This window comes from Nomascus leucogenys, chromosome 25 (assembly GCF_006542625.1).
Source record: "Nomascus leucogenys isolate Asia chromosome 25, Asia_NLE_v1, whole genome shotgun sequence".
NCBI lineage: Eukaryota > Metazoa > Chordata > Mammalia > Primates > Hylobatidae > Nomascus > Nomascus leucogenys.
The window spans coordinates 27,096,890-27,237,098 of record NC_044405.1 but is presented as its reverse complement, the minus strand read 5'-3'; the positions used below and the strand labels follow the sequence as shown (position 1 = coordinate 27,237,098).

The 140,209-nt window shown below is 52.2% G+C and overlaps 1 protein-coding gene across 3 annotated transcripts; it reads right to left on the bottom strand.

Moving 5' to 3' along the window:
* Positions 1 to 22,275: 22,275 nt before the first annotated feature.
* On the bottom strand, positions 22,276 to 91,424 carry UMODL1 (uromodulin like 1). Of its 3 annotated transcripts, XM_030806155.1 has the most exons (24): positions 91,349 to 91,424; positions 86,536 to 86,778; positions 79,011 to 79,172; positions 77,847 to 77,968; positions 74,808 to 74,994; positions 72,843 to 72,983; positions 64,024 to 64,278; positions 60,456 to 60,568; positions 58,626 to 58,845; positions 54,190 to 54,327; positions 52,479 to 52,861; positions 52,329 to 52,403; positions 51,836 to 52,208; positions 49,684 to 49,941; positions 47,603 to 47,715; positions 44,019 to 44,232; positions 42,122 to 42,259; positions 40,087 to 40,406; positions 36,777 to 36,922; positions 36,000 to 36,236; positions 35,471 to 35,630; positions 33,499 to 33,583; positions 26,019 to 26,221; positions 22,276 to 22,791 (listed from the first exon to the last, which is right to left on the bottom strand). In XM_030806155.1, exons 1-23 carry the CDS (start codon positions 91,422 to 91,424, stop codon positions 26,040 to 26,042), a joined length of 4,341 nt encoding a protein of 1,446 aa, XP_030662015.1. In that variant the 3' UTR covers positions 22,276 to 22,791; positions 26,019 to 26,039. The 3 variants fall into 3 exon arrangements, with proteins under 3 accessions (XP_030662015.1, XP_012357280.2, XP_003280708.2); XM_012501826.2 differs by having other exon boundaries at positions 52,389 to 52,861; XM_003280660.3 differs by lacking the exon at positions 52,329 to 52,403 and having other exon boundaries at positions 51,836 to 52,040; positions 52,620 to 52,861.
* Positions 91,425 to 140,209: the final 48,785 nt, after the last annotated feature.

Here is a 140,209-nt window from a genome sequence, read left to right as displayed (position 1 = left end):
CACCCATTAACTACTCACCACACTCCCCAGGCCGTGCACTCTGACCTGGGGCTCAGCTCTGGCTGCACTGAGGACTGGGCACCTGGCACATCCCTCATAACCAACTTCCACTCCACCAGCGGGCCCAATCCTGCACCCCGCACCCTCCACTGAGCCCTAACATCTGTCCACTCATGTTCCCTCCTTCACCACTGCCTCTCTATCCGAAGCTGGCAGGGCCCTCTGCTCACAGCGACCCATTCCCCATGTCTCCAGCAGCTGCTCCCCAAGCCCCTCCTCCTCCCCCTCATCCAGGCTGTGTCTTCGCCTCCTGCCCTCCAGCCCACAAACCTGCCCATCTTGCACAAGGCGAAAACAAACCCTTCTCTGCAACCAGCCGCCTCCTCAGCAGCTGGCTGCCTCTTACCATTAGCGACCCAGGTCCCTAAGGAGCAATCTGCTCTTTGCCTCCATTCCTCATCCCTCACCCATCCCTGCGCAGCCATGCGGTCTCAGCCTCACTAGCTCCTGCCCAGCCATGTGAGTCTCCCTCTCTCACACACCCCTGCACAGCCCTGTGAGTCTCCTCTCACTCACCCCTGCCCAGCCATAGGAGTCTCCCCCCACTCACCCCTACCCAGCCATAGGAGTCACCCCAACTAACCCCTGTCCAGCCATGTGAGTCTCCCTCTCTCACTCACCCCTGCACAGCCCTCAGTCTCCTCTCACTCACCCCTGCCCAGCCATGGGAGTCTCTCCCGACTCACCTCTGCCCAGCCATAGGAATCACCCCCCACTAACCCCTGCACAGACATGTGAGTCTCCTCCTTGCTCACCCCTGCCCAGCCATGTGAGTCTCCCTCTCTCACACACCCCTACCCAGCCATGTGAGTCACCCCTCACTTACTCCTGCCCAGACATGTGAGTCTCCTCCTCACTTATCCCTGCACAGCCATGCGAGTCTTCCCCCACTCACCCCTGCACAGCCATGCGAGTCTCCCCCGACTCACCCTTGCACAGCACGTAAGTCTCCCCCCGACTCATCCCTGCACAGCCCTGTGAGTCTCCTCTCACTCACCCTTGCCCAGCCATGGAGTCTTCCCCCCACTCACCCCTGTCCAGCCATGGGAGTCTCCCTTTCTCACTCACCCCTGCACAGCCATGAGTCTCCCCTCACTCGTCCCTGCCCAGCGATGGGAGTCTCTCCCCACTCACCTCTGCCCAGCCATAGGAGTCACCCCCTACTAACCCCTGCCCAGCCTTGTGAGTCTCCTCCTCACTCACCCCTGCCCAGTCACGAGTCATCCCTCACTCACTCCTGCCCAGACATTTGAGTCTCCTCCTCACTTATCCCTGCACAGCAAAGTGAGTCTCCCAACTCACCCCTGCACAGCCATGCGAGTCTCCCCCCCACTCACCCCTGCACAGTCATGTGAGTCTCCCCCCACTCACCCCTGCATAGCCATGGGAGTCACCCCTCACTCATCCCTGCCCAGACATGTGAGTCTCCTCACCCCTTCACAGACATGCACATCTTCTCCTACTCACCCCTGCACATCCATGCGAGTCTCCCCCTACTCACCACTGCCCAGCCATGCGGGTCTCCCCCAACTCACCCCTGCACAGCCATGGGAGTCTTTCCCAACTTACCCCTGCACAGCCATGCAAGCCTCCCCCCACTCACTGCTGCCCAGCCATGTGAGTCTCCCCCCATTCACCCCTGCACAGCCACGCAAGTCTCCCCCGACTCACCCCCGCACAGCCACGAGTCTTCCCGCACTCGCCCCTGAACAGCCATCCGAATCTGCCCCTCACTCACCCTCACTCCACTCTGTCCTGACAAGTCCGCCTGCAGAATCTGTGGCTGTGCTGGTCCTCCACCTCACTGGTGGCTCTGAGCCTTCCACTGGGTCCCTCCTCCCCTGCTCCCCTTCTCTGGGCTGCTGGATGCTCTGCTCCCCGCCCCCGCTCTGCCACTTCCTCCGTCTTCTCCCAGGCGTCTCCTGGACTCTGTTTCTTTGTCTAAGAAAAATAAAATTGGGGAAAGGCAGCCTTCCTCCGGATATTGTTGGAGTGAGGGTATCGTAACTATTTTGAAAACTCAAACGGGCTGATGAGGGGGATGTGTTTGGCGGTGTTTGTACAGAGAGGCCTGTGAAAGGTGGGTGCTGCGTACGAAGTGTGGCCTGTGTGGCCTCCAGGCGGCGTGTGTGCCTGTGTGTGAGGCTCTGTGTGTCTGTATGTGGCTGTGTCTCTGTGTGTGTGTCTGTATGTCTTCTGTGTGTGTGTTTCTCTGTGCATATGTCTGTATGTGTGTGTGTGTGTGTTTCTCTGTGTCTGTATCTATGTGCATCTTTGTATGTGTCTGTGTCAGTATGTGTATGTTTGTGTGTTTCTGTGTGTCTGTGTCAGTGTGTGTTATGTGTTTGCATGTGTCTCTCTGTATGTCTGTGTGTATTTGTGTGTGTGTGTGTGTGTCTGTGTATATGTTTGGGTATGTCTCTCTCTGTGTTTTTTTGTTTTTGTTTTTTTTTATATGGAGTCTCGCTCTGTTGCCCGGGCTGGAGTGCAGTGGTGTGATCTCGGCTACTGCAACCTCTTTCTCCCAGGTTTAAGCAATTCTCCTGCCTCAGCCTCCCGAGTAGCTGGGATTACAGGCACGCACCACCACACTCAGCTAATTTTGTATTTTTAGTGGAGATGGGGTTTTACCATGTTGGCCAGGCTGGTCTCCAACTCCTGACCTCAAGTGATCTGCCCACCTCAGCCTCCCAAAGTGCTGAGATTACAGGCCTGAACCACCGTGCCCAGCCTGTGTGTATTTCTGTGTGTGTGTCTGTGTGTGTCTGTCTGTGTCTTTGTGTGTCTGTATGTTGTGCATGTGTAACCCGCGGAGGTCAAATACACACACATTTGGTAGCCCATGCCAGTGAGTCATTGTCACCTGAAGCCCCGGGCTCCTGAGTGGAGGCGTCTCAATCATGTTTGCAAACTCATTGACAATCTGTGATGTTTCCAGCCAGGGCTGCCTGAGAACAGTTCTTGCCCCAGCTTACCATCCACCGCCCTAAATTTCTCTGGACTATAAGGAACTGTGGGTCCTTGTGCCACAGTGACCTTGTTGTCTTCAAAAGGAGACCTGAAAAGGGGGGTTGGCAGGGGGCAGAGGCTGGGCCGAGCTGCTGGAGGCCCAGTGGAAAGGGCCCATCTCTCCCCTCCATCTGTGCTCCCGAGCGACCCTCAGGCCAGTAAAGCTTCCTGGAGAACATCTGGGGGCTAGAGCCACTCAGGCTCCAGGACTCAGAGAGGCATCCAACATGTCCCCAACACGGGTTGCCTCCCTGGCCTGGCACCAGACACGCACTCAACACCTGTGCTGCCTCAGTTACTGCTCTGCGGCTCCAGGGAGGGCATTTCCTTCCCAGGTGAGGATGTGGGGAGGGCCCTCACGCTGGCTCAGCAGCCCCCCACCCAGTCCCTGCCCACAGCGCTTGCAGAGTGAGCGAGCACGGGGGTCAGCGCCGCACTCTGTCCCAGTGCGTGTCCACTGATTTCACACTCCAAGTAGAAGAAGAGGCAGAGGAGGCGGGGGCCTCCCAGGATGGGGTGCCACCATCTGGTGGGGGTGGCAGGGACAGGAGAGGAGCCCCTGCCTCACAGCCACCAGAGATCCGGATAGAGCGGGAGGGCAGGGGGTGCCACAGGCGCCCGGGCTCCGTGGGAACCACAGCCTTCGTCAGAGGAGCTTGCGGCTGGCACTGAGTGTTTTATGATCATGATATGGAGTATTCTATGGTGGTTTCAGGGCCTCGATGGAATGGCTGTCCTGGTGCCGACATTCACCAGGCGTGGAGACTTTGGTCTCCCCGCTCATGTGTCAAATGGGCATAGCCCTGAGAGTGCCCATGTGGACTTGGACACAGGGAAAGGGCCTGCCCCTGCCTGGCTTTGGAGGCCACCAGCCAGCAGCTCCATCATCACGATGACCTCACTTGGCATCTCTGGGACCCGTCGGGGAGGGGAGCCTCCAACCCCCCACTGTCATCCCATGATAAGCTGCACCCACAACGTGAAGTGAAGTCTAGATACTCAATAAGATGATAAAATCAAGCCTTGATTTACAGCACATGCTGATTTCCGTGACGTAAATGCTCTTGCGATGGTGGGTTCAAGCTGTGGACACGACGAAGCTCAATGCAGAGACCAGTGTGCCCTAGCAAACCTCCTGTACACAGGATTTCTGCCATACAGATGCAATAGAGGTAATAACTGCCACAGCATGATGACCATAAAATTATATCACAATAAAATTATATCATAATACCATAAAATGTACAATTAATAAATTGTATTAAAAGAAAGGTAACAAATGCTCAAAACTCAAGTTACCTTTGTTTTAATGCAATTTATTAATTGTACATTTCAGCCGTTCCCCACTGGGCTCTCACAAGCCAGCGTGAGCTGACTCCAGCACCTGTCCCTGCCAGCAGGGACAAGACTCCAGGAGGACTGCCAGGCCAAGACACAGAAAAGCCATAGAGAGCACACATCTGAATGCGTCAACCCCGGCTGAAGCCCTTTCTGCCTCCTAATCCTGGAACCTGTGACTCGGTTGCCTTACCTGGCAAAGTGAATTAAGGCATCGGGTGGAATGAAAATTGCTGATCTACTGACCTTAACATCAGGAGTTATCCTGGTAGGCCCAAAGTGATCACCAAGATCCTTAAATGTGAAAGAGCAGGCGGAAGAGGAGCTCAGGGGATGAGATGTGAGAAGGCCTCCACACCAGTCCTGCCTTTGAAGAGGGAGGAGGGGCCGAGGGCCAAGGCCTGAGGGCGGCTCTAGAAGCCGGGAAGGGCAAGAAGTGGACTCTCCCTAAACCGAGCCTCTGAGAGGAACCAGCCCTGCAGTACCTTGATTTTAGCTCAAGGAGACCTGTGTTGGACTTCAATCTCTAGACCTTTAAGAGAATAAACGTGCATTGTTTTAAATTACCAATTGTGTGGTCCTCTGTGACAGCACCTAGAGGCCCTAGAGCAGGAGCCCTCTGCATTTGTATGTCCCGTTCTTTCACCGCTGTGACCCCAGGCTCTGTGGGCTAAGGGCTGGGAGTCTCGGGCTGACCCTGCCCCACGCTGATCTATCCTGGGGCCCTGGGCAGTTCCTCAGCTTCCTGAAGGGGAGCAGTGACGGCGATATTGACCTTGCCCGATTGTTACGAGGATTAAAAGAGATTATAAATGTGTAGGGCTCAGTACAGGCTGGGGTGCTATGAAGCTCTCCACGGCCGTGAGCTGTGATTATCATGAGTACAGAAGGGTTGTGTCCTTATTAAGCCCGCTTCTCTGGGAAGACTGGGCTCTCTTTTTCCAGAAACAGCAGTGATTGAAAGGCAGCCTGCATCCTCGGGACAAGGATCACTGTGCATTGTTTCCCAACAGATGCAGCAGGAGTCTGCTCAGCCCCGCAGGCGTCATGGCCCGGAGCCAGCCAGGCTGATGGTGTTTTCGTGTTTGCCTTTGTCTGTCCATGACATGGGAGAAAGCCATCTTTGGGTGTTATTCCCTTCAAATAGATCAGTAAAGTGGAAAATGCCCCTTTTCTCGGCCACAGCTGGACTGTGGGTATCAGGACTCTCACATCTGGAGTCCCCAGCAGCCCGCATTCTAGGAGGATCTGCAGGTGTCTGCCTCCAGCCTGACCTGCCTTCTCATCTGGAAGAAGGCTGGGCAGGCAGGGCTGGTGCCCTCAGGACCCAGGGGCAGAGGCAAGTACCTGGAGAGCAGACCTATCTTCACAAAAGCATCTGCGGAGACAGGAGACAATGAGGGATAAAGACCCAAAATCCAGTCTTCTGTGTCCAGGACACTCCACACCCCGCCTCAACAGACTCCACCCTTTACCCTCTAGACCCTGCCAAGTTGGCGATCCCAGGTCCTTCCAGATCAAAGATTTGGGCCTCAAAGTCTGAAAAAACTATGGACTGGACTTGCTGCCAGCAGTGTAGACCAAGGGCAGCCAGAGCTGGGGGTCTCAGGTTCCCCTTTTAGTTTGTTTGCATTTTGAGATGGAGTCTCGCTCTGTCCCCCAGCCTGGAGTGCAGTGGCACAATCTCAGCTCACTGCAACCTCCATCTCCCAGGTTCACGCGATTCTCCTGCCTCAGCCTCCTGAGTAGCTGGGATTACAGGTGCGCGCCACCATGCCCAGCTAATTTTTGTATTTTTAGTAGAGACGGGGTTTTGCCATGTTGGCCAGGCTGGTCTCGAACTCCTGACCTCAAGTGATCTACCCACCTCGCTGTCCCAAAGTGCTGGGATTACAGGCGTGAACCACTGCGCCTGGCAGGCTCCCCTTTTTGCATCTGCCTCCTGGCCCCTCCTCCGCCCACCCTGGTCTGGTGTCTCTGATCTGTTCCTCTCTCCAGTCTAATCAGCGTCCAGGCAGATCCGAAGTGAAGGTGGTTTGGGAGGGAGGACAAGCTCCGTGACCCTGAGTGTGAGAATCTGGGGGCCACCTCTCCCTCGCCAGCAGGTGGGGGAATGGCCTTTTCTCCAGGGGGAGGCTGGGCCTTAGGAAAAAGGTGAAAGCTTTGCTTGGGGAGGCCATGCGGACGGCTCCTATGTGAGATCAGTCCTAGAGAGCTGTGGCCTGGGTAGCGAGAGCCTGTGTTGCTGGCTCATCTGAAGTTTGGGGACAAGGTTTGAGTGTCCTACAGATCCCACGCACAGTGTCCGCTACCCAGAATTGCAGGGAGACCTGCAGCCTCTCATTCCTGTGGTATTGCAGGGGGTACCGAAGCTCACTGCAGACAAGGGAGAAATGCCTCCTTGCTCTGCTGCCCACGGAGAAGGCAGCCACCGCGCGCTGTGGGGATTCCAGTGACCAGGCAGCCAGGGGAGGAACCCTCCAGTTGCCGTTTCTCTAAATGCCCGAAGTGTATGCGGATGTCTCTATTTGCAAGTTCAGGCACTGGAAAGATCTCGGGTCTGAATTCAGTAGAGAAGTTCTGGCCAAGCAGAGGGGCCATTTGCAGGGCTGGGCCAGTCCCCCAGGACATGCCCGGCCCCTGCTTGCTGCCCCATGACAAGCTCCAGGGCCAGAGCGTGGGCCTCCCCTAGCTGTCCCAGGCCTCCTGCAGACTGCACTCCTAATGCCCCTCGGCAGCTGTCCGTCCTGACCCACGTTCTGGCTCCATGCCTCTCCATCCCCCCTGCTCCTCAGAAAGTTCTTTGGGGACAGGGCTGTGTGTCTTGTTCCTCTTTATCTCCCCAGACTGTGACTTTGCTTTGGGCATAGTAGGTGCTCAGGAAATATTCACTTCCCACAGCAGCTCCACAACTGACCGCACAATGCCCCACAGAGGCAGGCCCCGGGGATGGGGTCGCTGAACCTGTGACCCTGATCCTCACAGTTGGCAGCTCCCACACTGCACACCCAGCTCCAGTCACCAGGAGCAATGGAGTCCCTCTCGGACTCTGAAATCTGCAAAGAATCTTGCAGTCTTGCTTGGAGCACTGTGGGGAGAGGGCCGCCTGCCTAATGCCCCCCAAAACACTTGTAAGGAACATGATAGGCCGGGCGCGGTGGCTCACGCTTGTAATCCCAGCACTTTGGGAGGCCGAGGCGGGCGGATCACGAGGTCAGGAGATCGAGACCATGGTGAAACCCCATCTCTACTAAAAATACAAAAAAAATTAGCCGGGCGTGGTGGCGGGCGCCTGTAGTCCCAGCTACTCAGAGAGGCTGAGGCAGGAGAATAGCGTGAACCCGGGAGGCGGAGCTTGCAGTGAGCCGAGATTGCACCACTGCACTCCAGCCTGGGCGACAGAGCAAGACTCTGTCTCAAAAAAAAAAAAAAAAAAAAAGAAACGTGATAAACCAACAACAGATGAATGGATAAAGCGTGGTAAATACACACATGGAATGCGTATATTACACAAAGGGAAATATGCACAATGGAATCTTATTTAGCCATCAAAAAGGAGGGAATCCTGTCATTTGAGGTGGCCTGGATGGAATTAAAGGACATGATGTCAAGTGAAATAAGCCAGGAGCAGAACTGCTGTGTAGTTCACTGCGTGAACTCATGTGTAGAAGCTAAAAAAAAAAATCTCGTGGAAGTAAAACATAGGACAGAGGATGCCAGAGGCTGGGAAGGAAGGGTAGTGGGAGGGAGGGATAGTGAGAGATTTGTTGAAAGATACAAAACTGCAGCTGGCTGGGAGGGGTAAGTTCTGGCGGGCTATAGCTATAGCACTGTAGGATGGCCACAGCTCACAGTAGTGCAAAGTTTCAAATAGCTAGAGGGAGGAGACTGATATTCCCAACATGAAGAAATGATGTTTGAGATGATGGATCCGATCACAACACATCATGGGGTGATGTATCAAAACATCACCAGGTACCCCATAAATGTGTACAATTATCGCGCCAAAAGATACACTTTTTAAAAAAAAGAGGGCACCCTCCAGTTTATTGAATTGGAAAGACTGTGTGGGGCCCAGGATCTGCCCAACAAGCCCCAGGTGGTCCTAAGATTTGGGAAAGTTTGGGAAGACCCTTTTAGGATCAAGTGTGCGACATGGCCCAGAGTCCCGCTAAGAGTGTCCCTGGGGTATCACACATTTTAATTATTCTGACTCCACAGATGGGCAAACCTGGGCCGGCCACCTGCCCTTGGAGGAAGAGCCGAGTCCAGCACAGCCTGCATGACCCCGCTACAGAACAGGGAAGGGCTTCCTCCAGCCATTGCCTCCAGTCAAGCTGAGCTTCTCGAGGTTAAGTTCATGGCCTCGTTCTCTGTAGCAATGTAAGCATGTCACATGGACGGTAGAAGGGATACTGGCCCCCTTGGACTCTCCCCAGGTTGTCTCCTCTGGGCCTTCCCCAGGCCCAGCCTCTTTCTAAGCCCCCAGCAACCCCCCAGGGGTCTATGAAGGTGGTGCCTGGGCTGTGCACCCCTGGGAGCTCCAGCAGGCTGGCCCCTCTTGCCCCAGCCCCATGGGCGCAGGCCTCCCAACACCAGCCTCATGCCTCTTCCTCCATCCATTCACTGGAGCCAGAGAACTTTCTGGACTCCATTTAATGGGAACTGCAAACCCTCAGGAAGGGAACCTCGAGTGCTCGTGGCTTGTCTTGTCTAAGAATTCTAAAATAACTTCCACAATACATTTGTTTTCTTACTGCCAGCCACAACCCCAGCTAAGCCCCCGGAGACTACGTGAACATGCACAGACCCCAGCTCACACTTCCTCACCAGCCACAGGCCATGCCTGGGGGCCCCTCTGCTGGAAAACTCAGGGTCTCTGGCTGCCTGCCTGGCAGGAAGTCCCCTTCCCTGTCGCCTCTGTGGAAGGCCCTGTCCTGTGGCTTCTCTGCCCCACTGCTGCTTAACACACCACCCCAGTCATCTCCTGTTACAGGGTAGAGAAGGTTCAAGCCTCAACATCTTCATCCTAACCGGGTGGGGGGGGGGACTCCCACGCCCTCATACCCCGCTGTTAACTGACACTCACAAGGCTATAACCTGGTGGCGTCTATCAATTTTCCATAGAAAATTCCGCATGTTAATTTATTTTCTCATACCGTTAGTTCCTTGGAGTTTTGTTGCCGTTGTTTCTCTCTCGCTCTCGCTCTCCCAAAATCCACAGAGAGAAGACTGGTGTGCACTGGTGAGCGTTGGAATATTCGGGCTTCCTGGCATCATCGCTGTGCAACAGAAGCCCAGGCAGATCATGAGTTCGGGCCTGAGGAAGGAAGCCTGGCCGAGCGGTGCCCGGGTCTCCAGCCCTGGGTCCTAGCTGGGTAAAGCCCCTCCCCAGGAAGCTAGTGGTGGCCTCAGGAGACCAGCCCGGGTACCAGCAGCTACAGCCCCTGTCACTGTTGAGGCTTCCCAGGGTTAGGGCAGACACCTGCAGGGAGCCTGGAATTCCAACCACCAGCGGCTGTGAAGAGTTTCAATCAGATCTAGTCCGCCTTCAATAGAACCCAGCGTTTAGATCCACGCCTGCGCCCCTCTGTGTCTGCCTTAGGTCATTTCTGCCCAGGGCTGGAGGGCTGAAGTCACCATGGTTACTGACATGTTTATTTTTGCTGGGTGGATGGCGATTTCTGCTACTTGAAAAAAAAAATTAGAAACACCTTCGGAGATGTGTAAAATATGATGCAGCCAAAAACGAGGGGGTGTCTCCTCTCAGCTGTGCGCCATCAGCTGCACACACCAGTTGTCCCTCCAGCAGGCGCTCATCGTTTCTGCACAGCTGAAGTCAAGGAGCTCCCAGATTGAGCTAATGCCCCCTTGACCTTTAGTCCAGCTGCTCCTGGGTGCCTGGAGTCGGGCAGTTTCCCCACCCTGCAGGGAAATCACAGCCAGACACAGGAGGGGCTGACCCCTAACAGCCGGGACACGTCTTTATGAGATGTCAGTGCTCAGAGGGCGGCTCCATGGACACAGGCACTCTCGGACACTCACGGCCCTCCCTTCCAGACCCCCTGTCCTCTGTGCGGGGAAGGGCTCGCTCAGTGGGGCTGGGCGTCCAGACCCTGCACATCCCACAGGTCTGGGTCCTGCTGGGCCTGGTGATGGCCTCTAAGCCCTTGGAATATCCCACCCGACAAGCATGTCTTTGTAGACCTGGGACCTGGGGCCCTGTTGGATGGTTTAACCCTAACCAGGGGATTTGGGGTAAAGGTTTGGCTTGGTCCTCTGCGGCCCTGGGCCGCACTGTATCAGTTGTGACCTCTTGGGGGCTGGGGGCTGAGAAGCCGTGGGCAGACATGTGGGTGCTCCATGCCTTCATGGCTGACACCCAGTAAAAATGTGGACACCAAGGCTCAGGGCTCCCAGGGTGGTGGCAAGGCACCGTGAGTGTTGTCACACATTGACGCTGAGGGAACGGGTACTGACTGGTGACCCCACTGGGAGAGGAGCTGAAAGCTCGTGCCCAGTCCCTCCCCACCCTGTGTGACTTTCTCATTTGCTGATTTTAATCTGCCTCCCTTTGCTGTAAGAAACTGTGACTTCTGTGGTCTGTGAGTCTTTCCAGAGAAGCATCAAGCCTAAGCATGGTCCTGGGGGCCCCCAGCACATCCTTCTTCCCCCGTAAACTGCCCCTGACTAGAGCCTCTGTTGGAACAAACAGGATGGAGATGATCCTGCCCCTTTATGAGAGAAGCATTTGCTGTCTGAGAATTGACACATTGTATCATAACGGGGGTTGGGAGGAGGTGGACGCACTGGTCCCCAGTCCCCACGACCTCCTTCCCCTGTCACTGAGACCTGAGAGAGGGCCATGCACACTCGGCCCAGCTCGGGTCCCAGGGCTCAGGCTCCAGAGAATCAGGGCATCAGCTCTCCTGTCCCGTGTTCCAGGGCTCAGTCCCACACAGCCTGGTGCTGCTCCTGCGGACAGGCTGGGGCTCCCCAGCCCGGTTTCTGTAGCACAGAGCCTTGGTGACCTGCCCAGGTGTGGCGTGCTAGGTCAGGCCCGACACTGTTCACGGACGACCTTGGCCAAGCTCCCTTTGCCCTGCGCTCAGTTTCTCTGGCTGAAGAATAAGGAAAACCCTTCCTGCCACCAAGAGCACATTCAAGGGCATCATCTCTGTGAAGTGCATGGTTCACCACCCAGCACATAATAAAAGTTCAACAAACATTCATGTTAGAAACCTTGCCTCTACCCAAGCCGGGGAATAGAGTCTCACTCCTGCATCCCAATCAGCCAGCCTGGCAGTGGACAGTGCTGCCCCTGGACGGGTGTCCCCAGCTGCCTGCCTGCCAGGAAAGCTGTGCTGCTGCCCCCTCCAGGTGCAGCCTGGGTGCTGAGTGTTGGACACACTCCTTCCTTGCAGTGCCACCCTGCGCCCTCTGACTTGGCTTGGCCTTCTGTACGGTGGCCACTCTGCTGAGGACCGAGTCCAGCCTGCAGCTGGGGCCACCCCCAAGATTTGTCCTGATATAGCTTACCCACCCTGCCTCCCCTAGATGCAGTTAAGCAGGGCACCTATAACTGTGTCCAAAGCCACTGCAGGTGGTGATGCCGGGGCTGACGTCAGGGGAAACAGCACTGCAGACGCTAAGCTCAAGCTCTGGGGTCAGGGTGCCTCGGCTGGAATCTCAGCCTCACCGAGTTGCTCATCCTCTGTGAGCTCCTGAGTGCCCATCTGTGAGACGGGGGTGGTAACAGTTCCCAAACCGTGCTATTCTTGGGGGGCATCATTGAGATCTTGTATGTAAACTTTTTAGCACAGCATCCAGCTCTAAGAACATAACCAATCAATATCTGCTCTTGCTATCGAGGTTCTAAGGGTACTGGTTATGCAGCTTGATGAGGCCCCTTAACGTGCCTTGGCATCAATTCCTCACCCATGAACCTGGGACGATGCCTGCTAACTGCACAGCCTTTGTGAGGATCAATGATCAAATGTGCATGAAGGTCTCTAAAGCCCACAGTCCTATACAGCCAACCAATTGTGCTACTCTCTCTAAGCGCACATGGGCAGACTGGGTGGTAGGGTTTAGTTTCGACTAGGCCAAATGCTCCCTGCAAGAGCACAGGTAGGGTCAGGGCCACAGTGGAGGAGCTGGAGCCAGATGCTAAATCAGAAGCAGATCAAGGGGCAGCCCAGAGCACCAGGCAGCATCACAGCACAGGAACCACCTAGCTGGGCAGAGCACAAAAGACATGGAGACTCTGCCTGTAAGAGTCGTACCCCTGCAGTTCAGAAGAGCTTGAAAATAACTTGAAAGAGAAGCAGAGAAGTTGAATCTAATCAGTTGTACTTCTCCAGTTCAGAAGAGCTTGAAAATAACTCGAGAAGAAGCAGAAACATTGAATCTAATCAGTGGTGAAGTCACTGGGCAATGGGCACAGACTAATCTGATGGAAGGATCGGGGAATGATTTATCTGAACCAGGTCATGCCTGGGAGACTGGCCCCTCTGGAGGATGTGGAGGTCTGCGTCAGGGCAGCTTCCAAAGTTCTCATCAGTGGCATCAGAGAATCATCCGGAAGGCCTATGATCCCGGGTCTCAAGCCCAGACAGAAATGACGCACACTTAGAGAAAGTAACCCCATTCTTGCTACAGGAAATTGCTTCCATAGTGGAGAAAGCTCTTCAGCTCCAGGAAGGCTTACCATTGTTTGCAGATGATGAAGTAAATCAAACTTATCACATTAATACTTTCCTGCTGTGTTCTGAAACAGTCTGTGTGTGTGTTTGAAAGTGTTTACGGTGTGTAAGAGAATGACGCATACTAGAGGTTCCCACAGCACACACTTTCCTAGTTTATTCCCCAGAATAGCTGATTCTAGTTTAAAATGTGCCATTCTCTATAGACGAGTGATTCTAAATTGAAAGGTGTGAGCAAAACAAACTAGATACATAAGTAGAATTGGAATATTTCCTGGAATCTGGGAGCCGCCTGTTTACAAAGGTGTCAGTGGTTTTCTCAGAGACCTCTGAAGTACTTGGGTCAGGCAGCTGAAGTGTCTTGAAGAGAAAATCAAATAAATTTGTAAGTTCAGTGTAAATGTCTGAGGGAGTTTAATTAACAGAATTGACTGTTTATGAGGGTTTTTTCAACTGAGTTGGTCAAACATTATTCAAAAGTCCCTCTGAAACAGATTACCAAAAGCTCCCAGATGAATATAAAACAAATAAGCTTCATGAATTGAGTTTACTTAAGGAAAACTAATCTTTTTTTTAAATTAACCTCAATAAATTATATATTAAATGTTCAAGCAGCCATGAAGGTGTTTTCTGTGTACAACAGCCTCCTGGAACAGCCAAGCCCCTGGCGGCCCTGGGTAGCCCCAGGCAGGAGGCCGGAGCCAGTAAGCCATGGAACCCAGGGCCGAGGAGAAGCTCAGGAGCCAGTGCAGGGCAGCGGGGAGGCCAGGACGGCGACAGGGATCCTGGGGCCACCTCCTCCCCCAGCAGATCTCTCCTGCTCAACTGCAGAGGGGCAGGTATAGGAGGCACCCGGCAGAGGGACCCAGCGGGCTTGGAGGGTGTAGCTGTCACTTTCACGCCCCATGGATGGCCCAGCGCCTGCCTCTCCCCAGCAAGGAGGGGAGGTCAATGAGGGATCTGTGGCTGGGAAGCCAAGGCATCTGGGCCATGGGGCTGTCCAGAGGGGGAACCAGAAGAATCCCTGCAGATGAACAGGCCGCTAAGGAGGGCTGGCCTGGGTGTGTGGGGTCCTGTCTGCCTGCACAGGGATGCAGCCAGCCCTTGTGAAACCTCAGAGTTTAATGTACCTTCCAGGAAGGAAGAGGATTGCCCAGGAGGGGCTTGATGGGTCAGATATTAGAAATTAGACTCAGTCCCAGGAAATGCTGTGCGTGATCAATAGGAGGAAGTCAGATTATTGTGACTCCGATAAAGTGAAAGGGGACTGCATGAGAGGGGCCTGCTCCTGGGAAAGAGCGGACCTGCTCTGAATGAGGCCAGTGCCTGCGTGGATGTGGGGGAGCTGCAGGAGCCACAACCTTCCCAAGGCAGCTCCAGGGCACAGCGTGCAGACAGTGGAGGCCAGAAGCCACCCCAGCCACCTGGTGATGCTGGCTTCCTGGAGGGTTGAACAGAGAGTGCCGGCTCCATCCTCAGCCAGAGCTCCAGCGCTGGCTTCCTCCTAGGTTGCCAGCCTCCCTGACCAGGGTTCCCGCTGCGTTCAGGGGATTGGCGGTCCTGGGAAGGGGAAGTCCCAGCAAGGACGGCCCCTGGAACTGTTGCCAGGCTCCATCCCTCTGCCCCAGCCCCTGGAGGATCATGCCAGGTAGTGACCCCCTCCCCACCTGTCCTGGCTCTACCCTGGGGAGGAGGGTCCCAGAGCCAGGGCAGGCATGGAGCCAACCTGTACCAAGCCCACTGGGGCCCCGCATCGTGCACGCCCCTGTGTTATGTCTTTAATATTCTCAGCCACTGCCACAAGCACTCAAAACATGGCTTTACAGAGACTGAGAGTGAAGGTGGAGGCGCAGTGTAGCCAGGTGGGAGGGAGGCCCTGGCCTACCATGCGGTACAGGGGCAGAAAATGCCGTCATCAAAACCAGTGTGGTCTTGTTTAGCCCAGACTCCCACCCAACGACGCCCATGGGAAATGGTGCCTAGAACATGACCGTGGGCAGCCTGGGCTCTGGTCTGGCCCCAGCTGTGTGATCTGAGGCAGGTTACTAATGTCTCAGGGCCTCTGTCTTTGTCCTACCATGTGGGGGTGCCAGCACTTGTCCCCCAAGATGGTCTCATGGAGAAACGTACATGTGTGCAGCTCAGCAGCTCTGGGCCCCGGAGAGTGTGACCTAAGCATCACTGACCCCTTTGAGGATGAGCACAGGTGCTTGACGCTGAGGGGAAGAGACTTCCTTGGCATCGCTCAGCTGCCAAATGCAGAGTTCAAAGAGGACTCAAGTAGATGACCCCAAGTACCCCCAGACCCTAGACATACCTGCCTCTGCCACCGTCAGGGGCTCCCACCTTCACTCAGGGCTTCTAAGTAGGAATCAGAATGCTTCTCACAAGAACAACCCAATAAGAAGGCACCACTCGCCCACCGAGAGCATTCTCAAAGAACTACGTGACCAGGCTCTGCTATCCTGCTTTCCCTAGCTCCCAAAAAACGTCCTAGGAGATGGAGCCTTCAGAGGTCAGAGAAGCAAATATCAATGTAGACCATTCAAAAGACATTCAAGTCCCCTCCTCCATGTTTGGATGCAGGCTTGGGTGCTGTGAACCCAAAACACAGAGCCTAGTCTCTTTCCCTGGCATGTCACCTGCCTGTGGCTTCTCACTAATGAACCAACAGCATGAGGCCTTTCCCTTTGACGCTGCAAATGGCCCAGGCCTCAGCCCATCAGCAGCACACAACACCCTCCTGGCCAGAGCAATAGGCTCAGAGTTGGGGACATCACGCAGGACATTTCAATCAAGAGATAACTCTAACCCTTTTAAATTTTATTTATTTTATTTTATTTTATTTTTTTGAGACAGAGTCTCGTCTCAATATGTGGCCCAGTCTGGAGTGCAATGGCATGATCTCGGCTCACTGCAACCTCCACCTCCCGGGTTCAAGTGATTCTCTTGCCTCAGCCTCCAGAGTAGCTGGGATTATACGTATGTGCCACCACGCCCAGCGAATTTTTGTATTATTGGTAGAGACGGGGTTTCACCAATTGGCCAGACTGGTCTGGAACTCCTGACCTCGTGATCCGCCCGCCTCGACCTCCCAAAGTGCTGGGATTACAGGCGTGAGCCACCGCACCCAGCCTAACCCAGCCTTTTAATCAGTACTTGGGGGAAGACCTGTTCTGTCTTCAGCTGGACATGCACAAATGAGCAATTAGTCCTGATTACTGCTTGCAGCTATTTGGGAGCTAAGAGGGAGCTTTGGGTTAAACTAATACCATGGAATGCAGAGCAAAAGGCAGACAAAATCTGGGCCATTGAGAGCTGCAGGAGCAAGCCACACCTGAGGTCCACCCTGGCCTGGACTTCTCACTTGCAAGGGGTCATAAATTGACTTTATCCTTAAAGCCTGTTGGAGTTGACATTTCCATTGCTTGTTGCCCAAAGTTCCCTAACCAATGCTAACAACACCTTCACTTCACAGGTGGGGTAAATATGAGGAAACAGGGGCTCAGAGAGATTGGGTGACATGCCCCACACAGGAGGGCTGAAATTCAACCTCCAAACTCTCACAACCGCAAAGCCCATGCCCTTAGCCTCCCACAGTCTCACACTAGCTTGTGGGATGCAAACTCTAGCTATTCCCTGGGTTAGGAACCTCCAGGTCATCTGTCACTTTCTGTCCATCAGAACTGAGACAGGGGAATAGGGATTGGGATGACCAAGGGTTAAGGTATAAGCAAAAGAACAGCAGATGCAGCCAGTTCTAGGCAAGATTAGGCAGCACACGGGCCACATCCTCACTCCTGTGATAACAAGACAGAAGTTTCCACTTCAGCTTCTGATTGGTCACAGGCCAATCCTTCACAGGGTCTGACTAATTGGAGGCTTCTAAAGGGTGCCTAGGGGTGTTACCAGATTATTTGGGCTTTATAAAAACCCTAAAGAACATTGTAATGGGGGCTCTTGGGCCACCTGCTCCAGCCTGCTCCCACTCTGTGGAGTGTACTTTAGCTTCAATATACCTGCACTTTATTTACTGTTATTTTGTTGCTTTGTCTGTCGTGGCTTCCTTCTTTTTTACTTTGTTTATGCATTTTGTTCAATTTTTTGTTCAACACAAAGAGCCTGGATGACACACATCTGTTATCTGGTAACAGAAGACAATCCGATGACACACACCTTTTATCCGGTAACAGAAGCACTTTGGTGTCATGGCTGTCGCAAGTGAGGATCTACAGTCCTTGATGAGGGGAATGATTTCTGCCCACCCAAGGCTCAACAGTCCAGTCCCAGGCCACCCCCAGGACCCATGGCTCCCCTCGGTGTCTACACCGTGGTGCTTGCCCTTCTGGTGTCCACTCCACTCCCTGCATGTCTCCCCTGCCTGACCTTGATGCCAGGGCACATGGATCTCTGTCGACTCAGAGGGGCATCCAGGCCAGAAGCATGTCCATGCTGTGTCCCTTGTGAGAGCCTGTGGAGTCATCCTGCCCCTTCCCTCTAGTCCTCATCGCTCCTTCCCAGGAGTCCCACTTCGCACAGGCCATCTCCTGCTATAGGGACAAGCCTTGCAGAATCAGCCTGCCTGGGCAATTGTCCCTACACCCTGAAGCTCTTGGGGATCCCCAGGGCTCTCCTTGGCTCATTCTCCCCTGACAGGCATCTGCTGTGTGTCCACAGCTGGGCACTCACCAGCAACAGTGCACAGACCCTCCAGCATCTGCCAGCCAAGGGCCTTTGCTCTGCCCGGGTGAGGTGGGGTGAGCTCCAGGCCAGCACAGACACCAGCAGTAGCAGGGGATGGAGAAAATATCAAGCCTCATTAGCTGAATGATGACTTCCCACTTCAGCCAGTCACCCACTCCAGCTATGTTTCTGACCACACTTTGAAATCTGCCAGGAGATGAGGGGCCGGACTCTCGCCCCTTGCCCACGCCCGTGCTGGAGCCCATGGGCTCCTGGGGGCATGCAGGGCCGCAGATGCGTGGTGTCCTTCTCCCGGAAGGCTGCTGGGCCCGGCCTGCCGCGAGCTTCCCGCACAATCTGGGCAACTTTGGCAGTGCTGGACGCGAAGCCCAGAGCCCACAAGAGGCACTCAGCACCTGACACTGTGCGGAGGAGAGGCTCACGGGCCCGTCTGAGGGCACCGCTGCTGCTGTGACTTTGGCAGCAGGATGTGTGCTTTGCCACCTTAGGAGCCTGTGTGCTGGGCAGTCGGTGGGCAACACTGATCCTTACAAGGGCCTGCAACACGGCCCCATTCCACAGAATGCAGAGCCTCAGCACAGATGAGCAGAGAACTGGGAGGAGCCTGCATCGTGGGACTCCCACTGCAGCCCTCCTCCCCAAGAGGGACAGAGACGGGGTGCAGGGGGTGACTCCCACCGCAGCCCTCCTCCCCAAGAGGGACAGAGATAGGGGGTGGGGGGTGAACAGCAGACATTTAATACTCCTCTCTGGGACAAAGCAGGTGCTCAAACTGAAGAGGGTTGCTAACCACCTGGTCACAGCTGAGGACAGGCTTGGGGAGCCCCTGTCCAGCCCCTCTTATCTGATGACTTAACGGCATGCAGGGCCGTTCTGGATACTCACTTCTGGTGTAGGTGCTTATGTGGCTACCTCAGCAGACTCCGTCACCCTCCACAATAGACAGAGGTGTCACTGGGCATTGCGGGCATCCCTTCCACATGCACAGGTCCTCTCCTGAGCCACAGGCATCTCACCAGGGCTTCCCCAGCACCAGCTCCTGGGGCTGCTGGCTCCCTGCCACCTGTCTTAGTCACCTGTCCATCTGCCCCTTTCCTCCCAGAAACGGGAAGGGAGGGAAAAGGTGTCTCCCACTCTTGGGAAATCCAGATGGGAGGGTGGACGTCCGTGCCGTGGCCCCCACATAGACTCATTTGTCCTGCACTTCGCAATCACTCAGTCTCTGAAGATGACCAGCCTCACTTTCTGAGCTATTTACAGGGCCTCCAGGGCACCACCTTTGCACACATGTGCCCCGGAGCCTGCAGCTCTGCAGAACAATTTCAGACACGCAAGAGGCTCAAATCCAGTGAAAGAGAACAAACGAGAACCCAGGGATGCCGTTGCTGCGGAAACTCAGGGGACACTCGGTTTCCAGCGTGGACTCCAGCTAATGTCGCCATCTAGTGGCCAACATGGAGAGATGCAACCTGGGCCAGAGGGCCCATGGAAAGCCCCAGTAATTCTCCACTTCCATCAGACCCTCCCCCGCCATCAGACCCTCCTCCATCAGAGCCTTCACTTCCATCAGACCCTCCTCCATCACATTCTCTTCCATCAGACCCTCCACCTCCATCAGATCTTCCACTTTCCAGTGATTCACAGCTTGGGATCCTGGGCCAGGAAGATTGAGATCCCAATAGTGTCTGAACATGAGAACCTCCAGGGACCCAGAAACCCAGGAGCCCAAGGCCCACTGGCCTTGGGGAACCCCTAATCCCTCTTCCCACATCTCAGAGGTACTCTGAGTTCTAAAGTCTGCAAAGACCCTCCTTCCCATCCCCCACAGAAAGCAGAGGGTGGCATGAACTTTACACCCGATGGGCTTGGTTTAAATTGCAGCTCCCTCACTGGCCAGCTGTTTGGCTTCAGAAAAGTTGCTAACTGTCTCCATTTCCTCAACTGCGAAGTGAGAACAATCACTTGTGGGGGGCTTATAATGAGGCTTGTATAGAATATGTCTATATCAGTGTCCCCGCTTCCACAGACACGAGGATTTGAGTCGCCCACTCAGTCTGTTACGCGATCTTCTGGAGAGTCTCCAAGGCCCTGAAGTCTGGCCTCACAGGTTGTGCACTGCACAACCCTGGGGTGACATCTGCACTGGGGAACAGTGAACAACTTCTACAGAAGTCCAAGGGCCACCCAGGGGCCCTCCCTTCCTCCTTCTGTTTCCATACACTTTGGGTTTAATCCCTTAAGCCATGCCAGTGGAAACAGGCTAGGATTGGAGGGTTTAAGCTACAAGCAACATGCAACCTGATAATATTCTTAAACAGCAGTCATGACACGGCAGCATCCCAAAGCCCTTCCAATGAAGTAATGGGAACAGGTGCACAGGTCCATAGGCATAGACGTGCATTTTTCTGTTTCTCTCTCTTCCTTCCACCAGAGGCCTCCCTGGATTTACTGCACATATTATAGTATCCACAGGGGTTTTTCTTCAGATGGATTGTGAATACTTGAGGGCAAAAACTCTGCCTCATTCTTCTTGTCTTCCTCATGTCAGTATATAAACTGGGACTCAATACACATTCCTTGGTTGGATGGATGGATGGATGGATGGTTGAGTGGATGGTCATCAGATGGTTGGGTGGATGGGTGGGTGGGTGGATGGAGGTGGATGGATGGATGGAGGGGTGGATGAGTGGGTGGATGCGTGGGTGAGTGGTTGGATGAATGGATAGATAAATGGTTGAGTGGATGAATGGATGGATGGTTAGATGGATGAACAGATGGATGGATGGGTGAATGGGTGGATGGGTGGGTGGGTGGATGGATGGACAGATGAGTGGATGTGTGAACAGGTGGACAAATGGGTGGATGGGTGGGTGAATGGATGGGTAGATGGTTAGATGGCTAGATGGGTGGATGAAGGGACCAGGTCAGGGGCATCTCACAGCACACATGCAATCATCACTTTCAGTACTTACCATGGCTCTCGTCATCTGACTTCAGCGTCTCCCTCCCCCACGAGACCGTGTGCTCTGTGAGGGCAGGGCTTGGTCTGTCCCTCTCATCACTTTGCCCAGAGCACTAAGCTCAGGGCCTGGGGCACTGTGAGTGCTCAGGAAGTGTTTGTCAGAGAATAGACTTGAATGGGGGAGGTAGGATGACAGGAAACCAAGTTTTCGTTATTACAGAAAACACAAATGAACAGACGTGGCATATGTATTAAGATTACATGAGGCCAGGCGCAGCGGCTCATGCCTGTAATCCTAGCACTTTGAGAGGCTGAGGTGGGTGAATTCCTGAGGTCAGGAGTTCGAGACCAGCCTGGCCAACATGGTGAAACCCCGTCTCTATTAAAAATACAAAAATTAGCTAGGCGTGGTGGCAGGAGCCTGTAATTCCCAACTACTAGGGAGGCTGAGGCAGGAGAATTGCTTGAACCCGGGAGGCGGAGGTTGCAGTGAGCCGAAGTCATGCCATTGCACTCCAGCCTGGGCAACAAGGGCGAGACTTTGTCTCAAAAAAAAAAAAAAAATTACTTGAAAACTGTAGATGAAGTTTGAAAGACAGGGTTTTTAAATATATGTCAACGACTTTATCTGAAATCCAAAGAGCCACACCGTCATGGGGCTCAATAGCTGGTTTTACTGAATATGTGTCATGCTTTTCCAAGAAAGGCAAGTGAAAGCTCCTCAGCTGACATCAGAACAGCTGGACATGACTTGGAAAGAACCAGAGATGCTTTCCTGGCCTCCCCAGAGTGCCCAACACAGCACCGGCCCTAGCTGGATGCTCAGTGAGCCTGTGATGGACCATCCCAAATGGAGCATCCAGCACAACCAGCCACATTTCAGTGTTTTATGCTATTGATTCTACTTGATCAGAATCTGCGATCTACACATATTACCCACTGTCATTCTTTACTGACTCTGAGAATATCCAGTAAATCAAAATACTCCTTTCCCCAAATGTTCTGTATGAATGACAATTAATTATATTCAACAAAATTAGTATCATGGGTTGAAAACTAAAGCCACGTTACAATTCTAAGTTCATTGAGGAAAAACACTCTACTTTCAGGTGTGACCTATCTAATACAATTCCAATTTATTTCAAATAAAGTACAGAGCATTATCTCTTAGGATGATATAACGGAGAAAATTCTAGACTAAAATACTTAGATTTTAGAACCATTTTCTTGCTAATTCATTCTGTGACCTCAATTAAGTAACTCATCAGCTCCTCTGGTTTCTCATTGTGTAATGGGTAAATCACACCTCCCACTGTGGTCAGATTATATGAAAAAACGGCTGTGAAAATGCTTAGAAAAATGTAAAGAGTGATGTGTACATATGTTATTTCTACTTATTAAAAAGGTTGTCACATTAATAGAGTGCCTTTTAAGTCGCTGTTGTGTAAATAAAAGCAATCCCTTGGTACACAGGAGAAAAGTCAAAGAGCATAAACATCCACTAAAAATAACATTAGCAGTATATTTCTAAGACTGACCTATTTTCAAAAGAGCGTCAAGAGCACGGTCGGGTCTCTCTGAGGATGTGAAATATTCTACATTTGCCAAAGGGTGATGGGCACCAAGGGAGGGCAAGCCCAGGAGGGTTCTGTGGGCTGGTGTGGAGGGTCACAGGTCTGGGAGGTCTGGGCTGTGGGGGCCACGCAGGTGGTGGCATAGCCGGAGCACCCCCAGCACTGTCCCTGTCTTCCGCAGCCCCTTCATCTGCCTGTGGGCTGTGGCTCCTCTAGGACCTACAGGACGGCCTGCCTCTAAGGGGCAGACGGTGGCTGCTGTCTTCCTTTCTGGGCTCACCCAGGCTCTGGCAGAGCCCACCCATCAGAGCAGAACACCGTTAAGGCTTGAAGACTGAAGAACCGAGGGATGGGTGGAGGTGCAGAGAGACACTGGGGATCCCGGGGGAGCCTGCCAGGGAAGCTCTGAGGTTCTGGAGGCAGGTTGACTCACGGCGACCTGTGTGGAAAAAAGGTCGCCTGGGTCAGCTTGCATGCAGGAAAGGTAAAGTTAATACAGAAAACCCCAGGAGGATGGGTAGTGGAGGAACCACTAACCCGAGGACATGGCGTCTATGTTTACTGGAGAGGGACAGATCAAGCCCCAAATGAAAAGGCAGCCACTCCCAGAGTGCCCAGTGGAACAGGGACCGTGGGGCTGTGCCTGCCCTCAGGTGAGCGATGCTCCCGCCACGCCAACTGGTGGGGGTGGCTGGTGAAGATACCTGAGCCGGACAAGCACACCTGGGGCCCCCGCATCTTTGCACCATCCGTGGAGAACCCACCAGGACCCTGGGAACATCTCTGAGTGGGGCTGCCCAAGGGTCAACCTGGTGGGGGTGGGTGGGTTGGCTGATGCTTTTCAAAGAGCAGATGTCTGCAGGAACTTTAGAACTGGTGAGACGGTTCTCACTTCGAAAGACAGGAGCCCAGGAGAACAAAGAAAGACGAGAGGCCAATTTTCCCTAGGATGTTTTAATTTTGAGGAGGGGGAGATTCAGCATGACCTAGGCACCAACCCACCAGATCTCCTTAGAAAGCTAGCGGGATAGTGTTGGCCTCATGGCTGGGATTCACATCTTAAATATTCAGTAAAAGGCACTGACATTTCCTCGTAACTCTATCTAGGGAGGTGACTGGCCTCTAGCACTGGCCCCGTCTATGCTGTAAGGGTCCTGAGACCCCAGAATCATGCTCACACTAGTTACCAGGAGTGCTGGCAGGAGAGCGGAGAAAGACAAAGCTAACACAAGCGTCCCCCTCGCATGGGCAGAATCACTTCCACAAGTCGGTGGCGTTTTCTCTGAAGTTGCCCAGCAAGGGCAGCATGGAGGTTGCCTTTTGGAAGCGTGTGCTGTAGTCTGGGCTTTGCTGGTGACCTGGGGGTATTGGCTTGAGTTCTCTGGGCCCCATTTCCTCATTTTAAGATTGGGGCCAGTGTCTACTACACTTTGCTGAGTTGTTTCAAAAATCTGTTATCTCAAGAAAGTAAGGACCTGAGCACAGGGAAGATGGGCCTGGCTGGGGAAGCTGCCTGCCGGACAAAGAGGGGGCGGGCTGGTGTTGATAATGGCTCCTGCCCGGGATGAGAGGCAACGGGGTTGGTGAGGACGGGGTCTTCATGGCCCAAACCCCATGGGCCCCAAACCAGAGGCCAAAAGCTACCAAACTGAGGAAGCTTACTTATTTTTCACTATTAGAGTGTAAAGTTGAACTGAAACTTCACTGTTGTTCCCTGCCCCTTTGGGATCCCCAGAGGTGGCTGAGGACCCAGACCACAATTGAGCAGCAGCGCCTGGCAGAACCCTTACAGCATAGATGGGGCCAGTGCCTAGAGGCCAGTCACCCCCTAGATAGAGTTACGAGGAAATGTCAGTGCCTTTTACTGAATATTTAAGACGTGAATCCCAGCGATGAGGCCAACACTATCCCGCTAGCTTTCTAAGAAAATCTGGTGGGTTGGTGCCTAGGTCATGCTGAATGTCCCCCTCCTTGATATTAAAACATCCGAGGGAAAACTGGCCTCTCGTCTTTCCTCGTTCTCCTGTTGGCTTAGAGGGTGGGCAGTTGATATGCTGTGGATCTGTGTCCCCACCCAAATTTCATGTTGAATGTGATCCCCATGTCAAAGGTGGGGCCTGGTGGGAGGTGGTTGGATCATGGGGTGGATCCTTCATAAATGGTTTAGCACCATCCCCTTGGTGCTGTCTCATGATAGAGTTCTCATAAGATCTGGTTGATTAAACGTCTGTAGCACCTGCCCCAAACCCTTCTTCCTGCTCCAGCCAAGGGAGACGTGCCTGCCTGCCCTGGCCTTCCGCCATGATTGTAAGTTTCCTGAGGCCTCCCCGGAAGCTGATGCCGCCATGCTTCCCTTACAGCATTTGGAGTCAGCAGTCTCACATGCTGCCAGATAAGCCTCGTGATTGCTTCTCTTCTTCTTCTATTATTTATTTATTTTTGAGGCAGGGTTTCCCTCTAGAGTGCAGTAGGGCGGTCTTGGCTCACTGCAACCTCCACCTCTCGAGCTCAAGCGATCCTCCCACCTCAGCCTCCCGAGTAGCTGGGACCACAGGTGTGTTCCACCACACCCAGCTTATGTTTGTATTTTTTGTAGAGATGGAGTCTATTTTGCCTAGGCTGGTCTCGAACTCCTAGGCTTAAGCGATCCTCCTGCCTTGGCCTCCAAACGTACTAGGATTACAGGTGTGTTCTTTTTTTAGAAAAATCTCAAAATTTGGCCGGGCACGGTGGCTCACGCCTGTAATCCCAGCCCTTTGAGAGGCCGAGATGGGTGGATCACCTGAGGTCAGGAGTTCGAGACCAGCCTGACCAACATGGAGAAACCCTGTATCTAATAAAAATACAAACATAGCCAGGCGTGGTGGCGCATGCCTGTAATCCCAGCTACTCGGGAGGCTGATGCAGGACAATCGCTTTAACCTGGGAGGTGGAGGTTGTGGTGAGCCGAGATCGCACCATTGCATTCCAACCTGGGCAACAAGAGCGAAACTCCATCTCAAAAAAAAGAAAAATCTGAAAATCTTTACAAAAGTCCCAGTCTTGGCATTTCCCACTGAAGGTTTATACTGACGATACTGCCCTCCATAAGGCTTGTCATTCATTTGTGGTGAACTATGTGCAGGCCCAGGAAAAACAAAAGTCCACGGGGCAGATCAGAGAAGCATCTTCAGCCTCAAAAGGTCATACGTAAGTCGAGGCTGCAGGTTTGAATCTCACACCCTCCATGTGGCCGGAACTGTTACCATGGTTTCTTTTACAAATGATGAAACCGAGGCACCAAGAGGCTCAGGACCTTGCCCAGGCGGCCAAGACAGTGGGTGGCAGAGACGGGATTTCTGGTGGGCTCCTGGGTCCTGCGGTCACCCATGTAGCACTGCCGCTGGTATCGTGGAGCCAGTCCAGTGGGTGTCTGAAGCGATCGAACCTTCACCAACCTACCTGTAGTTTCCCCTCTCTGCCTGCTCGTGGTTGCTTTTTCAGAAGGGAGTCTGCATGCTCCGTAAAGGGCCACAAAACACAGACACACACAAATCTACCCTTGGCCGAATCCTGCTCGGCCATCCCCATCACCATGGATGGCAAGGCAGGACACGCACATCAGATGCCCCCACTCCGCACCCACCTTCCCGTCAGCCTGCACCTGCTACCCCACACTGCACCCACCTTCCTGTCAGCCTGCGCCTCCTATTCGTAGAACACCTGGTAGCTGAAGTTGTTGGACTGGATTTTAAAGTTGTATCTCCCATTCATTCTCTGGTAGCGCACGATCAGAAGGGTGGCTGTTCCCGCCACCAGCACGAAGATGGCCACTGCAATAAGGACCACATAACCGGCACCCAGGCCTGCTTCTGCACGTGGAGGCTCACCTCGGGGAGGAGACAGGCACAGGTGAGAGATCTGCCCAAACGGGAGGAAGGCGATAGAGCAAGCCCTCCACCGGATCGGGGGCTGATGGATCTGAAGCACGGGGAATGCAAGGCCCACGTGTGCACCCGTGTGCCTGTGGGTTACCAAAGCCGAGGGAGGTGTCCAAGCCCAGGACAGCATTGGAGTCAGGACAGCGCAGCCTGGGGAGGCCTGGGCCACGAGGGTGGGGCTGCATGGGACCAGCAGGTCCTCCTGGTGGGAGGGGGAGAGCCCAGCCCGATTTCCTGCATGGAGACACAGGTTGGGCTCCACAGGCTCCACAACACAGAGGTATGAGCCATCCCCAGACCCAGAAGAGCAATTAAAAAAGAGACAGAGTATGGGCTGGGTGCAGTGGCTGATCTCAGCACTTTGGGGGGCCAAGGTGGGCGGGTCACAAGGTCAAGAGATTGAGACCATCCTGGCCAACATGGTGAAACCCCGTCTCTACTAAAAATACAAAAATTAGCGGGGCATGTTGGTGCATGTCTGTAGCCCCAGCTACTCAGGAGGCTGAGGCAGGAGAATCACTTGAACACAGGAGGCGGAGGTTATAGTGAGCTGAGATCGTGCCACTGTACTCCAGACTGGTTACAGAGCAAGACTCGGTCTCAAAAAAGAAAGAAAAAACAAAACAAAACAAAACAAAAACAAAAAAAAAGAAAAACAGAGTGTGGACCCTAAAAGATGTGAAAACTGATTCAAACAGCTATTTGCACACCCATGTTCACAGCACCAGCCAAAGGGTGGCAACAACTTAAGTGTCCGCCAATAGGTGAATGAATCCCTACATTGTGGCCCCACCGTGCAATGGAACGTGATCCAGCCGTGAAAGAAGTAAAGCGCTGACCCACTGCCACGTAAATGAACCTTGAAGATGTCACGCTGGGTGAAAGCACCGCGGGAAGGAAGCCAGGCCTCAGAGGCACCGATTACATGATCCTGTTCATAGGAACTACCCGGAACTGGACAGAAAGCAAACGAGCAACTTTCAGGGACAGGGGGAAGGTGGATGGGGAGGGACTCATGCGTATGAAGTTGCATTGAGGGTGAGGAAAATGTTCTGAAACTACATGGATTTGGTGGCTTTACAACACTGTCAATGCACTAAACACCACTGAGTTGTTTACTCTAACACAGTTAGCTTGAGGTTACGTGAATTTCATCTCAGTTTAATTTTTTAAAAACTGTGCTGCCTGAGAAAGATGCCAGCTGCCTGCCGGCTCTCCGGCCGGCCCCCATGAGCCCAGGGGGAGATGTGACCCTCTGCCCACCGTGTGTGGGTATAATTTGTTGTCAAGGGCATCTATAGCCAGGTCACAGCCACATCCTGCACCACCCAGTCCTCTCCATCTCGGGGTGTTCATCCCCACATGTCAGGAAGGTCTGCACTGGAAACAGCCTTTCTGTGCAACCAGGAGCATCTGAGATCCCATTTTCATTCCCTGTATTGATTTCCGGGCAGTCTGCCCAGAGTGGACGCTGCTGTGCATCCCCAGGGAACAGCATGGAGTGTCACCATCAGCAAAGCCGTCCAACAATGGCACTGTGGGATCCCTGGGGTGCTGAACATAAGCCAGCTAGAACCACACCACCCCTCCTCCAGAGAGAGGGACAGGGAACACCTCCCCCGCTCCAGTGACTCCACCCTCCCCAACCAACCGAGGCCCCCATACCCCGGCCGGCCACTTCCCCAGACAACCCCTAAATCACGATGGCCACTAAATCCAGCCCCCAGGGGCTCTGTAGTGGACCGTCCTCCTGGGCCTCGAGTGACGGGCCACCTTGCCAGCACAAGGGGGGTGCCGCCCTGAGGATGCGCAGTAGAAAGACCAAGGAGACCTGCTCTTGCTGGCCCCTTGCAGCCCGGAATGGCCCCAGACTCTCAGCCCTGGGAAAGACCCATCCCTGTTCAGCTGCCACCTCTCCAGCTAGGTGTCTGTGACCTGCAGCTGTGTGCTCCGAACTGAACCACTAGCTCAGGGCTGGCCACAGGGGGTCCACTGACTGACACCAAAGTCCAGGAATGGTTACTCCCCATGGCCAGATTAGCTAGAAGAGGAGAGCAAGCCCTGAGAACTGTGGATGGTAATTTCCCACAGCCACTGGTGAGGCATCCTGCCAAACAGGGCATCTGTCTCCCTGTTCAGGGAGGCTCCATGCATGTGGCGTGAGCTGCGTATGCGTCATGACCGTCGGACCACATGTCAGTCCATGATGTGGGGGAAATTTAAACGACGGCTGAGACTCAGCAATGGCTGCTTTTGTAAAGGGGGATATAACCCAGTGAGGGAAAGGGAAGAATGCATGTGGGGCTTAAAACCTAGATGATGGGTTTGATGGGTGCAGCAAACCACCATGGCACATGTACACCTATGTAACAACCTGCACGTTCTGCACATGTACCCAGAACTTAAAGTAAAATAAAAAATTGCCAGGCAAGGTGGCTCACGCCTATAATCCTAGAACTTTGGGAGGCCAAGGCGGGCGGATCACAAGGTCAGGAGATCGAGACCATCCTGGCCAACATGGTGTAACCCCTTGTTTACTAAAAATACAAAAATCAGCTGGGCCAGGTGGTGGGCGCCTGTAGTCCCAGCTACTCAGGAGGCTGAGGCAGGAGAATCACTTGAACCCGGGAGGCAGAGGCCGCAGTGAGCCGAGATCGCACCACTGCACTCCAGCCTGGCCAACAGAATGAGATTCTGTCTCGAAAATAAATAAATTAATTAATTAAGTTTAAAAATTAAAAAAGAATCTGGGTTCAGAGGAAACAGGGCCCTTCCAGGGGTTTGAGTTGCAGCTCAGCCACCGCCTGGGGCTCCTTAGTCTCCTCACTGCTGAGCAGCCACAGTAATCGCTCCAGGCCCTTCCTGCTGGGACACTGAGCACTCCCTGGACACTATCCTCGAACTTTCTAGGCCTTTTAGCACAGGGACATGCTCATGAATGTGAAATAAGGGCCAGCTAGGAAAATAAAGGCCATGGAAGATTTCCAAAAACTGAATATGCAAAAATTATGATGCCGACGTACTATTTGTTGGTGGCAGACATTTGGGGAAGATGCCCAAATGGATTCTTTCTTAAACTGCCAGTATACAGGGTTATCTATGTGTTGAATTGTGAACCCCTCACCCCCTGCAAAAACAGATATGTTGACACTTTGGGAGGCTGAGGCGGGTAGATCATGAGGTCAAGAGATCAAGACTGTCCTGGCCAACATGGTGAAACCCCAACTCTACTGAAAATACAAAAATTAGCTTGGCGTGGTGGCCCACAACACCTGTAGCCCCAGCTACTCTGGAGGCCGAGACAGGAGAATCGCCTGAACCTGGGAGGCAGATGTTGCAGTGAGCCGAGATCATGCCACTGCACTCCAGCCTGGCAATAGAGTGAGACTCTGTCTCAAACAAAACAAAACAAGACAAAACAAAAAACAGATATATTGAAATCCTAACCCTTAGTACTGTGGGGCATGGCCTTATTTGGAAATGGAATTGTTGCAGGTGCTTAAGTAGGTAGATAGGTCCCTAGTCCAACATGACTGGTGTCCTTATAAAAAGAAGACCATGTGCAGATGGGGGCAGAGACTGGAGTGAGGCAGCTGCAAGCCAAGGTCCACCAAAGATTGGGCACATCCAGCAGAAATGAGGAAGCGGCAAGGGAGGACTCAGCCCCACAATGTTGCGAGGGACTGTGGCTTTGCCAGAACCTTGATTTTGGACTTCTGACCTCCAGAACTGAGAGAGAACAGATTTCTGTTGTTCAAGCCACCCAGGCTGTGGGACTTTGTTATGGTGGTGCCAGGACATCATGAGTGTGATGTGAGGGCTGGGGTGGAGGGAAGCCTCAAAATGAAGCCAGCCCAGTCCCCAGGGGACAGAGAGAGGAGGGCGGGTTATGAGCAGCCTGGATCTGCACCCGCAGGCCCAGCTCACACAGGTACCAGCTGTGTGAGCTTAGGCACATTCCCTAAAATCTCTGAGTTGTTCTCATTTCTTCCCTGAGGTGGAGGTGATGGTGATGGCAGGGACAGAGCGTGGGAGCTCAGAGGCCGCGGATAGCGGTGAGGTCCTGAGGAACCTGGCTGCCAGCCTCCTCTCATCTCTGCAGTCTCCAACAGTGTTTCTGTTAATATACACTATTAAAATGTAGCCAAGTCCCCACCACCTGGGAGATTCCATGTGTCTAAATGATTTTGCTGTGTATTTGTATGATAGTCATAGATCAAACAAAAGCTACTAACACAATGAGAAAGAATGTTGAAGAACATGAATATTTACAGTCCTTGTTCTTGAGTGTGAGCAATTACACCCTTATTACATTTGGTGCTTCCTGCTTTGGTTATGCCAGTGTGGTGCTCTACTGGTTACAAGTGAAAAGTAGCACTTATTCAATAATTTCTATGGGCCAGGCTCTTTATGAAGTAGGAATTATTATTATTCCCTTTTCACAGATGAGGAAAATAAGGCACAATTCATATGCAGCATGCACAAAGCCACAAAATTGTTAAGTGTCAGAGCCAAGTTGTGAATCCAGGGAGCCTAGTTTCAACCTCACAAATCTTAGCCTCACAAAGAATTCTTAGTTACCATCAGACACTCACAACAACCTTATGAGGGAGGCAGGGCATGTTGCAAAGAAAAATCAGAGTATCTGAAACATAGTAGATGAATGAATTAATGAATAAGTGGGTGGATGGATAGATGGATGGATGGGTGGGTGGATGGATTAATGAACAGGTGGATGGATGATGGATGGATGAATAGATGGATGGATGGATGAAGGGACGATAGAAGGATGAATGATAGACAGATGAATGGATGATGATGGATGGATAGATGGATGATAGTTGAATGGATGGATGGATGGATGGATGGATGATAGATGAATGGATGGTTGGATGAATGGATGGATGGATGGATGATGGATGGTTGATAGATGGATGGATTAATGAATGGGTAGATGGATGGATGAACAATGGATACATGGATGGATGGATGGATGATAGATGAGTGCATGGATGGATGGATTGATGATAGATGAATAGATGAATGAATGGGTGGATAGATGGATGACCAATGGATAGATGGATGGATGGATGATAGATGAGTGGAGGGATGAATGGATGCATGGATGATAGATGGATAGATGAATGAATGGGTAGATGGATGGATGGATGGATAAATGATAGATGGAAAGATGAGAGATAGATGTATGGGTGGATGATGGATGAACCACACAGCTCATAAGTGTCAAAGCCTATAATCAAATTCAGGTGTCCCAAGTCCAAGTCTAGTGCTTTTCACCCCCTAGTCATGACATTCCCTATGATATCAATGAATGAAGGAGGAAGTTTAATTTCTATTCACGAAAGAACAGATTATCTATTAATGAGAACATATTTCACATATGTGTTATTTCTTATAGGGTGAAAGAAACAGGCTGACCTGTTCTTTCCAGGAAATTAAGAAAATGAAGAGTGAGGAGAAGCAGGTTTTCCCAGCACCTCGACCAACAGTCACCTGATGACCAGCTCAGGGGCCTGGGACCCAACTCTAGAGATCTGAGTGTGTAGGCCTGGGGTGTGGCCTGGGACCTGTGTCTACTTTTTTAGTTTCCCAAATGCTTTAAATGAGAACCAGCAGTTGAGTCACTGGCCAAGACCTCCCTCCTCCTGTTCCCCAGCTTCATGGCCAAGACCTGAGCAGCATTCAGATTCTGACTCACACTCTGCATCCAAACCCCAGAAGTTCTCATACAGGGAAAGAGAGAGAAGGAAGAGGGTCATCAAGATTAGGGAAAAAAACAACAAAAAAGGAAAACCAACTAGGATTAGGCTCAGCAGCAAGCAAGAGAAAAAAATCAAAATAGCAGTGGGTTAAAGGACATGGAAGTTTCTTTCTTTCTGTCATAAAAGTGGGGGTCAGGCCGGGCGCAGTGGCTCACGTCTGTAATCCCAGCACTTTGGGAGGCCGAGGCGGGCGGATCACGAGGTCAGGAGATCGAGACCATCCTGGCTAACATGGTGAAACCCCGTGTCTACTGAAGATACAAAAAATTAGCCAGGCATGGTGGCGGGCGCCCATAGTCCCTGTTACTCGGGCGGCTGAGGCAGGAGAATGGTGTGAACCCAGGAGGCAGAGCTTGCAGTGAGCCGAGATCGCACCACTGCACTCCAGCCTGGGCAACAGAGCAACACTCCGTCTCAAAAAAAAAAAAAAAGTGGAGGTCAGAACCGAGGCCTGCCTTGGCTGCTTGCTCACAGTGTCCTAGGGAAGCCAGATCCCTCCAAAGACTGGGCCCCACAGCCCTAAAGAAGAAAGAGGCAGAGGGTAGGCATAGATGTCTTTTAAGGCGGGTGCACCTCTAAAAGTTGTCACATGACTTTCCCACTTACATCTCATTGGTCAGAACTTACTCACATGACCACATTTAGCTGCCAGGAGGTTGGAATTACAGTTTTTATTCCTGGCAGCCATGTACCAGCAAAACCTGGGGACGCTATTCCTATGAAAGGGGAGGAGAACAGATACTATGGGACAACTAGCGGTTTCTCTCTTAATACCCAAAGCACACAATTTCCCCCAAACCAATGTATTTTTTTTTTCAAAATAAGATGATGGACCATATAGAAAATAAAATATTTTTCTGCAAAGTTGATGTGGGGTTTTCAAAATACATGCAATGTAATTGGCTGATGGAAGTTTTAAACTGAGGGGGAATAGACATGCCATTTTTTGCATCTTTTGAATAAAATAGCTTTTTCTTGTACATGCATATGCATGCACGCGCACGCACACACACACACAAGTTGACATGGCCTAATTATAGCTTGAGTTCTTATCTCTTAGCAGCCCACTGGATGTATTTACCCAGTGTCAGAAAACTTCACCAGCTTGATATTATGCAGCTCAAAACATTTCATTATGTAACTTTGTGCCTGGCCTCTTGAAGCCTCAGTCTTTTCATCTGTAGCATGGGTATGGTAATAGCCCATGCCCCATAGGGTTGCTGAGAGGAGCACGTTACACTCTGCGTGTAAAGAACTTAGCGCCAGGCTGACACGTAGCAACTCTCAGTGAATATTAACTATTAATATTTCTATTATTATAAGCCTCTTAGAAGTCTCTCAAGAGTTCTGCATTTCACAACAGTTGCTTTTGTGTTTACATGCTGGTGAAAAGCAATTGGCTTCATCTTTTCTTTCGTTGTCTAAACCAAGTCATCAACTCACCTTCAGACCGGATGAGGGGTCCCCAGGACATCTGGTGTGTGGCAGAGGTTTCACTATTTTGCAGCAACCGAAAGTTATTGCAATTCTGGTTTTTTCCAAGGAGAGAAACATCAAATTAACTGAACAACATTTATGAGAAAGGAGCTACTATCAAGGATGCTAATGTGATGCATGAGATTTTATTCTGCTAGAAGTTGCAAGGCAAGGGGGCTGAGTTTAGGCAGAGGAGTGGGAGACCTGGTGAGACCAGGGTGGTGGGTCCTGGTGCAACCAGAGGCAGGCCCAGGCGTCAGCGGGGAAGGAGATGAGGTCTGCAAGAGCAGCAGGCTGGAGAAGACCCCTTGAGCTGCTTTTGGTTCCTAGAGCTGCTTCCTTGGGTCCCTTGAGGACTGTGTCTTGGTCACAGCCCTCAGAGTCCCTCTGTGTTCTCCAAAGCCTGCTGCAGCCATTTGTTCCCCTTTACACCTTTGCCTTACAAAAAAGACTGCCTGGCTCAGTGACATGGTGGGATCTGCTCACTAGATGCCTGAGATGGGCTGCAACATGTCCTCCAAAAAGGGATTGAAGTCCTAAATCCCAGCACCTGTGCATGTGACCTTATTTGGAAATAGATAATCAAGCTGAGGTCATCAGGGTGAGCCCTAATCCACTATGGCTGGTGTCCCTCTGTAAAGGGGAAATTTGGATACAAACGTAGATGTGTACTGAGGGAAGGCGACACAGAGAGACAGGGCAAATGCCATCTACCAGCCAAGGAACGCCCGAGGCCACCAGAAGCTGGGAGAGAGGCCTGAGACAGACCCTTCCTTTAGAACTCTCAGAGGGAACCAGCCGGCTGACACCTCCGTCTTGGACTTCCTGTGTCCAGAACTGAGACGATAAGTTTCCACTGTTTGAGCTGCTCAGTTTGTGGTACGTCCCTACAGCAGCCTGGAAAGCTCATACACTATCCATCCCAAGGGAGCTTGAAAAAAAACACTGTGTGCCACTCCTCTTGTAAAGAATCCTCTCGTAAAGAACTTGAGAGCCAGCCGCTCCCTGCAGAGACGAAGCCTGATGGTGGCCATCCGTGCTCCTGTCACCTCTGAGGCTCCAGTGGAACCAGCGGCAGGCTCCTCGTATGTGGCCCTCAGCCTGCTGTCATTAGGACCTGAGATTCCTTCTGTCCCATTGCTCAGGAAGATCTACTGTTTGAGCAAAACGGACATGAACAGAATCAGCCTTCCTTGTGTTGCTTCTCTATCCACGTCCTGCAGATGCTCAGAGCTTGGTCACCCAGGAAAACAGCCGTGTTCTGCGACGCATGCTCAGATGAGAGCAGGAACAAGCACTCCCTCCGAGGAGAGAGAAGCATTCAGTCACTGAGCAAAAAGCAGTGGAGCCCCCTAAGCTGTCCTCTGCCTCAGACAACAGGCGACCAACACGTGGGAACCCCATGTACTTGTCTGTGACATAAAGCACAGTTTTCAAACCTCAGGATTACAAAGCATATTTCAAATTCAAAAGTCTAAGGAAACAGGAATGTAAAATTATCCCTTCACGAATGTTGAACAAAGGAGAAAAAACTTTATTAAATAACCGAGTGGCTGATATTTAGTATGTTCCATCAATGTTTTTAACAATAATATTTAAAAAACATTTTTATACCTATAAATCACCTTAGAAGCACTAGGTATCATGGCAAGGCAGTGCCGATGTGACAGCCAATTGAATATTATGGCCTCAAGAAGGAACTCAGCTCAGCCATTGAGAAATGGGAAATGCCCACCAGTCCACGTGGGTCCTCCATCCAAGGGCTGCCTGCTGTGGAAATACCATTTCAGACGCAGAGTCTGCAGGACAGGCACAGTGACTCCTCCCAGCGGGTGGCTCTGAGCCACTCGAGCCCTAGGCTTTTATTAACAGAGCCTTGCAACGTGACAATAAGGAACGTGAATCCAACCAAACGTTTAGAAAACCAAAAACCACTTACGATTTTGCACGTGGCCCCGGGGGATTCCATGCAGATGCGGAGTCTGCAGTGCAGGTAGACGATGGAGTTGTTGATGAAGGAAAAGACCCTCAGCTTGAACTGGGCCTTATTGGAGTTGCCGTTCTCAATCACGTTGGTGTATGTGTTGGGCACAGGGCAGCTGAGGAGAGAGGAAATGGGACTCCTGGCTTGTCAGCGAGCCCCAGTGTCCTTGTTCCCAGATGAGTTTACTCACGACTCCATCTGACGACATTCGCAGATCCCACAGGCTCCGTGGAAGTTGAGGACGGGGCACCTCATTTATTCCCCAAAACCCAGGTCCATGACAGCACTTGCCTAGGAATCCTGCAGAGCCCAGAGCTGGCCACACAGCAAGGCCAGGCAATGGCAGTGCCCGCCTGAGCCCTACCTGTTCTTAATGAAGCCCTGGGCATTGCTGGATGGGGGTGCCTGCACTCCTGAGCCCTATCTATTGTTAATGAAGCCCCAGGCATTGCTAGACGGGGGTGCCTGCACTCCTGAGCCCTACCTGTTGTTAATGAAGCTGAAGGTGACCGGGTCCCAGGCGTTGCTAGACGGGGTTGCCCAGCACTCCGTCAGGACCACCGTGAGGTTGCTTTTCAGCCTGTAGAGCCCCACTTCGATCTTGACGTCGTCACTGGCAGACACGCTGTAATTCTGAGGTATGGGAGAGTCTCCGATAAACAACTGCATTTCGGTAACAAAATTCCCAGCGCCGTGGAGGTCCTCGATGACGGTGTAAACCCTGCAAGAGGAAGCAGCTTGCAGGAGACGTGTTTCAGGAGGCGCGTTATCGTGGCCCCTCCCATTCCCGCTTCTCTCCTAAAATTCCCACTTCTCCCCTAAAACACAGCTCCAGAGGGGCGTGCAAATGAACGAGAAGACCCCCCCCCCACCCCAAATGAGAGCACTTGGAGGCCATTTATTCAGGGCTGGCTGGTCCAGAGGTTGCCTCCCTCACTTGCATTGGTGGAGACTCAGTGGCAGGTGGGGCGCCACCTATTATAGAAAAAGTGGTGCCTGATGGAGGCTTGGGTGGCGGCTCGCTGGGGGCTCACTGGAAGTGGGGCCATCCCATGGGATTGGCCATAGGACATATTTGGCCTTCTCTGGCTGGCCCTGAGTGGGAAGAGGGAACAAAGTTTAGGGAGCAGCCCGGCCACACCTATTTGTATATTCCGTCTCAAGAAAGGGTCCTTAAGTGGTTGAAACCCTGAAGAACTCTCCAAGTGCAGGTGCTCTGGAAGCACGCGGCTGTGGGGCAGCCGGGGCATTCCTCCCTTACCCCCACTCCAGGGTGAAGCCGGAGGATGTCAGCAGGTCATTCTGGAAGGCGCAGTAGATGGGGCTCAGGATCTTCGGGTGGTGGATGATGCCCTCCTGGGACAGGTCGTTCCTCAGCGTAGCCCTCACCACGGTGTTCGTCACGTTCTGAGCACAAAGCGGGGCGTGAGGAGCTCCCAGGCCCCAGCCGGCCCCCCCACACCCTGCTGTGGGCCACGGCTCTAGGTGCTGGGGGGATGGGGGACGGGGGTTCTTCTCTAAAGCCTCTCCCCAGGAGCATCGAGACCCTGGCGATTCTCCCAACCATAAACTGCCTAAGAGCCTAAGGGCTCGGCCTCTGCTCATTCCCTGTTGGCCAGAGGAGGCAGAACCTGAACCTGTGTGGATTCCACGGCAGCTGCACAAATAAGTCTTTCCGGGAAACTTAGCTTTTGACAAGTGTCAAAAACTGTCAAGAGCTTTTGTGGATGTCAGGGACTGGGTGACTCATCAGAAACAAATTCCCTTTTCTTTCAACATGCCCCCAACCCTGCTGCATTTAATAATGAAGCCAAGCGTTGGTCTGGCTCAGAAAAACACAGAGGGAGCTGCCGGCTGCAGGCTCCACCCGGGGCCCCAGTCCTCAGAGGCGCTGCCTCTCCACCGGAGCTGCCAGTGTGTGGGTGGTGCTCTGAGCACCAGGCAGGCTGTCCTGCACCCTCAGCCCCTCCACTTGGCCCCGCAGCCCTGCAAGAGCCCTGCATAGTCTTGAGCATGCCGCAGTGGCCCCACCCACGTGCACCTCTCACCCCAGACCTCCCTCACCAGGGAAGCTGCCAAGAAGCCACAGGAGCCACTGATCACCGCCCATTCCCCTTGCAGACACCCCCCTGCTGCCAACGCTCGGCCTCCAGGTGGCCGTCTAAGAATCTTTGAGGGAGAAAACTAATTCTGGGCAGTTCTGCTTAAGTTGTGCCGTTTGAGGGGCTGAAGGGTGGGGAAGGTTTTGTAGCTGTTGAAACAGTGCAGGTCACTCCTTCAGCCCAGGGAGGATCCGAAGAGCCCCCGAGGGGGCGGAATGAGCTCAGCAGAGTGAGCTGTGCCTCCCAGGCAAGCTTGTGCTCTGCGATGGCCTTGGACGTGTCCGAGTGAATCCCTCAGCTTCCTGGCCACCCTCAGTCCCAGCTCCAGGCTCCACGCAGGCTCCACACTGTGGAATCACCTTATGCCCCACCTCCCCACCTCATACCTCAGCCCCTGGGGCTTTCTGGCCTCTGCTCCCAGAGCTAGCTCCTTACTCAGCTCAGGACGCCCACCCGGTTCCCACCTTGTCGGCTCCCAGACGTTGACACCCCATGCCGGGACTCTGGGTTTCATCTGCCAGCTTTGCCCCATCTGGTGCCAGAGGCCACCCTGTCCCACTAGGGAGTGTGTCCAGAGCCCCAACCAGAAGCAGCGCCCCCTGAAGGCTCCTTGAGAGGCAGAGCCACAGGGACGGGGCTGCTCCTCGGCGTCAGGGTAACTTTCACCCTGAACTCCCATGGACCCTGCCGAGCACCCAGGGCTCAGCCGCAGAGCGTGGATAGTGATGCCTGACCCATGGGGTCGCTAAGGGACTAAACATCATCACGCAGGTAGAACTCTCAGCCAAGCAGGTCCACGGCGGTTTCAGGGCACCACCCCTCCCAGTCCCTTTTTTTAGAATGCAATGCCTTGGACTGCTCAAAGGTCCTGAGGGACAGAAGCCCAGGGCCCAGAGTTCCTGCCAACGACCAGGAACCACCATTCCTGCCTAGCTCCCGAAGAGGACAATGGCACCATCAGGAGAGCCTTCTGGCCCTAGCTCCTAAGCCAGGCACTGTTCCCTGCTCCGCCCCATCCACAGCCCCACCTTTCCCACCAGGCCTCACACCCCACCCTGCCCACGAGTCCACCCTTCCATCCCTGCCCACCTGGCCAGAACCACCCGGGCAGACTCTTCACTCCGCCATGGTTTCCAGCCTCCCTCATCTAGCCACCCCTGGCATGGCCCTTGGATACGCTCACAGCTCTCTCACTCACCCTTGGGACGATGCTGGCCTTCTTTCTAAGTCGAGCCCCTTCCCAGAAGGCCACTTCCCCAACCCAGAGCCGGCACGGGCTCCCTCTGAAGCTGCCGGCCCCTCCATGCAGCTTCCCTGATCGACCCTGCACGCCCAGGTCCGTGCAGCCCAGGCCCCTGTGCCCAGTACTAGGCTGAGCTGGTGGAAGGTGCTGGCTCTCCCCTCCTCTTGTCTCCCCAGCAGGGCCCTGAACACGAAGCCTTTGTGCTCCATGTGGCCAAGTGGGTTTGGAGACGAACAAGGGTCTGCATGGGAGCATTCACCGTGACACAAAGGCACCCTGGGAAGCAGCAGGACCTGGAGCCAGGTCGGCCGCCTCGTGGGTGCCACACACTGGAGGCTCAGAGTAGACCCAGGACCCACTGGCCCAGAGTCACCTGCAAGGGGAGGTGCCAGAGCCCATCTGTGAATACGGAGGTGCGAAGGCCTCAGGCCAGGAAAACCCACTTTCCCTACCTGGGCTCCCTCTGTCCCGGAAGCCCCGCGGCCCATCCAGGACCCTGAAATAGAGAATGTTCACTAGGAACACAGTCCCTCCGACAGGGCAGTTCTGACTAATGCCACCCAATGCCCCCCAAACACACCCCCATACATACACACTCACACACACACACATCCACACATGCTCAGCTCATGCATACAGGCACACATGCACATAGACACATTCTCACAGTCACACACTCACACATTCATACACGCATGCACACCCACATGCACACAAGCACACGATACACATGTGCACACACACGCACGTACATACAAGCACAGCCATGCATATACACATACACATTCGCACAGATTCACACATTTACACACATTCACACACATGCACACCCCCACACAGACATATTCAGACACATGCACACATGCACACTCACACACACACACTTTCACACACACACTCTCATATCCACACAGGACCCCTTGGCTTTCCTGCCTCTTCCTGTCCCACTACCTCTCCATTCTGTCTGTGCAGGGAGGAGTTTTAAGCCATGACTCTGAAGCCTGCCCCAGCACTCTGCACCAGAGTCCCTCCTGGGTGGACTCACAGCTCCCTTCTGATTCTGGGGTGCAGGCTGGTCCCTGGTTGAGAACTCAACCCTGTCCTCACCCCCCTTGCTGGGTTCCCCTCGGGGTGCAGTCTTGCCTGGCCCTCCATATCAAAGCCCACGCGCCCTAGAGCCCCCTGCGCCCTAGTATACATCCTGAGCCTGGCTCTCCTGGTCTTACGCTCTGCATGACGGTCCCGCACTCGCTCCAGCCGGCCTCCAGGAGCACGTGTGTGCCATTGCTGTGGCTCACGTTGCAGGAGGGGTGGCTGAGGTACAGCGAGGACTCGGGGATGGATTCCTGCTGCAGGAAGCGCTTCTGGATGGCGACAACCACCTTCTCGATCTCACAGAGCACCCTGACTGCTCCGGTCAGGTTCAGCCGCTGGGGCAGGCCTTGTGGGGTGGGGCTGGTGCCTTGCACAAAGGCAGCCTTGGTCCCTGCTGTGGTGAGAGGCCTCTCTGGGCTGGTGGCCCAGGTTTCATTGCCAGGAGAGTCACCTGCAAGGCACAAGGAGGAAAAGGCAAAGAGTGGCTCTGTGTTTGGGGTTGGCATGGAGGGGCAGGGGTAAGGAGCAAACTGGAGCTGCCCTGCACTCTGCAGCAGCCACACCTGGGAACTGCATGTTCCAGCCACAACTACACACGTGCACACATACACATGCACACATATGCACACACATGTACACACACATGCACACGCACACACATGCACATGCACACACGCACACACGTGCACACATGCACATGCACACACATGCACACAGATATGCACACACGCACACACGTGCACACATGCACATGCACACACATGCACACAGATATGCACACACGCACACACACATGCACATACGCACACACACGTGCACACAGACGCGCACACACATATGCACGCACACATGCACATGTTGCACATTTCCACCAGCTCAGGGATCCAGGCTCACCATGGGCCAAGGGCCAAGGACCGAGGGACCTGATGCCGGGGATGTGCCAGGCCAGTGGACACAGGGTGAGTCTTCTGCCCTCAGAGCCCTGAGTCTGTTCTCTAAGATGGGGTAATGATGCCTCCTCTTGAGGTCCTTGTGCCCAAACTTCCCACTCCAGCTCCCTTCTCGCCCCCAGAGCAGGTTCAGTTTCAATGCCTAGGAGAACAAGGGGCCTGGAACGGTTTCCGATCCACCCACCTGTTCTCGGGGTGGTCTATACGGAAGCAGACCCCAGACACAGCTCCGCACATGCCCTCCACCCTCCTTCCACAGTGGCTCCAGCATCTGTGGGCCTGGTTTGTGCCTTCTTTTATCTCAGAGTGGGGCTTGCCCAGCCCCAGCACCCTGCAGCTTCACCCAGCTCACTCCTGTCTCTGGGCCATAGTCCAAACCATTGCTGAGGACTTCACAGTTGGCTGCTGCCTCACCCGCCTCCCTGGGCAGCCTGCTTCTTGCTCTCTGCCACCCATCTCCTGCAGGTCCCTGCATGTGAGATCATGCCCGTCACCAGCTCTGTTCTCACCACGGCACCCAGCCACCATGCCCTGCCCTCCCTGCTAGGTGCCATCTTAGCTATCCATTAAGACCAGCTTCAAGACACCACTTCTAGGAAGCCCTCCCTGGCCACACTCACTGTACTGAAGCAACTTAGCCTCCTCTGTGCTTCCTGATTCTACCTCAAGCAGGACACGTTCTATAGCCCCCTGGATACCACGCTCACTGGTATAAATGTCCGCCTCCTTTCACTTGATGCAGATTCCTGGATAGCAGTGGCCATCTTGGGGTCAGTGCTAAATCCACTAAGACCCTGTTTAACAGGAAAAGAGCTGGGTGGAAAGAGTGGCCAAGAGGAAACATTCCCGTGTCACGTGTCCCATGGCTGCGTGTTTCACAAGACGGTCGCTCAGCATCTGCACGTTCACACCTCATGTATGTGTGTATTTTCTCTCCATGGATATCAGAGCTAGCACTCAGAGAGATAAGGCACTGCCCAGAAGCCTGGACACATATGAAAGAATGGGAAGGAACATGCACACGCATGTACACACACATGTATACATACATCACACACACACACGTGCACCCACATCACACACACACAGGAAACTTCCCCAGGACATAAAAATATGACCTCAGAGGGACAAGAAGCCCTTTGCATGTGAATGTCCTTAAAAAAAAAAAACCGATTATGAGACACTATTCCGGAAAAAGAAACTCTGACAACATTACCTTCGCAGGGTCTCTCAGAATATTCCACGGGGAAGTCGGGGGCTCCTCCCTCGCAGCTACAAGTGAAAGACCCGAGGGTGTTTCGACAGGATGTCCCCGGCACACAGTCATCCTCCTTCCTTTCACACTCATCGTAATCTGCACAACATTTAGAAGACAAAACAGAAGAACATCCCTGGGGGCTTGAGGGCTCACAGCAGCCTCGTTGGGGGAGAGTGCATCTCACAGACAAAGCTGGAAACTCCAGCCTCAGCAGACTGCAGTCAAGCTCGCCAGTTCTGAAGAATACAGGAGGCTTCCTGCAGCCGGGGCTGGGAACGGCTAGGTATGTCTGCAGGGGCTGTTCTGGAAGGAGGATTCTGGCCCAGGGCTGGAAGGGGGATCTGGGCAGAGCAGGGCCATCCTTTCAGTTCCCCGGGAGTAACCAGGAGATGCACAGGCCCCCAGACCCACCTCGGTCCAGTCGAAGGGACCCAGGCCACAAGCCCAACCCCGGGCAGAAGGCCCTCAGGCCATTTGCCCTTCACCATGATGCTGGGTTGATTATTGACAGCAAAACAGGTTTACTGCAGAACATGGATAAGAATCAGAGAAGCATGGCCAGGGGCAAGTTAGCATGTGGATGTATTTCCTTCCGGCCTTTTAAAATGCAGGCATGCTCTGAGAGCATAGCTTGCCTCTGCCACCAACTAGCTCCATGCGAATCCACAAACCTCTATTCTCATCATTGCACAACAGCCTGGGGCAGGGACACCTGCTAACTTAGCACCTTGTTACTGGATGATTGGTGACTTCCAACTCTTTGGCTTTTAAAGTAACACTGAATACAAAGTAACATATTTGTATTTAAACTACGGTCCAAACTGAGATCAAATTCATTAGGACAAAGTCGTAGAGGTGATATTTCAGAATCCAAGTGGATGGCCACTTTGAAAGCGCTTGATTTATATCACCAAACTGGTTTCCAGGAAGCGTGAGCAAATCCTTCTGCCACCAGCAATCTGTGCAAACACCTGCCTCACTACACTTTCACCAGTATTCATGTCAGCAGTAAAGAGACCGTTTTTTGCAATTTGATGGGCAAAAAGTGCAATGCATTCTAATGGGGATGTCTTGGGTTACCACATCTTTGTTAGTCATTCATATTTCTTCTTTTATACTTTGTCTGTGTAGAGCTTTCGTGCATTTATCCATCAGGTTCTTAATATTTATATCTATTTGTATGATCTCTCTATATATTTGGGATACTAACACTTCATCAAATTATTGAAAAATTTTTTGTTTACTTTGCTTTAAAATGGTGCCTTTATTTTGATTTCTCTGTCCATGTAGTCAGCATCTCATCCTTTTCCTCTAAAAATTGTGTTTTCTTTAGGAAGTCCTTATTCTAAAAATCAAAAAATTAATATGAATCTTCAATTTTTAAAAGGTCTTTTGTTTCTGATACATGTAACTATAAGCCATTTATCATTTATGTTCAAGTATGATAGGAGAAAAGAATTTGAATTGTCTTTTGCTCCCTGCTTTTCTCATTAATTATTTTTACTGGGATCTCCTTGGGAACTATGCTTGAGAGTCTGGCTGCAGAGAGGGATGCATCTGCCCTCAGCCCATGGAAACAAGCAGCGAGGGAGCAGTCGACCCAGAAAGAAAGCAGCACCCCTGGGGATCTGCAGGTTCACCCGAAGATGTTTTCAACACTTCAACCTTTACAAAATTATAATCACAATAAGAGGGACAGACAGGGTCCTATCTATTTCACATCTTCATCTAATTCTGGGGGAAGAAGGACCACATGGGCACAACACAACATCTTTCAAAAGCAAAGGGTGGTGGCTGCGCTCTGGCTGCCTCTGGTTCCGGAACATGGGAGAGGCTCCGTCCCAGCCTCTCGTACCCTGTATGAAGGTGTCGCCTCTGATCACCTCCAGCAGAGGCGCGGTCTGGAAGGCGGTGAGAAATGCAGCTGACACCTCCTGGACATGCACATCTGCGATTATCAGCAAGTGAAACTCCACCACGACGCTGCCGTTGGTGATGCCGATGACTTCCATCCTGACCCCGCCAGCGTCCATGTGCTGACACAGGGTGGCTGGCAGGGAGCCCCGCACCTGCGGGGAAAGAGGCCATGTGAGGAGGTCCCCACACTGAGAGGAAACAGATGCCCGTCTCAAGGCGGTTCCTCCTGCCAGTCTGCCCAGCAGCAGGGCTGGCCCGTGGCACAAAGGTAAAAGCCACAGGTTGGTTCTGGGCCCCTTTCCTGTCTGCCATGTTTTCAAGCCCAGCACAAATGCCTGGGAGTATCTGTGATATGAGAAGAGCCCTTGTTTCCCCCCCAAACCAGTAAACAGCTTCAGAAAGATGCCTGTGGGGTGAGGGTGGGACTTGGGGCACAGGCAGAGACCCTACCTCATGGGGCTTAAAATTTGCTGGGGGCACACAAGGGCTTCTAGAACCTAACACCCCTGGTTTGCAGCCACCGAGGGCAGGGGGCTGAGTGCGGGGTGGTGGGGAGGGCAGGGAGCTGAGTGCGGGCTGGTGGGGAGGGCAGGGGGTTGGATGCGGGTGGTGGGGAGGGCAGGGGCTGGGTGCGGGGTGGTGGGGAGGGCAGGGGGCTGGGTGCGGGGTGGTGGGGAGGGCAGGGGGTTGGGTGCGGGGTGGTGGGGAGGCAGGGGCTGGGTGCGGGGTGGTGGGGAGGGCAGGGGGTTGGGTGCGGGGTGGTGGGGAGGCAGGGGCTGGGTGCGGGGTGGTGGGGAGGGAGACCACTGCCCGCTGCCTTCTCTGGAACAGCCCTTTCGCTCCTGACACTGCAGGACATGTCTCCTTTCATTCTCCCTCCCTACCTGTCCCCAGACTGCTTCCTGTGAGCATTTCCAAAATCCCTATTAGGACACAGGGTTCCTGCTCCCGAACGCCCCGCTTTCTACTCTGTCTCTTTGGACAGAGTCACACACCAAACACTATATGATTCCACGCTAACCCATCACGGTCAAAGCACCCAGAAAGGCAAACAATCTTATAATGAGCTTCAATCATCCTCAAAGCAAATCTCCTATGGGCACGTCCAGGGTTTGTCCTCACAGGTGCGATGGCTCAAGGCCTGGGTGATGGACTCACTTCCCGGCTTCTGGGTCGCCGAGGTGAACAGATCCATTGTCCCTCTCAGAGTCTGTGGACCCCAGGGAGACCACAGCTGCCCTTGGTTGGCTCAGTAGATGACTGTTGTCGTGACCATCTTCACAATCAGTTCTTCCCTCTCTCTTTCTCTCAGAGGAATCTGGCATAGTCTTGGATTAATGTGACTTTTAGCTGCATTTCAAACCAACCTCTAAGCAAACTTCCAGGCCCCTTGCTAGGAAGTGGTGAAGAGCCAGGGACCAAGGCATGCAGCCAACACCTCCTGGACATCTGCGTCTGAGGTTATCAGCAAGTGAAACCCCCGAAATTTCTCTTAACATCCTACTTCTGTGATTAAGTTGTATAATTATTTGCTGTCCTGAAATTCTAGGTAAACAGAAAAACAGCATCCCCCAAAATGGGCAAAGGAAGAAGTGGTTCAAAGAGGAAAGATTAATCAAGAAAGTTGGGAAGGAAAGGGAGCTGCCTCTTTTGACCACTAGAGCCTGGTGGAAGGATTCAGTGTTAGTTGTTTAATATTCTAACTACTATTTAACCTTATTAATGAAATCACATTATTAATCAAACCATATTATTAGTCAAACCGTCAGCAACTCTTGAATGCACAAACCAGGAGCAGGGAATGAGCTAAGCTGCCGAATCTTCTCATCTGTGGGTGAAGGGCTGGGGTTTGCAGCCCTGCTACGGTATTACCACGACAGGCCACTAGGTGGCAATGTCAAACCCTCTCTGTGCTGAGCCCAGACTCAGGAAATCTACAATGTGAGATTCCGTGCAAACAAAATCACTAGATTATGACAAGGGCACTCCCTATACCTCAAAAAGTCCACAAGAAGGCACGTCACTAAATGGTAACAGATAGCGTCCTGGAGAATGCTGAGGGGATGGCAGGGAGGAATGCAGGAATGAGCAGGAAAAGAACTTTGAGGCAGGGACATCGCAGCACTATTTATAACAGACAGAAGGAGGGAGCCGCCCAGTGCCCTCGGTGAATGAATGGATGAGCCTGCACGGGTTATGCCCCAGCCATAACAAGGAATCCAGTGCTGACACATGCTGCCACGTGGATGAAACTCGAAAACCTCATTTTAACTGAAAGAAGCCAGACACAAAAAGTCACATATTGTACGATTCTATTTCTGTGAAATGTCCACAATGGGCAAATCTATAGAGATAAAAAGCAGATTATTGATTAGCAGGAGCTGGAGGAAGTGGCGAGAGGGAGTGACTTTTTTTTTTTTTTTTTTTGAGATGGGGTCTTGCTCTGTTGCCTAGGCTGGAGTGCAGTGGCACGATCTCAGCTCACTGCAACCTCCGCCTCCTGGTTTCAAGCCATTCTCCTGCCCCAGCCTCCTGAGTACCTCGGATTACAGGCATACACCACCACACCCGGCTAATTTTTGTATTTTTAGTAGAGATGGGGTTTCGCCATGTCGGCCAGGCTAGTCTAGAACTCCTGACCTCAGGCGATCCACCCACCTCAGCCTTCCAAAGTGCTGGGATTATAGGCATGAGCCACCACGCCCAGCTGGGAGTGACTTCTAGTGGGTGTGAGGTTTCTTTTTGGGTGATGAAAATGTTCTGGAATTAGTAGTGATGGTTGCACAATTTTGCAAAATAGTCTAAACCACTGAATTGTACAGTTTAAAAGTAGATTTTATGGTCTATGAAATAAATCTCATTTTTTACAGGTTTTTTTTTACAGGTTTTAAAAAAAAACCTGGAGGGACTTTCTGCTTCATAGTTTCCACAACTGAAAAACAGTTTTCACTGGACAGAAAGTGAAGTGTGAAGTAAGGATGCAGCAGAGGAAGAGTTGTGCCTCCTGTCTGCTAACCATGTCTTTGCCGGGGCAGATCCAGGGACACTCAGGGAGCCAGGCCAGAGCTTAAAGTCCTGGCTTCCTTCAGAAATGAGGAGCTCATAGGACCTACAAGTCAAATTCCTAGTTGGATGAGACTAGAATTCTTTTTTTTTTTTCCACAGGGTCTCACTCTGTTGTCCAGGCTGGAGTGCAGTGGCACGATCTCGGCTTCCTGCAACCTCTGCCTCCTGGGTTCAAGAGATTCTCCTGCCTTAGCCTGCTGAGTAGCTGAGGTCACAAACATGCGCCACCATGACAGGCTAATTTTTTTGTATTTTTTTTTTTTTTTTTTGGTTGAGATGGGGTTTTGCCATGTTGCCCAGGCTGGTCTCCAACTCCTGAGCTCAGGCAATCTGCCCGCCTCTGCCTCCCAGAGTGCTAGGATTACAGGGGTGAGCCACCATGCCTAACCTAGAATTCTATCAGCCTTCCACCCTTTCCCTCCTGAAAGGAATTAAGGGCTGATATCACCAACTCACCGTCCTGAAGAATAGTTCCAGGAAATCTCGATACTCCTGGCTGCTTGCGTTGCGAAAGGATTCTGAGTACCTGACATTTGTGATTCTGACCTTTCCAACGAGCTTCTGGGCTGCTGCAGGATGGAGGATAAGCACATTTGGAGTTGGTGATATATTAGATAACAGACTAACATTTCAATATTAATAAACGTATTTTCATGTCCAGGAAGAGCATCACACCAATGCCGACCTGTGTTCTAGAAAGAAGGAATAGTGCCAGGGCTCAGGGACACAGCCCATCAGATTCCAGAGGACACAGGACAAAGCCTGAACACAGTGGGAGAACCTTCCAGAGGCCACGGAGCCAGCTTGGCCCCTGCAACTGTCTCCCCACCACACACAGCCTTCCTTCCTTGCTGCCATTCCCCTTGCTGGTGTTCAGACAATTTCCCAGCAAGCTGGCATGACTTGAAGCATGTGGAGGCACCATTAAATAACTTTTCCAGGGCCACGGGTGCAAACTGGGCTGTCCCAGGTATACCAGCACTTAGGGCCCTGGCCAAGCCTCTGCTCAGAGTCCACATGGCCACAGGGTGCCCAGGGGTCTTGTTTAGAGCCAGCCCTTCTTCCTCCCCCAGCAGCCCCACCTCCCCTTGTCTATGGGCAGTCCCTGTTTTGGCATCATCTGTTCCATCTAAATCTTTTCCCTCCACAGAGGGCTTCTAGGAGTAGGTGGCACATAAATGTGGTCCAGGAATGTCGCCACCCCATCCTGGCCCTGGCATGGCAGCCACCCCAGTGTTTAGTCAGTCCCTCACCAGATATTTGCAAAGCGCCTGCCATGTGCCAGAGGCATTCTAGACAGTGAAGGAGAAAGACACAGCTCTCCTCTCAGGGGGCTTAGACTCCACCTCCCCAGAGCTTCTCACTCAGGCTTAAGATAAACCACAGAGCCATTCTGCTATGCATTCCTGGGTGAACCCCAAACTCTACATCCTTCAGATCATTGTCGTTGCTGCTCCTGAGGGTCTCTGGTTCAGTCTCCATGGCTGGCATGGGCAACCCAGTCTGAAAGCCAGCAGTAGCAGGACAGGTGCACAGGTGAGAGCGGGTATAAGTGCACCCACAGGTTCGGGGTCCCCCATGCAGCCTGTCCCGTCCAGAGCAGCTGAGACCTTCAGAGGCCCAACTCTGGCTCTCAGACCCCAGAGCCACACTGCCGGACCGTCCAGCCAGCACTGATCTCCCTCATCTCCAGTTGCTCATGAACGTGCACAATTCACGTCATGCACTCCATCTGTTCTCTAATTTCTCAGGCCATGGCTGATTAGTACTTTAAAGCACATACATAGAAGTTCTCAACTTCTATTACTGCATCCCAATAGGCCATCTTATACCTCCCTCGAGGGGTATGCCCCACCGTGCAGACCACTGCTATCAACGCTTGGGAAGCTGCCCACGGTGTGAAAACCAGCCTGCAACATCAGACACGCCCTTGACTACCCAGGTAAGGTACACATAAGAAAATACCCAGGTAGCGATGCTAATGAAAAGAAAAGAGGAATTTCATCCAGATATGTGTAACATTATCACTGTCCAGCTCGAACGCAGTGGAGTCTATGTTCGATTCGTTATTGCTCAATTCTTTACTTCGTGGCCCCAGGCTCTGGCAGGCTGCTCACAGATCATCCGTGTGACTGCTGATTGTCTGTTGATGTCCTTCCTGAAAGCCAAGTCCTCTGTACGACTGTTGAGATCAGAGGGAGTGGATGCAGCTCAACAGATGAGCACCGCATGCATTTTCCATGCTGGCTCCCCCCGAGGACACGGGGGAGCCGCACCCGCGGCCTCCCAGGAGCAGTCTGTGGCACTCTGCTGCCGCCTCCGTGCCTGCAGGCTGCCTAATGCCTTTTCCTGAATAAGCCGCCTCTTGCCTGGCCATGGTTGCATGCCTGCTGAAGCCAGCCGGATGTCCCTAAGCTGAGAGGAACAATGACACCTAGTAGCCCACAAACAAATCCAGCTCTCTTAAGCCTTAACTCGTGGAAAGTCTTTCTCATGCTTTTTGTTCCTCTCTTTAAAAACAAATGGAAGCCCATTACCTGTCCTCACTTTCAGATGAGCTCTGGCACCTTCTTTCCCACATGCTTTGGCCAAGATCTCAACCAGGTGCAAGACCCCAGGCTCCAGCCCCGACAGTGTCACACTCGTGTTCCAGGTCTCTAGGACCACAGTGGGGCTCCATGTGGAAGTCAGAGTGAGCTGGAAGGCGGAGTCCAAAGCAAGACCTGCCTCCCATGCCAGGTGGAAGCCGGTGCTGGTCACATTGGAGACCACGATCCTCCCAATGGAGACGGGAACTGGGAAGTGGAATATAAACACCAAAATTAAAATCAGCCCATTTCTAGGAGAAAAGAAGCCTTGCCCAATGCCAAGAATCAAATTCATCACCATGGGGACATGAGCGATTTGCAGGTGATGGCCGCCAAGGTGATGGGTGACTAGGATCCTGTACAAACATCCCAAGCCCGGGCTTCCTGGGCCTGCATCCTTGCCCCTCCTTGGGATGATAGCAAATGGCTTCCGGTTTTGTTTTGTTTCAGCAGATGGTTCATATACATCCCTGAGGCCCCTGGACTCCCCAGAATGAAGACCTCTTGAGCAGGTTCTTGGTGGCGCCTCAGACAGACTGTCTACCCTTGACCCCTGGGTGGATTTACCCAGGGTCCAACTAGGAGTTGACACTGGTGACAATGCTGGCTAGAGAGCCATTCTTACAGGAAGACCCCAAGTCCCTTGGTAATACTGACTTACATGGGCTTAAGAGTTTAGTCTTAGAGCCTGTGCTGCTTAGCAGAGGAAATGCATTGAGGAAGATCACATTTAACAGCTCATTTGGATGAAATCCAGAGGCAGGCTAGCTCTGCAAGCTCACAGGGCTGTCACGGCCGAGACCCAATTCCTGCACAGAGCTGCTGTGAATCTCCTGAGATGTCACCTGGGGCCTTGGTGATGGCTAAATCTCCTACAAGTAACATGGAACTGCTGGGGGTTACAGTATGACTAGAGGTGCAGAACAGCTGGGGGGTGCAGGAACTCTGGATGTGTAGAGCAGACGGGGGTACAGAGCACTTAGGGGTAAAAAAACAACCGGGGGTGCGGAACAGCTGACAATCCAGAGCATCTGCGGAGGTTCAATATCTGGGGTGAAGAACAGCTGGGGAACTACAAAACTGTGGGTGCAGAACAGCTGAGGGGGCACAAAACAGCTGGGGAAGTACAGAACACCTATGGAGGACTGGGTGCAGAACAGCTGGGGAGATACAGAAGAGCTGGGGAACAGAAGCTGGGAGGTACAAAACAGCTGGGGGTGCAGAACAGCTGGGGGTGCAGAACAGCTGGGGAGATACAGAACAGCTGGGACGATGCAGAATCTCTGGGGCATATAGAACAGCTGGGCAGATACAGTGCAGCTGGGGAGATACAGAACAGCTGGGCAGATACAGAACAGCTGGGCAGATAGAGAGCAGCTGGGCAGATACAGAACAGCTGGGGATACAGAACAGCTGGGGTGCAGAAGAGCTGGGGGTGCAGAAAGCTGGGGAAATGCAGAATCTCTGGGGCATATAGAACAGCTGGGTAGATACAGAGCAGCTGGGGAGATACAGAACAGCTGGGGAGGTACAGAACAGCTGGGAGTACAGAAGATCCGGGGGTGCAGAAAAGCTGGGGTGCAGCACACCTTGGTGTGCAGAGCAGCTGCAGGGCTGCAGAACGCTTGGCAGGGTGACGGAACAGCTGAGGGGTACAGAACAGCTATGGGAGTGCAGCATTGCTAGGGGGTGCAGACTTGTTGTGGACGTGTCATCACACTGATCGGGGCTGGGGCACAGCTCTGCTAGGAGGCAGGACAGTGGGGGTGGTCAACACCTCAGGGGATAGCTCCAGCACCTAATGTGACAAGCCCCAAAGCCTGCTCCTGAAGGCAGACCTCTGCCCCAGCTGCTGCAGACAGGGAGCCCTAAGAGATGGGGAAGAGAGGTCTGGGACAGGCAAGGGGACCAAGCTGTCTTCCAAACTCAACTAGAAACCAGCTGCTGGATGCCTCTGTTTCCTCACGCGCAAGATGAGCAAGCCGCCTGGGCATTGCTAGCAGCCTGCGACTGCACGGCTGCGGGAGCTTTGCCCCCAGAGGCTCACACAGGCTATGGGACCTATTAGTCCTAGTCCCCATGCACCATTCGAGGAACTCACCACAGGTGGGGGTCTTCAGAGCTGTGAGGGTGGGGGTCAATGGCAGGGCTACAGAACCGGAGGGTCCACTGTCCTCATTTCGCAGCCACGTGAGATTCAGAAGTGTTTCCCGGGTGGAACGGGTGGCATGCCACATGACATGACCGGCGGGGTCCTCAGTAGGAGAAGGCCAGGAAGGTGGCTCCATGGTGGAGTTACCCTGTAGCTGTCCAGGGAGGGCCAGTGGGCCATCTGTGGCCCCAGGAGGGAAGCTGTGGGTTGACCCGGGAGCCTTCGGGGAGGAGGTGGTGCCTATCACCCCGATAGTGTTCATATGGCTGGGGCTCCCCTGGCTGGGGCTCGCCTGGCTGGTGCTCGCCTGGCTGGGGCTCCCCTGGCTAGAGTTCGCGTGGCTGGGGCTCCCCTGGCTGGAGTTTACGTGGCTGGTGCTCCCCTGGCTGGGGCTCCCCTGGCTGGAGTTTACGTGGCTGGTGCTCCCCTGGCTGGAGTTTGCGTGGCTGGTGCTCCCCTGGCTGGAGTTTATGTGGCTGGTGCTCCCCTGGCTGGGGTTCACCTGACTGGGGCTCCCCTGGCTGGAGTTTACATGGCTGGGGCTCCCCTGGCTGGAGTTTGCGTGGCTGGGGCTCGCCTGGCTGGGTTTTGCGTGGCTGGGGCTCGCCTGGCTGGGGCTCGCCTGGCTGGTGCTCCCCTGTCTGAGGCTCCCCTGGCTGGGGCTCCCCTGGCTCGGGTTCACCTGGCTGGGGCTCCCCTGGTCCATCCCCAGACCCGGGGCAGTGCTGGCCACCTCCTGCTCCACGCCTTTTCCTGTGTTGTTCCTGTCATACCCGACCACACTGCTGCCCCCTCTTCTGGGTGGGGGCTCTGGGGTCCAGGCCTGGCCTGCCGCCGGGGTGCCCTGAGGGTGCCCAGGGCTGGGTGACAAGGTGAAGTTTTCTAGGCCGAGGGCTGCTGTTCCCGTGCCAAGAGCTGGGACCGTCACCCCTGCTGCCGCAGACAGCCCACCGCCCGTGGGGCTCACCAGGTCACCTGCCAAGACACATCCACTGTCAGAGCCTGCTGGATCCCGCCCATGAGTAACAGCCCTCCCAGGAGGGCAGCATGGCCGTCCAGCGGGACTGCTCTGCATCCCCAAGTGGACCTGGCCAGGGACGCAGGCGGCCTCAGCCGGCGTTCAGGAGTGTTTCACGGGCCCATGTTTGCAGGCTCCCGGAGGCTCTCCGAAGGCAAATCACGCCTCTCCACTGGATAAATGAGGAAACTGAAGTTGAGGGTGAGGGATCCACCCGGGGAGCTACAAAACCCGGACTTGAATGCAGGGCTTGGTTCTCACAGGCCTCAGATTAATCCATCGGGACTCTGGGAAAATGGGACAATTTCCCCCAGATTTGTGCTCAGTGTGGGACTTGCTGCTGGATGCTGTCATCGACTTGCAGGACATTAGGAAAATAAGAAAAACAGAAGACAACGTGTGGGATGTTAGGAAGCAGGACAGCACACGCAGTGTCTAAGGAGTATTCTCCCCAGGGAACTGGTCTCGGCTGCTCCTTCCAGCTAGAAAGCCCTCAGCGGGGGCCGGCAAGCCAGTGGGTGGGCGCCTCTGCCACGCCCGTGTCCGGGCCGACATTGCTAATCAGTCACTGCGTTTTAGGACCCTACATGGCCTCCTCCTGCTGCTCAACTCAGCATCCCAGGTATCCCCAACCCACTCATCCGAACTGGCCCACAGAAAAGACTGGGGGCCGATACAGCAGGACTAGACCTCAGCGGCCCCCATCGAGCCTCTCTGCAGCTTCTCTGGGCTTCCACACCCTCTCGGGCTCCAGGCCACACCCCCTCGGGCTCCAGGCGACACCCCCTCGGGCTCCAGGCCACACCCTCTCGGGCTCCAGGCCACACCCCCTCGGGCTCCAGGCGACACCCCCTCGGGCTCCAGGCCACACCCTCTCGGGCTCCAGGCCACACCCTCTGGGACTCCAGGCCACCTGGGGAGGAATCCCCCCCACCCCCGCCCCGATCCTGGGCTGCATCCTGACTTCTGTGGGCCCAAGGAACTTGGCCTTCACGGACCCCTGCACCCCTCCACTTAAAAATCTATCAAAAATTACATTTCATAATAGCATTTGGATAGAGATGAGTGTAATCCAAGCTAGATTCATTGTTTTATGTATATTTACTATGCTTCCATTAATTTCTTTCTTCTGATTTTAAAAGACATCGAAATGAAAACATTTCTGTAGGCCCCTAACATTAGCATAGGTCCTCAGCGCTGTGCCTATGGAGAATTGGACCTTGCCCCACCCCCAGGTTCTCGGGCAGGGGGTCTTCCCAGAGTCGGCAGAGGGGTCGACACGTACCCTCACAGGCCCGGCCTGCGCGGGAGGGGGTGGCGTCCCTGGCGGTGCGGCACTGGCAGGTGTAGGAGCCCTCCAGGTTGATGCACCAGGCAGCCGGTGAGCAGTCGTGTTCCGCGGTATCCACACACTCGTCCCAGTCTGCCAGGGAGAGACACAAGTCAAAACCCATGAGAAAACCACCAGAGAGTGATCAGAACACAGACCCATGCTGGAAGGAGTCCTTCCTAGCCGTCTTTGCAGTGAACGGCCGGGAGCAGGGGCACTTTTGGGGCAGAGGTGGGGCATCTGTCCAACACTCTCATGACAAGCTTATGGCCTGCCTGTGCCCACCTTCACATTGGTTGGCTTATTTGGGGGCAAAGATTAGGAAATGTTCATTCCTTAAATATTAGGACCCATGGGTATGCATCTAACCCTCTCTTCTTTATTCTCTGTTTCCACACCCAAAAGTTGAAATGCTTTCTCCTCTTTCTTTGATGTGCCAACATTCTCCAATACTTAGTGTCTCAACCAAGAAATAGAAAAGTAACTGAGCCAGGGGTGGGGATACAGCTGAGTATAACGTGAACTTTCTGCATGGGGGGTGGGGGTCCAGCTGAGTATAACATGAGCTTTCCACGCCGGGGGTGGGGGTCCAGCTGAGTATGACATCAGCTTTCCATGCCAGGGGTGGGGGTCCAGCTGAGTATAACATGAGCTTTACACACTGGGGGTGGGGATCCGCCTAACATGAGCTTTCCACGCCGGGGGTGGGGATCCGCCTGAGTATAACATGGACTTCTCTCGTGGGGGGTGGGGGCCAGCCTGAGTATAACATGAACTTCCCACGCCATTCTAGAGCAGCCAGGTGTCTCCAGCACAGGTATGCCCCTCCTCCTGTGCCCCAAAGACTTGTGATGTCATGTCACCGGGGGCCCGCCTGAGGGGAGTGAAGGTGAGGACAATGTAGTTCCCACGGGGTGGCTGAGCTGAGGTCATCACGTGCCAGGCCCTGCTGGATGGTGACAGTGCCTTCTGTGCGTGCTTCTGCAGAGCTGCAGGTGGAGGTGCTCGGGAACGAACCCACACCCAGCACGCCAGAGAGGTTCCAGTTCAGTTGGAATTTAAGCCACGATGCGGGACCAGTTCAGTTCTGGGCAAAGAAAACCCTGCTGCCGAGTGCTCTGAGGCTCGTTTTGTGGTTTTTTTCTGTTGTGCTTCCTGCGGTCTCCACAGCAGCAGCTTCCCTGGAGAACAGCAAGCTTGTCAGCTGCCACAACAGCTATGCCACCACCCTGGCATGGCCTGGGGGCTGCCTTGCCATCAGAACACTGCTGGTGCCAAGCCACACCTCTTCCTGGGGTGCTGCTCAACTTCCAGCCTACAGGTGACTCTCCTCGGGGTGCTCCGGGTTGGAGTTGGAGCCCCGGCTGGCTGGGCTGCAGTCCACGGAGGACGGCAGAGGCACCAGTCAAGACGCTGGCTCAAACCACCAAGCACCTGGTGTCTATTTTGGTGCGTGGTGATTCACCTAGTCTTCACTCCTCCGTCCCCCCAGACAGCTCCCAAGCGAGCGCAGAGGAAGGCGCTGACAGCTGTATTTAGTCTTGCATTAAGCCTTGAGGCTTGCCGGTCCTCCAGTTCAGAGCAAGAGGCAGGTGTGGGAGCAGGAAGAGCTGCCAGTGAGCCTCTGCACCCTCCCGGGCTGGCCAGGCGAGGGCGCAGAGCCAGCGAGAGCCCAGGGCAGGACCCTGCACACTGCTCCCACTGGCCCCACAGCTGGGACAAGGGCTGAGCCCTCTCCTGGAGCAATGGGGGCAGCTGCTTCAGAGACTCCCAGCCCAGGTGCTCCTCCTGAGCTTGCCCCACCCAGAACAACAAGCTGGAGAGGGTCCAGGAGCAGGTACAGACCCCAGATCTCCTGGGCCACCCTGTCCCAGCAAGGTGCAGGCTCCTCAGTTGGACCATGAGCTGTCTTTCAGGGCCCAGGGTGTCCTCCGGAAGTGATGCCCCTCAGACTCTCCTGGGGGCGTGTGTCAGATTCACACTGGGAGAAAGAGGGCACAGAGCACCTTGTCCTAATGCCACCGCAAATGGACGCTGGACAAATAGCGGTGCCCGCGAACCTAAGGAAAGGAAGCAGCCTGCAGTAGGTTAGCCTGGCCAGCAGGTGAGGGGGATGGCGACAGCCCCAGGATCCTCACTCACGGCCCTTCTCTCACTCTGCAGAGGGGATGGAAAGGGCTCGCACAGTGGCGAGGCGGGTGGGAGCAGGCAGCCAACTGGAAGCTTTGGGGAGCTCAGCTCCACCTACTCTGGCCCCAGGAAAAGCGGCGTTGATTCCAGGGCCCCAGAAGACCCACACGGCCTCACGCAGAAGGAGGCCGGTGGGAGTCGTGCTCGTCTGGCTGAGATCAGTGCAGAGGGTTCACAGTGCTGCCTCCCCGGCCATGCACAGCCTGAGGCGTCACCATCGCTGGCCACACAGCTGACCCCCCAGCTCAGGAGACCTGCCCGCACCAGCACCTCAGCTCTGAAATGTGGAGGAAGCAGCCCACAGCCTGCCTGGGACCCTGCCGGGCAAGAGCCTGCAGAAGCAGCTTAACAACTTCTGTAGGGCCACTGGAACTGCGTGGGGAGTGGGGTGCTGGGAATGCTTAAAATGGATTCATCCAGTCCTAGAGATGCAAGACATGAGTCTCCTGTGGCTGCCATCACAAACACACCAGCTGGGGCGCCTGAAACAGTGCAGATGTATTCCCGCCGTTCTGGAGGCGAAGTCCAAACTCCAGGTGTCAGCAGGGCCGCCCTCCCTCTGGGGCTCCAGGAAAGGGGCTTTCCCAGGCCTCTTCCAGTGTCTTATCTTGTGGCTCTGGGAGTCCCTTGGCTTGTGGCTGCATCACTCCAATCTTGGCCTCTGTGTCTGTGTCTCCTCCTCTTGTCTCGTATAAGGACACTTGTCACTGAACTTCAGGTCCACCCAAATCCAACGGCAGGAGGACCCCATCTTGACATCCTTACCTTAATCATGTCTGCAAACACCCTTATTTTAAATAAGGTCACACTCTGAAGTCCCAGGTGAACATATCTTTTTGGAGGGGGCCGCTATTCTACCCATGACATCCCTGCTGCCAAGGTTCTCATTTGGCAGGGATCTGGAATCGCCTGAGCCCTGGTCCCAGAGGATGGGAGGAGGGAGGCAGGGAGGTGTGGAGGGCGGGCTGGGTGGCATCCGCCTGAAGGCTGGATCCACTTGAAGGTTGGATCATGGGGTCACACACTGAGGACCCTGCTGGGGGCATACCCTGTGGACCCCACCCTCAGGCCCTACCCTGCAGCCCAGCTAGCTGGGATCTTACCAGGTACAGGGGCCACTGCAGTATCTCCATCCTTAGTGAGTGCCAAGTGAACAGAGTGACCCCAGGCTGAGGTTTCCAGGGATGACTTCAAAGAGCAGGTCCCCCACACCCAACCCAGTTCTTCCTGGCCCCTCCTGGTGGGGGAAGGTTGGGACAGGAAGCCAGCACGTGGCTGAGCTCTAAGACCCAGCACCCCAGGAGACGACCAGAGAGGCGCCCACTCCACAGACTGAGCCCAAAACTGGAGCTTGTGATCTAGAGACTGTGTGTGCCCTCACAGCCAGGAGAGAACTTCGTGCCTGCTGTAGGATGGCAAAAACCTGGTTTCCGTGCCTTTCTGTCTCTCTCTTTATCTCTCTGTCTCTGTCTTTTTGTCCGTCCTGTGTCCATGACCTACTGCTTCAAGGCAACACCAAGTAAAATGAAATAACACATAGGGTAATGAAATAGACCCACAGAGGCCAGGCGCGGTGTCTCACACCTATAATCCCAGCACTTTGGGAGGCTGAGGGAGGTGGATCACCTGAGGTCAGGAGTTCGAGACCAGCCTGACCAACACAGTGAAACCCTGTCTGTACTTAAAACACAAAAATTAGCCAGGTGTGGTGGCAGGCGCCTATAATCCCAGCTACTGGAGAGGCTGAGGCAGGAGATTCACTTTAACCTAGGAGGCAGAGGTTGCAGTGAGCCGAGATCGTGCCATTGCACTCCAGCCTGGGCAACAAGAGCGAAACTCTGTCTTAAAAAAAGAAAAGAAAAAGAAAGAAAGAAAAGAAATAGACCCACAGGTGGGCAGTTGTCCAGCTGCCCAGAAGTGCTGGGGGACCCTGACCACAGACACAGTGAACTCCTGTCCCTTTCCCCCAAGGGGACCTTCCAGCCCCGTTTCACTCAGTGTCCTGGGCTGACCAATGAGACACAGGTGAGCTAGTTATTCAGGGCTACTGCCCTGGCCCCTGGTTCCGGTGAAGGAAGATAGAATAAGGATTTGCATTTCTTTACCCTTTGAAATAAAGGAAAGATTGACTCAAATAAAGTCACCAAGAGGATTTCTGAGCTGGAGGACACCAGGCCGCAGGGCGGGTGGCCAGGCCATACCTTGCACACGTGTCCCCTGCCGGTCAATCTGGAACACTGTGCTTGCCAACAGGGGCTGGAGCATGGGGGCCAGCGTGGAGATGCCCACGGGAAACCCGGGGTCCTGCACAGTGAGCTTGAGCCTCACGACCACGCTTCCCGCCTGGAGAGACACGATCTGCATTCTCAGTTTCCCATTTCGGTACAAGTCAGACACCGCCGGTGGGAAGGAGCTCTCGACCTAGCCAAGAAGAGGCAACAGCTACTCAGACAGGGCAGACATCCATCAACGTCTTCACGACCATTAAGCAGGGTTCCAGGTGTGACTGATGGATGGTGCTTGGAGCCATTTCTCTCCTCTACAATCAAGAGGAGGCACCTGACAACCGACCTCTCAGAGCACGCAGAGAAGTCCGTTCACAGCACCCTAGCTGGGCTTTCCCTGGGACGGCCGGGCCTGGCCTGGTGTCTGCTGGGGACTCACAGTGACCACTGCGATCAAGCTCCCAGTTGTGGAGCATCAGATGGACAATCCCCTCTGAGTGTCCTGAAAACTGGTGCGAAGTTCATTTGTGTGAGTGTGTGAGAAGGACTATTGGATTGATTGATAGATGGAGAGGCCCCACCAAGGAAAAATGCCTATGGCTATTTGGAGCTGTCCGCCCTCTTACTAGGCTGTATCCCCCAGAAAACACGCACGCAGAGCCAGGTGCTTAGAGCTACCCATGCCCAAGCAAGGGAGATACCAGCTTGGTTCCCCGCCTTTGTGCCAACCCATACTTGCACACACAAGTGAGTTAACATTTAAAAAGGGAGGGAATTCTCTGAAAACATTGAAAACCAGATTCCCCCTGCAGGCGAATGCTGGGAAGCAACACTCTGTGGGTCTCTGGCATTTCTACACATCTTGCAAGTAGACGCACTAACTGCCCTTTTGTTCCAGAATATCTTTCCAAGGATGTTTGCATAGTGAACAGCCTTGGGAGGGAGAGATAGCGGCTCCCTCCAGAGCAAAGGGCAGGTTTGTTACTGTCCGATGTAACAGATAATGTCTCCTTCTGGAGCCAGTGCTTGCGCCCATTATAAAAGATTCAGGTTCCCTAGAGTTGGGGTTCCTCAGCTCAGCTGCAGACCCACTTTGTGTGCTTCATGCCCCTGGGCCCCTCTGCATCACCTCTGCAGGACTCGGGTGCAGGAAGGGGAACTGGCACAACGGCACATGCATGCCGCCTGCTGTGCTGTGAGTAATACAGTCTTCTGTCTCTAGCCCAGGAGTCTCGTGTCTTCTGCCAGCATCCATGCAACTGTGGCAGACTCACTTGTTAGTTTGCAGGGAGGGTAAAACCTCAGACCTTATGTGATTCTTGGCAGCTTAGGAAGTCACTTTTCCCTCCAATGCATCATCTGTGGATAGATGGTGCTTTCCACTGGCTCGCTTCTCCCTGGCTGTCTGCTGATGTCTCCCTTTAGTCACGAGGGAGGAATGGATGCCGTGATTGCTGGTAAATGCTTCGCTAAGGAAGCTACCCCAGAGCTGGAAGACAGAGCCCTCAGACAGAAGGTTCCACAGAAAATCCAACAGTAGGATTAAGTGGTGTATACCATTTGAATAAAGGCACATATTTTAAAGACGGATTGGCCCAGTATCTGGATTAAGTACCCCATAAAAGCAGGGGGGAAGCTTTTGACTAATCACTGTGCGATTTGGGTTTGGCCTCCCCTGAAGCTGCAGTAACATGTATTTTTGCCACAATCCCAGAGGAAGAGCTGGGCAGGAATTAACAGCTTGTGTTTGATGTCCTCACTCAGAACACCCAAGAAAAGATTTCTATGTCTGCATTGTGGCTTTACCTCGTGAAGCAGTTGTCTAGAAAAGTCCTGGTACTCCATGCTGCTGCGGTTCAGTAACTTCTCCGTCAGGTTGTGGTTTACGATCCTTATTGTGACTTCAAATACCTGGGCATCTGAGACAGACAGTGAAACAAATTAGCCTGTGGTCAAAAGTCACATGCTTGTCTATTAATGTTTTCTATGAAGCCTACTCTTTGGCGGATAATTTTTTTAATAGATTGAGGCATGAATCTTAGATTGAGGTATCCTAATTGGGGGAAATAAATGTAAGAAACGAGAGAATAAACAAACACTTTTATGTCCAGGGCAGAGACACCCCAGGAAGGAGGTACAAAGGTCACACACAGCCCGTACCCACGGGAACTGGGATTCAACCAGCGCATGGAGGGTCCTTTCCCGTGGGGTGGCTGCTGCTTTCCTTTGCCCTATTCACAACCACAGGGCCCAGCGGGTACTCACACGAGGCCCTTACTCAGGCCCCCAACATAAGGGTGACCAAGGGTTCCAACCTGCCCAGGAGGTTCCAGAATTTAGCTCTGAAAGTACTGCTTCTCAAGAACATACTCTGCCAGTCAACATGGTAGGGTTGCTCACTTACAAGGGAGGTTGTGTTATTTTTGGGCATAAGCAAAGATGGAAAAAAGGTTCAAGATGGGACACGGGAATATTCATCTTTCATTACTGAGAGGAAACCCAACATGCACAACTCAAGCATCAGCGGGCACAGGAGCAGGTCGGCTGCAATTCTGCACGTTTCTCTAGTTATCTAACAGCCACCCGCAGCTGTGCCCCACCCTGGCTCTCTCCCAGCTGGCAAGCTACGGGCCATCAGAGTGTGTCACCTATGCATGCCACACTTAAGGCCGCAGAAATGCCACCAATGTTATATATTGTATATTTCCCAGTTGGGGCCCCTGTGAATCTCCCATCTTAGCAAGAGGGAGGAGCACTCCTTGTGGCCTCTGATTCTCAGGCCCCAATGTATCACAGAGCCCCGTGGACTGGCGGCCTCCTCCAGGGCCCTGGGAGTTGGACTCCCTGGAGGCTCTGGGCATCAGCTGCCACTGTAACACCTGCCCTGCTGCCTCCCAGTGTCACAGGCTCATGACAAGTGGAATTAGACGAGGCTTTTAAAGCAAATTGGGCTCCTTAAAAAAGGGCTCTACAAAAAAAGGGCATTTTTATAATCTGGAAAAGGAAAGAAAACCAAGGCTGGGAAGTGGAATAGGTTGGTAATTCAAGAGTCTTCTAGACTATTCCAAATTATCTGTGCCTGACATTAGGATGCAGGTATTTTTTTTTCCAGAGGGCATGGGGTTGGTGGGTGGGGAGGGTGAGGAGGGCACGGGGTTGGTGGGTGGGGATGGTGAGGGCATGGGGTTGGTGGGTAGGGAGGGTGAGGAGGGCACGGAGTTGGTGGGGTGGGGAGGGTGAGGAGGGCACGGGGTTGCTGGGGTGGGGAGGGTGAGGAGGGCACGGGGTTGGTGGGGTGGGGAGGGTGAGGAGGGCACGGGGTTGGTGGGTGGGGAGGGTGAGGAGGACACGGGGTTGGTGGGTGGGGATGGTGAGGAGGGCACGGGGTTGGTGGGTAGGGAGGGTGAGGAGGGCACGGGGTTGGTGGGTGGGGATGGTGAGGGCACGGGGTTGGTGGGTGGGGAGGGTGAGGAGGGCACGGGGTTGGGGTGGGGATGGTGAGGGCACGGGGTTGTGGGGTGGGAGGGTGAGGAGGGCACGGGTTGGTGGGTGGGGAGGGTGAGGGGCATGGGTTGCTGGGGTGGGGAGGGTGAGGAGGCACGGGGTTGGTGGGTGGGGATGGTGAGGGCACGGGGTTGCTGGGGTGGGGAGGGTGAGGAGGGCACGGGGTTGGTGGGGTGGGGAGGGTGAGGAGGGCACGGGGTTGGTGGGTAGGGAGGGTGAGGAGGACACGGGGTTGGTGGGTGGGGATGGTGAGGGCACGGGGTTGCTGGGGTGGGGAGGGTGAGGAGGACACGGGGTTGGTGGGTGGGGAGGGTGAGGAGGGCTCGGGGTTGCTGGGGTGGGGAGGGAGCTGCAAGTTCCTATTGCATTTCCCAGTAGAGATCAATTTTGCACCCTGGAGGATGGCTCTGTAATGGAACTGCCTCTCAGGCCTCAGTTTCCAAAAAGGGAAAAGAGTGTCCCTCCCTTTAGTCCTGGCGTACTTTGGAAATGAAATGAGATGAGGTGGAGTCAGCTTGGAATGGGAAGCCGCGTGCACAGCGGAGGGCTTGTGTCGAGGGTGGCCGGGGTGCTTGAGGGCTTTCTGGATGCCCGTGCTGGCTGCTATGAGGACTTAGTTTGAGGTCCGCCCCAAATCAGTTTGAAAAGTGTGTAGGGCTGAGCCACAGAAGGTCTGCTCATTCCGCCATTCATTCTCCGCCACCACTCACTGTCACTAGCATTAACCTCTGTGAGTGAGAAAGGCCCCAGTATGCTCTTTGTGCAGCAACTTCTATGCTCTGTACGCTCTGCTGAGACATGAAGCCCAAAGCCCACAGCCCAGGGCTCCCACTGGCTCTACGTCAGGGACACACATCGGAACCCAGGACCAGAATGGAGCCCCAGCAACCCCACATTCACACCCCACAGCCACGGATGCCAGCCTGGGGGAGAACTTCCACCAGCCAGGCCTCACCTGACCAAGTCTAGGCACCACCGGGCACCAGGCAAGTGGGGAGCAAGACACGGGCAGAGCCAAGTGGGCTGCCCAGGACAGACCCAGATGGGCCACACCGGCTGCCTTCCCGACACAAGTCCCAAGTTCTTGTGTGCGTCGTGTGTGTTTTGGAGACAAAAGTTTCCTCCTGAGATCACTTGAGCCCAGGAGTTTGACACCAGCCGGAGCAACAAGGCAAGACTCCATCCTTATGAAAAATAAAAAATTTAGCCTGGTGTGGTGGTGTGTGCCTGTGGTCCCAGCTACTAGGGAGGCTGAGGTGGCAGGATCACGTGAGTCCAGGGGGTCGAGGCTGCAGCGAGCTGTGATCATGCCACTGCACTCCAGCCTGGGTGACAGAGCAAGACCCTGTCTCAAAAAGAAAAAACGTTTTGTCCCAGCACAAATGTGGTGGGCACGGCATTCACTTTACATGCATCATGAGGGAAGCAAGGCGTGAAAACGTCAGCGATGTTCCCCTCTCGGAGAGGGAACTGAGATGGCTTCAGTGCTGCGGGGTACGCGGGCAGGGTCCTGATCTGCCTGCCAGGAGCTGCCACCTTCTGCTTTATTATTATTATTTTATTCCTTTGCTTCACTCTAGCTGATGCCTTGTTGGTGCTTCTGAGTCCACATGTTGTCCCCTCACACGGCAGAGTGAACCCCTAACAGGACGAGATGTAGGGAAGCGAGGGAGCCAGTGAAGGCACCAGTGGGCGGGTGCAATACCGGGCAGGCAGTGGGATGACTGGGAGGGGAGGGAGGAAGTTCAGGGCGGTCAGTGACTTCTGGTGCCCTGGTTATAGGAAGAAGAACACGACATGCTAGGGCCACGGACCTGGGATAGAAAGACAAGCTCGCAAGCTAATGTGGGTCTCTGACTGGGGGCCTTACCAGTTTTGACGGTCAGCGTGGTGGAGACGTCGGCCCCGCACCCCTGGTAGCTGGTCTTCACCCTGTACAGCACTCCAGGCTCCAGCCCAGCCACCGCCAGTGCCTGGCTCCGTGTCCTGGCACTCCTGAGCAACTCCACACCCCGGTAAACCCGGACATGGAAAGTGTGGTTCTGCGTAGAATTTAAACGCCAGGATACTTGAAAACTGTCACTGGTGACGTTGAGGACCACGTAGTCACTGAGTGGAGGACAGTCTACGAAAGCACAGAAAGAAGATGAGCAAAGGGTCAGTGAGGGCGGCTTTATCTTCTGAAGCAGATAACACAGCCTCATCTAAACTTGGTTCTCACCGATTTATTGATCAAGTTGACCCATCCAGGACAGCACTGGCTATTTTTTGTTTTTTGTTTGTTGTTTTGAGACAGAGTCTCACTCTGTCACCCAGGCTGGAGTGCAGTGGTGTGATCTCGGCTCACTGCAACCTCCGCCTCCCGGGTTCAAGCAATTCTCTGCCTCAGCCTCCCGAGTAGCTAGGATTACAGGCACTCGCCACCACGCCCGGCTAATTTTTTGTATTTTTAGTAGAGACGGGGTTTCACCGTGTTGGCCAGGATGGTCTTGAACTCCTGACCTCATGATCCACCCACCTCAGCCTCCCAAAGTGCTGGGATTACAGGTGTGAGCCACCACGCCTGACCCACTCGCTGTTTTTTTTTCCCCCAATAATAAATGAAACCCATTCATTCAAAACAGAGGTATCAATCTTCTGTCTCTCCAGGCTTCTGAATAATTTTGGAAGGTAACTCAAGATTGCATTAGGTGATGGGGATATTTGAGATGAAACGGAGAAGCAAGAGGTCTGAAGTTGAAATCCCAGCCTCTCTATCACTGAGCCAAGTTAGAGGGTGGGAGTCATCCAAGTGTGCCTCTGTCTACACAGTAAACAGCACTGAGTTGTGAGGCTCTCTGGGATCCAGAATCGGTGGTTACTAGAAAGTCAGAACAGTCTCTCTGGGGACCCGTATACAGTCATTGTACAGAAAACATTTGTAGCAATGGCCACGAGAGTGTAAGGTATCTGTGCCACATCTACAAACACTGACTTGACAGCTTCTCCCAAGGCCCTGGGCTGCTCTGATTCATGACAAGCACTTGATCATTTCCACGAGAACTTCTGGCCTGGGCTGACTCATCACACCATAAATGATGGCCTCATCAGGAAGCCGGACTCAGAAATCAGGCTGAGCTTCCTTTATTGCCCTTTTTATGCTTTCCTACTGAAATCCATGCCTCAGAGAGCGAAGCTCTGATGTACCAACCTATATATATTCTAGTGCTCAAATAGCATTGAAGCTCTTTTTTGGTTAAAAACATTCTGGCTGTACAGCAAGTGTCTGGGCAGTAAGAATTATATAAAAAGTAGACGGCCCCCAGTCTACGCACCAAAATTTTCACATCAGAATTTAAGTTCTATAAAAATAAGCAACGAAGAACTTTTAAAAATACATTTTGCAAAACCATGGTAAAGAAAATAATAATTTTATAATGTGTGGCTTCCCAAAGCCTTTTATGTTAGGACTGGTAGGATATATGCTTTCTAGTATCATGAAAAAAATTCTGTTTTTAGACACATGTGCCTACTTTCTCTCAATAACAAAAAAAAAAACAAAAAAACAAAAAAACAAAAAAAAACCCAACACTATCCAACTCATTTCCCTTTTCACCTTGGCTGCCGAGAGGCTCAGAATCCAATTTAGTGCCCAGTCACCACCATGCAACATAGCCCTGCTGTCTCCTCCTTCCAGTCTGAGACTGAGCTGCCTTTTTTGAATCTTGGTCCCTGTGTAGGTGAGCTCCCTCACTGAGAACCCTGCCGCTCCACCTCCCAGCAGATGAGCATCTGTTACTGGAATCTGGACGGGCTTCCCTCGGACAGGATCAGTGACATCCATCCAAATTCTGATGTGTCCTAATAACACTTCTAGGATGTGGGGTAGAATGTATTTTTTTTAAAAGACACATCTATACTTTTCACAGGATTGTCCAGTGATTTTCAGCATACTGGTCAGAGAAACAGACATGGATTCATTCTTTATGATATTTTCTTTAGTGGCAAGAAAAGCAGAAATGCTTCAACTGAGGGTGGCCCAAAGCTTGGAACCTGAGATTGTGGGTAGCACCCCCATCTCCAGGGTCACCAGAACCCTGGAATCAAAAAGACCCCCTACTCACTGCCTGGCCTTCTAACAACCACCCAGCTTTTTAAACTCTGTTCCTTGGGAACATATGTCTCACTGAAAAAGGAAGGAAGGGCTACAATTTCTTTTCCAAAAAGTCTGCTAAAAGCACTGACTGTTCTATTTTTGTACAGTCAGGACACAGCTCCAAGCATTTTTTTTATCCACGTTGGTGGAGGATGGTGTGACAGCAAAACGCCCTGCAAATAGGAAAGTGGGGCGGCCACAAGCAGGCGCAGCAGCTTGAACAGCAGCCCCCAAGCCCACACCCAGGGCTCCAACCTTGCCTCCTTGTTGCCATTCAGATATCAAACTTGACGCGGAGCAAGAGAGCACACGGGTGGGAAGACAGATGGCCCACCCAGATTACAGGCCATTTAAAAACGCATTCTATAAGGAGTGCTTCTGAGCAGAGCGGAGTTAAAATTAAAAGGGCACCCATACTTATTTGAAAAGAATGCAGAGGAATGGTGTTTGGAAAGAAGTCTCAAAGGGTACCGGGCTGGAAATGCATGCTTTACCTCTTTTAATAAGTATATTTACTCTTTAAATTAAGATGCCAGGGGGTTTTTGGATCACTGGATGGGGGACCTGGAAACCTGGCATTTCAAATGCTGTGAAACCTTCCGAGGCATCTGCAGAAGCTGCCATCAGTGACTTCTGCAACTAAGAGAGATTGTGAGCATTTGGGGAAAGAGCATTTCATCTAATCCAAAGAAATGCATTATCCCTGAGGACAATGTTCCCATCCAATATCTGTGTGGCACTTTCTCCAATGTGTTACCTTGAAGCATTTGGAATTGTCCATATTTGACCATGTTTGACCAATAAGGGCACCAATTTCTTACGGCTCATTTTTTTTTTAAATTGAGCATCTACTATGCACCCAGCATCACCATAAACACTGAGGGAACAATGATGAGTTAATGTCCACAGTGTCCAAGCTAGCGCAGCATGCATTATAGCAGCGGTAGGAACTTGCAGGGAGCTATAAATTAACTCCCTGGTGTGAGCCCCCTGCAGTACTCCCTCCCATGACATACATGTCACAAACCAGCCAAGCCATCAGCGACATGTTTACAGGTAATGTTTCCTGGATGCTGTGTGCACCAGGCATGTTATCCTATTTAGTCCTTACAGCAATCCCAGGTAATAGGTTCTTCTAGGATCCCCATTTTACAGAGGACAAAACTGAGGCCTAGAAAGGTCAAGTAGGTAGTAAATGGCAAAGCTGAACAATAGGAAATAGCAAAGTTCACTTGTCTTACTACTAAGCTTTCCTATCACCAGTAGCAGGCTGAATAATGAGCTTCAAAGACATCAAGTCCTAATCCCTGCAACCTATGACGGTGACCTTATTTGGAAAAGGAATCTTTGCAGATGTGATTCAGTGAAGTATCTTCAGATGGAAAGATAATCCTGGATTTCCCAGGTCCACCCTAAATGCAATCACAAGTGTCCTTATAAAAGAGAATCAGGGGAGATTTGCACACAGACACACACACAGACACACACACACAGGAGAAGGCAGTATGAAGCTGAAATAGAGAAAAAATAAAGATGTTTGCCTTGAAGATGGAGTAGGGCTGGGTGTGGTGGCTCACATCTGTAATCCCAGAACTTTGGGAGGCCAAAGTGGGCAGATGGCTTGAGCCCAGGAGGTTGAAACCAGCCTGGGCAATATAGCAAGACCCCATCTTTACAAAAAATACAAACATTAGCCAGACGTGGTGATGTGTGCCTATAGTCCCAGCTACTTGGGGGGCTGAGCTAGGAGGATCAATTGAACCGGGAGGTGGAGGCTGCGGTGAGCCAAGACTGTGCCACTGTACTTCAGCCTGAGTGACAGAGCAAGACCCTGTCTCAAAAAAAAAAAAAACAAAAACAAAAACAAAAAAAAAACAGCAGAAGACGAAGGAGTGATGCGGCCACAAGCCAAGGAATGCTGGCAGCCACCAGAGGGCAGAGAGGCAAGGAATGGATTCTCCCAGAGCCTCCTGGGAGCACAGCCCTCCTGGCAACCTGATTTAGGCCCAGTGGTAACTATTTCAAATTTCTGGTCCTCAGAACTGTGAGAGGATACATTTCTCTTGTTTGAAGCCACCCAGTTCATGGGCCTTTGTTAGGGAAACCCGGGAAACTTACATATCTCCCAACCCTTCTTTAACGAAATTTCACGGCAGCTGTTCCCATGGCTGGACAGCTTGGAGAACTTTCTTTGTGTTGTAAAACCAACCAACCAACTTCTAACATGCTAAGGCCAATCTTTCTTTTGTTGGACAGACCTTGGGGTATTTTAAAACTAGAAATCTTCCTTTTACCCGACTCCTCTCTTCCAGGGTAGCCCCCTATAACTTGGTTTTTGGTTTTTCATTAGCCAGGACACCCTCCTTTGGTTACCCTTAAATAGGGACCCTTTTCAGTGTCCCCCTTAAATGTGGCCCTAGAAAATGATGCTCTTGACTCTGTGTTTGCATGACCCAAGGCCACGGCGATGCGGATAATCTAAACTTCAGGCCCCAGAGCCCTTGATCCACAGCCCTCCCCATCCACAGCTAGGAACACAAGTTCAGAACTTTGCCTCTGTCTGGGTAAAGCACCCTGGGTTCTCCACGTCTGACAGTCTGGCCTTGTTTCTTCCAGGCAGCTGTGACTCATCTCTGGTTCAGCAGGGAAGGTGCTGGGGATGCTGTTTCCCTTAGCAATATGCAATTGGAATTCACTCTAAACTGCTGATCTGGAAACACTGGATTAGTGTGTCCTGCCCTATTAGAAGTGAAGCTGGGGCTGCACAGCCTCCCCTGTTTGTGTTTGGCGGTCGCTCGAGCGGCCCTGTATCCTGACGCAATCTGGCAGCTCACTGTGCCAAGCAACATGGCAGAGTGTGACTGCCAACGAACCTAACCGTAAATAGAATCTAATATTTTTCCAGATGACTGACCAGGGTAAAAATAACTATTCAGAAAATACCTGTTTTCCAACCTTCTGTGCTCATGAAAGGGACAGGATTCTCGCCCTGGAAGCCACAGAGCAGGAATCTATAGATGGTTCTCTGCAGAGCTTAGTGGGGTGCCGTGGGGTGTGGACGCGGCGCGAAGTTCTAAGTGGATCTCAAGGCCACATGCTGCAGGGTACAGGAGTATTCTCAGTGTTTTGCTGCCAGAGCTGGGCTGGAAATTTTTAATACTTGGAGACCCTGGGGATGATCACTGTGACAACCTGTCTTTCCGTGATTGATCCAGGAAACATTTGTAGAGTGCCTGCTCTTTGCGGGGCACCAGGGATTCATCTGCCAGCGGGTGGAAGGCAAGTCCGCTCTCCCCACACAGCCTCATTCTGATAGGAGGGGAACATTCCTGGTGATGGGGGGAAGATCTGACCCTGGAGCCCGCCACATCCACAGCTGGCTTTGGGAACTCGTCCACTCCTTCCACCCCTCGCCCACTCCTTCCACCCCTCGCCCACAGGACAACGAGAAGAGCCAATCAGAACCTTAGGCTGAACACGGGGTCTCCTGCCTGCAATCCCAGCACTTTGTGAGGCCAAGGAGGAAGGATCTCTTGAGGCTGGGAGCTTGAGACCAGCCTGGGCTACTCAGTGAGACCTCGTCTCTACAAAAAAATTTAAAAGTGAGCCAGCTGTGGTGGTGCATGGCTGTGGTGGTGCATGCCTGTGATCCCAGCTACTCCAGAGGCTGAGATTGGAGCCTGGGAGCTGGAGGCTGCAGTGACCAGTGATCACGCCACTGCACTCCAGCCTGGGTGACAGAGTAAGACCCTGTCTCTATAAAAAACAAAAAATAAAATTAATTAAATAAACCAGAACCTTAGACTCCTTTTCCTAGTTGGGTTCTGGAACGCCAAATAAAATAATTCAACTCTTCTGGAGTTCTACCTGACTCTTGGTCCTAAGCACTCATGAAGGTAGGAAAGGGCATGGCGGTTGTCCTGAGTGCACCAGGACAAAAGGCAGCCCCCGAGGATGGGGGAGAGGCCATCACACTCTCGGGCAGGTCCCTGCCAGAGGACTCCTAGGGAAGATGGCCTTGGGACACGGGGGTGGCAGGGAGTCGTGAACAGCTGGTTCATGTGCGTCTGCAAAGGAGCAGCCTTAGGATCTTACGCAAGAAAATAATCTTTCTCTCCCTCAATTTCCTCTTCTGAAAAAAATGAGCTTAAGAAGAGTAGTTGCCTCTTGGGGTTATTTTAAGAATTTACATGAAGCAATACCCACAGAGTGCTCAGAGCAGAGCCCAGTGCGCGTGAAGTGCAGGCAACTGCCAGCTGTGTTGTTATTGTGAACAAAGGGACGGTCCTCACTCTTGAGTCCCTTTTAAGGAAAAAGAACATGCAAATTAAATGATTAATGAATTCAAATTGGATATAAAGAGATTCTCTGTAACCCCTGTCACAATGTTACAGTTCCAGACTCTTGGAAGCAACAGAAGTGCTCCCATGAGGGGAAAGAATATTATATGATTGCCTTAGAAAGCCACTAGTTTTCAACCACCAATAATTATCATGGTGAAAACCAGGCTTCTTCTTGGAAACTTTATACACACTATAGGAACTGAAGAAAGCAGCTTATAAAATTACACATGTAGCAGGATTTAAATAAGGTTCAAAAAAAAAACAAAACAAAACACAACCCCGTATTCAATAAGGTCAAACCTGGAAAGGAACAGGGAATAGAAAGAGCCAGGATCAGCTTCGCCTGTCTTTTGAGAGACCCCCTGGGAGTGCACAGCCTCCTCCACATCAGGCTTTCCTTCCCTCAGCCTCTTCATAGTCAAGCTTCCCTGTGGGATTCTCGGTTGTTCTCTCTTCTTTCTCTCCTCCAGCTGTCTTCCTAACCCTGGCTGCTGGCTGCTTCCCTTCTGCTCTCCTGAAGTCTGCGCTAGATCCCCGCAGTTCCCACGGGCGCTTTCCTGCCCCGCTGTTACCCACGCGTGTGCCCTCCCTGCTTGCCATCCAGCTTACCGCTTGCTCCCTTGGGGATTGCTGAGCCTTCCCTGCTGACCTTGCTGCGCACGCCCTTCCAGCTGTTTTCCTGCCTTACCCACGTCCTCTGCAGCCTCTCCTCCTGCACTGACCTGGCACTGTTGGGGTTCTCTGGCCACAGGCCCCAGGCCTCTTCCCTTCTCTCAGCCATACCATGGTTTAAGTGTCACTTGGAGGTGACCCTGGACTCACGTATGCAGCCCAGCCCCACCTCTGCGCTCCAGCACCACGTGTCCAACTCAATCAGCATCCTGGCACCTCCACTCACTCCATCTCAGCTGTAACTATTATTGACAATAGCAACAGCTCGCATCTTCCCCTTCCCTTCCAGTGGAAACACCCTCTACTGCATTGTTCAATCAAGATATCTGGATTCCGTCTTCTTTCCTTTTTCCTCTTCTTGACTGAATTAATCAGTAAGTTCCAGAGGTTCTACCTCTAAAATGTTGCCTGAATCCTTTTCTCCACCACCTTCCACACCCTAGACTCCTGCACTCAGAGTATCGTCTTTATAGCACCTTCCTACATTTCAGATTACACAGTTACTTCTTATTCCAAGCTGCTTGATGGCAGAGCCAATCCCGTGTGCCAGTCCTGGCTGGTACATCCCTCCCCACTCCCAACAGGAACAGACCTGGGCACGTTTATCTACGTGCTTCCCCCCACGCCCAGTCTGCTCTTCTGCTCTCCAGGCTGATCCCGCGATGCTAGGGATGGCCCCAGCCTATCCTCGTGGTTCCAATGCAGACATCAGTCATGCCCTTTCATGCGCCAAAATGTCTCCATTTCCACAATTCACTAGACAGCCAGAGATTAGGACCTGCTTCTGCATGCTTCCATCACCAGCACCTAGCACAGTGAATAGCACCTAAATCAACATTTCCTAAGCCAAAGAATGGATGCAAGGGTGGCCCACTAGGAGATCAATAATGGTTGAAAGAACTAAGTGTATTCTGTGCCTGTAAGCCAGCCATTCCCTCTTGGCAAGAAGAGTCCCTGTGGTCTGAAGACCATCCAGCCTTTAAAAAATGCCTTCACCCTTTTCCCGTTTCGAAGAAAAAAAGGGCAGCTCACTGCCAGCACTCATTTAATTTTACATAAACACGCTCTTTGGGGCTGAAGCAAATCTAACTGATTTTCAATATGAAAACAAAATATAAAAACTGTTCTTGGAATTACTTCTAAACAGAACTAACATCAGAATTGTCTGAATCATCAGAATCATCTATTTCAGAAAAACAGGTTCAGTAAATGAATCGTCGGCCAACAACTTGTTCGAGAACAATGTTAACAACACACGTGGGACTGCTGTTTTCTAGGATTTGACATTTTCAGTGATTGAGAATCACTATATGTTGTAAATGGAAATACCACTACTAAAAGCAGAATGCTATAAGTAGAATAGTCTTGTTTCCAAAGTCAATATACCAGAGTGATGTGAAAATAATAATAAAAGCAAGATCTTTCATGGCAGAGTTATCGCGGGGTAAATGCTGCAGCTGTAAGCACTGCTGGTGAGTATTCCGGGGGCAAACAGGAATTAAGCCATTCCCACACCATCTGAGAGAGGCTAGCCGTTACCTTCCCACACCAGATTCAGGTTCCGTGGAGACGTGGCTGGAGCTTCCTGGTGACAGACGCACTGGTACGAGCCCTCCAGGTTTGCGCACAGTTCCCTTCCAGAACAGGCATTGAGCTCCTTGTAGGAACACTCATTGACATCTACAGGGAAGGAGAGCGGGACCCACGCTCAGCAGTCGCAGCTGCCTCGTCATCTTCATCTACCTGCACACACACGGCCTCTGTGGACTCGTGCCATGGATTTGTGCCATGTCGGTTGAGGGGTGCCTTGGGCAGTGATCCCAAGGGGGACTATGGAAGCCTCATCTTAGAAAGCCCTGTACGGCTGCTGACCATCTTCATCCGAGCAGCAGCCCATGTTCAGGCAGGACTCACAGCTGGCTCATCGGACAGCCTCAAGTGAGCAAATCTCTCTGGGCTGGACTGAGTCTGAGTGGTCATGAAAAGATGGGGCCAAAACAACCCACCCCAAGCGTAAAGCAAATCAGTGGGTGTTTTCTGTGCCAACAAGGAAACCCAGAGCCACCCCTGACGTTCTGATGCTGGCCCAGGCCTCCCAGACAGAACCATCTTGCAGCAACCAGCCTCAGACAGGGCCTCTTCCCAATGCTGTCTAAGTACAGACAGCGAGAAGCTCATGTGTCACTCACAAAATACTAATGCCCCTCTCTTGGCTCTCTTGGCCCAAATGAGTGATTATTAGTTCTTTACAAACTAGGGCTTATCTTTATGCAATTGTTCCCGTCTCTTTTGCTTAGATGTATTGAGATTCCCAAACGTGGAGTTGCCTCCATTTTCTGACAGCATTCAATTCAGAACAAAATCACACTTCCCTAGACCCTCCCCAAACCACCCAATCAAAACTCACATCCTGTAACAGGTTCTTTCTAACAATCTCTTACTGAGAGACCTCATGGTTCTCCATGGTGTGGGTTCTCCCTCGCTGCCTCAAATAATAAACTCAACTGGTCCACCCACAGGTGTGCTCCTGCCACCTCTGGCCAAAGGTCATTGACAGAGCAGATGACAGAACGAGCACTTTGCCTAATAGCACTAGAGCAATGCAGCTTGGTTTTGAAGAACATGTGCTGACCTGAAGGGAGATCAATGCAATCGCTAGAGCTTTCACGCGGCTCTGAGCCCTGGCTTTGTCACGTGCCTCCTCAGTGTCATAGAAGAGGCTTCACCAAGGCAGCCACCCTCCCGCAAAGCCCTGGGAGCAGCAGACTAGCCTGGCTGCCTCCTGCTTGGGTACAGGAAGCCGTACGGGAGCCCAGCGGTTTGCTTGTGGACTGTCTGTGACTGCTACAGCAGCAGAGCTGAGTCGTTGAGACAGAGACCATGTGGGCCCACAAAGCCAAAAATATTTACTATCTGATCCCTTTTAGATGAGGTTTGCCAATTCCTGACATGGAACAACAACAACAAAGAATAGGTAATTTCTTCCAGAAACAAGGCCACGTCTATGTGCTTTGCCAGATACGAATTCAACTTTAGACAAATTGTGCTGACGGAGCCTTTGGAGTACAAGGATGTCCTTGGCGAGGGTGGGAAAGAGGCGACAGCGAAATTTAGGAAACCAAAGAACTGAAGAAACAAGTTCTTTGTGTGTGGCTCTGGGATTTGCACTCCAGTGTCCACCAGGATGGAAGGAGAAGCCTGCCCAGGGGGCAGGAGGCCAGAGGGATCCGAGGAGAGATGGAGGGAAGGGGAGAGGGGCGGGAAATGGGGGGCAAAATAAGTTCTCGAGGTCTGCACTTGGGGACTTGGAGTTTACAGGGTGAGCTGAAGATGGGTCCCACACCTGTGGGATGAACACACTTGAACCAGTTATTCTTTTGCTCCTGAACTTAAACCTCCTTTAAAAGACAAAGGACTGGTCTGGCTTTAGCATCCACCTTGCATTTTGGCTGTTCAGGCACCGCCCTGCAGCCTCCCCAGAGGGAGGATCAAGGGAAGCCCAACCTTGCACCTGGATGCTGATCACTTCGTAGACACGCTTCGCAATGTCACCCAGGAGGGCGGAGACGTTGGCCACAGGCAGTGGCCGCGACAGGCCCAGTAGCAGCCGTGACACTGTGGTGGCGGCGTCCCCAGGGGCTGAGTGCAGGTGGTGGATGGTGGAGGCCATTGGTTGCAGGGCGCTGGTGACCTGTGAAGCCAGAATCAGAGCGTCACACAGCAGAAGGACACCCCGTCAGACAGACGAGGAGATTGAGGCCCGCAGAGCTGAAATGAACTGTCCAGACACACACACCATTCTGCTCTTCAGCAAAGAACCTCTACAGTACTTATATATCCATCACTATCCCAATAAAAGTCCTACAAACCAGAACTATCAGTACCTTTCAGCACCAGTTGTGATAAGCCGAATTCTGTGCCCTAAAATCCATATGTTGAAGTCCTAACCTCCAGTACCTCAGAATGTGACCTTATTTGGAAACAGGGTCACTGCAGATGTAATTAGTGAAGGTGGGTTCTAATCCAATATGGCTGGTGCCCTCACAAAAAGGGGAAATTTGGACACAGAAACAGACATGAATGGGGGGAAGACAATGTGAAGAGACAGAGAAGACAGCCGTCTGCAGGCCAAGGAGAGAGGCCTGGAGGCCTCAGGAGGAACCAGCCCTGCCGACACCTTGATTTCAGACTCTTCAGCCCCCAGAACTGTGACAGAATAAGTTTCTGTTGTTTGAACCCCCAGTCTGTGGTCCTTGGTTACAGTGGCCCCAGCACACTCATACAGCAGCCGGCCCCAGGACCCTCGGTCTTCCACCCTTGCCAAGACTGCAGGTCTCTTGCAGCTGACAACAGAGAATTAGAACTAGAATTAGACAATTCGAGATCAAAAGCCACGGTCTCCTGTTGTACACATCCAATTACTTTTTTGAGGTTTAATAATCACTTTCCTCATTTCATATGCATTATTTTTATTTCAGCTTAGTATCTTGAAATCTCAACCCTTGGGAAGCCAGGCAAACCGGCAGCTGCACAGCCAGACCAGTGGTCACCAGAACAAACTTTGCCAGCAAACCCCCAAGTCTCCACTGGGAACTCCAAAGGAGGTTTGGGGAGAGCTGGAGTCCTCCGATACACACTTGAAGCCCCTTCCTGGGAGGAGATGCAGCTCATAATTTAGCATACAGAACTGGGAACCAGCCCCGGCCTCATCGGAACCCCTTATTCAGCAGCAGAAGCAGGTCTCAGAGCCCAGCCCCTGCTGGTGCCTGACCCCTGTGCAAGGCAAGGTGCTTCTGCGGGGGTAATGGGCTGGTTGGAGACACGAAACCTGCGTGCACGAGGAGACAGCAGGTGGCACGCAGCAATACTGAAAACACAACAGCCACAACATCTCAGGCCCACACACACCAGGAAGCTCAGGAACCATCTCAAGCTCTTTACATGTATGATTTAAACTCATGGCCCTGTCTCAGGCAGGGTGATGATTATTTCTATTTATTTATTTATTTAGAGACAGAGTCTCGCTCTGTAGCCCAGGCTGGAGCGCAGTGGCACGATCTCAGCTCACCGCAACCTCCGCTTCCCAGGTTCAAGCAATTCTCCTGCCTCAGCCTCCCCCGTAGCTGGGATTACAGGCACGTGCCACCACGTCTGGCTAATTACTGGATTTCTAGTAGAGACGGGGTTTCGCCATGTTGGCCAGGCTGGTCTTGAACTCCTGAACTCAAGTGATCCGCCTGCCTTGGCCTCCCAAAGTGCTGGGATTACAAGCTTGAGCCACCACTCCTGGCCGATTATTTATATTTAATGGAGGAGGTATCTCAGGCACAGAGAGGTTAAGTGACTTGCCCAAGGTCACACAGCTGATGAGTGGCAACACTAGGGCCAGGCAGTGTGGCTTCAGAGCTAGTTTCTTACTGGCCAATTGGGCAGTCCCCTTAACAAGCTAAGAGGAAACAGGAATCACTCCTAGCCCGGGCTGTTAAGGCCGAGGCTGCAGACTACCCGTCTAGCAGCTCACTGGCCAGCAGCCCAGAACAACGTGAGGTGCGCACCATCTGATCTGGGCTCCCAGCCAGCTTAGTCTAAAGGCCAAGGAGTGCCCCAACCCTGGGTTTGACACCAAGATACCCAGGCACACATGGGACACACAAAAGATCTGAAGCACAGAACAGCTACACAGATGCCGAAGGAAAATGCGGGGCCCCTTGTCTGAAAAGTGTTCGGCATTTCCAGGGGCAACAGCAGCACATTAGACTAAGCTGAGGCCCCTCTGAGCGCAGGCCCTGTCAGCAGCCAGCCCTGAAGCCAGACCATCCCCCAGGGAGGGCCGCCTTGGGGACACGCAGCGCCCTGTCCACGCTGGGATTCCCGAGATTGATGGTGGCCTGAGCTGGAGAAGACATCCTGGTTGGAAGTCACTGCTGATGGGCCAGAAAGCATGAGCTGTGTCATCAGCAAGGGCCAGCCAGGGTGTTTGTTTTTATCCCCAGGGGACAGTGGGTGACGTCTGGAGACAGTTTTGGATGTCACCCTGGGGTGTGCTTCTGACTTGTGTGGAGAGGCCAGGGGCGCTGCTAACCATCGGACCCCGGGGTGCTCTCCAGCCCTGGGCTATGGTTCCCATCTCGGCACTCCCAGGATGGTGCCGGCTGCCACGAAGCAGGAGCCAGAACTTGAAGAAATTGGGAGTGAGGGTGGTGAGGGAAGAGCTCGGGGCTTAGGCTGTCTTTGCTGGGACTGCAGACCCCTGCAAGCTTAGGGATCCGCGTTCTCCACGACAACAGGCGGGCCTATGAGGGTACACACATCACAACTGAGCCAACTACACGCTTCAGTTGTGTGCATTTTGTTGCATGTAAATCACACCTCTTTGAAGCTGATTTTTTAAGAACTAGAATTTGGTTCAGAGTCAGTCATTTGGGGCCATTTGTGGAACATCACCCTGCCCAACCCCCAGGTCCCTTCCACGGCCCCATACCTGGGTCTGCCTGAGCAGCTGCCGCAAGGAGCGTGCAGGGAGCCCCTGTGCATCTCACCTACCAAGGCATGCAGAAGGCGCATGTGGTTGAGGAGCCTGGGGTCCACTTGCTGGAGTTCCTCGAAGTCCATTTTCACCAGGATGGTGACGTTGTACCAGGAGCCCGTGGGGTCCCTCTCTGGAGCTGTACAAGCGAAAACACTGATGATTATGGACCCAGGACAGGTTGAAGTCACAAAAGCCACTGGGGTGGGAGAGGGGGCAGGAGAGGGAACAAGAGGCCATGAGAGGCCCTGCCCTGCATTTACCTCCCTGCAAAAAGACATCTACCACAGGACACGGGGGATGTCCTCACTGCCCGCCCCTTGCTCCTCTCCATCCTAATGTCCCTGAAGACCACCGATCCCTGCTCAGAGGTGAGCTGGGCCTGGGACCCACAGCAGCGGGCCTTCCCTTGAAGAGATCCACTTAGGAGGTAAATAGAGCCTATCAGCCTCATTATACTCTCATAGAATGTTGATACAGAAAATTGCTTTATACTGTGTCATTATTTTATTGATACTACAAATATTGGATAGTATAGTCATATGTAATATGATATATACTATATAATAGCATGTAGTATAATGATATAGTATTATCATATAATAATATTTGATATTATGTATACTATTGCTTTATTACTGCATACCATACTAATGCTATAATATATAGCATTTTAAATATTAAATAATATGTAACATTATACATATATATATATGTATAGGCCATCCCATTCTCCTGGATGCAGACCCCAATCAAAAGAGAGCTTTCCAGACCAGCAGGCGCACATTTGAGGTGGCAGGGCCTGCCTACGGGTGCTGCGGCGCTCATCAGGCCCCCGTGGCACTGCAGGCACAGCCAGCTCCACACCTGCAACAAATCTACCTGGAGCTCCTCGCCTCTCCAGGCAAACTGGGAAATCCGGGTCTCTGCTCCACCAGAAGCGTCTTCCCATTTCAGGGCCCCTAAGAGCGCCATGAGATTTCTCCCCCGAGAGTTCCGTGGCCAGATTTTTACTAAGAAATTATCTCAGAGCAGGCGCTGCCTGTGCACACAGTGGGGGCTCCTGGTGAAATCGGTCACTGCTCCTAGAAACACGCTCCTCCCCACACCTTCACACAGATCAGGCCTCACCGAGACCCCCCTTTGCTGCCTGTCCATGAGCACGGCCCGCAGCAGCCTACCTTGGGGTGCAGGGGCCACGCAGCAGCGCCCCCCTGACCAGGGGCAGCACTTCTCAAGTCCAGGACAGTCGGTGTCCAAGCTGCAGGGGGAGGTGGATGGTTCAGGCCCCTCTGCGGGGCAGACCCCGGGTCTTGATGTGAACTCCCTGGACTGATTCAGGGCTGGGAGAAAATGATACAATTAATGATGCTGGCGATGAAAGACAAACCTGATTTGCTGCACAGGGACCTCGTGTCGGTGCTTCCTGATGCTGAAGTCTGCCTATAGGTCTGTGGCCTGTTCGGGGCCCATCCCCATGCCTGGGCAGACACCCACCCCAATGGAGGGCCGTTGGCTTTGGCTTTCATATCCTCTGCCCATCTGTCCCGCCAGGGCAGCTTCAGCTGGGGTCCTAGGTGTCTCTGTTTCCTCTAGGCCTCAGAAGTCCAGGTCCAGGGGGCTCCATCACCCCCTGAGAGGGCCCCTTGCTGCTTCAAGTCCTGATAGCTCATTCATTCATTCATTCATTCAATATTTGTTGAGCACCTGCTATGTGCCGGGCACAATGCCGGGTGCCCAGGGCCCAGCCTTCAGGGAACTTATATTCCAGTGGGGGAACAACAGTGCAAGGAGATCTACAGATATTCAGATGGGGTGAGAGCCTCAGGGAATGAAGCAGTGTGGGGGGTTGAAGGACACTCTGGAGAGGGGCTCATGCCCAGGCTGGGCAGAGGGGAGCTCGGAGCAGCTCTGCAGACATCAGCCCTGGCGCCCACGAGGCGAGGTACAGGCCTGGTGTGGGGTGTGGTGGGGGCCGGCCTAGGTGACAGTGCAGGCGAGTGCAGCATGGGACCCTGGGGAGATCAGGTGGGGGCGTCCACAGGATGTGCTGACAGACGGGATGGGGTGTAAGAGAAGAAGCTTCAGGAAGGCTCCCGGGCTTCATTCCTGAGCTGGGGAAAGCTGCAGGAAGAACGGCCTGGTGTAGACCAGGAGTGTAGCAGTGCAAATGTGAAGTCGGACATGTCCACTGCTCGCCCATGTGGAGACGCATGGCAGAGTGGCCCTGGAGGCGGCCACTGAGGCCAGCCCGCCGGCTGTTGGCTGCACAGCTCCCCAGACCTTCACAGTGTGAGGGCAGCTCGGATGCAGCTCCAGACACAGAAACGCGGCAAGCCTCTGCAGGAGGCAAAGATGAAGAAGGCAAGAGGCCAGCCCGGTGGGGTCCCCCTGGGAGGTGCACTGGTCCTGGGGACCAGACCTCAGCCAAGGCTGCAGGAGGAGGCCACGGTGGGCTTTCCAGAAAAGGGGCTTGTAGCGCTCTCAGAAAGCACTGCAGGAGTCTGAGAATCCACCCAAAGGGAAGCTGTCAGGAGTCTGGGGGCTGACGCTCAGGGCTCTGAGAAGCACAAGAGGAGGGCAAGGAGAAGAAACCGAACCCCAGGGGACAGGAGACAGCAGAGCATGTGCCTGATGCCGCAGAGCCTGCAGTGTGCCTTTGCCAAGATGGCAGAGGTGGGCCCAGGGCAGGAGACGACCCCATCTCCCAGGACGGAAGGAAGCTGAGAAGATGGGAGCTCCAGGAGGAGGCTGAGGGCAGCCATGAGGAAGACACAGAGGGAGGAGGGACCCCATTGCTGGGCTCCAGAGAAGGCTTGCCCAGCTCTGTGGCCTCCATGGCCAGCCACCCTGATGGTGGGTGCCATGCCCCCCTAGGGCTTTACTCAGAGCTGTCCAGTTCATGCCCAGATGCGTGGCAAGCTTTGTGTGTCTATGGCCTGGGGATGTTGAGAAGCACAGCTCAAGACCTCTCAGAGCCCAGAAGACTAGAGGAGGCCAGCTGGTAACTGAGTCCTGGACTCACCCCCGCGAGGGTGGGGAAAACTCGTGGGATTGGCCAAGTGGAAGGGCAGCCTCAGCAGGCTGCAGTCCCAGGGACCAGCCTCTCAGGTCCCCCAAGTTCTCGGCAGAGCACTCTGCAACCAAGAAAGAAGGTGGCGGCCCTGACTTCTGTTGGGACCACATCACCAAGGACACTGCTCAGCTGGCCAGAGCAGGGGGAGCCAGAGTCAGGGAATATGCAGATAGCCTGCATCCCCACTCTTCTCACACAGCCCTGTCTGCCTGGCGCCCGGCCTTGCTGTGGGCATTCCTCTCAGCCGCACTCTCTTTCCTGCGTTGTCCCTGACTCACTCTTCATCTCCTCATCATCCAGGCAGCTCTACCAATGGCAGTGCATGAAAAATGAACGTTGGGTGCAGCTCGAGGAGGGCAACGCCAGGAGCCTGGTGGAGGCTTGCTGAGAATCTGAAGGTCTCTGCTTTGCCTCCCAGTGCAAAAAGCAAAGGCCTCAGGGTTAAGCAGACATGTGGACTAAAGAGAAGGTGGGCTCCTGGGACAGGAAAAGACATTCAGGGGAAAACAGGGGAATCCAAATAAACTATGGAGTTTCCTGACAATGCCCAGTGTCGGTTCCTTAGGACAAGTAGTCCCGAGAGCTGTAAGATGCTAACATTAGGGGAAGCTGGGGTGGGGGGTACAGGACCTTTCTGCATTATCTTTGCAACTTCCCTGCAAATCTAAAACTATTCTAAACTAAAAGCCTATTTAAATAGAAACAATCCCCCCAAAACTGGCTTCCAAAAATAGTTGCCTAATCACCAGAGGCGTGCTTTTGAGTGAAAGGTTTGCGTCTTAACTGGGTACTGCCGGGAAGCCCCTCCATCCCTTGGAGCTGGACAGCTGACCGAGTGCCCTGAGAACGCTGAACAACTCCAATCTGATAGAAAGTCAAAAATCTCCTTCTTCCCTAACTCAATGCAAACAACAAAACAGAGCTGCTCAGCTCCTGGCAACACTGTCAGTCATGGTCCAGTGAGGCAACAGGGGAGCTTTCTGTTTGAGCAACAAAACCCAAGGCTCCCAGGGCTGAGGACTGGATGGGCTGGGGAGGAGTCGCTCCTGTCTCCCTCCTCCTTCCTTGGTGCCTCTTCGCCTGATCGGAACAAGAGGTTCTCACCAAAGGGCCCCTGGTCATCAGCACGCGGGGACAGGAAGTTTGGGGAGTCTCCTGGTCCTCTGGGGGTCCTGGACTTGCCTAACGAGGCTGAGTTTGCCAGGAGGTTGATCCTGTGCAGAAATGGGGTGTCACTGGAGTTATGGAGCACAGCTAAGATGCTGGGTTCCACTTCTCAGAATTCATCCTCAGCACATGATCCACCTTGTGCACAGTTGTGTTTGTGGCGTATGATGTTCATCACAGCATTATGTATGATAATGAGTAATTAGAAGCAACTGACTGTGAAGGGGCAAGAGCTTGCTCAATGAATGCTGATGTGCGTATGAGGTAATGCCACGTGGCCGTAAAAGCATGCAGTGGAGTCATGTTTATGGGCATGAAAGCTGCTGTGGATACATTGCTGAGTGGTAAAATCATGCTACAAATGTCTCGGACACAGTGGCCACCCTCTTGTGAAATGTCTGCCCTGGATAAAGAACACGTGAAAGGTGGTTATTCGTGAGCGGCAGGCTTGGGATCGTTTCCTCCTCCTGTTCTTTTCTGTGTTTCCAAATTTTCTGCATGGCTTGTGTGTTCATTTCTGTAATTATATTTTTAAAAACATAAAATAATGCACCAATTGTCATCGCATTCCACATGCTGGACTGAAAAAGTTGAAAAAGTCACTGAAAGTCGTATCACGTGTGTATCCACGCTTCCCTTCCCTTTTTTGCATAAGTCATTATTGAGTGGGAGGAGAAAGGAGGAAACATGTCTGGCATTTTACCACTGTCTGGGGGATAGGACTCCGAGGCGCAGACCCCCGGGCGGCTGAGGTGTGAGTCACCCACACTCGGGCGACCTGGAGGCCCCACCGCAGAGGAAGGAGCATCTCCTGCCCTTCACGCCTCCCAGTATTTCCAGGGGCCTCCAACATCTGCCAGGTCCTGCTTCATTCTGTACAAACCAGAGTCACGGTGCTCAACTGAAACCATCTCACATCCAGCTCCAAGGAGCCAACCTGCTGTGCGGCATCCCAGAAAAAAGCGGCTTTGATCAAAAGAGCTGTGCAAGCATGGAGAAGGTTGCGCTGCCAAAATCCAGGGTGTAAATCCGCCCACCACAGGCACCTTCACACCACCAGCATGATGTCTCTGACCTTGGGGCTGGGAAGAAATGGGATACAGGCCCTCCAGCGGCAGGAGTTGCAGAAGCCTCGTGGGCTGTGCCCTTCACCAGGCCCTGGCACAGGCAGGGACCTTTCTGAGAAAGAACTCCATGTCCTCAGTGCCCTGAAATGTTCCTCCTCCCACAGTCGCCACAGCCACAGCACTCAAATGCCACAAACTCCCTTACACTAAAGTGCAGTTTGGTAAACCTCCAAAAATCTCCCTGGAGGTCAGAGAGCCCCAGATCCACATTCCCAGCCTGCCTTCCTGGAGCTGTGCCACGCTGGTGGAGGCGCGGGCCTCCCCTAGCCTGGATCCCCACCTGCAGAGCCAGGGATACTCATTCCTTTGGTGCCCAAGGGATTGGAGGGTCTCCTGCTCTGGCCTCTTAGAAAGAATGCACTCAGGCAGTGCCTGTTCCCCTCCCTCTTCTCTTCCTTCCTCCTTCTAGGTCTGCCCCCTCTTCACTGTGCCAGAGTGAGCCTTCTAGAACCTGAGGGGCCATTACTGAGGGGCTCGGGGCCCGCAGGGCGAGTCTACCTCCCCTCATGCCCCACGTCCCTCCCTGTGGCCTCGCCCTCCACTCCCTGCAGCTCCCCAGGGCAGCTCCCCACTCTCACCCACAGGACTCCCTGACTGCAAGGGCATCACCCTGGTGAGCCCCTAATTAAAGGTATTAACACTCTAAAAGTGGGGCTGATTCCAACAAGAGGCACTTCCTGGAGGCTGGTCTGTGGAGGGGGATGCAGGGCAGGTGGTGGGGAGGGGCCTCCCTGTCTTCTGGGAGGGAATTAACTTGTTTGTTGCAGCAGGCCAGGGTCTCTTACAGAAGGTGATGGTGGGCATGGGTGGGGCTGGTGTGGCCCTGCAGAACGGGAGCAGGAAGGGGTTGCTGATCAGCCTCCCCCAGGGCCTCCTCCCCTCACTAGTCCTGACAATGCCAACAGGTAGGAAGAGGTGTGGCCTTCACAGGTAAGACCGGACAGGACAGGGCATGTCCTGACTGCAAAGCCCACATGCTCTAAACCGAGGTGCCGTGGCACCAGCACCTGTGTCCTAATGGCCCCCAACCATCCCCTAGGAGTGGACAGCAGCAACTGTGGCTCAGCAGGCCCCTCTGTGTGTGGCCCTCAAAGAAAGGGAAAGTGGAAATGGGGCCAGGCATCAGGACAGGAAGGGTCTCCTTAGACCAGCACCTGAGCAGCATGGCCAAGGCATAGCCTTGTCCTGCCAGTGGCCCTCTAAGGAACCAATGAGAGCACAGAAGGGCCATTGCTCTGGGATCAGCTGGCCCTGCCTGGTTTCTATTGGTGATGGAGGTGTTGCTCTGGGATCAGCTGGCCCTGCCTGGTTTCTATTGGTGATGGAGGTGTTGCTCTGGGATCAGCTGGCCCTGCCTGGTTTCTATTGGTGATGGAGGTGTTGCTCTGGGATCAGCTGGCCCTGCCTGGTTTCTATTGGTGATGGAGGTGTTGGTCATGGTGGTATTGTTTTAACACGCCTGAAAGAGGAACATGCCTGTTAACAGCACACCCGAAACCATCGGGCCCTCTCTCTTCCTGGCCCTCTGAACGGGACAACAGAAACACATCAACTGTCCCTGTCATCGGTGAAATCGCACTGGGGGCTGAGGGAGGGCCCACTCAGGATGGCCCAGCATGCAAGTCTATGCAGACCCCAGACTCTACAATCTGGGGGCCCTTGGTTTCTGGAGGAGGCAGACACCCTGGTTTGCGGAGTCCGTGCTCCATTCTGCTGTTGTCCTGGTCTTGTAATGCCCAACCTGGTTTTTACTAACCCTGTTTTTAGACTCTCCCTTTCCTTTAATCACCTAGCCTTGTTTCCACCTGAATTGACTCTCCCTTAGCTAAGACAGCCAGACAGACTCCATCTTGGCTCCTTCACTGGCAGCCCCTTCCTCAAGGACTTAACTTGTGCAAGCTGACTCCCAGCACATCCAAGAATGCAATTAACTGATAAGATACTGTGGCGAGCTATACCCGCAGTTCCCAGGAATTCATCTGATTGATAACGCCCAAAGCCCCGTGTCTATCACCTTGTAATAGTCTTAAAGCCCCTGCACCTGGAACTGTTTACTTTCCTGTAACCATTTATCCTTTTAACTTTTTGCCTACTTTATTTCTGTAAAATTGTTTTAACTAGACCCCCTCCCCTTTCTAAACCAAAGTATAAAAGAAAATCTAGCCCCTTCTTCGGGGCCAAGAGAATTTTGAGCGTTAGCCGTCTCTCGGTCGCCGGCTAATAAAGGACTCTTAATTCGTCTCAAAGTGTGGCGTTTTCTCTAACTCGCCTGGGTACAACAGTCTCAGGCCACAAGGATGGGTCCTGTAGGATCCCCTTCGGGGTACCCAGGAGCTGGTGGCTTCTGCACTCTGGAGGTCGCAGCCCTTATGTCTCAGTGACCCTAGCCAGCACCAAGCTGGAGCCACACATCCCCACATCCCTCCACAGTGGGGGTGTGAGGCAGGACCTTCTGACTGTACAGAAACTCACTGCAGATCTGGTATTGACTCAAAATTAGCAGCCAGCACACACACACACACACACACACACACACACACACACACACACCCCTCCCCTGGAAGAGATCACCTGTGTGTCAGTGGGCTGTGCCCTGAGTCCCCGCCCTATCCCAACGGCTCAGACCCTGGCCTGGCATAACCACACAGGTCACCCTGGTAACTGGCCCCAAGCATCCTACAGGACAGCAGCTTCCAAACTGCACTGAGGAACTGGGAGGATGTGGGGGCCTCTGAGCACTTAGGGTGGTAGGCTCGGGGCTCCTTCCAGCTCTTTCATGTACTGGAGTTCAGAATAGGATTTTGGTTACGAAAGCATTTCACTGCAGCTTTTAGAAAGAAAAGGCTGCTGTAGAAGAGAGTTCAGTGCTGGCTCTCACACTCAGCAGTATATGAGACTCACTCTGGGAGCTTTGAAAACTCCCGACACCCATGCCACGACCCCGACGAATTCTCTGACACTCTCTCAACGCCCCGGGCCAATTCCCCCACACTCTCTCAGGAAGAGACCCAGGCATCTGCATTTTTAAAGCTGTCCAGGAGCCCTCTGAGAACAACAGAGTTTCTCAAAGTGGGGTCCCTGGGCCAGCAGCGTCAGTGTCACCCGGGAACTTGTCAGGAGGGCAAATTCTTGTACTTCACCCCCACCCACGGACTCAGAAACCTGGGAGTGGGGCCAGGGACAAGCCCTGCCGATGACCCTGCTGTCTGGTCAAGGCTGGGAACTGTGCTCCTAGAAGATCTAGCAAGTTCGGGGCCAATGGATCCCAGCACCTGTCCCATCAGGATTCTCGACGGCAAGGGTGGCTCCGCCCCAGCCCAGCAGCTCTGGACTTACGCAAGACACAGTAGAGGCCGAGCTGTTCATAGCCCTCACAGCAGTCGGTCACGTTCCTGGACTCAGGGACCTCCACTACCAGGTACTGGATCCGGTAAACCGTCTTGGGGCACCGCCTCCAGGGGATCCAGCCACCGCAGGACACATAGGTCATGTAGGACATCTGCACGGCCTCCACCTTCTGTACAGTGTGGGTCACACGGTGGCTGCACAGCTGGTAGCCCAACAGGGAGAGGCCTTTTTCTAAAAGAGGCAAGCAAGGAGGCGACTGAGAACACCAGGATCAGATCCGTGCGAACAGTTATCCGCAAGGCGTCCCTCTGCAACAGCAAGTGAGACCACGCCTCCCGCACTCGGGCAGGCCTCTCAGAAGCTGCCCACCAGCCCTCTCCACCGGCCTTTGCCTGCTAGTGCACCAGGAAGGCTGTTGCTTGAGTGAGCACTGAAGAATAAAGCATAAACGTAGCCTGGCCTGCTAAGAAAGCCGCTGTGACTGAGGAGGAGGTGCCACCTGGGCCCCATGCATACTTCCTGAAGCACAGGGGTCTCACGGTCAATATACGAAGGAGAGAGCACAGCGCTGGAATCAACGCTTAGAGATCACGTCCCTTTGTTCTGCTCCATGTGAGCTGATTCCACAGGCCGTAGAATCTCGTGCACATCTATCTCTTAGTCTCCCTGAGCCTCAAGGTTGCCACATGGGAAGTGAACGTGCAGCACTTCCCTCCACAGTGCAAACTGAAGGCCTGCTGTGGCCAGGACATGACAATGACGGCTTTCTTTTCAATGAGGTGGAAGATAAGTAAGCAGGTACTTAAAGCACCTGTGGAGTGGGGTCGCTCTGTGGCAAGTGTGTGAGAAGTTTGTTGATGATAAAAGACCAACTCAGGCCGGGCATGATGGCTCACACCTGTAATCCCAGCACTGTGGGAGGCCGAGGCAGGCGGATCACTAGAGCTCAGGAGTTCGAGACTCAGCCTGGCCAACATGGTGAAACCCCATCTCCACCAAAAATATTTTTTAAAAATTAGCCGGGTATGAGCTGGGCGCAGTGGCTCATGCCTGTAATCCCAGCACTTTGGGAGGCTGAGGTGGGCGGATCACGAGGTCAGGAGATTGAGACCATCCTGGCTAACATGGTGAAAGCCCCTCTCTACTAAAAATACAAAAAATTAGCCAGGAGTGGTGGGGGGTGCCTGTAGTCCCAGCTACTTGGGAGGCTGAGGCAGAATGGCGTGAACCCAGGAGGCGGAGTTTGCAGTGAGCCAAGATTGCGCCACTATACTCCACCCTGGGTGACAGAGCGAAGACTCTCTCTGAAAAAAATAAAAATAAATAAAAAATAAAATAAAAAACTGTGGTGGTGGGCGCCTGTAATCCCAGCTACTCAGGAGGCTGAGGCAGGAGAATTGCTTGAACCCAGGAGGCGGAGGTTGCAGTGAGCCTAGATCATGTCACTGCCATCCAGCCTGGGTGACAGAGCAAGACTCCATCTCAAAAAAAAAAGGCCAGTTCAACTTTTCAGCCGTTACCACTGTGATCAGGAGGAGGCACCATCACCCCCGCTGCTGGACAAGCATCAAGTTTACCCTATCGGGCCCCACACATCTCTCACCGGAGCCTGGTTCCTTTACACAAGGTCCATCACCCTCCATCAATGTGATTACTCCGTTCTCGAGACCCCTGGCCCCATGACATTCATTCACCACGAGGCTCTTTGGTCGTGGACATCCCCTGACATGGTGCCTGGGCTACCCATCTCTCCGGGAGCCCCTACTGCCTAGTTGGAATTGATTGTGTTCCTCCAAAAATTCGCGTGTTAAAGTCCTAAACCCCAGTAACTCAGAATATGACCTTATCTGCAGTAATGTCTTATGGAGGGTATCAAGTTAAAGGGGAGACATTAGGGTGGGCCCTAATACAATATGACTGGTCCTTATACTAAAGGGAAATGTGGAGACAGACAGGCACACAGGGAGAAGGTAGAGACCAGGGTGATGCTTCTACCAGTCAAGGAACACCAAAGATCGCCAGCAGCCCCAGAAACTGGAGGCCCGGAGCAGAGACTCCTGCAAGGGCTCGGGAGAAGCCAGGCCTGCCCGCAACTTCACCTTAGACTTCTGGCCTCCAGAACTGTGACTGAATCCATTTCTGCTGTTTAAGCCGCCCAGGCTGTGTTTCTTTGTTACAGCAGCCCTAGCCAGTGCACACAGGGGTGGTGAAGGGTCCCCTCCAGCTCCCCTGTGGCGCCTAGCAGGGGGCCCTGAGTACATGGACTCTCAGTGCAGGATGAACGGAGGATTTGACATACAGTGCTTGCATTTCAGACACTCAACCCCTGAGCTCTAAGCTTTACTAGAGTGTACCCCCAAGAGGTGGGGGCTCAGTATTACGGTTTATTTCCCTCAATGAGTAGCTGGATTGATTTCTGGGGAGGAACACAGAGATGGGAGTAGAAATGATCACAAAACCACTGCTGTCCTTATTCCCTCCACTGGGGCAGCGTCTCTGAAGATACCCTCCTTGGACCTCACAGCAACCTACAAGTGTGCAGAAAGCGGGACTCCAGGGGCTTGTTACTCACCCCAGGAAGAAACGGGGCAGAGCCAGCCCTCAAACAAGGTGAGGGAAGAGGCTGCAGATTTGCTCTGGGCAGAACACAGGTGCTAGACCACACACTTGCTGCAGAGCAACCCCACTCCACAAGCAACAGGGACTGAAGCTGCAACCTCTTCTGGGGGCTGAACCCCAAATCACCCTGCGGGCTCAGCAGGGCCCCTGGGGATGGGGACCACCTGCTGCTTGGCATCACCAGTGGGGCAGTTACTGTGAGCTCTGCAAAGGAACGGGAGGTCCTCGTCATACGGGGTGGAACAGGACAAATCAGCTTCTAGGACCAGGGCAGCTTGACTGAGAGCCTAGAGGTGACTTGCATGAAGAATGGTGGAATATGGCCGGAAGGAACGCTCTCGCCTACTCAGTGACCACGCCGAGCAAGGCAAAGGCCGAGGACTTCTGCACCAAGAAGCAGAGTGGATCTAGCTTGTGTTTTTCATCGTAAACTGAGCAGAGACGCCAACCACATTAAGGAGACTTACAGCTCCTTGTCTCTAGAGAGGTGCCAGGGCCCCACCTGATCGTTACATGGCCCCAGCTGGTCCGCAGCAGAGCCCTCCTGCACGCACACGCACACGCACACACACACACACTCGTCTCCTGTGGAACCCGGGAGATGTTTGCCCTGTTTTGTTTTTAACGTTTTATCTGAGGTCATGTGCCATCCCAAGCCTGGCTTCTTGGCCAAGCCCAGAGAAGAAAGCATTTAGCAGATCCTGCCATTCCGCAAAGACCCACAAGGGCCATCGGAGCAGGAGCCAGGGGTCTTGGATTCCCATCTCAGAGATGGGAAAGCCTAATGCTCTGGGGCCGACAAGAGTCCTGGGGTCAGATGGACCTGCGCTCACACCCAGGCTCAGAAACACCTGTTGCATGATTGCGCCCATGTCATGCCCTCCCAGTGCCCCTCTCTTGTCATCCATGAAATAACAGCCATGCCTTGTGGCTGCAAAAGGCTGAAGTGGGGCCATGCCCGTGAAGGCAGTGCTGGCACACAGGGGGAATTCGGGGCGAGCACATGTGGGGTTGCTGAGGTTCTGCCCCGTGTCCTCATATACAATGAGGGGTTCCGTAAACACCTCCTAAGACCTTCTCCAGCTTCCCGGGATTCCCATTCATTATGCATCTGAACTGTGGGGTCTACACATTACCTGTTCCAATGGGAAAATCCATTCCACAAATCACAAAGCAAAATCCTGCTTCTGGGTGAAAAACTTTAAAGTAGTACAAAAACATAGTTTATTTTAGAAACAGAATGGATTCCTTTAAATTTGTAACTGAATAAGACAGATTTTAAGAGGAAAATGATTTTAAAATTCTGCACCCCCATTTCCCTGGATTCTGGGGTTTCAGAACCCCCGTGCGTTTTTTAGAAGCTTCTCTGCTCTCCGCATGCCTGGGAAAACTCCGGACAGAGCCCTGGTGCAGCCTCTGGCTCCTGTGGTGACTCTGCCCTGTGAGCTGTGTGGGCTGGGCGAGTCCCTGATCCATTCTGGGTCTCCCTTTCTTTTTTGTTTTTGTATTGTGGTTTTTTTTGTTTGTTTGATTGGGGGCTTTTGCTCTGCCGCCCAGGCTGCAGTGCAGTGGAGCAATCTCAGCTCACTGCAGCCTCGACCTCCCAAGCTCAGGCGATCCTCCCATCCCAGCCTCCTGTGTAGCTGGGACCACAAGTGTGCACCACCATGCCTGGCTAATTTTTTTTTTTTTTTTGGTACAGATGGGGTCTCATGATGTTGCCCAGGCTAGATCTCCTTTTTTTTTTTTTAATCTATAAGCGGGGACTTGAATGCACCAAGGTTCAGGAGACCTTTCTTCTGTAGGAGCTCACTGTTCTCAGTGGGATCTGAGGACCCACAGCATCTGCATCACCCACAGACATGCAGAGTTCCAGGCCCTGCACCCCAGACCTGCTGGCTAAGAATCTGCATTTTCCCCCCACGAACGCCCAGGTGATTCAGCAACAGGTTCCCACTGGGGGAGTCCTCTTCCCAAAACCCTACCTGGCACTCCTGGCCCACCTCCACAGCTGCTACCATGTGCGCTTACAGAAAAGCTTGTCCACCAAGGAACAGACGTCGCCTCTCCAAGCAGAGGCGTCCTTGCCTGCCCAGGTCTCCGCAGGAGGCTGTCCTCATGAGACCCATGCCAGGGAGCCCCTGTCCTTAAGAACTGCCCATGCCAAGCCCAGACCCCTCACCTGTGAAGCCGCTGGCCTGGCTTGGGCCCACAGCACTGACCAGAGCCAGCAGGGCCAGCCCCGAGGTCCTGAGCATCGTCCGGCAGTGGTGGCAGTACAGGGCTCTGGGCCTCTACCAAGAAGCCTGGGTCTCTGCTACACCAGGGATCATAGGGGCCTGAGCTGCCTGGACCTGGAGAAACGGCCTTTCTGTCCCCTGTGCTGCTGCAGGTGGCAATGACTTCAGAGGAAGCACCGCTGGGAGCAGTCCCTTATGCCTGCTCGTTAACACCCACCACTGCCATGGCCGTTTCCCTGGGGGCTCCTGCGTGTCATAGCCTATTCTGCTCCAAGCAGATGGCATCTTTTAGGAAAGGTGAGTACCTAACAGCCCAGACCGCATCGCAGGATCCCATCTCGTAGTTACGCAGAAAACACATTTGAGACCCAAATCTGAGTCTCTCCATCAACATAGGCTATTCTCTTACCCTATCGTTCCGAATTGGCAGAAGAAAACAGCATCAAATCAAAGTGGTACATCACGTTCAGAAAAGCGTCCTTTACACAGTTCCACAATGCAGTTCAAAAGTCACAAAAATGTCCAGGTGTTTTGACCCAGTCCTCTCCTCCTGGAGCTTGGGCTGAGAGCACGAAGCTGTGGTCACAGGGATGTGCATTACTTATTATGACTTAAAGTGGGAAATTACATAATTGAACAGCCACAGGAGAATGGGAGAGTAATTATTACAGAGCATCTGGATGCAGTATTATACGGGCGTTGAAATGCTCACCGTGAAGTTTTAGTAGCATAAAAAATACTTAACAATGTGAAGTCAAAACAGCAACGCATGCAATTTCATCTCCATGAAAGTGACAACTCTGTACAGTTATATAAGCACAGAGAAAACTCCAGAAAGGGCCATGGGGCAGGAAGAAAACATTTTGAGGAGTGATAAGGATACAGGTGATTTATGTTTTATTTAAGTAATCATCGTGGTATATGTGAAGTAGATTTCTAAATCTCATGTTAAGTTCTTTCTAGCTCATGATGTGTTCATACCGCACTGTTGATTGCCTCTTACTGTTTGGTGTTGACTGCTGAAGCCCAATTTTTAACATTGGATGAAGAAGATCTTGTTGCTTTTACTGAGGGAACATTCAGATGAGTTAACAAAGATTCACGTTGGCTGCATGGTTTGGGAGCATAGTTCCCTGGTGTTCTAGATACAAAACAATTCCTCCAGAAGGGACCTTCTCGCCTAACGCCCGCACCAACGTTGCCACCTCTTTTATTCTCTGTAGATTAATCTCTGAGATGATGAACTGCTGCATTTGCTTGGCTAATGACTAAACGTCAGATGCCATGACAAGAATACAAAAAGGAGGCTGGAAATGATCTCACAGCAAAGGGGCTGCGTACAACCGGTGTCCTTGGAACACAGCAGCTTTTATAGAAAACCAAAAGCTTCACGCAGAATTGGCTCACTAAAAAAAGTTTTCATAGGAAAAGAATAAATGTTAAAGCTATTATATAATACTCAAGAAAGTGAAAATTTATTAACACTAAAAGAAAAAAGTATTATGATTTAAGTAAATCTGAACATTTTAAAATGCAAGATGAATTTGTATTATCTTGTATATATCATCTCAAAATGTTTGCTACTATAATGTATGAATGTCTATAAAATATCAAGGTAAATCAGAGATAATATTACAGGTTAAAACTCAAAATTTGTCTGGTGCACTGTTGTCTCTCATCTTCACGATTACCCTATGAAATAGGTCCTTTGTCCCTATTATATAGGTGAGAAAACAGGTTCAGAAAGGCCACACAGCCAGTAAACAAGAGATTAAACCCCGGCTTGTCCAAGCCTCAAGCCACAGTTCTTCACACTCCCCTCCACTGCTGGTCTGTCATGATTTAACCACAGACCTCAAGACAGGAGAACAAAGTCAAGACATTTTACCAATTGAGGACTTCACAATAAGTTACAATCGCCCGTAAAATGTCATTGTAACATGCTGTCTCTTTATATTAAATGATAAAAGAAAAAATCTCAAAATTAACTGTCTGTTTCTAGCTTGGTCTCTCCTTCAACCTCCATTTCATTGAGGCACCATGAAAGATACCCCTACTGTGTGTGTGTGTGTGTGTGTGTGTGTGTGTGTGTGTGTGCGCACGCATGTGTGTTTCTCTCTGTGTTTTGTCCACAGAAGGCATTTTTCTCCAGTTATCCTTTATGCATATTTTTCTGCATGATGGCCGGAGGGATTTTCCATGTTTGCACTGTCCATGTAAACACTCTGAGGAGAAAAACAACCCCATACTATAACCCAACGGGGAGAGAATTCTCCAGCACTTGGTGTCCAACATAGCCAGAGTGTGTCTTCCACAGTCCGTCCAGCGGAGAGCCCCAAATTCGCTCAGGGCCTCCGTGCAGAAAGAACAGCATCCACCACACAGCATCCAAAGGCTGGAGAGACGATGGAGGCCACTGGTGTGCCATGCTGGCTTTCAGGGCACACACGCCCAGGCATTCACACCCACTCACACTCACATACATGTGCTCACACTGGGTGTAAACACAGACACATCCACACTCACATGTGCACCGACACATACAGACACACTCACACAAGTCCACACACAAACTGACACACGTTCACACTTACACACAAACACAAACTCATATGTCACATCACTCACTCATGCATGCTCATTCACACATGCCCACACTAACACATGTACATATATTCACACTCATACGCCTATGGGCATGCACACACAGACACACATTCACACCCTCACACTTGTGCACACTCACATTCACTCTTTAATCTGCACACCCACACACATGCTCATACTCACAATCACACACATTCACACTCGTACTTGCACACACACAGCTACCCACTCTCACATGCACAACACAGGAGCCAAGGAAGTGCTTCCCATCCCTGGACGCAGCCTCTCCCTGGGCGTGTGCTGCACCTCCTGTCTTGAGCGCTGGTGCCTGGGCCGGCAGCTGCCCTGTTTTCTCCATCTCTAGAGGGAGTGATTTGAACTCAATGGCCTCCAGGGGGCCTTTCTCATCTCAGGTCAGACTTCTAGGACCCTATGTGTGCAAGCTCACAGAGGCTCAACAAGTTATACTGCAAAATCACACGCCTGTCATTATCCTACAGCCAAAATGTTCACAGCCTCCTCTTCGTATCCCCAGGCATTCACACCCACTCACACCCACATACATGCACTCACACTGGGTGTAAACACAGACACATCCACACTCACATGTGCACTGACACATACAGACACACGTTCACACACACACAAACACAGACTCATATGCCATACCACTCACTCATGCATGCTCATTCACACATGCCCACACTAACACATGTACACATATTCACTCATACATATATGGGCATGCATGGTAACGGCTGCCAGGCAGGTGCAGGCAGAAAGAGGCAGGGCGGGAGAAGCCCTCATCTCCAAGGGTGGCCAGGTGGGTTTATTTCCAGGGAAAGCTGGTTGTGATGGAGAATGTGAGGACAAGCTAGGGAGGAGAGTCATGCAACCGAAAAATGGTTTGGACTTGGAAGAGACCTTGAGTCATCCGGCCCAGCATCCAGGCCATCCAGGTGGCTCTCTGACAGCGGTGGTGACTTAACACTCTGTTTCTCGGGGTGTGGGTGGGGACCACCTGCATGGGGAGGAAACATATAGAAAATGCAGGCTCCCAGCCTCGCCCCTCTCTCACTCAGGCACTGGAGGATAGGCCCCCGGCATCCGGGTGACTCGGGTGCTCACACAACCTTGAGTACGGGACTCTGTCCTCCTGAACACCAGGCCACGAATCCAGTGGGATGGCCCCTTCTGTGGACAGATGGCTCTGCCTGAAAATTCCTCCCGATGTGGAATCACGGTTGGCCTTCCTGCTGGAACGACCACACCCGAGAAGCCTGGTCCACCCTCACACTGGACGGTGAGTGCCACTCCTCCATGTGGCAGCCTTCGGACCCTTCTGGAGAGTTCTCCGGGCCGCCTCTGTTTTGCTCCCCTCCCCCATCTCTCTCTCCCTCACTCACACAGACACGTGCCCTCATCTTTGTCTCTGTTTCCGTTTGCCTTTGCAGAGCTCGGCTTTCTTATCACAGCCCGAATGACTTTTCCTTTTTCACATTCCTCTTCGGAGACTGTCCACGGGCGACAGCTGCCAGGTTGGATGGGAAGTGAGGGTGCGGCCTGGGGTCGGGACACTGTCTCCAGGCCCCAAGGAGCAGTGTGGGCATGTCGCTTTCTCATGGTGAGGCCGAGCAGATCGGAAGGCGAAGAGACACAAGAAACTCCCAGAAGAGGTGCCCAGGCCTTCAGAGGTGCTTCTGTAATACAGCGAAGGCATATCTAAGGCCAGGGGCGCGGTGGACATGCATGTGCCGGTGTGTTTTCAGACCCTGCATGCCTCACAGTGGAACCTGGGGAAAGCCCTGGATTAGGAGCCAAATACCCTCAGTCCAGTCCTCGTTCTGCCAACAGCTGGACAGGGTCCACGGGGTGGCATTTATCCACGCAGTGCCTCGGTTTCCTAAATGGGAAATTACCAAAAGGGAATAGTGATGCCTTCTAATTTAGTGGTGTTTTAATGCCTCCTGATTTTATGAAAACTAAATTAATTAATGTTTGGGAATGCCTTCCAGAACTAGAGTGTATTTTAAGTATCCACCTCTTATTGTCATTAAATGTAGGTAAGGCCATTACTGGGGAAATATAATTAAAAATAAAATGTGCTGGCCAGGCACAATGGCTCACGCCTGTAATCCCAGCACTTTGGGAGGTTGGAGGGGGGTGGATCACGAAGTCAGGAGTTCAAGACCAGCCTGGCCAAGATGGTGAAACCCCATCTCTACTAAAAATACAAAAATTAGCCAGGTGTGGTGGCACATGCCTGTAATCTCAGCTACTTGGGAGGCTGAGGCAGAGAATTGCTTGAACCCAGGAGGCGGAGGTTGCAGTGAGCCAAGATCGCGCCACTGCACTCCAGCCTGGAGGACAGAGCGAGACTCCGTCTCAAAAAAAAAAAAAAAAAAAGAAAGAAAAAAGAAGTGTGTTCCCAACCCAGAAAACCTCTCCACAAAGGTGGAAGAGAAAGAAAATTTCATTATTGAATAACCATTAAGCCAGAAGATGAGAAGATGATATGCATCACAAGCAATGGCTAAGAGATTGCAAAGAAAGGATCTTATCCTTTTAAAGACTCAAACAGGTACAACTCACTGCATGCGTGTTTTCAACATAAACAATAACTAGTCCTTAAGGAAGAGGCCCTGACAGTGCCATTGACCATTGACCCCATACACTGTTGACCCCAGAACCACCTGGTCACTGGGGTTACCATCTGTGTTTGTTAATTGTCTGTATCTAGAAGAAGAATGAACTCCTATCTTCATGACAAGAGGTAGTTTTGCAGCCTGGAGCAAGATGGACCAAGTTATGCTTTTGGCCTCCCTAGGAAACCAGAGAGGCCAGGAGACAGTTTGGGAGGCTGAGCTGGGCAGATCGCCTGAGGTCAGGAGTTCAAGACCAGCCTGGCCAACATGGTGAAACCCTGCCTCTACTAAAAATACAAAAAAAAATTAGCCAAGCACAGTGGCACACACCTGTAATCCCAGCTACTCGGAAGGCTGAGGCAGGAGAATTGCTTGAACCTAGGAGGTGGAGGTTGCGGTGAGCCGAGATTGCGCCACTGCACTCCAGCCTGGGCAACAGAGCAAGACTCCGTCTCAAAAAAAGAAAAAAAAAAAAAAGAGTAATGCTCAGAGAAAAAGGAGAGAAAAATCTCTTCCCTTCTTTTCAATCAGGAGACTTAAGCCTCTATTTTTAATTTGTCTCTGTCCTTGAAATCCTGAGGTGGTTTTAAGGGCACAGCGCACTTACCAGAGAAGGCTGGCCTGGGTGCTTGCCAGTGCCTCTTCCAACTCGGAGATAGTGAGCCCCAAGGATAAGCTTTGGAGCCTATTGATAACAGCATTAGCACCACGATCAGGAATGCTGTCAGTCCTAACAAGTAACGTTAGGACAAAGAATTCACGGTTCATGTAAAAGAGTGAACGCAAGTCAGAAACAAAAATCCACCTACGTCTGGGTCCTGGAACCTGGCTGCGGAGGGCAGCTTGGTCTGGAGAATAGGGTGCCAGCCAGGTCTGGTGTCCTGACTTCTAGACAGGACTCCAGCCTCTCTGTAAGAGTTGGTGCAGGCCGAGCGCAGTGGCTCACTCCTGAAATCCCAACACTTTGGGAGGCTGAGGCGGCCGGATCACAAGGTCAGCAGATTGAGGCCCTCCTGGCCAACATGGTGAAACCCCCTCTCTAATAAAAATACAAAATCTCGGCATGGAGGTGCATGCCTGTAATCCCAGCTACTCGGGAGGCTGAGGCAGGAGAATCGCTTGAACCAGGGAGTCGGAGGTTGCAGTGAGCCAAGATCGTGCCACTGCACTCCAGTCAGGCTGACAGAGCTAGACTCTGCCTCAAAAAAAAAAAAAAAAAAAAAAAAAAAAAAGAGTAAAGAGTTGGTGCAGTCCTTGGCCACCTGGACTTCAGGGTCTTATTTCCAGATGGTGAAGATGACTGGCTCAATCCACACTTGCACCAGCATTTCACGACTGGATCATCTCTTAAGACAGGTCAGACCATGGTGCTTCTAGACCCATCAGGGCCATTCTGCACCCAGTAATGGATATCATCATGTGGCTTTGAAATAATGAAGCGAGAGCAATAGAATCTGAACTGAAACACAATAACTACATGAATGAGTTTGTAGTGTGACATGTTAGAAAGCTTTCTGCTGGAGGGTTCCAAATAAGTGACGCCAAACTCAGAGGGGATCGTTCCCTGTCAGCCCTCATCGCTACAGGCAGCTGCCCCAGCACAGTCACTCCTGGGAAACACCAATGTCCCAAGGCGCGGAGTCTTTCTGCCGGGGCTGAGGTTGGGATAAAAGGACATCACAACAGCGCGTTGCCTCTACCTTGAATCAGGCTTTAATGTTTAAGAGGAAAAGAGAGAAGGTGTACATTCCCCCAGCCACAAGGATTTTCAAAAGTAAAAACAGAATACAACAGATTCAGTAGCTCCAATACATGATTTTAAAATTCTCAGATATGCACTCTTTGTCAGGATTCTCCAGAGAAACAGAAAACTGATTAAAAAAAAAAAAAAAGAAAAGAAAAGAAAGAAATTTGTGGGCCGGGCATGTTGGCACACGCCTATAATCCCAGCACTTTGGGAGGCTGAGGCGGGCAGATCATCTGAGGTCAGGAGTTAGAGACCGGTCTGGCCAACATGGCAAAAACCCGTCTCTACTAAAAATACAAAAATTAGCCAGGTGTGGTGGTGGGCGCCTGTAGTCCCAGCTACTCAGGAGGCTTAGGCAGGGGAATCACTTGAACCTGGAGGCAGAAGTTGCAGTGAGCCGAGATCATACCTTTGCACTCCAGCCTGGGCAACTAAAGCGAAACTCTGTCTCAAAAGAAAAAAAGAAAATAAAGAAAGAAATTTGTGATTATAAGAAATTGGCTCACACAGTTATGGAGCTGACAAGTCCAACACTACCTGCAGAGTGAGTCAGCAAGCTGGGGCTCAAGAGAGCCACCGTGGAGTTCCTGCACCGACGTAGGCAGACTCAAGACCCGGGGAGAGGTGATGTTTCAGTTCAAGTCCAAAGGCGCAAAAAGCTGATGTTCCAGTTCGGAGGCCGTCTGGCAGGAGGGGTTCTCTCCTCCTCAGGGGCAGGGGTAGCCCTTTTGCTCTTTTCAGGCCTTTGGCTGATTGCACGAGGCCCACCCACATTCTGCTTGACTCAGTCTATTGATTCAAATATGAATCCAATCAGATCAGAGGAGGGACCTGCAGAGGCACAGCCGGCAGAGAAACCATTGGGCTGGACTGCCAACTGAGAACGCCAGGGATCTGATTCACCAGCAGCCTTGGGGACATTCACCTCGGGCTCCACAAACTGCCAGAAACCCCCCAAGCCCAAAGGCATCCATACAACGGCCGGGTTATTTCAGATTGACACACGTCCTAGTGCACGAGTCAGCCCACACATCCCACAGGCACTGAGTGTCTCTTGTTGCTCACCCCAAATAAACTCTGCTGAAACTGGGGGGCCGCAGGGTGTGGAGAAGAGGGAAGAAGGGCAGAGGGCAGAAGTGGGTGGTTTGCTCTGCTCCACCCATGGAAGGCTGGCGCACACGGCTGCTTCCGAAAGGGCTTCCTGCTTTAATTGCAGTGCTGAGACACAAGTGGCTCTCACGCCCTCTAATTCAGGCAAAGCCTCCACTGGGGCGAGGGGGAGCCGGGGGACAAGCAAGCGGCCAGTTGGGAGCAATGTTCACAATGGCTCCTTGCATGCACCAGCCCCAGAGTCTTAGAGGGAGGGATTCCTCCAGAGGGACTGAGGCCAGAGGTTTCCACTGCTCCTGTCCTAACGATCAGGTGAGCAGCCTCCCTGGGTTCCTGGGTCTAAGGCATTGCTCTGGAGGAAGGACCTTCACCATCTTTGCCAGGAAAGACTCCTGATACCCAGGATGGGCTGCTCACCTGCTGGGAAGCTCTTTAAAAAATCCCGATGCCTGGCCTCCAGCCCCGGGAAAGCAGCTTAGAATCTCTTTGGGGGACACCTGGGGGGACTCCGAGGGGCAGCAAGGTTGACAGCCTCGACCCAGTCCAAACACAGGGCAGCTTGCCAATGAGGAAGTGAAAGCGAAGGGCCCTTGGCCAAGGTCACCCTGTGCAGCGGGCTGAATGGCAGCCCCCCGCACCCCTGCAAAAGATGTGTCCAATCCTAACCCCAGGTGCCTGTGAATGTCAACTTATTTGGAAAAAGGGTCTTTTTGCAGATGTAATTTAGATGAGATCATCCTGGATTTAAGGTGAACCTAAATCCAATGACTGGCATCCTTACAAAAAGAAGGAGAGGGAGATTTGAGGTGCATAGAGGGAAGCCCTGAGAAGCCATGGAGATTGGAGTGATCCATCTACGAAGAGCCCGGGATGCCAGGAAGGGCTCACCCCAGACCCTGGGAGAGGCAGGGGACGGTTTCTCCCTCGCAGCCTCCAGAGGAAACCAGTGCTGTCAGCCCCTTGATTTCAGACCTGCAGCCTCCGAGCTTTGAGAGAGTGCAGGTCTATTGTTCAGCCTCCCAGCTTGTGGTTCTTTCTTTGTACAGTAGCCCCAGGACGTTGGTTAAGAGTGCAGCCTCGCTCACTGTCGTGGGACCCCTCCGTTGGCTCTTCTCACCACCCACTTTTGCCCTCTGCCCATCTCCCCTCTTCTCCACCCCTGCGAGTCCCGCCCCAGTTCCAGCAGAATTTATTTGGGGTGAACAACAAGAGACGCTCAGTGCACATGGGGTGTGTGGGCTGACTTGTACATTAGGATGTGTGTCAATCTGAAACAACCTGGCCATTCTCTTGACGCCTTTGGGCTTGAGGGCATTTCTGACAGGTTGTGGAGCCCAAGGTGAATGTCCCCAAGGCTGTTGGTGAACTGATTCAGATCCCTGGTGGTCGCAACTGACAGTTCAGCCCCTCCCTGGTTTCTCTGCCAGCTGCGCTTCTGCAGGCCCCTCCCTTAGATCTAACGCATCTGTAATGCTTTCATCTCACTGAGAACCTTCCGCCTCTGGCAGGTTAAAGTAGCACTCAGGGTTGGATGTATTATCTCACCACATCTGCTTCAGTTTCCCCTGCAGAGGCGGCTCAGCGTTGGCGTTGGCGCTGGCGCTGGCCGGGCACAGCCCTAACTAACTTGCTTCTTTGCGATCCTTCCCCCACTTTCATTTGGAAATGTTCTCACATTCTCTGCTTCTTGTAACCTCAACAGTGGGTGATGTTGAGAAAGTGTCATTTTTGTCCCAAGGCCTTTCTCCCTGTTGGACGGTCCCAGGGCTCGGCACAGCAGCCTTAGCAGGGCGGAGAGGGAAAAGGTCAGGAGCCCAGCACGGGGTGCAGTCCAGGGTCCCAACCTAGATTCTCTGCCTGCCACGAGTTCACGTGGGGAAGGCCAATTTGTCCTGAGGAAACCACAGCTCAAGTGCTCACCATGACGCTGATGACAGTGGCCATCAGTCCCCACTGTCCCGCTGCGGATCTTGCTGATTTTCTGATACAGAGATGACCTCAGAGCCTCTAGCGTGGAGAGGAAAGCTCCCAAGATCAAAGTCAGGGCCGGCCACTGGCTGCCACTGTGTAGGATTTTACCCTGGAGACAAGTGGAGGGAAATGAGGGCACGAGAAGACGCTGCTTCGCCTGCCACTGAGAGAGCCCTGCAGCCACATCGCCCCCACAGGGCAGTGTTCAAGACCCCGCTTCCCACAGAGCAGGGGCTGGGGCTTGCTGGGGACGTGTGTGGGATCTGAGCAGCCTCCAGCTTGTAACCTGTTGCCGCTTCCTCCTTCCAGAAAAAAAACACGCCTGGCAGAGGCAGGCCCAGCCCTGCAGGGTTCCGACTTCTGAAGCAGCTCAGGCAAAAGGCCAAAAACAGGAAGTGAGACTTGGGTGGTGGGAGGAGGGTGTGGGCAAGCAGGAGGGATGCTGATACAGAAAATTCACATTTGAGAAGAACCCAACGTACAAGAAAGGAGAGGAAAAGAGAGAGAGAAGACACCAGCACGAACTCTCCGTGGGTGCGCCGGGCTTTTCCTCAGCTGCCTGCCTGAGAGCCAGCCTCTGCCCTGCCCCACTCCTTCCACACACATTCGCCGCCCTGCCTGCTGCAGGCCAGCTGGGGCCTCAGTGGGACCCACTCACGGCCTCCAAAAGCCTTAAAGTCTCTTGTGGGTTAAATTGTGTCCCTCAAAAAGATATGTTGAAGTCCTACCCCTCCGAACTGGTGAATGTGACTGTATTTGGGAACAGGGTTTTTGCAGGTGTAGTTAAGATGAGGTCAAACTGGAGTAGAGTGGGCCCTAAATCTAATATATCCTTATAAAAAGAGAGACATTTGGATGCAGATGAATGGAGAAGGGAGTACCAACAGACAACAGAGCTGGAGGGGGAGCGAGGCGGCTGCAGCCAGGGCACCCCGGGGACCACCGCCCCCGCCCGCACCAGCACAGGCCAGGAGGGCTCTGTCCAGACACCTGGATCTTGACCTTCCGGCCTCCAGAGCTGTGAGGGAATCAGCATCAGTTGTTTAAGCTCCCAGTTTGCACTGCTTTGTTCCCAGCCCAAGCCGACTCACACAGAGTCTAATGGGGAAGAGGTTAAACAGGTTAGACATAATCCTCCCACCTCAGCCTCCCAAAGTGCTGGGATTACAGGCATGAGCCACCATGTCCTGCCCTCACTGCTTTTTTATTTGTTTAGTAATTGGCTGGTTTTGTTTGGTTTTTTGTTTGTTTGTTTTTGTTTTAGACAGGGTCTCTCTCTGTCACTCAGGCTGGAGTGCATGACAGGATCTGGGCTCACTGCAGCCTCGACCTCCTGGGCACCAATCCTCCCACCTCAGCCTCCCGAGTAGCTGGGACTACAGGTGTGCACCTGTAGGTTAAACATAATCCCATGCCCAATTATGCCCAGACAACAGGGTCCGTGGTACCAACACTGAAGCCTGAAGGGAGAAGGGTCAGTTGGGCCTTCCAGAGAGGCTGGGGCCGGCAGCTGGCCTTACCCAGGAACCCATGCAGAGGGCAGGGACGCCGGAGCACAGGGCACAAGATGCATTTCCACCACCCCATCACTCCACCCTTCCAGCCACTTGCCAGGCCCAGGCCTGCCCAGCCCCCAGGACAATGTAGGTGCTGAGAGCTCTGCCTCTCTAGAAGTGGGCATCAAGGCAGGGCACCAGTGAACGTGGCCCTGGTCACCATCAGTTCCCGTGCGCAGGGTGCGACCCCTCACAGGGGCATGGTGACCGAGGCCTCCAGATCACTTGGGGCAGAATCAGAAGAGGCCGACTTCAATTTCAGCTGGAATTTAGGTCAGATAATGAGGGCTGTTAAGCCTCAGGCTGCCTTGTCTGAGGTGCAGTGATGAGAAATGCTGGCATTGGGTGAATCTGCCAGGCAGGCAGCACTCACTCCCCTACCCACCCTGTCTGTCCCCAGTGGGGCCCTCCAGCCTCCGTACCTGAGTGACAGCTTCGGAGCAAGGGAGGCTGCTTCCCGAGTGGGCGGCATCTGTGGAGGGTAGATAAGAAGCTCAGCTCTGAGGCACAAGGATGCACCGAATGGGGAACAGAGACATCAGGAGCCGCTGACCGCTGAGGAAGACGAGGAGGAAGAGGGCTGCCGTGGCCTTTGAGTCCTTGCAGAGCCAGGTCTAACCCCAGATCCATTGACATTTGCCTTCTAGGTGGTCTTTGGAAGACACTTGGCCTGGCATCTAATCTGCAAATGGAAGAATAGTACATGCCCACAGGTGGCAACTGAGCCAGCTTGCTCAGAGACCCCAGGATGCAATCAGCACTTCGGAGAGGCTGGCTTCCTTGCTTCCTCCTTAGGAAGATCAAGTGCAAGAGTGACCCTGAAATCAACCTTCCCTGCAAGAAAGGGCTGTGTCATGTCCACTGCAGTCACTGTCCAACCTGCTGTCACTGTCCACGGTCCACTGTCCATGGGACCACTGGCCAGATGGACTCCTTGCCATTGGTGGTCTCTAGGGACAGACAGGCAGGCAGTGAAGGCCTAGCCTAGAAGCAGCCCCCAATGGACCCCGACGAGAGCCGGCCGGTGCTGGAGGAGCTGTCCCCACAAATGGTCAGGGGAGGGGACACTCAGCCTGGGCCAGGTCAGGGCTTCCAAGGGTGTTCAGCAGTAGCTGGCCAGCATCGAGGCAAGCAGATGACAGCGTGGTGGGCAGGACAGTGTGGATCACGACACAAGGCCACAGACAGGGGATCGGGGCTGGGGATTAGGCAGCTGGCCTCAGGAAGGTCCTCCAGGGAGTGGCAGGGCTGACTCCAGGCCCAGAAACTCCTGACACTGGGACTAAATATGGCAAGAGCCATCCCCAAAGGGGGTGAGCCACTGAGCAGATGACCCGAACCGGAATGCAACAGAGGCAGAGCCAAGCTGCAGCAGCTAAACCCAGGGTCCACGTCAGCCTGGGGTCAGAGGCCAAGTTCAAGCAACACAATCAGGGCCCTGCCTGGGGGACACTAGGGCCACAAATCAGCATCAACCTAAAAGGGGAGAACCAATATTGACCCATTCAGTGCCAATCCAAATACTCATTCCAATCAGTGCCAATTCAAACACTCATCCCACTCAGCGCCAATTCAAATTCTCATTCCTCCCTGCTGCCCTTCAGTCCTCGGCCCACTGCCATCCCACTTCCCGACACCTAAAACAGCACTTCGCTGTCACCTCTCTGAGGTCATTGTTCCCTTTATTCTGTGTCAATGTGAGTGAAGGTCTCCCCTACCTGATAGGTGATGGGCAGCACAAAGGGAGGAGTCAGGGCCTGGCGCGGTGACTCACGCCTGTAATCCCAGCACTTTAGGAGGCTGAGGCAGGAGGATCACTTCACACCAAGAGCTTGAGATCAGCCTGGGCAACATAGTGAGACCCCTGTCTCTACAAAACAATACAAAAGAAAAAATTTGCCAGGCGTGGTGGTGTGTGCCTGTAGACCCAGCTATGCGGGAGGCTGAGGCAGGAGGATCACTTGGGCCCAGGAGGTCTAAGCTACAATGAGCCACGATCAGGCCACTGCACTCCAGCCTGGGCAGCAGAACCAGGCCCTGTCTCGAAAACAAAAACAAAACAAAACAAAAACAAAAGGAGGAATCAGGACCTAAGACTACTTCCTCCTGGGGCCCAGCCCGTGTCTGGCATACAGTAGGTACTCAATAAGTGCTAGTTGAATGGCCTGGGGTCAGCCCACATACACATTAGGGTAGGACCAGGAAGAAGCAGGCAGAAGAGGGCTCCCCACAGCCGCTCATCACTCCCACATCCCGGGTGTGCATCTTATTTTAAGGACCTCTTCTATGGTCTCACAGAACCACAGCCGTGCTTCCCAGAATAGCCGTGACCAGCAGCAAAACACTTCATTCCGACATTCAAGGCTCAGACGGGTCTCATGTTGTTTCCCGTGGAGATCACAAACCAGGAAAGTCACTTTTTCAGCAGCTCGCTTCATCTGCCTCCTGCCGAGAGAATCCAGGAGTGTGAGGAAGTCACTCCCAGCTGAGAATCTGATGCCCTCTGATGCCCTTGGTCTTGGTAATATATTTAAATGCCATGTGATTATATAGTTACAATTCTTAGAAGGGTGGTGGTTCCCTCTAAAGCTGGCCATTTTACAAACCACTGACCTAGAAAAAGACTCTCACTATTGCGTTGTAAAGATGAGGAGGGACTCAGAAGCTGACGGCCATTCATCCTCCTGGCTGCTCCACCTTTCCAGGCGTGCAGAATGCTCAGGCGTTGCGAGAACAGGGCTGGCACTGCACGGGGGCTCTTTCATGGCGGGTAGGGAGACCCACCAGAAAATCCTGGCTGGGAATTCAAATACATAACCCAGACATAACATGCTGCAGAAATCGCTGCCAGAAATCCAGCCCTGCAGCAAGACAATGCCTTCTTAGCATGCTGGCAGGCGAGGTGACCGCAGTCACTCAGGGGTTTGGTTACAGGTCCTAAAAACTTGGAGTTTCCTTCCAGATGAGTAACTTCTTTTCCATTTTCCAAAGGTTAGAAGGTTTTTGTTAAGAAATACATTTGAAGTGATGTTAGGAAAAACATACCCTTTCCGAAAACCCCAAAGAATGTGAAGAAAGTCCATCTGCATTCAGCACTCAGTGGCTTTCCTGGGGAAGGGCAGGCATGGGCCCCCGTGCTAGCATTTGCATAGTAAATGAGGGAATGTTTACCAAGCAGTGTTCAGTGGTTTGAGGCTTGTATAAATAAAAGATAAACAGATGAGGAAGCCCAAGTGGAAAGACCGGTTTGGAACGTCTCACTGACTGACTGGTGGAGCCATCGGGAGCGTTTTTCCATCCCAGAAGGAAAAAGGGAGAGCAGCATTTCCAGCCAGACTTCCAGGGAGTCTGCGGAACTCGTTAGGGAGGAGTGATCTATGCGGTGTCTGGGGAAACTGCCTGGTGTAAGATCTCAACAGAGTGTTTGAAGGGAAAAAGAGTAAGCTGTGAGGGGTGGGACACACCCTGAGAAGGAAGAGATACAAAGATATGCTCGAATCGTGTCTCCTCTAAATTCATGTCCATCCAGAATCTTAGGATGGGACCTTATTTGGAAAGGGCTGTTGCAGATGTAAGGTCAGAGATGAGATCATCCTGCCCTAGCTTTGCCCGGAGTCCAGGGAGAGCGTCCTTCTAAGCAACAGAAAAGGACTCCGAGGAGGCAGAGGTTGGAGAGATGTGGCTGTGAGCCAAGGCACACCATGGTTTGCCAGTAACACCAACAGCTGGAAGATGCAAGGAGGGTGTCTCCCTGAGAGCTTCCAGAGGAGAAGCACTCTACTAAGAATGAGATCTGTTTGCTCACGAACGCTGACGCCTCTGAGATCTGTTTGCTCACGAACACTGATGCCTCTGAGGTCTGTTTGCTCACGAATGCTGACAACTCTGGATGCTAGACTGGGTACAGATATTTAATGGATTTGCCCTCAAGATCACCCAAACTATTTTGAGAAAATCAGATGAGGACACTGTCGGGCTGGCTGGTGGTAAGGGCAGAGGTTCGAGCTCAGGTGTTCTGAAACCCTGACTTGACTTGTAAGTTAAAGTAGGCCCTTCTTGTTTGGCCTATCCTTCCTGTGGTCTATTAGACGAAATGGAGGGACAGCACTTAATCGATCAATTCCAGGAGAGAGGCAGATGACCCGGGGAAGGGAATAGGACCAGAGATACCCAGCAAAGTTCTGCTTGGCCATCATAGCTTTACAGGTGTCAACCAGCCATGTGACCTGCATGACCTCCATGTCTACCTGTGAAGGCTGGGCTACAGGTGCACCCTCCGGGGACTTCCAGAACCCAAACCCAGTGATGTAAGAGGCAAAATAATGTCAAGTCTCCTTTCATCTATTTTTATAAAGTAGAAATAAAATGGCCTTTTGGTCATCCAATCTGTCCTCTTGGAAATACCCTTTCTTGGAAGAAAGAAACACAGGTAGGGAAACACCAAGAGTGATGGTGTCTCCTGGAGGTCGGGCTGTCTTCCTGCACTTCCATTCTGTTCCTCACGTTCGGCACCCCACACCCCTCACCACCTTTAACCCTGGTCCAACTCTGGGTCTTGGTCCTGCAGACGGCTCCCAGCCCCTGCGTCTTGGAGTTCCAGTAGAGAATTTCTGTGACTTTTCCCTCCTACTGTATCCCCATCTATTGCTGAGAACCCCCCAAAATGAGACCTTCTGACCGCCTGCAGCCCAAAACCCCAGTGAATCAGGAGAGGGGAGCAGGCGGCATGCCTCCCACCGCCGCATTTCACCTGCTCAGTCCTGCATTCCTCATGTATAGAAAGTCCTGGGGAACGAGGTCCTGAGCAACTTCCTGCTCCAGCACATTTCAGGGTTGTGCTTGTGGTATAATGGACACCCTCTGCCCAGAAGCAAACAGGGAGAGACCCCAGATAGGCTGTGAAGTAGGCACTAAGGTTTCACTCCAGTTTCTTGGAGGGGGTCCTCCTTCCTCCTCCTCCCTGCTATTCTGTGGAGTCTGGTTGCCAGGCTCACAACGCCCACCCACCCCACCATTCTTTCCACCCAGGGAGCCAGAACCACCCACGTGTGCATGTCGAGCTGGGTTGGGGGCACAGCAAGGCTTGGTCCACCATCTGCAGCCTGTCATGCCTCCTGTCCACCCAAAGGCCACTCCTTATCCTCCCTCCACTCTGGTTAACACCAGCTAAAATGCAGGTCCTCCTCCCCCTGGATTCGGCTACACCACTGATTAACATCACACAGGCAGAGGAAAGTGTTTGGAGGTCTGTCATAGGGAAGGAATTCGTGTTTATTTGGTAGAGCCAAAAATTCAACAAGGAAGTAAAGAAGTTCCCCCAAGGTGGGTTTTGCTCAGGACAGGAAGATGTTTCTTGTGGCTAGAAGTGAGTGGCAACAGGTCCTCCAGCAGTGATGAGCTACCTGGCCTCAGGAGCATTCAAATAGACCGAAAGCCATGGGAGGTTCCAGAAGCTGGAGCAATAGGCCAGGCTTGGATCATTGTGAAGGCCTTGCTGGGGCAGCAGGGGTACACTCTGCTACGTGAGAGAAGTCCCTGAGGGGAGAAGTGAGTTTGTCCAAGGAGTAGGAGAGAAGCTTCAGGGACAGAGGACAGCAACAGTATACTCTGAACTTGGATCGCTCGAGAACATTCAAAGACCAAAGCCATCCTCTTACTGCCACTTCTGCTTTCAGGAAGAAGGGGCTGCGTGGGCCCAGAACCGGGTCTGAGAGAGAGGCTGGGCCTGTTTGACATCACACACCCCCACTCCTGCTGGAGAAGGGAGCCAAGGTGGGCTGAGACATTCCCAGACTCAGTGCCCACAGCTCCATCCATCTGGAAGACTTTGGGCCAAATCCATAAAGAATGTGAGAGGGGCCGGGGAGCCAGCCCAGGATGACTGAAAGTGCAGTGAGTTCTCTGTCTGAGCCTCCAAGGGTCTTCTGCCTGGGTGTTCTCTGTACCACAGGCAGGAGTGACCATCTCTTGGAGGTTTTCTAAGGGCTGAGCAAGAGACAGAGGCAAGGAGTTTCCGTACAAGCCTCCAACACCTGAGGAAGAATTGGAATAACTGCCAGTGGGGCTGCAGGGTCCCAGAGGAGAAGCCCAGGCTCTGAGTCCACAGGGACTGAGACCTTTGCTTATCAACTCTGCAACCTCAGAAAACGATGCTTCCTGGGCCTCAGTTTATCTGTCTGTGGGGAATTGACACACTAGGTAAAGTGGGGCTGTTAGGAGGCACTGAGCATGTTAGTTCTTGTTCCTACATCCCCACGGCAAGACTTCCTCCCAAGGGAGGTGATCCAATGACAAACTCATTCGTACCAAGATGTGAACAGCTGACCCCTGATCCTTCCTTGAAAACAATGGAAGAGGGCTGGACGCAGTAGCTCACACCTGTAATCCCAGCACTTTGGGTGGCCAAAGCAGGTGGATTGCTTGAACTCAGGAGTACGAGACCAGCCTGGGGAACATGACGAAACCTCATCTGTAGAAAAAAATACAAAAAAAAAAAAAATTAGTTGAGTGTGGTGGCGTGCATCTGAAGTCCCAGCTACTTGAGAAGCTGAGGTGGACGGATCACCTGAGCCCAGGAGGTTGAGGCTGCAGTGAGCTATGATGGCACCACTGCACTCCAGCCTGGGTGACAGAGTGAGACCCTGTCTCCAATGAAACAAAACAATGGAAGAGATGAGAAACCAAGTTACCAAATTCCTGGTGCCTAAGAGCACAGAAGTGCCAACAGGGGGCATCCAGCAGTATTAAAGATTAATTTTAGATTTTCCACACAATTTTTGGAGAACTGACTCTGGGTTTACTCTGATTTGGGTTTAGATAAATTTTAACAGGCCTCAGATGGATGGAAACACAGCAGAAGATGATGTTGAATTTTTTGGAAGTTTCTACATGCTGCGCTCGGGAATGGCTAACATTTTAAAAAGACTTTAGTAGGCTGCTGTGGAGCAACTGGAACGCACAAGCATTGCTGGTGGATATAAAGTGGTGCAACCATCTGGAAAAGGGCCTGGAAGTCTCTTATAAAACCAGAAATACACCTACCCCAGACCCAACCGTTTCAATCTGATATTTACTCAAGATAAAGGAAAATTGATGTCCACAAAAATATTTGGTCACACCAGTTTTATGAATAATAGCCAAAACCCAGAAACAGCCCATTAAGAGGAGAATGTAAAAACAAATTATGATATCTTCTTAAAATGGAGTACTACTCACTAACAAAAAGAAATGAATCCTCAGCACATCACAAAGGACATGAATATAGCACAAAACACACTGAAAGGAAGGAGCCAGACAGAACTGACTACATACAGAACATGACTTCATTTCTATAAAGTTCTAGAACAGGCAAAACAAAGCTATGGTGAAGAAAAAATAAGAGCAGTGCTTGCTTCTGAAGATTGAAGGGGGTATTGCTTGGAAAGGGCATTAGAGAACCTTCTAGGGTTCTGGGGATGTTCTAAGCCTTGAAAGAAGCTTATGCACTTGTTGGAACTCAATGAATGTACACTTAGCATTTGCACATTACACTGTATCTAAATTTTACCTCAAAAAAGGACTGTAAACAAATATGAAGCTCTAATTAATGATATGACAGGTGAAATATTTAGGGAAACAAATGGAGGTCCACAAGTTACTTTGAAATTCATTAAACACAAGATGCCAAGGGTTGATGGATGAGAGATAAATGGGTGGGTAGATATGTGATAAAGTACCACAAATATTCACTGTAGAACCCAGAGTGTCTACTTTACAATTGTTTCCACTTTTCTGTGTGTTTGAAAATTTTCATAATACAATGATGGAATACTACGCAGCCATAAAAAGAAATGAATTAACAGCATTTGCAGTGACCTGGATGAGACTGGAGACTATTATTCTATGCAATGTAACTCAGGAATGGAAACCCGAACATCATATGTTCTCACTGATACGTGGGAGCTAAGCTATGAGGATGCAAAGGCATAAGAATGATACAATGGTCTTTGGGGACCTAGGAGGAAGAGTTGGAGGGGGGCAAGGGATAAAATACTACAAATATGGTGCAGTATATACTGCACGGGTGATGGGTGCACCGAAGTCTTACAAAGCACCACTAAAGAACTTACTCTTGTATCCAAATACCACCTACCCCCCAATAACTTATGGAAAAAAAATTTCTACATTGGGGTTTTTAACATAAAAGCCAGCCTGGGAATGTATCTTAATTTTGCATGTGTCCTCAGCCTGCTGGAGAAGCTCACTCCCTGGAAGCAGAGCCTGGAAGTCAGGTCAAGATGCTGAGGTCTAAGTCCCACTGCTGGCTCAGGATGTAAGAGTAGGGCCAAGAGCGATCACATCATCTCTTCTCACTCCCCTTATCTGCATCACACAGGCCCTCAGAGAGATAAAGGCGGCCCACAAAAGGGCTTTGAGGTTGAGGGTGACCAACATCGCATCGGGACAAAGAATGATTATTTGGTTATAGAAAGACAGGCTGATCAAGTCAAAATCTAGCAACTTGCAGCTTTCATTTAGCTGGTAAGTTTTCATTCTTTTGGGGTTAGAACAAATTTTGTAATTAAATTTGTGATCAAAGAGCGTGGCCAGAAATCTGCTTTTTAATCCAAGACCAGCATCTGAAACCAGAGTCAAGGCTGGAGAACCAGGGGCTGCCTTCTCACTCATACAGACTCGGAGGAGGCCAGTATCCAGATGGTGTCGCCTCATACACTGCAAACCTGAAAACAGGCCACCGAGCCCACCTGCTCCCTGGAGGTCAGCCACATGCGGAGGTCCGCCCAGCAGATAGGTTTTTGGATTCTGCTGATCGATGGGAAGGATTTGTGGATTCCAAGCCTTTCGATAAAAGTGACTTTGATGTTGTTGGTTCTAGTTTTGCACTTTCTTTACTAAAGAAAATGAAAATAATCCTTCCCTCAGTATTGTCATGATCATGAGGGCAAATGCAGCATGGATTGGAGAAAAGATCCTAAACGGGAAAAAAAGTGGTTGCAAAGGGCATTATATTTGAATAAGGATGATGGGTTCAAGGGTAGGATATAGCAATGTCAGTGATATAAGAGAATGAATATTCTTGGCAATACACACCCAAGCACTTGGGAAAAGAAACCCGATGTCCGCAACCTCTTTAAATAGTTCTTGCCCTAAAATCTTATGTGTGTGTACATATATACAAACATACATACACATACATATATTTGGTTACACATATGTATACGCACATATAAACACACATACACACACACATATATTTACATACACATGTATATGCACATATATACACACACATATATTTACATACACACATATATACACACATACATACACACATATATTTGCATACACACCTATGTATATGCACATATATACACACATATATACGAAAAGATATGTACATGGACAGAGATGATACTATATATATGTAAGAAAAGATATATACATAGAGATTATACTAGAGAGAGGATATTAAGCAAATGAGACAAAATGCTCACAATTAATGAATTGGTTGAAGTGTACAAACATTTCTTTGTACTATTCTTGCAACTTTTTTCTAAGGCTAAAATTATATATCACAATGGCTAATGTGTGAATCATTATGATAGAAACACGCTGCCTAATCTCAGTAGAGGTGGCCTGGGGACGCCTGGCGTGTGGCTGGAAGAATAAAGGCAGGAGCGAGGTGCCCTGAGACGCATCCATATCTGTGAGTGAAGGCTTCTTGCAGCCGAAGCAGCTGCCCAGAGCTCCTGGGGAGTACACGGGTTTCAAGAGCACTCACAAAGCCAAAAGCAGTCAGCAGGCCTTCATCAGCTGCTCCTTGCTGGGTTCCGGAGAAAATGCTCCCTTCTTGGAGACATCGGTGACCCACAGAATGCACAGGGATGCTGCAGGCCACACACCTGGGGACAGAGGGTCTAAGGACTGGGCACATCATGCTGCAAATTCTTTCCTCCAGGGCCCCTCTCAGAGCTCTCAGAGCCTGATTGTGCTCTGTAGCGTGTGCAGGCTCCTCTGTGATGAGAAATACCCAGTCTCCAGTGGATGCAATGCTCAGGGTGAGGCAGTGCCCTGGACCACACGAACAGCAACTCACACAGAGTATCTGGAGTAGAACACCCGGGCCGGGCCGGCCATCTGGTTCCGAGCCTCACAGTCTGACCCCACAAAGCTATGGCGGTTTCCCCTGGACTGCACAGCTGAATGCCCCCAGGGCTTGCACCACACCCCCGATTTCTCTCTTCTAAGACCCAGACTCTGAGTTGGGCATATTCTGAGTTCCTTCTCCCCACGATAGGTCCACAGCTACTCAGCTCAGAAGCAGGACCACAGAGCAAGGGAAACCAGGCCCAAGGTCCCCTCTAAACAAGCACTGCTCACCTGCCCACGGGTCTGACCCAGCATTACACGTAGTGTCAGGCCCTTGTCTCATATTTGTACCTGATTTCCACTCCATTCATTCAAAACATGTTTTCTGAGGGTCCTGGGCTCTGCAGTAGTGGGTGACAGTTCACTGAAGGCTCCTTGGTCCCCAGGAGGCAGGGTCAACTCTGCCTGGCTCTCCAGGGCTCAGCCTGAAGTTCAGCCCGAATCTATCACCACCCCGCCTTGAACATGGCAACAGGTGAGCACCCCACTTCTGCCCCCTCCCCCGCCAGGTCTCTTTGCAGAGGCCCAGGCCCCATTCAGCTTCCCCACTGGACCTGGTGTCCACCTCCATGCCCAGAGCCCCTCATTCTCTTCCTGACTCTCCTTTCTCTCCACGGCTCTCTCGTCTCCCTAGATCTGAGGGCCTCCTACCCACGCCTTCATAGATGATGAGTAAGTGGGTCTTTCCTTAGGTTCCCACAAATATGGACTTATCGCACATCCACATTGATGCCAGAAAGGTCACAGCTATATGCTGACCTATAATAATGATGGGGACGTGGACCCCAGCACCCGGAGTGGGCACTGCACGATGCTGAGGAGAAGCAATGAGCAAGCCAGCTCTGGATGTCTCCTGGAGTCGAGCGAGGCTTGGGGCCTGGCTGTTCAAAGTGTGGCCCCAGACCAGCAACGTCGGTGTCACCTAGGAGCTTGCAAGTCTCCTATGCCCTGCCCCAGACTTACTGAATCAGAATCCGCAGCTCTGCAAGATCTACAGGTGGTTCTTGGGCCTATTCATGTTTGAGGAAAAATTGGTGTAGGATATGCCTTTTATGAGGAAAAAAAAAAAAGAAAGAAGGCTTTGTTTTTTTGTTTTTGTTTTTGATTTTGTTTTGAGACAGAGTCTTGCTCTGTCACCCAGGCTGGAGTGCAGTTGTGCGATCATAGCTCATTGCAGCCTCAACCTCCTGGGTGGGCTTAACCAGGTGGGAGGATCAAGTGATCTTCCCATCTCAGCTTCCCAAGGAACTGGGCTACAGACGTAAGCCACCACACCTGGCTAATTTATTTTTATTTTTGTAGAGATGGGGTTTCTGCCTTGTTGCCTAGGCTGGTCTCGAACTCCTGGGCTCCAGCAATCCTCCTGCCTCAGTCTCCCAAAATGCTAGGATTACAGAGCCACTGCGCCCAGCCAGGAGACAAACATTTTAATCAAGGTTGTTAAGCCCAGGAAGCAGTAAAGGAAGGTCGGATACAGATTTCCGATACAGATCCCTACTATCGTCCACTCCATCTGTCCCTGACCCGTGACAAGCGGCTAATATGCCTGTCATAGAAGAGGTCGGTTAGATGCCCCCGGCAAGTGGTCAGAGCAACCCGCTCATTGTTACTGGGAAAGAAAGAAACATTCAAATGTTTTCCTGAAGCCGCAGGGGAAGCAGACCAGCCCCTATCTACCTGTCCGTTGGTGTAGCTCCCGTTCCCCGAACCTCCGCCCCTTAACAGCCCAGCACCTTGTAGGCTAAACAGCATCGTGCAGGAGCCGGGCACGTGCATCAGCCAGCCTGGTGGCGGGGCTGCCGGGAAGGCATCCACTACATGGTCATAAACCTGCCCTTGGCAGCAGCCAGTCAGTGACCTCACACGTGGTCTTCGCTTTGGCCTTGTGGTAATGACCTAAATAAAGCTGGAGTGAAGAATTTCCTCCCGAGAGTTTACAAGACAGGCACATTACTCAGAAAATAAAGTGCAGTGGTAATGACTTCAGAATCTTAAAATAAATCCCATTCAGCCAAAATAAATTTCCCCAAGGCCTAATATTCTAGCCTGGTGTTGGGCATTACTTACCCTCTAAATTCTCAGATGCGCAATGGGTATTTTTCCTATAGGTAAGAAATGATGAGACTCTCTCCCTCGAAGCCAAAAGCCCCCTGCTGCACAGTCACCCCGGATTCAGCCCAATGATGTCATTCAATTACCCGACAGACATGGAAACCGATGGCTCCCCAACTGTTTGGACTAGAGATGCTTAAGCCCAATTGTGGCTTCCCGGAATTCTTCCTCCCCCAGCACAGTCTCTGGGAAACCAAATATTTTTTTCTCACTAAGACAGGTTTTGAATAAATACTGCACTAAAATTCCATGGTACTTCAAATAAACATGGGATAGTCCGTTACCAATGTCTAAATCCTGCCTTATTGTTTTAAAAACAATTTTTTTTTGAGACAGAGTCTTGCTCTGTGCAATGGCACGATCTCGGCTGCAACCTCTGCCTCCTGAGTTCAAGCGATTCTCCTGCCTTAGCCTCCTGAGTAGCTGGGACTACAGGTGTGTGCCACCACACCCAGCTAATTTTTGTATTTTTAGTACAGACAGGGTTTCACTATGTTGGCCAGGTTGGTCTCAAACTCCTGACCTTGTGACCTGCCTGCCTCGGCCTCCCAAAATGCTGGGGTTACAGGCCTGAGCCACCGCCCCTGGCCAAAACAAATTTTAAAGACTATGATTCTCCCACCCTCTCCTTGGCTTGAATCTGTTAAAATGTCCCATCTTTGGTGTTTGCATTTAGAGACACAGAGAAAGGACAAGAGTCGTGGATGCTGCTCCTTGTCTTGCAACAATGCTGCCACTGGGGAAGCAGGTGTTTCTTCCTGAGCCAGCCATCTTGTCTTGGGCAGAGGAAGCCAGGTGGGCACTGAGCAGAGGTTTTGAATAACTACCTTGGCTTGCTGCACTTCGCTTTAGGGGAATGATTAGCAGAAAACTCTAAGGTGCTGCTCTCAAACTTGCTGGGCAACTGGCCTCCGTGTGGTTTAAGCAGAGGTGGATGTGGAGATTGCAGTTGTATAAAAGTTAAAGGACCTCCATAGCGACCTAAAGTCACCTGCCCAGTCAGCTGCCAGGTCCAGATCCTTTAAGGAAAAAGGGCTATGATTTGGATATTTGTCCCCTCCAAACTCATGCTGAAATTTGGTCTCCTAGGCCAGGTGTGGTGGCTCATGCCTGTAATCCCAACAATTTGGGGGGCCAACGTGAGTGGATTGCTTGAGCCCAGGAGTTCAAGACCAGACTGGGCTACATAGCAAGACCCCCCTCTACAAAAAAATGCAGAAATTAGCCAGACATGGTGGAGCGCACCTGTAGTTCCAGCTACTAGGGAGGCTGAGGTGGAAGGATCACCTGAGCCTGGGAGGTTGAGGCTGCAGTGAAAAAAGAAATTTGAGAAAAAATGTGGTTTGGGTGTTGAAGGTGGAGCCTAATGGGAAGCATTTTGATAAGGAGGGGAGATTCCTCATAAATGGACTAACGCCCCTCCCTGAGGGTGAGTGGGTTCTCACTCTATTAGTTCCCAAGAAAGCTGGTTGCTGAAAAGGACCTGGCACTTCCCCTCCTTCCCGCTGGCTCCTTCTCGCCCTGTGGTCTCTGCACACCCAGCTCCCCTTTGCCCTCCCCCATAAGTGGAAGCAGCCTGAGGCCCTCCCCAGATGCAGATGCCCAACCATGGGCTTTTCCAGCCATCTGGAATCATGAGCCAAATAAACTATACATGTATACATACACATACGTACATACATATATGTATATATAAATTACCCAGCCTCAGCACTCCTTTATAGCAGTGCAATGAACAAACTAAGCCAGGCAGGGATGGGAAATAATAAGTAACGATGATTAAGTTCAACATGGAAAGCAAGCACCTCTAATTCTACTTGATATTATGTAGCTAGCTCACATAGCAGCTTCCCCACTCCCTTGGGGAAAGGGATTTCTGATGGCCAAAGACACCAGTGGTTGTGGCGTCGTTCAGTCGTGAAGCTGTTATGTCTCCATCTGCTTCCAAATGAGCTTGTGTGGCCCTGGTCCTCCATGTCGCTCTTGAGCAGCCAGCACCCCCCCACCTCCCCTCCCCATGCATGCCTCCCTCTTGGGGGGTGTCTGGTGAGGGTAATATGGGTCATATGAGCTTAAGTCAGATAGAGTTAGACGTGCAGAACCACTGGGACAGAGTGGAGGGGTGACATTCAAACACACGTCATTATCGTACCTCCAATACACACTCTACCACTAATTCCAACACTCAAGAAGAGCCGACTGTATTTGAATTCCATTTTCAACTCAAAGCCAATTTTGAATTCTCCGCCCTTCCAGCTTTTCAGACTCAAGGTGCCTCAGCTGCATTCTGTGCCCTGACAGACACCAGGACACACAGCCAACTACGAGGGACCATTGGAATGTAGCTGTTCTAAGTAGGACAGGAAGAGAAAGGGACTATCCCAAGATGGGCTTCCAGTGATCTGGGAAGGGAAGGGTGGTAAAAACATGAGATTTGGTGGGGTGTGGTGGCTCATACCTGTAATCCCAGCACGTTGGGAGGCCGAGGCGGGTGGATCACCTGAAGTCAGGAATTCCAGACCAGACTGGCCAACACAGTGAAACCCCATCTCTACTAAAAAAAAAAAAAAATACAAAAAATTGCGCCACGGCACTCCTGCCTGGGTGACGGAGCAAGAATCTGTCTCAAAAAACAAACAAACATGGGATTCATGGCTCTTGAAAGTCTGAAGGTGGGAAAATTTGTACTAATACCCCATCCACCCCCACCCACGCAGCCTCAGGAGATGAGAGGCAGGAAGAGCGGAAGGAGCTGGCATGTGTCTGGCCCAGCCATTCAGGGTCCTGGAGGAGGGCATGGTCAGGACTGAGGGTCTGCTTCTAGAGGGTACATCCTTCACTCCATCCCCAGCCACCTCCCTGGGCTCATCCTAGCCAGCCCCCAGGGAGACCTCCACACCCCCAAACCCTAAAACAGGTCTGCCTGAGAGGCTCAGGGACGATGGGGAGGAGGGAGTCTGTGTGACCCAGCCTTCAGCTCCTCTGGTAGCCACTGGCTGACAGAGGCCCAGACAAGACTAAACAGAACCAGAGGAGCAGGTCGGGTGGAGCTGAGGTGTGGGAGACGGCCCATGAGGACAAGTGAAAGCCGGCGACTGGGCCAGAGGAGGGTTGGGCTTAGTGTTCATGTAAAGTGTGGCTCACACCTGTCATCCCTGCACTTTGGGAAGCTGAGGCAGGTGGATCACTTAAGGTCAGGAGTTCGAGACCAGCCCAGCCAACATGGTGAAACGCCATCTCTACTAAAAATACAAAAAATTAGCCAGGCGTGGTGGGGGGCGCCTGTAATCCCAGCTACTCAGGTGGCTGAGGCACGAGAATTACTACAACTCAGGAGGCTGAGGTTGCAGTGAGCCAAGATCACGTCACTGCACTCCAGCCTAGGCGACAGAGTGAGACTCTGCCTCAAAAATACAGTAAAATAAAATAAAATCGTCCAGGATTTGTGACCAAGAAGATCCTCTTAAAGTTAGAAAGAGAAAAATAAGAAAATTATACAAATTTAATTATCAACTTTTGAAATCAATTTCTCTCTTCTCCCTTCAACCAAACCCATGCTGTGGCTGCCCAGCTGAAGATATAAACAGCTACATCGAGTCCATCTGATGATGGAAGTTGGGGGTCCAGCTTCTGCAGGATTTACCTCCAATGCTGGAGACCACCAGCTCCCAAAGAAACCCATTCCGGGCGCTCTAAGCCACAACGAACAGGAGGCAGGCATGGAGCTGCAGGGAGGTGCCCCGAGGCTGGAATGAGGAGCCCAGAATACACCGAGCTGAGGCAGGCTGGGTGGTGAAGAGCGTGGAACGGGATACATGAGGTGGGCTGGAAGCCTCAGGCCAAAACCGTGAGACATGCAGGATATCTTCGAGCTTCTAAAGGGACACCAGTGAAGTCCCACGGTTTCATGTGGCGCTCGGCTGACAAGTGATGCCCTTGGCTCTTGGGGACTGGACCGGAACTCACAGACGGGGCTGCTGCAGCCAGGCCCACGGGGCCACCTTCCTGTGCACCCACAATTGTCCAGAGAAAGAGCCATTGTCACCAAACCCAGCCAGAGCCCGGCCACCAGGCTCAGAAGGTCCCCTGGGCCCCGGCACCATCCTTCACTGGCTGGTAGGCCGCACTTAGATTCTCTGAGCCCCAGCTTCCTCCTGGGTGAAATGAGGCTAAAGAAAACCTCACTCGCAAGCTATCGTCAGGATCAAACAAAACCATGGATGTGAAACACTTTGTAAAACGGAGCATGCTTTTAGTTGCTATTGTCACTGCTAATGTCATTGGAAACACTATTCATGGTATTAAAGTAGATCCCGTGCTGACCACCCATTGCTGGGAGGTTAGAATTCCCTGTGCCTCGCCCCTCAGTGTTGGTGGGCGTCCTGTGGCTCGAACATTCCCCTCCCCACCCTTCAGGCAGAAACCACCAACCCTTGTGCATCACAATTATCAGCGTATGATTATCACAGCCCTCCTGTTCTGACTTCTTAAACCAAGCAAGTTCCAAGCACTGAGGCAAGGGATCTGTGGGAGGATCAGGGGATGGGACAACCGTTCCATAACAAAAGGATAAAAAGATGCTCCAAAATATTGTGCTTTTTAAAATCTGTGGTCCTCGGACTCCTGCTGCCTCCCCCAAGCCTCATACCTGGGCCCCGTAGCGGGATGGGCCTCTGTCACATCCTCAGGCAGCACAGTTGTGCATCAAGGAGCCAGCAGAGACTGACCTGCCGTCCACCAGAGCAGGCCCAACAAGTATGGACCAGTTAGTCACTGTTACAGGTGAAATATAATTAGTTACGTCATATTGGACAACTTGGCTTGATTCTGCTTTTGGTGGTAATTACATTACAGACCTGGAGCCTTAGAAGGAAAGGTGACTGTGAACAGAGCCTCCGGTTGTCCTTGGTCCTGGGTGGGGCCACAGCAAAGCATCTGCCTTCTTGATTCACCCCTGCTATCAATTTAAAAACCTGCAGCTGCCACAGGCTCGAGAGCACGGGGTGCTTTAGACACCTGCTTTCTGACATCTGCAGTATTTCTGTTTATTTCAGATCTCACCCTGCAGGAGAGACTAGCAGGATGGAACGGAGGGAAGAGGTGTGTGTAGGGGGGTGGGCGTGGGAATTGGAACTGACCTCAGATGCAGGCACAGCTGAAGGTGCCTCCACAGTGTAATTTAAAGCATGTTAGGAAGGTCACCCCGCCCCCAAATCCATGCCTGCGTTGAGTGCTCCCCTCCTCCTCCTCACACCCAACCTGGGTGGGACGGCAGTGTGCAGCCACGTGTTTTTACATGGCAAATTAATTGAGACACAAGTTTTTAAATGTCAGAAAAATCTAGCTCCAAATAAGTAAATTGGAATCTTTATGACTCAATAAAATGTTTCACCAAGCATTATTCCTAAGATATTTTCTTATTTAAAAAAAACTATGCAGCCGGTGGAGTGACTCACACCTGTAATCCCAGCACTTTGGGAAGCCAGGGCAGGTGGATCACTTGAGCTCAGGAGTTCGAGACCAGCCTGGGCAACATGGCAAAATCTCATCTGTACAAAAAAATTAGCCAGGTGTGGTGGCATGTGCCTGTAGTCCCAGCTACTTGGGAGGCTGAGATGGGAGGATTGCTTGGGCCAGGGAGGTCGAGGTTGCAGTGAGCTGATACTGCGCCACTGCACTCCAGCCTGGGGGACAGAGTAAGACCCTGTCTCAAAATAATAATAATAATAATAATAATAATGCACCATTACCAACTTTTCCATTAAACTGACAGAGCCAATCATAGTACATACAAATAACTTTCATGAATGTCTTTGCTTCATATCCCTCTCTTGAAAACCCTAAGACAAAGATTTAGGGGCAAGCAGTTGATTTTGGGGGTGATCCCAGGAAGCACAGTGAAGGCAGGAGTGCAGGTACCCTAGAGGGAGGGTCCCTGCCAGAGGGAACTTTGGTTCATCCCACTGGGACTGCATTGAGGTCTGAGCAGAACGTGCCCCAGAGCTGCCCCATGGAGGGAGGAGGGAGCTGGAACATTTATCCAACACCTCTCATCCTCCACAGCTGGGGGTCACTCCTGGGACCTTACCCTCCTGTCCTTTGTCCTTCAGCCTGCCCTGGGAACAGGGCCAGAGAGAGAACGTCTTCAGGAAAGACAGGCAGGGGGCAGCCCCAGGGGGTGTGGCAGACATCCTGGCCTCCAGCAGGATGAATGACAGTTGGTTTCATCCCCTGCACACAGCAAAGCTTCCATCTGAGTGTGGCTCTGAAGAATGTGAGTGCCACAGAACAGTCACATCGGGGCTGCAGAAGAGTCACATCAGAGCCGCAGAAGACTCACATCAGAGCCGCAGAAGACTCACATCAGAGCTGCAGAACGGTCTCATCAGAGCTGCCGAACAGTGGCATCAGGGCCGCAGAAGAGTCACATCAGGGCCACAGAACAGTCACATCAGAGCCACAAAACAGTCACATCAGAGCCACAGAACAGTCGCATAAGAGCCACAGAACAGTCACAGAGCCACAGAAGAGTCACATCAGAGCCACAGAAGAGTCACATCAGAACCACAGAACAGTCACATCAGGGCCACAGAAGAGTCGCATCAGAGCTGCAGAACAGTCTCATCAGAGCTGCAGAACAGTCTCATCAGAGCTGCAGAAGAGTCGCATCAGAGCCGCAGAACAGTCGCATCAGAGCTGCAGAACAGTTGCATCAGGGCCACAGAACAGTCACATGGGGTTCTCTGAGGCGCCCCCCCTTCTCTCTGCTGCACTCCCTGCTTCCCCACCATCACTCACCCCAAGAGAAGTGGGAATAGGAGCTTACAGCCCCTTGCCCCCACAACTCACTTCTCTGTGCCTGCCCCTCTCCTTCAAGGGACCCCAAGGTCCCCCAGTTGTTCATGCTGGAGACTAGAGGCCCCTGGGGCCCGCCCTGTGCCTCTTCCAGCACTTTCAGTCAGCCTCCAGCCCTGCGGCACCCAGGACCTTCTGACCATTCTCCGTTCTTTCTCCGTGCAGCCTCCCTGCTTTCCTGGCCATCGCTCTTGCCCAAGCTGCTACCTTCCTTCCCTCCAGAGAAAAGGGAGTGACCACTCGCTGGCGTCCACTCCCCATTTCAGTCCACACTGCTTCATGCCCCAGCCTGGGGCCTGGCACTGTGGTGCTCCAGGAGCAGTTCCCAGACAGATAAGTGAACGAGCAGTCGGACGTCCTTTCAAATGTATCTGGAATGTGGCGTCCTGCCCTGTGGTAAGCAAAAGCACACACACGTCTGCACACACACACAGTCCATTCCCTGCCGCTCAAGTGTCCACTCTCAGCCTAAACATCACACTCATGGATGACCTCACTGGCCCTGAAACCATATGGGCCCTGCCGCACTGCCCTGAACTTTCTCATCACACCCCTCATCACAATGGAATTAGATGTTTGTGTAGTTCTGTATTTGGTAGTCTCCATGACACTGTAAACTCCTAGAGGGCCGGAATAACCACAGAATCCCTAGCCCCTGCTACCAAGCAAGGACTCAACCACGCATCTAGTGATGACACAAGAATGAGTCAAAAGGAATCTGAAGAGGTGGCTGCAGCTGGTCCTCTGAGCATGGAGGGCTCCCTCCGGCATCATTAGGGTTGGGGTTTCAAAGGAGTGGAGAGCTCAAAGCTACCATCAAGTGGAAAACAGGGACTTGGAAGCAAAAGGGACAGAAGCCCGCTGGGCATGGCAGAAGGGGCTTAAGATCACCAGACACAGGGAGCTTGGCCCCTGCTCTGTCACTCATGACCAAGGAGGGAGTCTTTGCCAAGACATCAGCTCAGAACATAGACGGCAAAGCACATGAGGCAGAGAGCCTCAGTGAAGAAACACCGCCTCCTCTTCCAGCTGCTGAACAGACTCCAGACAACTGAGCCCCTCAGAGGGAGGGGCCCTCTCAGTGCCAGAGCCCCAGGGAACAGTGGGGCAGGCTGAAACCCAGCAACGAGGCCCCAGGGCTGTTGGGGAAGTTTCAAGGGCTCGGCCAACCTCCAGGGCCTGGAGTCATGAAGGCTCCTGTGAGACATCCAGAGAGAACTTGCAGAGATAAGCAGGGCCGCCTGACAAGGGGGGCCACGGCATTTGCCCTCCTCCCCAGCAGACTCTGAAATGTCGGCAAAAAGAAAATGTGGGCATCCAGCGTCTCAGGATGGGGAGGGGCAGGTCATGTGAGCAGGTCTCCTCACCTGCTCATGACAGGTGGGAGAGGCTGGAACTCCATCAGAACTAGTGGCTGGGCCACCCCCAGCAGCCACCCTGCAGCCAGCCCAGGGCACCTGGCCCAAGCTCCAACCTGGCCAGGGTTGGGCAAGATGACCCCCCCCACACACACAAGAATTGGGAAACTCCCTGGATAAGTTTCAACCAGAGCGTCAGAGAAGAACCGTGGAAAACAGATCTGGGTCTGTTGATACTGGGGGAAGGACAGTGTCCTGCAGCACTGGTGACTTTTGGGATCTTACAGCTTCCTTTCTTGTGAAACCTTGCCTGTTTCCCTGCCTTTGCCAAGGGTAAAACCCATGTGTCAGTTTCCCGTCAATGCTGTAACAAAGCACCCAAGCTCAAGGGCTTGGAGGACATATGCTTACTACCTGCTACAGACTGAGTGTGTCCCACCCAGGTTCACGTGTTGAAATCTTAACCCCCAAGGTGCTGGTATCAGGAGGTGGAGCCTTTGGGAAGTGATTAGTTCATAGGGATGAGGCTCTCGTGAACGGCATTAATGTCCTTATAAAAGGGGGGAGGGGGGAGGGACAGCATTAGGAGATACACCTAATGCTAAATGACGAGTTAATGGGTGCAGGAAATCAACATGGCACATGGATACATATGTAACAAACCTGCACATTGTGCACATGTACCCTAAAACCCTAAAGTATAATTAAAAAAAAAAAAAAAAGGGCCGGGCATGGTGGCTCACGCTTGTAATCCCAGCACTTTGGGAGGCCGAGGCAGGTGGATCACGAGGTCAGGAGATCGAGACCAGGTGAAACCCCGTCTCTACTAAAAATACAAAAAAAAATTAGCCGGGCGTGGTGGCGGGCGCCTGTAGTCCCAGCTACTCAGAGAGGCTGAGGCAGGAGAATGGCGTGAACCCGGGAGGCGGAGCTTGCAGTGAGCCGAGATTGCGCCACTGCACTCCAGCCTGGGCGACAGAGCGAGACTCCATCTCAAAAAAAAAAAAGAGACCCTAGAAAGAGACCTTTCACCCCTTCCACCATGTGGGGACACAGTGAGAAGATGCCAGCTATAAATCAGGAAGTGGCCCTCGTCAGACATTAAATCTGCCAGTGCCTTGATCTCAGACTTCCCAGCCTCCAGAACTGTGAGAAATAAACATCTGTTGTTTATAATCCACCCGGTCTGTGGTGTTTTGTTACAACAGCACAGGCAGAATAACACGTTACCCTGCAGTTCCCGATGTCAGAAGTCTAAAATCAAGGTGTCAGCAGCGCCGTGTTCCTTTTGGAGTTTCAGGGGAGGATCCATTTCCTGCTTTTTTGGCTCCTAGACGCTGCCTGCATCCCTTGGTTCATGGCCCTTCCTCCATCTTCAAGGCCAGAGAGCAGCCAGCCTCTTCAAACTTCTCTCCAGCTCTGTTCTCTACTTCCTTCGTTGACCCTCCTGCCCTCCTTCTTTCCCTGCTTGGACCCTTGTGATCACATTTGGGGCCCACCTGGATATCCAGGAAAATCTCTCCAGCTCAAGATCCTTCACTTAGTCACCTCTCCCAAGTGCCTTTGCCTTGTAGGGTCACATATCTGGGGATTAGGATGCAGACATCTAGGGGGGCCATTATTCAGTCTACCACAGAATGAATAGTCATTTGTGTGCTTGTTCTCAAGAGGACAGAGTGTAGAAGGCTATGAGGGGCTTGAATGCTCCGGGATTGTGGGGCTGAGGGCAGGGGCTGGGGACCCAAGGAAGGGAGAGCCACAGGCCAGTGGGAAGGAAAAGAACAGCAAGCCAAGAGCTGGGCGGAATTGAGAACGACCCCATCATTCAGCCGGCAGGCAGCCAGGGTTCACCAGCTTGGATATAGGCAGGATTCAGGCAATACACTCTGGAAGGCCATCTCTACCTGCAGGGTCACCGTCATCTTCCTAACGCCATGGTGAAAGGAATGACTTCTCATTTATCCTAAGTGCATCTGACAGGCTTTCGGGCCTATTTCCATTCTCTAAGACCCAGAGTACATGGCTTCAAATAGAAAGAACAAGATTCATGCAAAGAATGAAAGTGATGGATGGAGTTTAACATCGGCTTAGGAAGACGAAGCTGGCTGTCAAGCCATGTTCCTAACCAACCTCGATGCTGAAAGGTGGAGTCTGTTTATATTCCTGCCACGCATTTGTTCAGTTGCGCAATGGTCACTGCCAGCACAGCTCAGACCTTTGATCAGCTCCCAGGGACTTGGGCCTCTTTTTTCTCCCCTTCTGCTGGGAAGAGCTGTTGCAATGGGGCATTTGTGGCAGACTCTTCCGGAGATTAAGTGACAGCTGGTGGGAGGGGCCGTGGCAGCATGTCTTCCGGGGAAGGGGAGAACTCCCAGGTGGGCCCTGGGGACTGTGACCCTCCCTGCTACCTCCGGAGCCGTCCTCCCAACCCTACCACTTTTGTTTGTTTCTTGATTCTTTCTGTTGTAACAGCTTTATTGGGATATACCGCACATGCTATTCAATTCACCCATTTAAAGTGTACAATTCACTTTTTAGCATGGAGTTGTGTGACCATCCCCGTCGTCCATTTTATAACATTTTCATCACCCCCAAAAAGAAGCCCCTTTAGCCGTCACTTCCTCAATCCTCCCAATCTCCTTGTCACCCTCCGCCCTAAGTAACCACTCTTCTGCTTTCTGTTTCCACGAATTTGCATATTCTGGACATGTCATGTAAATTGAGCCATACAATTTTGGGTCTTTTGTATCTGTTTCTTTTACTTAGCCCAATATTTTCTTTTCTTTTTTAATTTAATTTTTTTTATTTTACTTTAAGTTCCAGGATACGTGTGCAGAATGTGCAGGTTTGTTACATAGGTATATATGTGACATGGTGGTTTGCTGTACCTATCAACCCGTCATCTAGGTTTTAAGCCCCACATGCATTAGGTATTTGTCCCAATGCTCTCCCTTCCCCTTCCCCCCACCCTACAACAGGCCCCCAGTGTGTGATGTTCCCCTCCTGTGCCCACGTGTTCTCATTGTTCAACTCCCATTTATGAGTGAGAATATGAGGTGTCTGGTTTTCTGTTCCTGTGCTAATTTGCTGAGAAAGATGGCTTCCACCTTCATCCATGTCCCTGCAAAGGACATGAACTCATTCTTTTTTATGGCTATATAGCATTCCATGGTGTATATGTGCCACATTTTCTTTATCCAGTCTATCATTAATGGACATTTGGGTTGGTTCCAAGTCTTTGCTATTGTAAATAGTGCTGCCATAAACATATGTGTGCGTGTGTCTTTATAGTAGAATGATTTATAATCCTTTGAGTATATACCCAGTAATGGGATTGCTGGGTCAAATGATATTTCTGGTTCTAGATCCTTGAGAAATCTCCACACTGTTTTCCACAATGGTTGAACTAATTTACACTCCCACCAACAGTGTAAAAGTGTTCCTATTTCTCCACAGCCTCACCAGCACCTGTTGTTTCCTAACTTTTTAATAATCACCATTCTAACTGGCATGAGATGGTATCTCATTGTGGTTTCAATTTGCATTTCTCTAATGACCAGTGATGATGAGCTGTTTTTCATATGTTTGTTTGCTACATAAATGTCTTCTTTTGAGAAGTGTCTGTTCATATCCTTTGCCTACTTTTTGATGGGGTTGTTTGTTTTTTTCTTGTAAGTTTGCTTAAGTTCCTTCTAGATTCTGGATATTTGACTTTTGTCAGATGGGTAGCTTGCAAAAGTTTTCTTCCATTCTGTAGGTTGTTTGTTTACTCTGATGATAGTTTCTTTTGCTGTTAGCACAATTTTTCCAAGGTTCACCCATGCTGTAGCATGTACCTGTACTCTATTCCTTTTCGTGGCTGAATACTATGCCACTCTATGGACGTCCTGCATTTTGCCTACCCACGCGTCTGTCATTGGACTTTTGGATTGTTTCTACCTCTTCACTACTGTGTTGCAGCCCTGGTTTCTTGACTTCTGGTTCATCAAAAAAGAATTGTGTTTGTTTGCAGTGGAGAGAGTGCCTTTGTCTGACCTGGCACCAGCTGAAAGGTGCTGACATGAGTGCCTTCTCTGCCTTCCTAGAGAGGAGCTGCAGGGGCACCACAGTTCCTGATGAGGCACCCCAGCATTCTCAACTCTTGGAGCCTGTGGCTAGTGCCTTGCTTCACATACTATCTAAGGACATGCACGAGAGTGGGGGAAGCTGCACCCAGGTCCTGCCCCTGATCGTGCTGTGCATCAGTTCAAATCCTGGAGGAGGGTGTCTAGCAGCCCTCGTGGGGATGAAGGCAGCCACCCTGGGCCTCCACAGCCCAATGACTATGTGATATGGTTTGGCTCTGTGTCCCCACCCAAATTTCATCTTGTAGCTCCCATAATTCCCACGTGTGTTCTGGGAGCAACCCGGTGAGAGATGATTGAATCATGGGGGCGGGTCTTTCCTGTGCTGTTCTCCTGATAGTGAATGGGTCTCACAAGATCTGATGGTTTTATTTTATTTTATTGAGACAGAGTCTCACTCTGTTGCCCAGGCTGGAGTGAAGTGGCGCTATCTCAGCTCACTCCAACCTCCGCCTCCCAGGTCCAAGTGATTCTTGTGCCTCAGCTTCCCCAGTAGTTGGGATTACAGACGTGTGCCAACATGCCCAGATAATTTTTGGTATTTTTTAGTAGAGATGGGGTTTCACCATGTTGGCCAGGCTGGTCTCGAACTCTTGAGACAAATTCTCACTCTGTCAACCAGGCTGGAGTGCACTGGCGCCATCTCAGCTCACTGCAACCTCTGCCTCCCAAGTTCAAGTGATTCTCATGCCTCAGCCTCCTGAGTAGCTGGAATTATAAATGTGTGCCACCACACCCAGCTAACTTTTGTATTTTTAATAGAGACAGGGTTTCACCATGTTGCCCAGGCTGGTCTTGAACTCCTGAGCTCAGGCAATCCACCCACCTTGGCCTCCCAAAGTGCTAGGATTACAGGTGTGAGCCACCGCCCCCAGCCCTGATGGTCTTAAAAATGGGAGTTTCTCTGCACAAGCTCTCGCTTTGCTGCCACCAACCACGTAAGATGTGACTTGCTCCTTCTTGCCTTCTGCCATGATTGTGAGGCCTCCTCAGCCATGTGGAACTGTCAGTCTAATGAAACCCCTTTCCTTTGTAAATTGCTCAGCCTCAGGTATGTCTTTATCAGCAATGTGAAAATGAACTAATACACTGTGTTTCACTTAAACCAAGATGGTAAGGCCCTCCTGTCACCATACCATGGAATCTGGCAATTCATGAATGCTAGTGTCTACACATCCAAGAATCAGTTTTCATAACCCCTCATCAAAACATCATGTTTTCCCACTGCTGGGTACAATGTCCACACCCAAACACTGTCATTATAAAATTCTTGGACCAAAACCTTTCCCCACAGGGTGATGTAAAATTCTCACTTGTGCTTTCTTCACTTAGACCAAATCCCACGGAGATCAATTGATTACTTCTTCTGCTCTCTTGCTGGGAAATGAGCAGGAATTCCACCAAGCAACTGTGCAACATCAGGCCCAAGGGAATGAAGGAAACAGTGACCAGCGGAAGGGGAGAAGCAACTCGCTGTGTGTAAATTACAGACTATGATGCATGCACGTGCACACGCATACATGCACACACCAGCACACGCTGCATTGACTTGTCTGCCTGGGCTGTCAAAGGCCCCCTGGGGTTAGGAGGACAAGAGGGAACCATGGGCAGGGTACTCAGTGAACTGACCCAGCCAAGCAAGAGGGGATTTCAGTGTCCACAGACCAAACCACTCAGAAAACCATGGTCAGATTAGCCCGAGGTTTAGAACCAGAGGAAGAAAAGTTCTGCCGATTAGAGAACACCCTGGGAGGAAATAGCGACAAAACAGAGGGTCATTATTATAATTAACCCACAACTTCACCTGGACAGAGCATAGAGTGGGGGAAGGCCCTAAAGAAAGCAGAAAGGCCAAGTTGAGGAAATGTGAAATGTCAGTGGAAGGGGAAAAAGGCAGAGAAGGGGCCGGGCGTGGTGGCTCACACCTGTAATCCCAGCACTTTGGGAGGCTAAGGTGGGCGGTCACGAGGTCAGGAGATGGAGACCATCCTGGCTAACACAGTGAAACCCCGTCTGTACTAAAAATACAAAAAAGTTAGCTAGTTGTGGTGGCAGGCACCTGTAATCCCAGCTACTCAGGAGGCTGAGGCAGGAGAATGGCGTGAACCCGGGAGGCGGAGCTTGCAGTGAGCTGAGATCGCGCCACTGCACTCTAGCCTGGGTGACAAAGCGAGACTCCATCTCAAAAAAAAAAAAAAAAAAAAAAGCAGAGAAGGAAAAACCCACAGGCACCTGCTGGTTTCCAATATGAGCAAACCACAGTACATGGGGAAAGGCAGCGACCTCCCCCGACAGGCGAACAGCTCCCAAAGGAACTGGACAGAGAAAATAGTGAAAATCTCTTTTTTAATTTTATTTATTTATTTTTTGAGATGGAGTCTCGCTCTGTCACCCAGGCTGGAGTGCAGTGGCGCGATCTCAGCTCACTGCAATTTCCACCTCCTGAGTTCAAGCGGCTCTCCTGCCTCAGCCTCCTGAGTAACTGCCATTACGGGCAGCTGCCACCATGCTCAGCTAATTTTTGTATTTTTAGTGAAGACAGGGTTTTGCCATGTTGGTCAGGTTGGTCTCAAACTCCTGACCTCAGGTGATCCACCTGCCTCGGCCTCCCAAAGTGCTGGGATTACAGGCACAAGGCACTGCACCCAGCCAAAAATCTCTTGAAGAAGAAGGAGAAAACATACTTTAGGAGCTAGGGAAGTCTGTCAGAAGATCAGCAGATAAAGGAGGAGGCCAGCCCAGGGAGCGTCCAGATCTGAGTGTGCGTACTGTTCAAGCAGAAGAGACTCAGGGCAGCGTGGGTCCAGTACTGTGCAAGGCCCCCATTGCTCTTGCCTCCACTTTCACAGTGAGCCTGCAAGGGGCTGCTGTCATCCCTGGGTACACAGGAGGGCCCTACAGCTCAGAGCAAGGATGTGCCCAAGGCTGCTAATCAGTGAAGACCCATCCTTGCCCAGGTCTCTAACTGCAGCCCGGGCCACAGCAACCTGAGTTTCACATGCTGAAGCTCACTTGCCCTTGGCAAGGCTGGGCCCCTCAAAAGGTCAGGCTTCCTGAGCTGACAGCAGGGCCTTGCTCCAGCACCCACCTGCCCCTGGCTGTGCCCTGTGTCCACATTTGGCAACAACCCTCAGCCCCGGCAAATGCTGGGATGTCAGGGAGCACCCACACCCTCCCCAGGAGACCAGACTCGAGTGGCCTGGGGTGCAGCCTGGCACTGGGCTTTTGGAAAGCTCCCAGGGGAACCCTGATCTAAAGCCAAGATGAGACAGAACTTGGGCCAGAGGGGGCCTTTTGCAGGGCAGAGGGGTTTCTGGGTCTTCATCCTTGTTCAAGGGAATGCTCAGTGGACCAACGATAACCTGGGCATATAATTAAAAAAATTTTTTAAAGTCTGCAACCTGGCCGGGCACAGTGACTCACACCTGTAATCCCAGCACTTCAGGAGGCCAAGGTGGGCAGATCACCTGAGGTTAGGAGTTCGAGACTAGCCTGGCCAACATGGTGAAACCCCATCTCTACTAAAAATACAAAAATTAGCCAGGCGTGGTGGCACATGCCTGTAATCCCAGCTACTCGGGAGGCTGAGGCAGGAGAATCACTTGAACCTGGGAGGTGGAGGTTGCAGTGAGCTGAGATTGCACCACTGCACTCTAGCCTGGGCGACAAGAGGGAAAACTCCGTCTCAAAAAAAAAAAACAAAAAAAACTCTGCAACCAGTGACATCTCATGATTCGTGGAACCCTGTGTTTCAACAGGAGCTTTCAAAGGCCAAGCCTAGAGCAGTGTAAGTAAAAACACAGGAGCAGAGAAGAGGCTGCGATGAGGTGGCCTTGCACCTGCTTCCCTCAAAGGCAGGCTCCTCTGTCTGAGCCCCTCTGGGGACAGTGTGGCACCTCCAACGTGGGCCAGCACTCCACAGAGTTGTGGGGTCCAGCTTGTCATGGGCTGCATATGAAGGGAAATTCCGGGATGGCTGGAGATGGAGTCAGCTTTCCCCTGCAGTGTTGAGCCTCAGCCAGTGCAGGGACCCCCAAAGGCCAGACTGAGACCAAGGACTGCCTCCTGGGACCACTTCTTAAACCCTGCCCTTGGGGCATGGACCAGAGCAGCCTCTGGAAGTGACTGGATTGGCCCCGCCTCTAGGTCCTCACAACATCTGTAAGGAAAGAAGGAGAGCCCAGTTGCGCCTGGTCAGTTTGCTATTTTGAAATAGGCCACCTGGTTCAACCACAAACACCTTCAATCAGCCAACAACGCTATTTCCAGAGTGCTCCCTGGCTCCTTGCTGGGCTCTGCCCTTGTTTGTGCCCATGGATCCCATTTGTAACTGGGCCAAGTTCCCCATTGTTTCCTGCAGTGAGTCTCTGCACTGTGGCTGCCAGGAACCACACAGCTGCCTCTCCAGGGTGTCTTTGGGGTCTCTTCCATGAACCCAGTTCCCAACCCCGGGCTTGTACCTGCCTGGGGGATGGGCAGTCCATGCTGAGGGCCTGGATCCTGGACCACCGGGTCCGGGCTCACCCAGGTCTCACCCTTCCTTCACCCTACTTATTTTTCCAATCTGCAAAGCTCCAAAGTCACTCCTTTTACAGAGAAAACACATGGAAATGCTAACATGGATTAAGATCAAGCTAAAGCCAAGAAAAGAAAACCCAAGTGAAAAGAAAGGAAAAAGCTACACATTGTCTTCGCCAGCTGCAGCCCTCTTAGCTGTTTCTAATGGTATGTGGCTGTCTGGGTTTTCAAAGCATTTTCTCCGAGTGGCAAGTGCGGTGCTGCAGAGTTGCTGATGGAGGCGTGCGTTCGGGCTTCCTCTTCCATCATGGACCAACAGAAAGCAGAGTCGTCAATCTGGGAACAAGAAGGACACCCCATGTATCTGACTGCACAAGATTCATGTAACCCAGAGGTTCTCACACCCCTTCAGGGCCAGAAAAGAGGGAGGCGTTTCTAGTCACCAAATGTACACTCAGGTACTTTTTTTAACCTCTTTGGACTAAGATGCCTTCATTCATCTTGAACCACAGACAATGTTAGGATTATGCTCAGCTGGATGCAGCAAAGCTCTTGCTGTGGTGGCTTAAGCACAGAAAGTTTTCATTCTCATACGTAAAACAAGTGTGAAAGCAGGTGTTTCGGAGAAAATATGGAAGCCACCAGACTCCCAGACTGCTCCTGGTTCTGTGTTCTACCACATGTGGCTTCGCTTCTCATAGGCAACTCATGGAGCAATATGGCTGCTGGAGCACCAGCTATGACATACATATTCCAGGCAGCAGAAAGAAAGAAACAGAGGGATCCAAGAGAAACGTCCCCTCCCCTTGACGAAGACTTCCCAGGATCCCCACAGCACATTTCCGTGGACATATTTTTGGCAGAACATCACATGAGGGCCAAAAGGAACAAGAGGCTGGGAAAAGTGGTCTTTTAGCTGGGCACATTAAACACTCCAGATAAAACGGAGTTCTGTTGCTAAGAAGAAAGGGAAGGTGGAGGGTGGATGTGGGGGTGGCAACCAGCAGTCTCTGCCACAGAGATTTATCCTGTTCAAAAGAAAGTCCTTATAGGCAATCATTATCAAAGTTACCTTCCTTTATTTACAAAGTTAACATGTGAAGAGAGGCAGAGTTGTAGTTGGTGATGATGGCATTGTTTCCTAGGTCTATGAGGGTGTTGCTAAACACAACAGCAGTTTCTGCACCCACGGCCCCATGTGTGGACCAATCAGTAGTGACCAGGCGTTTATTTAGCACTTCCCGAGTGCACGCAGCCTCCCACCTTGACCCTGGGCTTGGAGCCCACAGCATTTCTAAGACTTCTAATTGGAAGTCAAATGCCACTTCCGACTGCCTTGTCCCTTGCATCAATTTACTAGGGCTTCCATAACAAGATACCACAGACTGGGTGGCTTTAAATGACAGACATTTATTTTATAACAGTTCTGGAGGCTGGAAGTCCAAGATCAAAGCATCGGCAGGGTTGGTTCCCCAGGAGGCCTCTCTCCTTGGCTTGCAGGTAGTGTCTTCTCCGTGTCCTTACGTGGCCATCCCTCTGTGAGTGTCCGTGTCCTCATCTCCTCTTTTGATAAGGACACAGTCAGATTGAATTGGGGCCCAGACTAGTGACTCTGATTTATTCACTTATTTAAAGACTCTACCTCCAAATAGAGTCACATCAGGAGGTATTGGGGGTTAGGACTTTAACATATGAGTTTGGGGTGGATGCAATTCAGCCCTTAACACCCCTCAAGGCCTGACTGCTGCCACAAACACTATTTAAGACAGAGCTGAATGGAGCTACACTTCAATATTTCTGCAAACTGTTTCTTCAACTAGTCTTCATTTCACCAGAGCAGGAAACATTACCTTCTGCTTCAAATGATTGGCTCCCAGAAGTTGTAATAAACGGAGCTTATAATAATCTTAGGACTACCTGTCTGGCGTCAAAGGGTCTGAGTTCTGATCCTGATGCTGCCCCAGCCTCGGCGAGCTGAGCTCTGCATCTGAAAAGTGAGCAAATTGACCTAGAAGACCTCCTGGTTCTTCTCCATCTCCAAAGTCCTCTGACTTTTTTCGAGCCACAAGGAAATGAGAGTTTGCCTTAGAGGAACTGACTTGCTCATCAGCCTTGTAGGGTGTGGTGGTGCCCTTCTGAATCAAAAGTCCGTCACTCACTGGGCTCGATCGAAGGCCACAGTCACTGTCAAGCTGTGTCTCAAAGGTGATTGTGTTCCACTCCCAGGTTTTTTGGTGATTTTGGAAAAACAAATGGACTTATTTTAGGGACTGTCATTTTCTGAGATCCATGCAACAGTTCCCATTTAGGACTACCTGTCTGGAAATAAGTTCGCTCAGCACATTGAATTCCAGCTTCCTCTCAAGGAAAGGAAAGTTGGTTCCACAGCAGTTTAGACAGCTCTTGTTTGTTCTCGTTATGCAAAGCCAGCCCAGGATAAGGCCCCTCCAAATCTGCAGAAACAGACACGCAGCTGACCCAGGCAGCCTAGAGTGGAAGGGCAGCAACACAGAATCAAGCAATCTCTGTCTGCATTGTAAATACTGAGGAGGAAACAGATGGAAGTCATATTTGAGGGCAGAGGAGAACACGGTACCAGCTCACAACCTCTGGGACAGGTGGCACCAGGAACAGCATAGTAAAGAGTTCCTGAGCTAGAGAAGGGCCACAGAGGAAAAGCCAAGGGCACGGCAGGGTCCCACTGACTCCCGGAGACTTGCAACCCAGGCTCCTTACCCCAGGTCACCTTCTCAGAGAGGCTCCGCCTTCACCTCTCTTTGAGTATTTCACCGCCGCACAGAGGAGGACTTTCCCAAGACTGGGGACAGGCAGAGGGCCCTCTCCAGCCTCCCTATGCCGCGGGCGAAGAGCCCCGGGGTCAAAGGATCTGAGTTCTGATCCTGATGCTGCCCCGGCCTCGGTGAACTGAACTCTGCATCTGAAAAATGAGCAAGTTGAACTAGAAGACCTCCTGGTTCCTCTCCGTCTCCTAAGTCCTCTGACTTTTTTGGGGAGCCACAAGGAATGCAGAGTTTGTGTTAGAGGAACTGACTTGCTCATCGGCCTCATAGGGTGTGGCGGTGTCCTTCTTATTCAGAAGGCCCTCACCCACTGTGCTCGATCGAAGGCCACGGTCACAGCCAAGATGCAAGGGCTCTAGGCCCCCTGTCACCCAGAGGCAACCCAACGCTTCCCATGCCCCAGCCACCTGCAGGGTGTATGGGCTGTAATGGGGCACTGGCAGAGTGGGCCTTTCCTTCCCTCCTCATAAAACGAATACGAATTTATACATACTTAAAAACATCTTCCTTTCTCTATCTCAGTTTGGAAAAAAAGCTAAGAAATATGTGTGTCCTACGCTTTCTGGTTGATTAAAGAACAGCTTGACCTGGAAAATAGAAATTTTAAGTTGCTTACAGGGCCTGGAAAGAAATGAGGAAGCCAATTTGAGCACAGAATAAAAATACCATCTGGACTTTGGTGACAGTGAGTAACGCTGCTGGCTTTTCTGAGCTCAGACAATTATTGTGTGAAAAAAGAGTTTCTAAATGCCTGCATGTTAAAATGGTAAAAGATGTTTAATGGGGAATAGAGACGAAAGGGACGCCAGCACCCCTGTGTGACACACACTTGGGTACAGGGCGCTCGCCGCGTCTGAAAGCACGGGAGGAGCAGACGGTGTCGCCAAGGGCATCTCCGGTCTGTGTAGGCACAGAGCAAAACCAGCCATGCGCCAGGTCTGGGGTCTCCCCGCACGTCCAGCTCACCAAGGAGGCGGAGGACAGGAGGAGCACGGGGGAGGGAGTCCCATGTCGCAGGCACGTTGTCTTGGAATACGTGAACTCTTAGCTCAAGACTCTGCAGCACTGGGAAGGGCCCCATCGTCCATGTGGGCTGCTTCAGCGAAGTACCAGAGGCCGAGTGATTACAAACAGCACCTGGTTCAGATTCCAATATACATGTGACACACCCCACACACACACCACACACAACACACAACATACACCACATCACACCACACACTCACCACAAACACACATGCACACACCACACATCGCACACACAAAACCACACACACACCACACATACACACACATATACCCCACACACCCCCCGCATAACACACCCCACACAACACACACACCCCACACCACACACACACAAAAAAACCACACAGATGCCACACACACACACACACCCCACACAACACACACACCCTACATACACCACACACACCCCCACACCACACAAACACCACACATCACACACACAAAAAAACACACAGATGCCACACACACACCCCACACAACACACACCCTACACACACACCACAACCACAAACACTCCACACCACACACACACCCCACAACACACACACACACCACACCACACACACACAAACCACATGCGTGCCACACATACACACACATACTGCACACGCACCCCACACAACACACACACCCTACACACACACCACACACACACCACACACCCACACACACCACACACACCCCCACACCACACACCCACACACACACCACACCTCACACACATGCACCACACATACACATGAACACACCACACACCACACACACCCACACACCACACACACACCACACATACACACACATACACCCACACACACCCCACACCACATATACACACCCTACACACACCACACAACACACACACACCCTACACACACACACCACACATACACCACACCACACATACACATGCACACACCACACCCCACACACACCCTACACACACACCACACACACCCATACCACACACATCCCACACACACCCCACACAACACACACACCCTACATACACCACACACACACCCCACACCACACAAACACCACACATCACACACACAAAAAACACACAGATGCCACACACACACCCCACACAACACACACCCTACACACACACCACAACCACAAACACTCCACACCACACACACACCCCACAACACACACACACACCACACCACACACACACAAAACCACATGCGCGCCACACATACACACACACTGCACACACACCCCACACAACACACCCCACACAACACACACACCCTACACACACACCACACACACACACACACCACACACACCCCCCACACCACACACCCACACACACACCACACCTCACACACATGCACCACACATACACATGAACACACCACACACCACACACACCCACACACCACACACACACCACACACACACACACATACACCCCACACACACCCCACACCACATATACACACCCTACACACACCACACAACACACACACACCCTACACACACACACCACACATACACATGCACATACCACACCCCACACACACCCTACACACACACCACACACCCCCATACCACACACATCCCACACACACCACACATACACACACACCCCATACCACACACACACAGCCTACACACATACCACACACAACACACATCCCACATCATACACATATCACACATACATACCACACACACATACATACACCACACACACCCTACGCTACACACACCCCACCCCCACACATATACACTTACACCCCCACACATACCCCCCCACAGACACATACACACCATACCCCACACATACACATGTACACACATACACACCACACATACACACACACCCCATACCACACACACACACCCTACACACATACCACACACAACACACCCCACACCATGCACACATCACACATACATACCCACATACACATACATACACCACACATACACACACCCCACACCCCACACACATATACACGTTACACCCCACACACATACTCCATCCCACAGACACATACACACCATACCCAACACACATACACATGTACACACATACACACCACACAGCCCTCCACACACACACCCTCCACACACATACACACACGCTGTTTTGTAAATATCAATTTTTTTCTAATTTCGCCTGAGGCCTCTCTTGAGAGTGGCTGTAAATTCTAGCCCTGACCAGGAGCGAGTTGGGAAGAGACACAGGAGGCGGCGCTGCAGAGCTCATGAGCTCAGAAGCAGCTGATGTCTCCCAGGGCCGCGAGAGGAGAGGGCAGCCCACCTCGCAGGGCTGATGGGAGTGGGGAGCCACTGGGGACATGCACACTCAACCATCAGGCAGGGGGAAAGACAGGGAGACCCAGGGGCCAACGCCTTCATGGGGACCAAGGAGTTAGCCAAGCAGGTTTACCACGGGAGTTCTAATCGGTGGGTCTGGTGCGAGCAGACAAGAGCTCCGTGGGGTCACACTGTGACTGAAGGGTCACTGGGGCATAGGTCTGCACAGTCCATATGGAGTATGGGGTCTGAGGGCAAGTCAGGCAGGTTGTGTCCAGCTGTCCCATGAGGAGGGGTCACCAGGAGGCAGTGGTGCAAGGCAGATGTCTGGACTGGCCACCTTGAGAACCTGGGAGGAAGAGGACTGGAAGCTCTGTCGGGGTGAGAAAGTCCAGCTTACATTCAAAATGGATCTGGCACAACATAAAATTATTCACTACACACCCACATACACACGCACAGAAAGACGCACATATTCTTGATGTCCTAACTGCTTCCTCAAATTCTTGAAACAACCCTAATCAGGCTGTCACCTCCACCACTCCACCAAAGCAAATCTGAAAGTCACCCAGGACAGCTCGTGATAAATGCAGCACTCACTTCTCAGTCTGCCTCTTTCTGAACTCTGCGGCATTGAACACCATGATCGCTCCCATCTCCTAAGACACCTTTGTTTACAGGCCGTGCCAGGCTTCCAGGATGCCTTTGTGGGGATTAGGAAAGGTCTCTGCTCTGGGCAAATGCGGTTCTGTAAGCATCTCGCCCATGAGGAGAGCAAGAGCGGCCCCTTCACCTGGAGCCTTTATGCAGTGCACAGACTGCTCAACAATACAGGGCAGTTCTGCAGTGTTACAGGCCAAGGAAGGTCGTCCGATGGTGAGAGGCTAGAGACACAGAACGAGGAACCAGAGCCAACCTCAGAAGAGGAAGGCAGCAACATGACATGGCTCATGGAGGAAATAATTGGAAGGAGGAGAGGAGCACCTCTTCCAACAAGTGAGGAGCTTTCTACCAGTGTCTCATTGCCAAGAATCGGCCCCAGTGCTTATGTGAGAGCATATTCTGATTCTGAAGGCATACACACCAAAGTAGGCAGCAGTCAGGGTCCTGATGTATGCAACTGACTCTGAAATGATCCTGCTCTGTGTGTATGGGGTGCCAAAAGAGACAGGGAGAGCAAGGGCTAAGGCAGCGGGCACAGTAGGACAGCAGGTGGGCTGGGGTGAAGCGGGTGGGCTCTCTGTACTCGTCCTGTGCTTACAACTTTTGCAGGAAGTTTGAGATAATTTCCACCTAAGATGCTCTCTCTGAAAATGCTCAGCCTGGATGGCACCAGGGTAACACCCTGCAGAGCCACCCTCATGGACCTCCAGAGGGACAGTGGCCTGGGCACCCTCCAGAGGGACATTGGCCCAGGCATCCTGTTCTCCCAATGCCCAGGTCTTGTCCTGCTGCAACAGCAGAACAGCTTCGCTGGAGGCCCAAGCACTCTCTGAGGAGCTCCCGTCTCAAGCTCCACCAGAGCCTGTGCTCCATGGGATGGGCTACATGGAGAGGGGTGCTGTGAGGGACAGGACCCGGAATGCCCCCTCAGAAGAAAGCCATGTGCAAGCAACAAGAGGCAAATGGGGGGGGCAGCCAGTACGCTGCGGTATTCATGCCTGGGAACAGGGCTCCCAGCACCTGTCCCCAACACAGGATACTCTGGCAAAAGCTGGTTTGGAGGCCACGGTTGAGGCCTGGCGGCTGACCTGAGCCCCCAACTTCCTTCCAGAGCCCAACTCAGCTTGTTCAAGAGCATCTGCAAGGAAAGGGAGATGGGCTAGGCCCAGTACAGCATCTCCTGACCTGACTAAGGTGACAGCCTGGCTCTGCCTCCCAAGGAAATATCTAGAAGGTGGCAAGAGATGGTTCTGGGCACAGGCAATGTGAGTTCCCTGCCAGAAT

Coding starts and splice junctions, on each gene's coding strand:
- UMODL1 (XM_012501826.2), bottom strand. CDS start 91,424: ATGCTCAGGACCTCGGGGCTGGCCCTGCTGGCTCTGGTCAGTGCTGTG. Junction 77,969..79,010: donor CGTGGCCCCTGCACCCCAAG/GTAGGCTGCTGC, acceptor TCGCTTGTACAG/CTCCAGAGAGGGACCCCACG. Junction 54,328..58,625: donor GCAGGGGACACGTGTGCAAG/GTATGGCCTGGC, acceptor TCTCCCTGGCAG/ACTGGGACGAGTGTGTGGAT.